Here is a 133,001-nt window from a genome sequence, read left to right on the forward strand (position 1 = left end):
AATCAAGTTGTTTTTGGTTGTTTTTAAAGACAAAACTTAATGATCTTTATTAAATAAATTTTTGTTTAAAAATTAATTGTTAACATTGTTGTTTTTTTGTTTTGTTTTCATTTAATGGTTAAGTTTGGTTGTGGAATTATGCTTAACTACAGGGTGACTCATAATTCATGTCAAGTTTTTGTTTTCTTTTTTTTTGCTTTGTTTATCATTTTTAAAGTTTAACAATTTTGAAAAGGTTCGGCTGTTTACCACTATGCTCTGTAGGCCATAACATTATTGCATTGCATTGTTGCTGGAACTAATGATTTTGAGAGATAGATAGAGAGAGATTTACATTAGATCAAGACAAGGCTTAAATACAAACGAACAAACAAACGTTGTGGTCTGTTTCGGTCTTTTGCTATTCTTTGCTTTCAAATCCACATTTTGTGTGTTTGTTGTTGTTCTTGTTGCTGTTCTTTTAAATATGTTTTCATTTGAAAGTTGTTGTGTGTTTCTTTGTTGTTCTTGTTCTTCTTCTTGTTGTTGTTGTTTAGTTTTTATTATTATTTTTTTTGTTTATAATTAATAATTATATTTTTGCATAACACTCAAAAAATAAAAATTGTTTTTACATACATTTTTATTTGTGTGTAAAAAATGGCAGTTATTTGAATATATATTTTCCCCATTTTAACATCATCTCTATTAAGAATAACACATTCAATTACAACTCGTTTCGTTTTTTTGTTTGGAATTTATTTGCGCTTTATTTGCCTTTGTTTTTGGTTTATAGATTCCTACAACAACACAATGTGTGGGTATTTATTTGTAGCTCTTTAATTGTTTAAAAAAAAGAATTTCGATCGCAAAACGTCTGCAGGAAGTGGTGAATGTCTAAAACAGAGCCGCACGGAGATTGGCACATTTTTTGTTCTCCCATTTTCTTTTTGCTCTCTGATTACACATTTTTAAAGAGGTCTGATTGGGAGTATGCCGCTCAGAGTAGGCAAACGTGCCTCAGCAAACCTTTTCGTATGAAAAAACATTGGTGCTCGAGGTTGCATACACCCCTAAGAAATATGGTATTTTCTCCCTACGATTTGAGATATAGCCCCTTAAAAAGAGACAGAGAACTCATTTAATTGGAGCCTAACATCTTCTAAGAGAAGTTAACTCTTTTGCCATTCTTGGATTTTCTACGGAAAGTATATGTTTTACCACAACAAGATCTCTTAGTTCTTTTTATGGGATCTCATAGAAGTCTCTCTCTTCTTAAAGAGAAAATCTTATATAAATACATTGCTAAATATGTTTTTTTCTCCCCACAATTTGAGATAGAGTCCCTTAAAAGAGACTGAGTGTCTGTGATGTGCATAACTAAATTGAGATTAAGTGTTTGAGCGTAGCTGAGAATTTAACATCAACAATCTCTGACGAAAGGTGAGAGGAACGTACGTTTTTGGGCAGTTTTGCACATCTTTGAATTGGAGCCTAAGATCTTCTAAGAGAAGTTAACTCTTTTGTCAGAATATTCTTGGATCTTCAAGGGAAAGGATTTTTTTACCACAACAAGGTCTCTTGGTTATTTTATGGGATCTCACAGAAATGTCTTCCTCTCTCTCTTCTTAAAGAGAATATCTTATATAAATATATAAATAAAAATTGTAGGCTAAGATTTTTGCCCTGGCAGAAGGAACCTCTTTGAATATATATGTGTTTTGAAATTTGTATTTTGCCACTACTCACAAAATCTATGCATGTACTCTATTAAGACCATAGATGGGACAAAATTACGTTCAGAGTAGGCAAGCGTGCCTCAGCATACCTATCGGTAAAAGAATGTATTTGTGGCCGAGGTCACATGAGGTATTCCGCTACTTATAAGCACCTAAGAAATGTGTTATTTTCTCCCAACGATTTGAGATATAGCCCCTTAAAAGAGGGAGAGAGAAAGTGTATGTGAGAGGATTCATTTAAATGGAGCCTAACATCTTTTAAGAGAAGTTAACTCTTTGCAAGAATATTCTTGGATCTTCTACGGAAAGTAAACCTTTTTACCACACCAAGATCTCTTGGTTCTTTTATGGGATCTTATAGATATCTCTCGCTCTCTCTTTTGTAAGAGAAAATAATTTATAAATATACTGGTAAAAATTGTAGGGTAAGAATTTCGCCCTGGCAGAATAAATAGGGGCTTAAAAATCATATTTTTTCCATGACACACAAAATCTATGTATTTACATTTTGTGATACTCTCTTAAGGCCCACACTTACGGACTGCAGTAACAAAGAGGCATTCCCCCATTTTCCTCTATTTTTGCCCCTCTGTTGTAGAATCTTAATACCTTGAATTGCTATGAGGAGAATTCCCGGTGGCCTTCTTTAAGACAACCTCAACTGCTCCTAAAAGACGAAGCATGACGAATATGAAACGGCGTACTGGTGTTTTACGAGAAGTCAGTGATGTCGAATTGTTCAGTTGGTAGCCAAGAACACCTAAATGTAAGGATAAGAAGGCATTCCAATCTTCTTAAAGAAATTTTTTCCTCCATAGGGTTGGGTTGCGAAGCTTACTGTGTATTTTGTAAAAGACCCAGTAAAAGGCCATCTTATAACACCTATATCTTCAACTTGAAGAAATGATCTCGGCAATTATGAGTAAATCACAAAGAGTAACGTTTACTTTTCTATAACAAAAAAAAAAATTCTTAAAGGTGAGAGTACATAAAAAGCTTCTCGGACTGGCTTAAGTCATCGGCTGGCTTCTTCGTAGAAGAACAAAGGAGTTTTAGGTTGATCTAGTTCGATTTTGTACCTACGCCCCTTGTTCTTTTTCCAAGAAGCCAGCCGGTGTCAAAAAACGTATTATGTATGCTCCCCTTAAATTTTAAAGAGAAGAGTTCATTGAGCAACCAATTTAGTTTTCCAAGAGAAGAACTTCTGCTCTTATCTGAATTACTCTTTAATTTTTAGGAGACTGGTAACTCTTTGTTGTTCTTTACAAAGTGATTATTTTAAGAATACAGTTAGACTAGAAAAAGTCATTAGATTTTCCATATCAGGGTTGCCATATAATGTTAAGAGAGCTAAGAAACTCTTATCCCTTAGAAAGCTATTGTCATGAGAGACTCTCATTTTTGTACAATTTTATAAGTAGAAAAATCACAAAATGATTTCACTTAGCCTGCTCACTCTTGAAATAAGAGAGAGCGATAAAGAGAGAGCAATATCCAATTTTCTAGGGATTTCTTCCTTGGACTCAGTAAACGTTAATAGGGTTTCAAAAGAGACAAGCCTGACACAACGTTATTACTTGGCCTTCTCACACAGTGAATTAAAGAGAGCCGAATCCAGTTTTCCATTACTTTTTATTTCTCTTTGGACATTTTCCATCCTTAGGACACTTGGACTGTCCACTCTTAAAATAAGAGAGAGCGACAAAGAGAGCAATCTCCAATTTTCGATGGATTTCCTCCTTGGTCTCAGTAAACGTTAATAGGTTTTCAAAAGAGATAAGCATAACAAAATGGCCTTGGCCTTCTCACATTTTGAGTTAAAGAGATAAAGAGAGCAAAATCCAATTTTCTATGAATTTTATATTTCTCTTTGGAGGTTTTCCATACGTAGGTCACTTGGCCTGCTCATCCTTGAAATAAGAGAGAGCGATAAAGAGAGCAATATCCGATTTTCCATGGATTTCCTTCTAGGACTTCATAAACATTACTAGAGTTTCAAAAGAGACAAGCCTGACAAAATGATATTACATGGGCTTCTCACACCGTGAGTTAAAGAGATAAGGAGAGCAAAATCCAGTTTTCTATGAATTTTACATTTCTCTTTGGATATTTTCCATCCTTAGAGCACCACGATTTGCTATGATGAAAAATTCTCTGCCCTCAGACAGTGGGGTTATGGATAACCTATTTAAGATGTAAAGTGGGAGAGTGCGGTGCAAAATAGCAACAATTCTCTTGAAAGTTCATATTTCCCCCAAAAACTTGATGTTGGAAATTCTTCAAACCCTCAGAAAATTTAACATCCTTATCCTAGACATTAACCACCTCCAGTTGTATTTTAGGGTACATAATTGTTTAAAAGCATTTAGGAATTTTGTACCTATTTCCCATGAACTGTCTCTCAATCGAAATCCCTTCAGCATTTAGCTATAGCAGTGTACATTTTTTTAAAAAAATCAATAATTTATTAAGGATTTTTTTGTATTTAGTTTTTTTTTTTGCTTTTTATTTATGACCTTGTGGTTTAATACTCTTAGCTGTTCTCCTTTGTTGTTATTATTATTATTGTTAAATAAGAAAGGATGAAGAAGAGCGCGAGAGAGAAGGAATTGTTTTTTATTTATTTCTTTCAATGAGACTTAACATAAATGGAGGGGCGGGGCAGATGGACCGCAGAAAGAAAGAAACTAAGTTCAACTAACAACTAAATTTTTAATGGAAAACAATTGAAATTAGTTTTAATAAAACACAAACACAACAAAAACAAATGGTGGTTTTTGGTTTTTCTTTTATTTGTTGTTGTTTTTCATTTTTAATAGTTTTTATTATGTTTTTATTCTTTTTTGTTTTTTGGGAACACATATAGTTTTTGAATTGCAAAAAACAGAATGAAGATTTTGTTTTGTTCTCTTTACTCTTGTTTTTGTTTTTTTGATAAAGTTTTACAGCAGTTTTTATGTGAGAAGAGATAGAGAAAGAGAAGAGTGTGTGAGTGAGTGAGTGTTGTGTGGTGTAAGTTGAGAGAGAGTGGTGGGTGTTTTTTTTTAATTTCTTTGCTTTTTTTGTTGTTGTTGTTCAGTGTAACCAAAGCTTAATAAGCACAGTTGCAGTTTTGGTTGTTGTCTTGGATTTGGTTGTTTGGTTTGTTTACAAGAAGAAAAACAAAGTTGAGTTTTGTTATTAACAACGAAATAATTTCATGTCGCCTTTGTTGTTTTGTTAAATAAATATACATTTATATTGTAAATTATGCTCAATTTTGGTTTTCTCTTTAACGGTACTCTTCACTTTTTTATTGTTGTTTCTCAAGATGTGTGTGTATATTTGTCTCTGTTTTTTAATTACTCTTTAGTTTTCTTTACTTAACTTATTTTTTTTTGTTCTTTATTTGTTTGTTTTATAATAAATTACTTATTTTTTATTTATTTGTTTTTTTTTTGTTTGCTTTAAGTAAAGAGGATTAGTTTTTTGTTTTATTTTAATGCATCATTATTTTCTAGACTCCTTAGCTTGGTTTTCTTTTTTATTATTATTTTTATTTATTTATTTACTTGAAAATTTCCTAAATAATGCTTTAAATATTTAAAAATCTACAATATTTTATAAATCTTCTTCTTTATGGTTTTCTTTTTTTTTGTTTGTTTGTTATTAAGTAATTAGGTTTTTTGTTTTGTTCATCTCCTTCTCAAGGGTTGTTGTTCTGGGAAGGGGGGGCATTCGGGGTTTGTTCTTTCGCTTAAATTTATAACAAATTTAAACAAACAAAAAAATGTGGTTGTGTTTTCTTTTTGTTTTTTTTGTTTCCTATATTACTAAACAGCATTGATTTTCCATTTTGCCAAATAAACAAAATATGGGAAAAATTACAAATCAAATGAGGCCTTGGGAAGTCTGGGCATCCAGTTGTGTTTTGCTTGCTTGTTTTTTGGGGAAGGGGTAATAATACCAATTTTACATACATTTTCGGTGTTTGTTTTTTTAAGTACACAGTTAATAAATTTATTTTCCAACAAAATTTCGCTGTGCTGATTTTCGATATAATTTTTTATATTTTTTTTTACAAAAAACAACTTTTTTTTTAAAAAAATGCCACATTTTGTCCAGCTCGAAGTGGGATTTTTTGTCAAGAGTTCTTTCTTATTAATTACGAATATTTCCTCATGTGGCTGTCATAAGCCTGCTTTACATCGACACTAAATTACGGGTTTTACCAAGATTTCCCATTTGTTTGATGTACGATCAAAAGTAATAACAATTTAAATAACGCTTCTCGTAAAGATATGATCGGTGTAAATGAGGCTTTAGTCGTTAAACCAAAGACAACGGCGTTTTAAGTTGCTAACAGTTACAAAACACAGATGGCGCTGATTTTAAATACAATAGCCACTTGAAGTGAACTGTCAATAAACAAGTAAAGGGCGTTTTTTTATTGGGGTATAGAACTTTAAGTTGGCATCACTTTTTTAACTGGCGGTAATTTTGTCAGCTGTCAAGTGATTAATATTTAGTTTGGATTGCCATTTCATCATGAACAGGTTGACAAACATAACAACGCTTGCAAATCGTGCAAATTTATTTCGAAAGTAATGGTTCAGTTCGCGAAATTCCGCTCCGTCCATTTTATGGTCGACATAATCGTCCATCAGAGCAATTAATTCGGTTAACCATGGATCGTTTTTGCACTACGTTTACTATATGTGATAATACGCATACGCAGAGACGTCGAACAGTGTGCACCGAAAAAACAATTGCCGCTGTAGAGGACCCGAATTCGCCACCGTACACAGCAATTACAGCTTTGTCCATCAACTTTATGAAGGTTCTGTGCAAAGATCTTGGCTTGCAACCCTAAAAGATCCAGCTTGTGTAAGAATTAAAGCCGCGAGACCATGCAATGCGTCGTGATTATGGTGTATGGGCCGAAATTGAGATTCATCTCAATGCTGATTTTCATCACAAAATTTTGTTCAGTGGTGAGGCTCATTTTTGCTTGAATGGCTACGGCAACAAGCAAAATTTTCCGCATTTGTAGTGAAGAGTATCCACATGAGACCCTTGAGGAATCATTACATCCGCAAAAACTGACTGTTTGGTGTGCTCTATGGGCTGGTGGAGTCATTGGGCCATACTTCTTCCGAAATAATGCTAGAGAGTCAGTTACCGCTAATGGAGACCGGTGTAGAGCCATGATAACCGATGGCATGAATGTTGTGGTTCCAGCAAGACGGCGCAAAATGCCACACAGCGCACGTCACAATCGAATTATTGAAGGAAACATTCGATGAGCGCATAATTTCGCGGAATGGACCTGTCAATTGGCTACCAAGATTGTGTGATTTGAGACCATTGGATTATTTTCTTTGGGCATATGTGAAGTCGCTCGTCTACGCCAACATACCAGAAACGTTAGGGGACTTGGAAGCCAACATTCGTGGCATTATTGCTGACATACGGCCCCATATGCTCGAAAAAGTAGAATTGGCTTTATTCGAGCCAGCCGCGGCGGCAACATGCCCGAAATCATGTTTAAACATTAATGGCATACAATTTTCCTTCCAATAAAGCAAAATTAATGGACATTAAAACGATTTTCTTGTGTTTTATTTCAATTCGAAGTTCTATACCTCAATAAAAAAACACCCTTAACTTATTACATGGTAGAAGAATACAGGTAGCCGTATCGACACAGCTGCTATGACAATGAATTGTCAAATGAATTTTGGAATTGGATTTTTTGAATAATAAATTATTCAAATTTGTAAAAAATTCTAAAACTGCATATCTTTACTGCCACCAATTGGCGTCGTATAAGAAAACATTTACAAATCAACTTATTTTTGAAAAAAAAAAAAAATTGACATCTCAACGTTCCCAAGCGTTGATGCATCTACCTGTATTCTTCTACCATGACTTATTAGTTATGGAGAAATATAAACAATAATTAACCAAGAAGAAAGCGTGACAAAAAATCTCACCTCGAGCTTGACGAAGGTAAGCAATTTTTTTTCTAATACTGGAATTTAAACCAAAAACCATTTCGAAAATAATTAGCAAAAAAATGAATTCTGAAATTCAGCCAATTTTCTTGAGTGGGATTGATTGGATTTAGTTTTTTTGTTGTTCTTATTGTTTTTATGTTTTTTTTTCTTTCATTTCTTTAAATTCAAACAAAAACTCAACAAGGAAAAACCAAAGAAAAAAATCATAAAACCTAACATAATCTTTGTCTTCTGCTTCTTCTTCTTTCTGTATTGTTTTGTGGTTTCTTCTTCTTCTGCTTTTCTTTTTTAAATCTGTCTCAAAAATTAAGCATTTTTTATTTCAACTTTGTTTTTTTTTTGTTTGGTTTGTTATTAGTTTCTAAAGATTTTACTTAGTTTTTTTGCTATTTTTATAATTTCTTTTTTTTTTCATTTTAGGTCTGGTTTTTATTTATTTTTGTTATAATTTTTCTTCTTTTTGTTGTTGTAGTTTTTCTTTTTATTTATTTTGCATCTTTGGTTTTTGCTGTAATCTTTTCTGTATCCTTTTTTGCTTTTGTTTTATTTTCCATTTATTTTCGTTGCATTATTTTTTTGGATTTGAAATAATGCTTTGCGTTTAGGGTTTAGAATTTTTTGTCATTTTGTTTTTTTTTTTAATTTCTTACAGTTGGTTTTTGTTCTAATTTGTTTTTCTTATTTGTGTTTTGTTGTTTTCATTATTTTTTTCTCTTTTTTTTGTATTACTTAAAAACCTTCCATATTTGCTGTTGTTGTTGCTGCTGCTGCTGCTGCTGCTGTTGTTGATGTTGTAGTATTAATTATTTCATTGTTGCTATTCTGCTGCTGCTGCTGATGCTCTTTATGCTGTTGTTGTTGCTGTTCTGTATGCAGTTGTTGTTGCTTTAGCAATTGCAGATGTTCTTGATTAGTTGTTGTTGTTGGTGTTAGTTCTTAATCAACCATCAACTCGAAGTGGACGGATCCTCTCCTTTCTGAACGATCGTGATGAATATTACGAGCCCAGGCTTTGCATTCAATATTGATTAAGACACCAGCTGAAAAGGGAAAAAAGAAGAGAGAGAGATGTTAGATATTTGTCAACCAACAATTTATAAAACTGAATATCAAGGATTGAACATATATGCATATTTAAGTAGAATAGAGTTCTAATCCACTTAGTTTTGACATCTTTGCTGATTTTTCAATCCAGTACATTTTTGGCCCAATAGTCCCCTAAGAGGAAAATTAACAGTCCTCCCTTTTACTCGATTTAAAAAAAATACGGGAACATAACAATTATTGAATACGCTTGATAGGAACGCCCAACGCACATATTTAGCAATTGCGTGAAGATCGCATAGTGTGATACACCCTTGCAAATACACAGTCATTCATGGCGTTAATGACACGTTTACACTGAAGTTCTTTACAGTGGTTTCAATGTGGAGCCCACAGTAGAGAATACAGGTAAATGCATCAACGGTTGGGAATTTTTTTCTTTTAGGTCTCTTCATTATAAAATTTATATTTTGTAATTCTTCCTTAAATATGGGCGTACGCTGGCAAGATTTTTTAATTATTTTCAGACCAAATATTTTGTTGTTTTTACCCCTTTTAAACGGTATAAAAAGCAAGTAAGAATATAACCTATAACAAAAAACTAAAATATTAGTCTGATAAGACTTAATTGCGGAATGGTAGAATGAAACCAAATCAATCAAAAAAAAAAGTAGGAAGATTATGTTGTAATCTTTCATTTTTAGTAAAATTGGCATTAAATGTTTATGTTTAAGTCCAAGAACATATTAATAAATTTTGATCTTCTTGAGATATGGAATGTATAACTGTTTTTACGTGCCAAGAAACTCCGAAAATAAAATAACATTTATTATATTTGTAAAATACAAAAATAATTTAGATATGAAAATTGATTTTATTGGAAAAATGACAAGGTCGAGTTCGTCAGAAAAGGGTTGCCATATTCAATTTAGCAAATGAGTATACCTTTATCGTTTTGTGTTTGTTTCGAAATTATTCATTTGACAACATCTCATTGTCAAAATGTGAAATTTGACAAGGTAAGTTACAGAAAATACAGAGATGGATATTATTATTTCAAATTACTTTATCTTTTTTATTGTCTTTGTGACTTAGGCATCCAGGCAGTTGTAAGATTAAATGTGGGAATACATAAAGCGCTTATTTGGCTGGCTTCTTCGGAAATGAACAAAAAAGCAGAGGACCGAAAACGAACTAAGTCAACCTAAAACTCCTTTGCTCCTCTACGAAGAAGCCAGCCGATGTCTTAAGCCAGTCAAAAAAACTTTTTATGTACTTTCACCTTTACAGCCTCTTCCACAATATCGAAAGAACACGTTCGCACACCTTTTACACGACAAACAGCTGATTTTCGTCCTACAAAAATCCAACAGAATGAAAAATTGAATTTCAACGTAAGCATTTCATTTTGCGATTCAGAATTTTTTTCTTTCGCACGCATGCGAACACGAATGTCACTTGTGTGATTGCTGTCGTCTAATTATAATTCAGGGGAACTGTTTTAACATAAATATAGCTATGATTGAAAGTGGAAGAAAAAAGTTGAGTTAAAATAATAAATACAATCATAATAGGTCAATAACAAATATAAATTTTAATTCCAAATATAATTTATCTAACTTCAGCACGAAAAATCATTTACTACACATCTGCGGTCACTAGTTGATTGTATGGAAGAGAATCCTGAGTTCGCCAGAAGAGTGCCAATATTTGGAAGCAGCAGGCAAACACTTGAAGATCATTGGAAACAATTATGTTTTAAATTAAATACCGTAGAGGACCCAATTGTAGAGTGGTAAAAAGTTAGTCAAAAAACTCGATGGTATCTATTTGTCTGACCGACATTATTATTTACAGACTTGGGCTGACCTATGGTGCCGCACAAATAAGAATATAGCGGAAAATAAAAGCAGGTTGCAAGGAACAAGCGGTATATACCGAGTTGAATGTCTAACGGAGCTAGAAACAACAAACAAATTCGAAGCATCTCTTAAATGCCTCCGTGGTACATTTTGAAGGTCCTCAATATCATCCATAAAATATAGGGCAAGAAAAATATTATTTTTTTAAAAACAAAAATAAATTGAACACCATCTTTGGGAAACTCGGAATGTTATTTTGTTTGTTTATTTACAATTTGTTTGTTTACAACTGAGCTGTCAGTTCAGAAAGAGCCAGCCGACGTATCTGTCATTTTGGAGCCTTCTTTGTTGTTTAATTTCGCGATTTATTTTTCAAAGTCATAAATAACAACACTGAGTCACGTAAGGCTAAGCGAAAGAACGAACGAATGTTAGTGGAACGCATTCTGATACGAAAGTGAGTGACTAGCTTGCGTTCGCACAAAATATTCTTTCGATATCGCAGAACAAGCTGTAAAGGTGAAAGTAGATAAAGAGCCTTTTTATTGGCTTAAGTCATCGGCTGGCTTCTTCGTAGAGGAACAAAGAAGTGTTAGGTTGACTTAGTTCGACTAAGTTTTTTTTCAGAAGAAGCCAGCCGATGGCTTAAGCCCGTCAGAAAGCGTTGAATGTATTCCAATCATGTTCGAAGAATACAGGTAGATGATGCATCAACGCTTGGGAGCATTGTTATGTCAAAAAAATTTAAATGTTTTTTCAAAGATAAGTAGATTTTTATATTTTTTCTTAAACGACGTCATTCAGAGGTTATTATAATCCGCGCTTTTTCAACCATTTTTAAAAATGTAAATAATTTTTCATTCAACATTTTCAATCCCAAAATTGGTTTGAAAGTTAATTGTTCCAGCAACAGTGTCGATGCGTCTACCTATATTCTTCTACCATGATTCCAACCTTAAAGGTAAAATTATAAATAAAAATTTAGAAGTTCCTTGGAGTTTCCCTCAATTATTTTTCAATTTGTGATATTATTTTGTTTTAAAAAAATCTATTCCTATTCTTCATAATTTCTTTCTAATATCATAAAAATTCTTGACATTGGCTGTCTTTGAATAAAAAAATAGAGAGTGATAAAAACAATTTGCACAATATGTATATAGTAAAATACAACTCTGATTCAAGGCAATTTGTCTTGTGTAAACGCCAGTTAAAGCCCTTTTCATCTAACACAGAGAAATACGTTTTTTTTTCAAGCCTATCAACTTATTTCGCTGAGTCACATAAATGAGTCATTTGCAGTTAATGAAGGGAAATTCAATATTCCACAATTTTTTTTTCCACAAAAATTTCACCTGCTGCCCTTAATTCATGGAAGGGGTATAGATACTATATATACTAGTCATCTATAGAGAAAATGCGTCCTTACTTTTCGAAAGTAAAGCTAGAAGTGCTTCTTTTGTGAGGGGAGGCAAAACTATTTCGAGGTAAATAAGTTAACATAGTTTTCTGTTTCTGATACACACACATACAACCGAATTTCATTACACTTCGTCTGACATATGATATGAAAAGTTTTCCATTCCTTAACCATAGTTAAGAGTAACACAAAACGAATGACAGCTAGCAAAAGAAAATTTACTATTCAACCCCAATTCGCTGAATGGTGGTACGAGCTTTGTTAACTTATTTTGCAGTCAAATATGTGAAACATACATACATACATATGTATGAATATTGATTGATATGTAGCTACATATACATATGTAAGTGTGAATAATATGGAATGGAAATATACGATGTTTACACAGATGTATGTATGTAATTTATATGGATGTATGATTTAAAGAACTGACAAAAAATCTTTTTCGAGGACGATTTTCGCTATAAATTTGGATTTTATAGGAATTGTTTCGAAGCAAGTCTGTCTGCAAAAGGCGTATGAACTGAGCGAGAATATTAAAGTACGTTAAAATTTATGAAATCCAATTGATATCTTGAAAATGTTGATATGTCAAACATTTTAAAATGTTTATTCAAATATAACTACATTTTTATATGTTTTCTTATACGACGTCAAACGGTTATAAATATATGCGTTTTTCAAACATATTTACAAATTTGGATAATACTTTATAAACAATTTTCAAATCTAAAATTGGTTTGACAGTTCATTGTCCCATCACCTGTGTCGATGCGTCTACCTGTATTCTTCTACCATGTAAAATCTACTGTATTTATGAATACGACTTTCGTGACGTTATTACACTATGGAATTGACATTTGCAATAGAGTGGACTTAGTAGTCTAAACGTAACCTTACAAAACCTATACCAATGAAGAGTACAAAAGCTTTAAGTACGTTTAGATTTATGAAACCCACTCGATGTAAAATGTAAAATCCCTAGCGTTTACGTTAAATAACATCCACTGGATTTATGCATACGATACGTGACGTATACGCTATGGCATTGACCATGGTAAAAGAATAACGGTAGATGCATCAACGCTTGGGAACATTGACATGTCAAAAAATTTTTAAATGTTTCTTCGAAAATTAGTAGATTTGTATATGTTTTCCTATACGACGCCAATCGGAGGTTGTTATGATATGCATATTTTAACGATTTTTAAAAATGTGAATAATTTTTCAATAAACTATTTCAATTCCAAAATTGGTTTGACAGCTATGTCGATGCGATCGAATGGGTTTAGTGGTCTAAATGTGGCATTACAAAACGTATGCTAAAGGAGAGCACAACAGCTTTAAGTATGTTTAGATTTACGAAATTCACTCGATTTCAAATGTCAAATCAATAGTGTATACGTCAAATAAGATCCACGAGATTTATGAATACGATTTACGTGACGTACGTACGCTATGGCATTGACATTTGAAATCGAGTGGACTTCGTAGTGTAAACGTGGATGATCAAAAACCCTTAACCCTATTCAACCTCTTTAGAAGCGACAAACATTTTTGATCTCCTAAAGATAAAATACTCCAAGGGTACTAAGTGAAGTAGCAGCAATTGAAACTACCCCTGGATGGTAGCCAAGGCAATCGGTCAGTGCGAACTCATTTACATCGAACGTTTTCTTTTCGTAAAATGCTTTATTTACACCCTGTTCCACTATATCGAAAGAAAATTAATGCGAACGAAAGCTAGTCACTCACTTTCATATCAAAATGCGTTCCACTAACATTCGTTCGTTCTTTCGCACGTGACTCAGTGATGCTAAATATACCTTCTAAAAATAAATAGCGAAATTAAAAAAAAAAACGCCAAACTGACAGATTTAAACGCGAAAAAGCAGTAAAAATACAACCATACGTCAGCTGGCCCTGTCTGAAATGACAGTTCAGTTGTAAACAAACAAATTGTAAATAAACAAACAAAATAACATTCCGATTCTCCCAGTGATTGTGTTCAATTTATTTGTATTTAAAAAAAAAATTGAAAAATTAATATTTCTGTTGCCCTATATTTTATGGATGATGTGGAGGAGGTTCAAAATTTACCACGGAGGCATTTAAGAAATTCTTCGAATTTGTTTGAAGTACCTAACAAAGAGTAAGTATGATTGTATTTTTACATTTTTGAACTAAAAAATCATGGTAAAATTAAGAAGATAAAGTCATTTCAAATAAGCATTCCCATCTCTGCTTTTTCTGTAATTTACCTTGTCACATTTCACAACATAAAAACAGGTTCCCATCTCTGATTTGTGCATGTACAATGGCTTTATAAATACAAATTTTGACAATGAGATGTTGTCAAATGAATAATTTTTGAAAAAAATTTAAACATATGATTGCATAAAAAATGTAAAGGAATTTTTCTATGTTTGTGCAAAATTGGAATGTTGAAAAAATTCTCCTGAATTATAATCAGACGACAGCAAATACAAAAGTGACTGATTTTGACATTTGTGTTCGCATTTGTGGAACGCAAAAATACACTGAAATGTTTACGTTTTCGTTCGCTTTGATGTTCGCAAAATTTGTCGTTCTGATGGATTTTAGTGGGCCGGAAATCAGATGTTTGTCGTGTAAAAGGTGGAACAGGCTTTATATTTCATTATATGTCGTATACATGAAATGCAATCGACTGTCAAACCCACTGGTTTTTATTTGACTCAATGTTATTGACCGCCTAAATTCCCTAAGTTTGTTAAGTGTATACTGTGTTTAAGTCAACATCAATTTATAGACCGAATTTGAACTAGGTAACCTTTAATTCTTTTTCATTATTGACTTATTCCAGAACTTCGAGAATGTCAACATTTTTACTACAATAACCGATTTTCCCTTTATGATATCGAATACAAATTGCAAAACTAGTAGATTCCTGCAGGTTCTGGAACAAAGCATTCATTTTAAAAACTAAAGGTGAGAAAACATAAAACGTTTTTTGGCTGGCTTTTTCGAAAAATAACAAAGAAGCTTAGGGCCAAAATCGAACTAAGTCAACCTAAAACTTCTTTGTTCAAAGACATAGAAGTGTAAAGATGGGACAACACAGAGTCAAAATATGGCAACCCTGTGAAAATACCTCTGTTGTTATGATATCATAACAACATAACTACCAATGTTCACTGATTAAACCGCTAAGGCAATATGCAATTTATTGGAAAGGTCTTTGGAATAGAATTTTAAACCACATTTTTGGATTTTTAAGCTTTTATCCATTCCAAAAATACCTCCATATGTTTATACTTTAACCTGGCGTTTACACAAGAAAAATTATCTTAAATCATAGATGTTTGAAGTGACTTAAACATTTCCATTATTATCAAATTAAATCTATTCCATAAATTATTTTCATAACACTAAACACAAATTGCTTATCTAACTCAGCTACACAAAACCTATGGTTCTTCACTACAACATCCAAATAAAAGCATTATTGATGTGTAAACAATTTTGTGCAAAGGATTTTTTTAAAGGATATCCTGTTAGCTTCTATCTGTCGCTTCTGTTCATCATTTTAGTTTGGCTTAAAGCAATAAGGAGAGAGAAGGACAAAAAAACTGGTCAAACAAATTGACAAACACTACGACCCCATTCACTATGTGTATTCGAAACGTTGGAAATATGTTGACACCATTCAACACAAAAATCAATGACAGAGAACACTTTTGAACAGAAATCGCCAACGAACCACTCCTGCAAAAAACACCAACCAACAAATAGAGGGAAAGAGAGAGGGAGTGATAGAAAGAGTTCAATTTTTCATTCATTCATCCTGTCACTACTTCCTCGAGTCCTAATGAAATTTGTGTTCAATTTTGTGTTCAAACTAGAATTGCCATTGAAGGAGATCCGATAAAACAAGTGGAGAAGCAGTACACGTTTAAACACGCAAATATTTGGGAATGGAAAACATAGTTTAAGGTGTGGACTATAGGATTTTTACATCATAACATGGACCGATGTATCTCATTTTTAATACCATTTTCTGCCAAATGTTGTTAAAAAATGTAGGCTGTATCGTGATTTCAACTTATCTTTCTGGCTTAAGTCAACGGCTTATCTGGCTGGCTTAAGTCAACGGCTGGCTTCTTCGGAAATGAACAAAGGAGCCTAGGGCTAAAATTGAACTAAATCAACCTAAAACCCCTTTGTTCATCAACGAAGAAGCCAGCCGATGACTTAAGGCAGCCAAATATGCGCTTTATGTATTTTCACCCTTAGAATTATATGCTGAGCAAGTATATACAGGGTGAGATGAAAAACTACAACCAACTTCAGACTGCTGTCATTTCTAAGCCACTCGTCCGGCAGCTGTTAAAATTATTAAAGTGACAGCTCATTATATTGTTTACAAGCGTACAAAATCATTTTGGTGAGAATTTTCCAGAAAAAAATTTATTCGTGATGGAATTCATGGTTAGAGCACTCCAGCATTTATATGTGAATAAATCTTTTGTGTCTCGTTTCATCGCTCGTTACCGTTATACTGGTAGCGTGGATGGAAGAAAACAGCAACATCAGCAGAAATTGTTCGAAAAGTAAAGAAGCGACTTGGTCGAAACCCGCGTCGCAATGGCCGAAAAATGTCTCGTAAGCTGAACATATCGCAATATTCCATTCTGAAAATATTAAAAAATGAGCTCGGGGTAAAGCCATTGAAATTCCAAAAAGTGCAAGAACTTACACAGCTACAGAAAGAAAGTAGACTCAAAAGAGCTAAAGAATTAATTCGCTTGGCCGAAAGTGCTGAACTGTTAAAATTGATTTTCTACGACCAGAAAACATGGAAAAATGAGCTCGGGTTTCAGTCATTAAAATTCCAAAAAGTGCAAAAACTTACACCGCAACAGAAAGAAAATAGTCTCAAAAGAGCTAAAGAGCTTCGCTTGGCCGAAAGTGGTGAACAGCCGAATTTGGTTTTCTCCAAATATTGAAAAATTGAGCTCGGGGTAAAGCCATTGAAATTTCAAAATGTGTAAGAACTTACACCGCAACAGAAAGAAAATAGTCTCAAAAGAGCTAAAGAGTTGCTTCGCTTGGCCGAAAGTGGTGAACGGCCGAATTTGGTTTTCTCCGATGAGAAAACATTCGTTGTCCAGCAGTTTGTAAAAAAACACCAGAACTCAAGCACCGACTATGGTAATGGTGTGGGCCGCCATAAAGGGCGATGGTCGCTCTCCGCTCGTATTTATCGACCGTGGCATCAGAATAAATGCCGAATATTATCGCGAAAATATTCTGGAGGGTGTTTTAAAGCCTTGGGCACGTAAACATTTTGGTCGCAGGACCCTTGTGTCTAGAGTATTTTGGAAAGCAAGATTGGTACTAAAAAATACCAAAGTGTCGAGCAACATTCAGGCAGTGTGTGACGGTTTCATTGGCCGTTTGAAGGCCATAATTCGTGCCAAAGGTGACCAATTCGAACAAATCTAAACTTATTCTAAAATTTGATGCTATTTCCGACAATTGTTGCTTTCATTCAATAAAATTTAAAAAAAATGTAGGTGTAAATGACTTTGTTGCAGTTTTTTATCTCACCCTGGTGTGGAAGTGTATGCTAGCTGCAGGAGTGGATAACCTTGTGTTTATTGATACTACAATGGATCGACATGTGTATTTGAATCTGTTGAAAGCCAATCTGAAGAGTTCTGCCACTAATTTGCTGTACAATGTCCCCAAACAATTGCATTCTCCGTCTCAATCACCGGATATTAATCCAATAGAAAATCTGTGGGATTGTTTATACTAACGTGTTCGAAAAAACAAGATATCAAGCAAAGAGGACCCGAAAGGAGGAGGAGTGGAACAAAATACCGCAAAATATCACATAAAATATAGTTTCCTTTATGCCCAGACGAATATAAGCTGTATTAAATGCTGAAGGCGGTCCAACAAAGTATCCCTTACGAATTTCAAATACTAATTTTGAAACAATTCCGGTGAATAATATCGCGAAGGTCATCAAAATATAGAAAATAGGGAGGTACAATTATATGGGGGTTATACGAAGACGTGGACCTGAAGAGATAATTTTCTGTCTTAGGCAGTAGTAGTCATTACCAACTTAAAATACCACATTTGAAACAATTCCGGTGAATAATGTCGCTTAAATCACCAAAATACCGAAAATAGAGAGGTACAATTATATGGGGACTATACGAAGGCGTGGACCTACATATAAAATTTTCTGTCATAGGCTGTAGTATCCATTATAAATTTCAAATACCAAATTTGAAACAATTCCGGTGAATGATGCCGCTAAAATCATCAAAATACCGCATATCGGGAGGTACCGTTATATTGGGGCTATACTATACCTACATGGTCCATTTTCACACCAAAAGTCCTGCAGACATAATACACATTTGAGTAAATTTTTATCAACTTACTTCATTTCGGTCGGAAGCTAGAGTGATTTCCACAGACGGACAGACGGACGGACATCGCTAAATCGACATAGAATTTTATGCTGATGAAGAATATACCTTGTGGGGTACTAAAATGTATATTTCGAGGTGTTACAAAACGGAATGACAAACTTATTACACCCTCCATACTATTGTGAAGGGTATAAATATGATGATGAATAAGTTATCTCTCACTGTGATGAGTATCTGATGTGTGTATGAGTAAATACAATTTAATTGTTGTATTTTTGTTCGAAGGCTGATTGGAATCCCAGTACCACTTCATATTTTATTTTTTAATTTGTCATAGCCATAGCTTTAAATGTATATATATCCATATCCATTTGGGGGAAAATGTGTTAAAAAACATTTTTTTTAATTTTTAGTATTTATGTTATTTGATTGCATTTTCCCCAAAAAATAACATGATTTTCTCCATTGAGAAAATATAAAACATTTAAATCAATTTTCATTTAATTATTTAAATTGCACACTTTTGTGCAAAACGTAAAACAATTAAGTTCTTGTTTTTTTGTGTATGCCTATGTACTCTTTCACCTGATGGTGTTGCGTTTTGTGTGCATGATGACATATTAACCTGATTCCTAGCACACACACACACACACATCGCCACAAGACGCCACATCAACGACGTTAATGGCAACAAAAACAAAAAGAAAAAACGAGAAACCTAAAAAAAGAATAAAGCCTGGCTAACTGTCAAACTTCAGTCGACCACAACCACCCCATAGAAAATTCTGATACAGTTTTTTTCTTTCTTGATGTTTCTCTTTTTTTGTTATATAATGTATATACATGTGTGTGCACATAGTATAACAATTGTTTTCCGTTGAGTTAAACTTTCTTTTTTTGTTGTTATTTAACAAGCACTTTATAAACGGCGAGGGATAATACCTCTTCTTAAAGAGCAAGAGAGAGGGAGAGAGAGAGTATGACTCTGACTTGTGGGTTTTCATATATGAGTTTACTTTGGCTCAGGAAATTGCCATTGTTGCTTTTAATGTTTTCGGGGTTTCCTCATCAACTTAAGTAGGGTAGAAGCGAATGTTTTGCTTGTAAACAAATAGTTATTATTTCTATATTTTATTCCGTTGAATTTACCCCCGGATTTCTAATTATTAGAGTAATTTTCTATTGGCGGATAACATTTTTCACAAACCCATAAACCCCAAATCAACGAAACAATATGGTAAAACGATTTTTCTTTGCATTGTCATTCCATTCTCCCATTGTCCTCCACTTTGTAAACAGTTTATATTAATGACATATAATTAACATTTTATACATGTTTTGTTAACGTTTTTGTTTCTATTTTTAGCTGGATTTATTGGACCATTAATTGGCCGGAAAGTGGGTGGAAACCATTAAGAGTTTTAACAAATTTGCTCATTTTGAAATGCTTACACAAAAAGTTGCAGTTTTTCTATGCCTTTCTAATGATAGCGGAAAATTATAATAAAATGCTCTAATAAATACTATCGGCCATTAAGTGACCGCCCTTTGAGGGAAATATTAACGGAGTACCACATTATTGCTGAATGGGTATGAGTCAAAATTAAAAAAAGAACCCTGGCATGAAACACATATATGTCTGCATTATAGCGTCACCTAAATTACGTGTTATATGAAGAATCACCATTTATTTGACATATAATCAAGAAAATTGACAATCTAAATAACGTGTTTTATGACAACATATTTGGTGTAAATAAGGGTGTAAAAGTGCGTTTAGATTTACAAAATCCATTTGACATTTAAAATTGAGTGTATTTTTTTTTATAAAAGTCTCATCGACACAGCTGCTGGGACAATGAAATAACTGACCAATTTTGAAATCGAACATTTTGAATGAAAAATTATTCAAATTTGTAAAAATTGTTGAAAATCGCATATTATAACAACCATAACTGACCAATTTTGAAATCGAACATTTTGAATGAAAAATTATTCAAATTTGTAAAAATTGTTGAAAATCGCATATTATAACAACCTCCGATTGGTGTCGTATAAGAAAACATATAAAAATCTCATTTTTTTAAAAAAATAATATTGAAAAACGCATATTATAACAACCTCCGATTGGTGTCGTATGAGAAAACATATAAAAATCTCGTTTTTTTTTATAAAAATAACATTTTACATTTTTTGACATCAATATTCCTAAGCGTTGATACATCCACCTGTATTCTTCTACAATGTACATATACGTAAAATATAATCGACTCCAGTGGAATTGATATTTAAAATGCACAGAATTTATAATATTTGTACGGTTTCTAAAGTTGAGAATATATATATAAAGTCTGGCTTCTTAGGAAAAGAAGCGTAGGGCTAAAATCGAACTAAGTCAATCTAAAACTCCTTTGTTCCTCTACGAAGAAGCCAGCCAGTCAAAAAAGCTTTTTATGTTCTCTCACCTTATGCCGAAAAAAATTGAATTAATTTATGTTCGGAGCTTGGTAGAATAATACACAGCTGCTGGGTCAATTTTGGAATTCGAAAAAATGTGAGGTTACATAAGATTCTGAAAGTTTTTGTTGGAACCAATTCGAAAGAACATTGGAGTTTTGTGACGAATTCACAAAAGAGATAAATAAGAAAGAGATAAATAAATAAGTTCGGCAGGGCCGAGCTTTTTATACACTCCACCATTCGGAAGAAACTTTAAAAATTTCCAAAAAAAAAAAAAAAAAATCCGTCAAAAATTCCGCTCAAATGTAAAAAGGTTATATGGGGGTCCTGCATAAGTAAGTTTTGTCATAGGGTGAAGTACCGGTTTCGAACTTTAAATACGAAATTTAAAACAATTCCGGTGAATAATGTCGCAAGTATGAAAATTCCGAATATCTGGGAGTACCGTTATGTGGGCGCAGGCAACTCTCTTCTAGGGGCTAAAGCACCGAATATAGGGGGTTACCATTATATGGAGGTTATAAGATACGATGAGGGTTATACGATATCGTATCTATATATACAATTCTCCTCTACGGAAATGAAGTGCTCACAAGGAACTCCTTGTGTGGATTTTTAAACAATTCCGTTAAAAAATGTGGCTAAAATCATCAAAGTACCGAATAACGGGAGGAACCGCTATATAGGGCATATATGATATCGTGAACTTATATAGACAATTCTTTTCCAGCGGGTAAGTACTCATATAGAACTCCTTTTGTGGATTTTAAGACAATTCCATTTAAAAAGTTGGCTGAAATCATCACCTGACCTGCCTGCAGACAGAAGATCTGTGGAAAATTTTAGCTTCCTATTCGTTTTGACTGCAGAGTGATTACAACAGGCGGACAGAGTTGGTCTCGTGTTAGTACTAATCTAGTTCAGAGCTTCAGGTTTTCTATTAAACGGCTATGTCCAAACTTTGAGTAATCCGTGAATTAGCGACTTCCGGATGAGATACCCGCAAGGTTTCCGTTGTTTCACAAGACCCTGTCTGAGATTAGTGTTTTGCACCGTACGACTAATTTCTTTCCTGGTACTCTCTTAGAAGTGGTCTCCTCTATTAACTCTCCTAGAGTAACCTGTATAACTGTTTGATTGTATGTTGTGTGAATTTTTTGGTCCAATCTTCCATTGCTTTTAGCCTTGTGGCTGCGATGACTGCTTCATATCTAATCTGTATTTATATTGGGTGTGCATAAAGAACAACCTCTGAAGCCCTCGTTGGTATAGTTCTCTTATGCAAATTGTGATATTGCATTTTGTATCCATAGCTGTCCACCAGACTACTGACGCCTATATTAGAATAGGTCTAACCGAGCTTCTGTACAACCATTTTTGGATTTAGTCCCATCTTGAACCTATTGTCCTTCTACAGAGCACCTGTGAGCTTTGTATGCTCGTCCCTTAAAGCGGGTTTTCAGTTGCGTTTTTATCCTGTATTACTCCCAGGTATTTGATTTTACAGAAGATATTAATTGTCTTATTCTGTAAGACTGGTTTGTCCAGGGGTCCGAATTTGTCTTAATTGTCTTATGAAGGAGGAATGGTTCGTTTAGGTGCCCGAATTGATTTTTCTTGTTGAAATGATGTAGTTTAGTATTTTTTCGGGTTTACATTTAGTCTTCTAGGTCTGGCTCAATGGAAAAAAATATCTTCAGGAGCGATTCGACCCATCTGCACAGTAAATTTGATTTATTTTCATTCAGAAGCTTTATAACATCGTAGGTGGTTCAGAGCCCTCCTTGGTTAGGCTCCTTACAAGATTCGTGACAAGATGTTGTTTAGTTTTTTTTTTTCGGATTTACATTTAGTCTTCTTGGCCTGGGCCAGTCTTAAAATATTTTTAGGAGCGATTCGACCCATCTGGACAGTAAATTTGATTTATTTCTCCTCAGAAGCTTTATAGCATCGTAGGTGGTTCAGAGACCTCCTTGGTAAGGCTCATGACAAGATTAATCCTTGTGAAGTTTCCTGGAAACTTTGTCCTCAATTATTACGTCATTTAGCCTGCAGCTTATCCATATATTCCTTAGCTTATGGCTTATCCATTTTATGAAAGAATCGCATCTAAAGATTGGATAGGTGATTCTACGTTCCAATAGTGTACATTTTCTTCTCGAAAGCACTCTCAATGGTGGTGTACAACCTCGTGTAGAGCCTTTTCCACTGATCTCCCATTAACTTATGCTTGTTTGAATTTGAAGGATTTGTATGAGGTTTAATTCTTAATCATGGTATCAACTATACGCCCCATGGTTTTGAGCAAGAAAGAGATGAGTTTTTTTTCGGCTGATAAGCCTTCACTATCGTCTACTTGGCATTGCTGTGTTCGGGTATAAAAAATACCCTTACTTCCTGCCTGGTGTTATGGACCACAGCTCATGACCTCAAATGAATTTTCATCCTCGCCTTCTGGTTTTCAAGAATTTATAGAACATCTAAATATTTCTCGAGGCATTTGCACGTTTTGAATTATTTTAAACTATAAAATAATCAATTGTTATGTCGTTGGTCTTTGTGGCGTATACGTAGTGACAGCACTTATACGCACTGTCGTGCAATATATGAATTTTAATAAAAACACGTTTTAAAACCCTTTCAAAAACTCTTATACTGCATATTTGATAATGCTTTCAATCCTTGGTATAATTATTAAAAACCGAAAATAAATTTGTATCTCTACTTACTTTCGACAGTAAATTGCACAGCAACAATGGGTGGTACATAACCTTCAATATTTTTGAATGGGAAATAGAACCATGGGAAACCCATGCGTGGATAATAGTCACGGGCTTTAATATTTTCAACATCAGCAGGATTTTCACCTTCGCAGGATACCCAGACAACGTTGGTCTGCAAAAAATAAAGAATAAAAGAAATAGTGGAGGATTAGAATGAAAAGTTAAGGTGGGAATACATAAAGCGCTTATTTGGCTGGCTTAAGTCATCGGCAGGCTTCTTCGTAGAGGAATAAAGGAACTTTAGGTTAACTTAGTTCGATTTTTCCCTAGGCTCCTTTGTTCCTTTCCGAAGAAGCCAGACGATGACTTAAGCCAGCCAAATAAGCGCTTTATGTATTCCCACCCTTAGTCTTGAAGAATTTTCTGCTGAGTTGCAAAACTTACCTCATGTGGTCTCAAACTGTTCTTTTCTGTGATGTGTCGTTTCAACTCAGTTGGCATGTGTTCGGGTACTGTCTTTGTGTCGTTGTAAATTTCAGGAACCCAATTGTAGATCTAGGGAGAGAATATAAATATATTATAACATGTGTTCCTTAAGTTTGCAGGATAGCGCTAGTTTACCTTGTTCAACTTGAGGAATACGCAGGGTCTGGCAAGATTGTAGCCAAAGTTGTTCTCCTCAGTGCAGGGTGCAAATTGAGCACGATCAATGCCACAGACCTTGCCGGGTGGTGGTGGATTTTCAAATGAGCAGTTTACTTGGTTGCCTTTGGGTAAATCATCATAGGCTAGATTTTCGAAAAAAGATCGAAAGAAATTAGTAACTCCTTAAAGAAATAATTTCTAAATTAAAATCAAAAATTTTAAATATCCCAACTTTTCTAAAACTAGCATTGTTATAAGCTTCCGGGAAAAGGAATTCATTTTCTCATCAAAATCTCGAGCATTAGTTTACTCTATTGGATGGGGAATGCTCTCCTTTACATGGTTTCAAAAATATATCCATTTCCTTATACTTACGAAATGAAACCGCTTTCATCGGTACAAAAAGAAATTAAATTCAAATAAAAACAAAATTTTCAAAATTATTTTTCCCACAAAATCAAAACAAATTCGCCAAAATTTTCGGCAAGCAGCCAGTTTGGATCCAGGTTCACTTTGGAGACCGGCAATAATGCTTACCTTTTAAAAATCTGGCAGTTTCCTCAACCCAGTATTTGTAGTTGTCAGGCCTGGAGGATTCATACCACACTAAAGTACTTTCAACATTGGCCTCTGGGGGCATTGGTCGAAAACCAAGACCTGGAAAGACACACAAAAGAAAGAAAAATTGGTTAGGAACAAATAATGAAGGACAATGATTTGAGTTAATGGTATGCCTGTTAAGAACTATTAATATGTTAATAATGCAGCACCAAATATTGCAGATTCCGAAAAACTGTTCTTTTTTAACGATCGCCAACTTTAAAATGGAGGATCTGGAATTTTTTATTGAAGTGTGACGATGGACTGGGAAAGACGTCACAACAACACCTAAGGGTAAGTAACGTATAATAGCTGCCAAGAAATAAAATATGAGTCTGACTGTGGATCGTCTCTAGGTTCACCTTGTTGGATGAATGACTAGCTACAATCCGGAAAAAGGCTTAACTCTTCAATATCGGACTTATTTATAAACATTCAAAGGCCGACGACATTGACATCGTAAATCGAACACTAAATGATGTAACAGATATTGTTGAAAGAGTAAAGAAGGGGTCAGCTAAAAAGGGTCGAAGAGTAAATGGTGAAAACCAAGCTAATACGCGTTAAGTACCACCTGAAGTTGGATCAACTGGCGGCTACAAGTTGTGTTAGCGGGAGAATCCATACAACTTGTTGATTCGTTCGTCAGTTTAATTCTATAACCGGCTCGGCTGGAGCAATGTAGAAAGTGAAAACCAAGCTAATACGCGATAAGTACCACCTGAAGTCGGATCAATTGGTGACTACAAGTTGTGTTAGCGGGAGAATCCATACAACTTGTTGATTCGTTCGTCAGTTTAATTCTATAACCGGATCGACTGGAGCAATGTAGAAAGTGAGAAAAGAATGCAAACATTTCGTTTGAGTGTAGATTCAATTCTCTATCCGGCTCGAAGGACCAAATTTAAGTGAAAAGAGAAAACACAACCGAATTGTTTGCCTGTAGAATTAATTCTGATTTTATTGCAAAAAATATTTTTCTTAGGTGCTACAAAAACTAATCTAAGGGTGGAAATAAGTTAAGTCATCGGCTGGCTTCTTCGTAGATAAACAAAGGAGCTTTAGGTTGACTTAGTTCGATTTTGGCCCTAGGTTACTTTGTTAATTTCCAAAGAAGCAAGCCGATGACTTAAGCCATCCAGATAAGCGTTTTATGCATTCCCACCTTAACTTAACCTAATCGCAGCAACACAATTATTCTTATACAGGGTGAGGTGCAACTTCAGACTGCTGTCATTTCTAAGCCACGCGTCGGAAGAGCTGTTAAAATTATTTCAGTGAGAGCTCATTATATTGTTTACAAGAGTACGGGGAAATTTTGGTGAGAATTTTCCAGAAAAAAGAAGTTATTCGTGATGGAATTCCAGCGGGATAGTGTGGTTTCTTTATATTTGGCTGGAAAACCACAAGTGGCTAACGTTAGAGCACTCCAGCATTTAAATGTGAATTAATGTTTTGTGGTTCGTACCATCGCTCGTTACCGTGACACGGGTAGCGTAGCTCGACGTCAAGGAAGTGGACGGAAGAAAACAGCAACATCAGCAGAAATGGTTTGAAAAGTACAAAAGGGACTTGATCGAAATCCGCGTCGCAGTGGCCAAAAAAATGGCTCGTGAGCTGAACATATCGCAATATTCGCCAGTTGGCAAATATTGAAAACTGAGCTCGGGGTAAAGTCTTCGAAATTCCAAAAAGTGCAAGAACTTACATCGCAACAGAAAGAAAATAGACTCAAAAGAGAAAAAGAGTTGCTTCGCTTGGCCGAAAGTGGTGGACTGCCGAATATGATTTTCTCCGATTAGAAAACATTCGTCGTTCAGCAGTTTGTAAACAAACAAAATGGTCAGCTGAAAATGTGCAGCAGAACTCATGCGCCGGCCATGGTAATGGTGTGGCGCCGACATAACAGCCGATGGTCGCTCTCCGCTCGTATTAATCGACGATGGCATCAGAATAAATGCCGATTATTATCGCGCGAAATATTCAGGAGGGCACGCAAACATTTTGGCCGCAGACCTAGGACATTCCAGCAACAGGACTCAGCACCATTGAACTCAGCACGCGCCACCCAAAATGGTTACAAAATGAGGTTCTTCGCTTCATTTCCAGCGCACAAAGGCCACCAAAATCTCCGGATACCAATCCGTTGGACTATTGTGTCTGGAGTATTTTGGAAAGCAAGGTTGGCACTAAAAAATACCAAAGTTTCGATCACCTAAAGCAAACACTTCACCGGGAATGGGTCAAAATTCCGGACATCGCTAGATCAACTTCAAATGTCCTGAAACGGATTTGAGTGAGACCTACGGTATAAAGCCGTTATTTCGATGAGGCACGTTTTGGCCGTATCAAATGATCAAAATTTAGCCATATGGCTGAGGGTATAGAAGACCGTTGTGGCTCCCAATGAGCAATATTTTGAAAGAAAATTACGAAGTTTAAAAAAGAAATTATTGCCAGCATTTTCCAAGACCTAGTTCCAGTTCCAGTGGTATCAGTGAACAAGTCTCTGCGAGCAAAACTAAAGTTTATAACGAATTTTTAAAACGTCCAAACTTTCAATTTAGGTTTCAAAAGTGACACCATATGTATGTGAGTAGTTCCGGTGACATGTTTACATATCTGTTGAATTCTTTTTTTCTTTCTGGCGCCCAACGTGTATAGTTTTAAGAGAATATTTAAAAGTCTGAAAAAGTTATTACTGTCGAAGCAAATTCATTGTTGACTACGGTAATTTTCATGCGGAATACTTTGCACATAATTTTTGTGCGGTTAAGGCTCTGCAAAATTCGAAAAATAAAAATCAATATTCTAAAATTTTCCCAGCCGCCACAAAGCCCGCATGTGTCTTTTGCGCTGGCGCATAGGATAGACGACCATTACACACAGACATCTATCGTTATGCACAGTCACATACCCTCCTGAATGAAGGGACGAGCATCAATGCAATGTTGTGTCAATAGATTCTATTCTATTCCATGTGTAAATAGATAAGAAGTATTGTATGGTTGTGATTAGGTTAGGTAAGGATAAGTTTAAGTAGTTCTTAAGTAAAAATATTTATGATTAAAATTAGATTTGTAATGACACCCGAACGGAGCGGTAGGGTTTCTCTTCTCAGATTAACAAACGGAAACAATGGTAAGAAGCATTTTTAAAATTTCTGTCGAGCAGAACCACATCTTTTCCAACCATGTAGCACAATCAGAAGACCATATCTCCTTAATATATCAAGTTGTCACAGCTTGCTAAAACTACTTAACACTGCTACTTTTTGGCGCCCAACATGTAAATTATTGAAAGAATATAAAAATGTCCAAAGAAGGAATTATTGCCGGCACATATTCTTTGATGAAGACTGTTGGGGGGCATTGTTTCTGTCATGTTGGAAATTATTGACATTTCTGTGGAGCAGAATATCAATTCTAATCATCTTGCTACAATTACCATGGATTTCTTATATTTGGCGCCCAACGTGCAAAATATTGGAAGAATGTTAAAAAAGCTGCAAAATATATTGTAGCCGGAGTTTTGTCGGAGCAAATTCTGACTTCTGGTCTGTTCCAGTTAAAAAAAAAAAAAAATGCAGAAGTACTAGATTCTTGGAATTTCTGTAAAAAAATATTGAAATTTCTGTCGAGCCGAACAAAATTTTTCCAAACTTGTAGAACTATCAGGAAATCTTAATTTTTGTTTTTGAAAGGACACCATATCTTTTTATACCCTCCACCTTGGAAAGGAGGGTATATTAACTTTGTCATTCCGTTTGTAACATCCTTCAATATTCGTCTTAGACCCAATAAAGTATATATATTCATAATCAGCATAAAATTCTAAGTCGATTTAATGATGTCCGTCCGTCCGTCTTTCTGTCTGTCCGTCTGTCTGTCTGTTAAAATCACGATACAACTCACATTATCTGACGTAGAGCGCCAAAATTTAGCAGAGCTATTTGCATTGTGTCTAGCATGGTTGCTATTGAAAATGAGATATATCGGTCCACGTTCTGGTATAGTCCCCATATAACGGTACCTCCGGATATTCGGTATTTTGATGATTTATGCCACATTTTTTCACGGATTTGTCTGAAAATTGGTATTGGTAGGTCATAACGGGTCCCTGAGCGTGTGGCAAAACATTGTATGTATAGGTCCACGTTGTGGTATAGCCCCCATATAAAGGTACCTCCCGATATTCGGTATTTTAGTTTTTTTGCCACATTTATTCACGGATTTGTGTAAAAATTGGTATTTGTGTGTCATAATGGTTTCCAGCTCCGGTGGCGAAACATTGCATGTATGGGTCCATGATTTGGTATAGCCCCCATATAACGGTACCTCCCGATATTCGGTATTTTAATGGTTTTTGTCACATTTCTTCTAATGTTTCTTTTACCCTAAGGTGGAGAGTGTTAAAAGTTTGGCCCGGCCGAATGTTTTTAATGTTTTTTACTTGTTAAAATATAAATTTGCCACAGCTTTCTTAAATGACTTAACACTGCTTCTTTGTGGCGCCCAATATGCAAATTGTAGGAATCACTTTCAAAGTTCAACAATGGCAAATCTAGTCTGTATGCCAATGATTATGGGATTTCTTGGTAGGGAATCGAAGGTGTGTCTGAATTTAATTAATATTTATTAATTACAAAGGACCAAGGAAAATGGCGCCCAATGTATAGAACATACACAATATTACTACAACTACCTTTCCACACTTACCAGGATTTGATCCGATTAAACCATTATCCAGTGTCCATTTGGGTTTGTCTACTTCCAAAGTTTGATAAAATACAGCTAACATGGCAGCAAAGAATCCAGTTAATGCCACATAGAATATAACATAGAATATCAGAATTTTCGCTGCAAAAAAAAAGAAAGAGAAAGAAAATGAGATAATTAATACAACATTCACATATTTTACTATTTAAATACAAATTATCATAATTTATTTTTTTTTGCTGATGCTAATATCTTAAAAAAAAAAACTAAATAAAATGCTGAATGTTGCTGAATTAATTAAATATCATAACATTAACATGATAGTAGATTTAAACTGGAAGGGGTGGTGTACACACGTTATTTAAACACATTTCCACTCTTCTCCTCCTCCTCCTCTTATTAAGTTTATTTAGCAATTTAATTAACATTTTACTTTATGTCTTTTGAACAACCTTCCGTCCGCTATGGCGGAGGATGGTAGTTGGAAAGGTGCTTGGAATTTGAATGGGGAAAATGTTGCTTATTTCCTTTTCGCTGTATCCTCTGCCATTAGCCTTCTCTGTTTTCTGTTCCGTTTTGCTTAGAACATCGTAGATTATTTTTTAATGCGATTTTAAGCATTTGAATGCGGCTTCATGTGGTTAGGGTATTGCGGAAAATCGTGGCGTACCAATTTAAATTGGTTTTATTGCCAATACCAATATTGAGGTAAATCGAATTATAATTACAATGGGAAAGAGTTTGAGAACGGGATTTAACCGAAATGAAATACCAAGAAAAATGGCGCCCAACGGTGAGACACAACCGTGGGTTTTTAAATAGATTTTTTGAAGGTCAATTAAAATCATAAGCGAGAATCTTTAAAAAGATTTCTTTAAGGACTCATAATACCATAACATTTTTTTGGCGGACCATTAAAGCCTTAAATTTGGATTTTTAAATAGATTTTTGAGAGTTTGATGACAAACTTTAACAGAATGAAATATCAACAAAAAATGGCGCCCAACGATTACATGAATTGTCGAAAAAAAATTTTTGAAAGGAGCATCGAAGTCAGGACCATTAAAGCCATAAACAAGAACCTTTAAAAAGATTTTTTCTAAAAAAAATTTGGAAGGAGCATCAAAACCATCAACGCCTGGACCATTGAAGACATAAGGGAGGATATTTAAAAGGGCTTTTCTAAGGACTCAAAAAGCTATAAGGGAGGAGCTTTAAATCTTTTTTGAAGGACCATCAAAGCCTTAAACTTGGATGTTCAAATAGAATTTTGAGAGTTTGATGACAAATTTTAACAGAAAGAAATACCAAGAAGAATGGCGCCCAAACGATTACATGGTTTTTCGCAAAGATTTTTTGGAAGGAGTATCAAAGCCAGGACCATTAAAGCTATGAGAGAGGATCTTTAAAAAGATTTTCCGAAAAGATTTTTTGGAAGGAGTATCAAAGCCATCATATCCTGGACCATTAACGCCAAAAGCCAGGATCTCTAAAACGATTTTTCCAAAGACTCAAAATTCCATAAACGAGGAGCTTTAACCTATTTTTCGGAGAAATAAGCTTGGATTTTTAAATAGAATTTCGAGAATTTAATGACAGAATTTAACAGAATGAAATACCAAGAAAAATGTCGTCCAACACTTGTATGGATATTGGTAAAGTTTTTTCGGAAGAAGCATCAAACCCAGAACCATTAAAGCCATGAGCGGGAATCGTTAAAAACATTTTTTTTGAAAATATTTTTTGGAAGGAACATCAATGCCAGGACCATTAAAGCCATAAGCGAGGATCTTTAAAAAGGATTTTTCTAAGGACTTAAAAAGCCATAAGCGAGGGCTTTACATTTTTTTGGAGGACCATCAAAGCCATTAGCTTGGACTTTTGAACAAAGTTTTGAGAGTTTGATGACAGAATTTAACAGAAAGAAAAACGAAGAAAAATGGCGCCCAACGATTGCATGGTTGTTCGAAAAGTTGTTTTGCCATAACTGAGAATTTTTAACGATTAATCTTAGAGATTTAGCAGGACTAACCGTTTCATTTAAAAAAGGTTCCCGGTAAGATTACCATTTGAAGGACTAGTCCTGGATATTCAAATTTTGAAGGACTAGTAGGGCTAGAAACGTGGAGGTCTCGACTATATTATTCACATAGTGCAACAGATTTCTTTTCTGGTACTGAAGTGGGTTAGGATAGGTCTGCTTACACTTCTTTACAATCAATGAGTATTTTTTGCATTTAGTCCCCATTTTAAACCTTCTGTCCAATTACAGATTGACCAGTAGCTGTGAGCCTAGTTTGCTCTTTCGTTAATGTAGTTTTTCAAGTTAAGTTTTTTATTCAGAATAACTTTCAGATATTGGAATTTACCGGAGATACTATTCAGAAAACTGGTTCGTCTCGGTTCCCGATTTTAGTGTTCCTGATAAAAATATATTGTTCTGTTTTTTCGGCTCTACATTATCTCCTCTTGGTCTGACCCAGTTGTAAGCTACCTTCAGGATCGATGGGGCCCTTCTGCACATTAAATTTGGATTCCTTCCCCTCAGAAGTTTTACAACACAGTCTGCATAGGTTCAAATTTCTCCATAGTTAGGCTCCTAAAAATTACTTGTCGAAAGTACCCTCATTACTGCCAAAAAAAAGGATGGCGTCATACATTTTTGGTGATTAATGCCTTTGCAAACAAAAATGAAAGCAAATAAATTTTGGAATTTGATTTGACATACTCCCCTTTCGCCCCCTCTTCTCTTCAAGAAACATGTTTGTTCCCTACATATATGGCATTTTTTCTTATATCATTTTATTGCCTTGTGCCTAGAAAGAACCCTTGTCACTTTGGACATATATTGACGTTTTTCGACTGTCATGTTTTTTTTTTTCCTTTTTTTTTGGCTACGAATACTTTTTTACATTTCAATTTACAGATATAGATGTGTATATGGGTCTCCTCGCACATTCATATCTATGTCAATATTAATCCATGTAAATGTATGTTGCCCGTATATATATATCCATGTATGTATATATTTTACATATCTTTGTATGTCAATGTAATTAAGAGTGATTGAAAGGTCATTTCGTGCAGGAAATTGTCTTTTCGTCTATGTGTGTGTGTGTGTTTGTGCCCTTATTGTTTGATGTGTGAGTGTGTGTATGTGTGCGTGCATGTGTTTGCCTAGCCATTTAGTCATTAAATCTAAAAATGTCCTTATTTTGTTGTTCATGTTTGAGGAGGTGGAGGAGGAGAAGGAGGTCGACGGAATGGAAAAAGGTCTGATTAACAATCACTTTGCTAGGCAAATATTGTTTTGCCCGCTGCCGAGTAGGGTTAGGATATTAGGGCACAATTATTAATTAATTAAAAACTAATTAGGATTATTTTACAGGACAGTAGAAAAGAGTAGTAAATATGGGGGGAATAGTATCATCATCATTAAGGGCAGAAGCTTGAATTCAATAGGATACCTTCTTGAAAGGCCATATGGCCAATATAACAGCGTTTTTCGACTGCTTCTTGAAGGACTATAATTGGAACATTGTAGTATTGTGGTGTTTACATGGCATAATTAATTTAAGCTAACCTCATTTCAAATATTTATATCTAGCTCTACATGTTCCTGTAAATGACCTTGTCAAAGCAAGCAAAATAGGAAACAGGTTCCCATTTCTGATCTGATATAAAATATATTTATGAATTTATATTTTGACATTGAGAGATGTTGTCAAAGGCAGAGAAAAATTTTAAACATATGCTCTGTTCCAGAATCTGCAAGAATTTACTAGTTGTTTTTTTTTTGATATGATAAAAAAAATCGCCCTGTACTTTGCGAGATGAAAAAACTCCAACCAACTTCAGACTGCTGTCATTTCTAAGCCACTCGTCCGACAGCTTTTAAAATTATTCCAGTGACAGCTCATTATATTGTTTACAAGCGTACAAAAGCATTTTGGTGAGAATTTTCCTGAAAAATAATTATTCGTGATGGAATTCAAGCGTGATAGTGTGATTTCTTTATATTTGGCTGGAAAACCACAAGTGGCCATCGTTAGAGCACTCCAGCATTTAAATGTGAATAAATCTTTTGTGTCTCGTACCATCGCTCGTTGCCGTGATACTGGTAGCGTAGCCCGACGTCAAGGAAGTGGACGGAAGAAGAACAGTAATATCAACAGAAGTGGTTCGGAAAGTAAAGAAGCGACTTGATCGAAACCCTGCGTGGCAGTGACCGAAAAATGGCTCGTGAGCTGAACATATCGTAATATGCCAGTCGGCAAATATTGAAAAATGAGCTCGGGGTAAAGCCATTGAAATTCTAAAAAGTGCAAGAACTAACACCGCAACAGAAAGAAAACAGACTCAAAAGGGCTAAAGAGTTACTTCGCTTGGAGAACTGCCGAATTTTGTTTTCCCATTCCAAAAAGTCCAAGAACTTACACAGCATCAGAAAGAAAATAGACTCAAAATAGCTTAAGAGTTGCTTCGCTTGGAGAACTGCCGAAAGGGGTGAACTGCCGAATTTGGTTTTCTCCAAATATTGAAAAATGAGCTCGGGATAAAGTCATTGAAATTCCAAAAAGTGAAGGAACTTATACCGCAACTGAAAGAAAATAGACTCAAAAGAGCTAAAGAGTTGCCTAGCTTGGCCGAAAGTGATGAACTGCCAAATTTGGTTTTCTCCGATGATAAAACATTCGTTGTCCAGCTGTTTGTAAACAAAAAAAAAAAATGATCGTGTTTACTTGCCAAAGAGGTCAACTGAAAATGTGCACCTTCGGTTGGCCACCAGAACTCAAGCGTCGGCCATGGTGATGGTGTGGGCCGCCATAACAGCCGATGGTCGCTCTCCGCTCATATTAATCGCCACGGTCGATCGGAATAAATGCCGAATATTATCGCAAAAATTATTCTGGAGGGTGTATTGAAGCCTTGGGCATGCAAGCATTTTGGCCGCAGACCTTGAACATTCCAGCAACAGGACTCAGCACCATCGCACTCAGCACGCGCCACCCAAGAATAGTTACAAAATGAGGTTCCTCGCTTCATTTCCAGCGCACAATGTTCACCAAAATCTCCGGATACCAATCAGTTGGGCTATTGTGTCTGGAGTATTTTTGAAAGCAAGGTTGGCACTAAAAAATACCAAAGTGTCGATCACCTCAAGCAAGCGCTTCGCCGAAAATGGGCCAAAATACCACAGAGCAACATTCGGGCAGCGTGTGACGGTTTCATTGGCCATTTGAAGGCCATAATTCGTGCCAAAGGTAACCAATTCGAACAAATCTAAACTTATTCTAAAATTTGATGCTATTTCCGACATTTTTTGCTTTCATTCGATTAAATTTAAAAAAATGTAAAAATTATGGCGTTTGACTTAGTTGCAGTTTTCTTTATCTCACCCTGCGGTAACAAGTAAGAAAGCAGATATGTTCGGTCGGGCCAAATTTTTAATACCTTTGGAAGGAACTTGAAAAATTGCAAAACTTTCCGAAAATAGCGTTTAAATGATGACCTTTAAACGGGGGCTACACGAAGAAGTGAACTTGAATTATGAAAAACCAGGTGATCATTTTTGGGTTGTTCACATGCAACGATTTATTCAATCAAATTAAATCTAGAATCAGTGAGTTTAAAGAATATTATGTAAAGTAAGTCAAAATCGAACTAAGTCAACCTACAACTCCTTTCTTCATCTACGAAGAAGCCAGCCGAAGACTTAAGCCAGTCAGCAAAGCCTTTTATGTACTCTCGCCTATAGTCATAAATCCAGTACTCGGGATAAAAATCATTTGAAAAATAATACTTAATATAAAGTATAGATGGCGTCTGTTGAATCACATCATGCCGCATTTGTTTTTTTTTTGAATTACTTTCAAGCCTGCGATTGAGATTTTTAAGTCTCAATGTATTCGATGCGCTAATAATTTCAATGAATAGAAAAAAAATGGAGTTTGGAATTTGTTTGAAGAAATTCCGTCTATATCAACAGATGGATTTAATGCTCTGTTCCAGAAATATTATTTTTGCAATTTTTTTCCGATATCATAAAGGCGAAATCGATTATCGCAGTAAAAACTTTTACATTTTTGAAATTCGGGAAGAGACTAAATATTCCATCTTAAAACTGTAAAAATATAATAACATAATTTGACATTCGTTTAAATAACTGGAATTATATATAGATGGCGTTCATTTTAGCACATACCGCAATTGCAATAATATTTACCACAGCTCCGATAGATTGAATTTTTAAAAACTATTATTTTCCCTATACTTTCGCATCAATAGCGCGGTATACACATTCCGAAAGAAACGAACATTCGTTAAAATTACTAGAATAGTATATACCCGTTTTTTTTTAACTATTCTAAATTTAAAGTATAGATGGCATTGTGTCTTAGCCTATACCTGAATTACCAATGAATTTATCTCAGTTCCGATTGATTTATTTTTTGAAAAAAAGTATTTTTTTTCTGGTACTTTTGCATCAAAAGGACGAAATTGCTCGTGGATAGATCGAGGCGGGTGAAATATGTGCATCATAAGCTTTTTCAATAAGTAAATGTCAAATTGAAGTCCAGATGGCGTTTGTTATAGCATAGTTTGGAATTACAAAGTTCTGTATCCCAATTCCATACCATGGTAGAATTAAGAAGGTAAAGTCATGCAATCATATGTTTACAACATTTTCAAAATTATTTATTTGACAACATCTCTTTGTAAAAATTTATATTTATAAATCCATTGTATACACAGAAATCAGAGATGGGAACCTATTTTTTATTCGGCGAAATTCGACAAGGTAAATTACAGAAAATGCAGAGATGGATATGCTTATTTGAAATAACTTTACATCTTAACTCTACCATGTTCCATACTCTTTTAGTATGAATTTCCAAAACTATATATCTGACATATTAGCAACAATGGTGACGGATAGGTGTCGCAGCATTTTAAATTTACTTTAATAAATTGAAATTGAAATGAGTATTTCAAAGAAACAATTTATACTTAATTCTATCTGAGTTTCAATAAATTCTAGAATGTTTTTCAACAATAGTGTATTATTTTGAACTTTTGCATGATCTATTCTTTTAAAGAAATAAACCTTAATTTGAAGTATAGATGTCGTTAGTAACATATCGTTAGTAATACCAAAGACACATAATATAATAAGATGGGACAATACATTGTTACTTTTCTGCAATAGATGGCGTTGGTAGTGGAAAAATATGTTATGTCACGATATCGTGACATAGCATTATGTTATAATTTAACAGAGCTGACGCCTTTTAAGGTTTGTTGTTGATTTTATCGATTCAATGTACAAGGAAATGCTTTGGAATAGATTTTTGAGACCATGCCTATCATACCTGATATTTTTTCCACGTATTTCCGCCATTTTTCGGCGATATTGGAATAACGTATTTTTTTTAAATTTCCAATGCATTTCTGTTATGTGGCCTGCCATCTATTACCTGATAGAAAAAGTAAAGCCCATATCCATTTTGTCCAATCTTTATAGTTTTATGTCTTTGGTAATACATTATGATTATGTCACTTAACATTATCGTTAATATTTAACCTAGATAAGATATAGTTTTTAACACAAATTAGCCCTGCAATACAATTGCAAGAATTCCTGAATAATGTATTACAGACGACATCTATACTTTAAGTTATGGCTTTTTGAAGAATACTTCTAAATTTGAAGTATAGATGGCAGTTATTGTAGCATGCACTACAATTGTAGTACATTTGGAATTTGAATAATTTTTTTTAGACAATATGACTAAATTTTGTAGCCAAATACTTGGCAAGGATGTTCAATGACAAGTTAAAATTGATTTACAAGAAAAAAAGTAAAAACTCACACTAGGGGGCACTATTTGTAGAGAAGCCAAAAATCCCTACAACCAACAGAACAATATCCACAAAAATCCTTAAATATGTGACGTAATTTCAAGAAGGGGAACTAGCAAACAAAAACAACAACAATATGAGAAAAACCACATACATACACAATCATCACACCATAAAAGCGAAAAGGCAGGCTAGCTGACTGGCTGGCAATCAAAAAAAAACAGGACCTACAACCACACTGGCAGTTGCCAGTGGTTTCGTGTAGCGTTTTTTTTTTCGGGTATGTATGTATAAGTATCACGCGTTTGTAAGTTTATATAAGAGATTCACATTTCCAATATATATCCACAAAATGCCACTGCGCAGGTCCTCAATTTTTTTCCTTTCGTTCAAATTTACAACAGGGAGTAAAAATATATATGAGGAATCTTTTTTTTTCTATTTTCAGACCACAAAATATTTTCTTTCTTGATTTTCTTTTTATTTTCATTTGGTGAAATAAATTCCTATTTTTTATGAGGTTTATGTGCTAAAAATTCGTTAAAGGATTTTTTTGAACCACCGAAATTCTTTGCGAATTTCTAAATCTTTGCCATTCTTCTTTGCCGCACCTTTCTTGAGTGTGTGTGTGTGAGTGTACATCAGCAGATCTAGTAAATGTCAAAGTTCATAGCAAATATACAGCTGATATATATTTTCTCCTTTTTCTTCCTCTTAAATCCTCTTTCTTCGTTTCGCATAAAGCTAAGAATCCTGTCACTGGCTGCTGCTATGCCACATTTAAAGTTATCCCATTTTCATTCCCTTGTCTTCATACATCTTGTGCCTGAAAGTCCTGACATTCTTTTTCTTCACTCTTTGTTTTGCATTTTGTGGCATAACTTGAAGAGTTTTTTTCTCTCGTTTCTTCTCCATTGTTGTTTTGAGGTCGTTGTGGATTTCTAAGTACTTGCAGATTTTGTGTTTTTTTTGCCTTTGCCACCATTAGTTAAATTACATTGCTCCTGTGTATCCTGCGAACGTGTCCAAGTGTTTTTGTGCCATTTAATGGCTTGGCATGCTGGGAACTACAACTTTAGCGTAAATCAATCGCCTTAATGTTCATTATAATGGCCATGAGGCGCTATGGGGGTCGAGGATGTGACACTTTGCAAAGTCACAGGAAAAATCTAGCAAATTAATGTCCGTAACAGAAAACCAGTGGAGTGCCTGTTCGCCATTCTTCTTTAGTCAACTTAATTTGTTCGAGGAAATTCTGTTCATATTGAAAGATGGATTTAAAGTTCAATCTTAAGCCCCTGGGAATACAAAAAATATAATTTGACATTTTTTTTAATAGTTGGAATTATTTATACCCGCCTTTGAATAACATTTCTAAAATTAAAGTATAGATGGCGCTCAATCTTCGAATACACCGCAGTTGCTACTTTGGATCGATACAATCTTTTAAAATTATACCTTTTCTTGTACTTTCGCATAATGGCAACGAAATGCTTGTGGGTAGATCAAGGTAAGTGGAATATGTGCACTATGCGCTTTTTTTAAAAAGAAAATGTTAAATTGATATCCAGATGGCGTTCGCTATAGCATTTGGTGGAATTACAAAGCCATTTATCCCAATTTAACCAATTATATCCCAATGGATTTAGAAAAATAAATTTTGACAGTGTATTGCATGAGGTTACCTTCATAATTCACCATGGCTTTTACAGAATTATCAAACAATTTGAGTTTATTTAGAGCTCTTATTAAATATGAAAAAAAAATTCGAAAATTTACGTATAGATGGAGTTCCTTGCAAAAGCAAAAATCTTTTAAACCCAGATTTATAAACTTTCGAGAGAAATTTAAAGAAACTACGCTGATCACCAGTATAGTTTTAAAATTTAAGTAACTTTAAGGTCTGTAATGTATCGTTTTTTTATAGAGAATTCTAAAATTGAAGCATAGATGGCACATAGATGGCGTTCTTTTCAAAAATCTTTTTATACCTGTTCAAGTATTATATATAGATTTAAAATTAGAGTATATCTTGATATATCGTAGCGGTATTGACTTTAATGTCGGTACTGTATCTATTTTTAATACATAATTCTAAAACTGAAGTGTAGCTGGCGTTCGTTACAACTTATGCTGAAATAGTGTATACGGGTGAGATAAAATAACTGCAACAAAGTCAAACGCCATAATTTTTAATTTTATGGAATGAAAGCAAAAATGTCGGAAATAGCATAAAATTTTATAATACGTTTAGATTTGTTCGAATTGGCACGAATTTTGCCCTTCAAACGTCCAATGGAAGCGTCACACGCTGCCCGAATGTTGCTCTGCGGTATTTTAGCCCATTTCCGGCGAAGCGTTTGCTTGAGGTGATCGACACTTTGGTATTTTTTAGTGCCAGCCTTGTTTTCCAAAATACTCCAGACACAATAGTCCAACGGATTGGTATCCGGAGATTTTGGTGGCCATTGTGCGCTGGAAATGTAGCGACGAACCTCATTTTGTAACCATTCTGGGGTGGCACGTGCTGAGTGCGATGGTGCTGAGTCCTGTTGGAATTTCCAAGGTCTGCGGGCAAAATGTTTGCGTGCTCAAGGCTTTAATACATCCTCCAGAATATTTTCGCGATAATATTCGGCATTTATTCTGATGCCACGCGGAGAGCGACCATCGGCTGTTATGCCGACCCACGCCATTACCATGGCCGGTGCTTGAGTTCCGATGGCCAACCGAAGGTGCAAATTTTCAGCTTACCTCCTTACCACGACCATTTTTTTTGTTTACAAACTGCTGGACAACGAATGTTTTCTCATCGGAGAAAACCAAATTTGGCAGTTCACCACTTTCGGCCAAGCGAAGCAACTCTTTAGCTCTTTTGAGTCTATATTCTTTCTGTTGCGGTGTAAGTTCTTACACTTTTTGGAATTTCAATGGCTTTAACCTGGCTTTGGTTTTCCAGCCAAATATGAAGAAATCACACTATCACCCTTGAATTCCATCGCTAATAACTTTTTTTCTGCAAAATTCTCACCAAAATGCTTTTGTATGCTTGTAAACAATATAATGAGCTGTCACTGGAATAATTTTAACAGCTGTCGGACGAGTGGCTTTGAAATGACAGCAGTCTGAATTTGGTTGCAGTTTTTTTTTCTTTGCCATACAGGGTAACTTCTTTGATTTTTGTTCCGTACTTCGTCCATTAAAGGGTATTGAGTATTTATACTCAATCTATCTTTCAATTTCCATTAATATGCTGGTAAAGTATAATTCTTACATTAAAGCATAGATGGCGCTCGTTATAGCATTTCACATCTAACACTTCCACATCAGTCAGATGTCAAGAAAGTCAAGATCCGGATTTTAACAAGCCTTAGTTGATTTCGAAACCATAAAAATGGATCTTATAGTTTACCGGATTTATTTGACTTAGTGGATTTAAATTCTTAATTTCACTGCATGTACGTCAAATAAATACTCCGAAAAAAGTTAAGCTGGAAAAAGCTCTAATATCAACATTGAAGTATAGATGGTGTTCGTTATAGCATATGGCAACTAATTTCAATTTTGTTTCGCAATTTTTGATACACGATTTTGAAATACTCAGCTTTATATTTCAATTCTGCATTATGTGAAGTACCCTAATATCAATCACATGATTAGCTGGATAAGTTTATCTCATGGTAGAAGGATACAGGTAGTCGCATTGACACAACTGCTGCGACAATGAACTGTCAAATCAATTTTTGGAATTGACATTTTCAAATCAAAAATTATTCAAATTTGTAAAAATTATTAAAAAATTACCCCAACTATTCTAAAACACACTCTTTAAAATGTTTGGGAAGATTTGCGCGAGAACACAAAACACACAAAACTAATGTTTCTTTTTTAATAGAGTTGTCCTTTTCGAACTTGAACTTCCAAGAATTAATTGAATACATAGACTTTTAAAAATTTGACACAAATAAATGTTGAAACATAGGCGTTATTTTCAAATTTTTGGGTCAAATTAAAACAAAAAAAAAAAAAAAAAAAAACTCCCCCCGTCACATATGGATGAAGAATTGTGTCTTTTATTTGGTATCCAACAGAAAATATCCGATCTGTTTTCTTTTTTATTTTTTCTCCCATGCCTTTTTAATTGAAACTATTCTGCACTGCTTGGCTTCATGTCTTCGTTTCTTTCATTCGCAAAACAAATTCAAATGTGAAGAAATGGTAAATGCCAGTCTTTTGATCTCAATTGTATTGCATGCTCATTGTAATCATCAACAATATGAAGTACATACATCCATACATACATAAGTTGTGTTCCAGTACTTTTTTAGTAGTAAAACTAGCAGAAGAGAGAACAGTTCGAAATGTCATTCTCATTTAGGTTTGCTCAATAAATAAGGGAACGGAAAATTAGCAGAAATGCGAAAAAATGTCAAAATTCAAAATTCCAAAAGTAAACAGCCTAAATCGGACTGGTGAAACCTTACTGAAAAGAGCGCCAACATTTAAAAAATGAGTATTGAAGACGATAAGTTAAAATTAATAATTTATAATAATAATTAATAATCTGATTCCTCATTCAGCCAGTCCTCTTCACTGCTGGAATCATCCAAAAGTGAATACATCAGTTGCTCCATATTTTCTCTTTTTGTTTTTTGCACAACAAATATTAGTTTTTCCTTTAGTTTTCAAGTTGATCATTTTCTTTATTGAAATGTATCAATACATTTTTCAACCTTGTTAGCCCTGCCAATTAAATGTCAAATTTACAATATGCACATTTCTGCTCGGCCAAATTCATGTAGCTAAAACAAGCAGAAATGTGCACCACTCAGCGCCATTTTTTTTCTCGAGAGAGCTGCAAGTTTTGCTAGTTTTTGGAGTACGGGAACGCGTTGTAGCAGAATTAGTGCTAATTAGTACTAATTTGCAGGTTCTGGAACACAACTATAATGTTTGAATTATGGTGGCGACACTAGCAACAGCAACAACGCTAACAATTCAATTGTCTATTCCAAAGACGAGGTTTTGAAAACGTATGTACAATTGTTTTTGTTGTGCCGTCAAGAGAAATTATTTGTATGGATGCTTTTTAATAAATTTGTAAGTTTTTTTTTTTTTTTGGTGTCCGACAACATAAAACAGAACATTTTTAAATGAGAAGAAAATGAGCTTATTCATTTTTTTTTTTCGAATTCCGTGAATCTAATGGGACTCCAAACAAAATTAATGATCGTTGGAAATATAAACAGTTTGTAAATGTCGAAAAAATGGGGATATTCCGAAATTTGAGGACTACCAAGAAAAAAAAAAAAAAAAAAAAAATTAGCACCTACTCATGGTATAATGAAATAAAGGTAACCTCATTTCAAATTAGCATTACCAGGGGCTGGATTCTTGTGCTATGAAAATATGAAATGAAAAATATTTCCTTTAATATTTTTCATTTGACACTTCTTTCCTCTATAAAATTTTTCATTTCACATTTTCATATAACAAGAATTGAGGCCCAGTTCTGCATTTTCTGTAATTTAACTTGTCAAATTTTAAGGCTTAAAAAACAGTTCCCATCTCTGATTTTGTGCACGAAAACTCTCGAAGGGAGTATCCGATTTGGCCCAAACTAGGTACATCGTAATAATATTATCAAACTTAAATCGAGTTCGGAGATGGGTAATATCGGTCCACTCCTTTTGATACCTCCCCCACAAAAGGTCGAAATTTTCAAAGAAAATAATTTACTGCACAGAAAGAGAAAGGTTGATCCTATTTGTTCACTGCATCAAGTACCTCTCTCACAAAGGGTCAAAATTTTGAATAATTATAACTCTTATAAAATGTGATGTAAGTGTCCGATTGTTCTCAAATTATACACATCACAGTATTTTTGTTAACCCGAGGTCTGGTGTGAAATTGGAATATATCGGTCCACTCCTTCTGGTACCTCCCCCACAAAGCGTCAACATTTTAAATATTCATGAACTTCATATGACACGAAATTAACATCCGATTCCATTGGGACTTGGCACATCTCAATATTTCCATCAACACAAGATCTGTTTAGAAGATGGTGGAGATCGGACAATTCCTTCTGCTACCGTCCCCACAAAGGGTTAAAGTTTTAAATAACAAAACCGATCATAAATTCCAAAATAAGCATCCAGTTCTCTTCATATTTTACATATGCCATTATTTCTGCTTACACAAGATATGCTGTGAAGATGGAATATATCGGTCCACTCCTTCTGGTACCTCCCCCACAAAGGGTCAAAATTTTGAATATTTATGAACCTCATAAAACGCGATTCCATTCAGACTTTGTACATTTCAATATTTCTATCAACACAAGATCTGTTAGAAAGATGGTAGAGACCGGACCATTTCTTCTGGTACCTCCCCCACAAAGGATCGAAGTTTTGAATAACTAAAACGTTCAAAGAAAGCGAAATAAGCATCGAATTCTCTTTATATTTCACATTCCATTATTTCTTCCAACACAAGATCTGCTGTGAAAATGGGATATATTGGCGCACTCTTTCTGGTACCTCCCCCACAAAGGGTCAACATTTGGAATATCCATGAAGCTCATATAACGCAAAAATTAACATTCGATAATTTTCAGACTTGGTGCATCTCAATATTTCCATCAACACAAGATTTGTTTAGAGGATGGTGGAGATCGGACAATTCCTTCTGGTACCGTCCCCACAAAGGGTTAAAGTTTTAAATAACAAAACCGATCATAAATTCCAATATAAGCATCCAGTTCTCTTCATATTTTACATATGCCATTATTTCTGCTTACACAACATATGCTGTGAAGATGGAATATATCGGTCCACTCCTTCTGGTACCTCCCCCACAAAGGGTCAAAATTTGGAATAATCATGGAGCTCATACAACGCAAAATTAACACCCGATTCCATTCAGACTTGGTACATCTCAATATTTCCATCAACACAAGGTATGTTATAAAGATGGCAGAGATCGGTCCATTTCTTCTGGTACCTCCCCCACAAAGGGTTAAAGTTTTGAATGACTAAAACGATCATAAAATCCGAAATAAGCATCCGATTCTCTTCATATTTCACACAACCCATTCCATTCTACTAACACAAGATCTGCTGAGAAGATGGAATATATCGGTTTACTTCTTCTGGTAACTCCCCCACAAGGGGTCAAAATTGTGAATATCCATGAAGGTCGTAAAACGCGAAATTAACGTCCGATTCCATTCAGACTTGGCACATCTCAATGTTTCTATTAGCACAAAATCTGTTATAACAAGTAAAAAAGCTGTAAGTTCGGCCTATACGAACCTTAAATGCCCTCCACAATTTGAAACGAATTTGGCAATTTTTAAAAAATAAAATCCGTTAAAATCTTAAAAATACCGAATGTAGCCGTTATATTAGGGTCTATACGACAACGTGGACCTGCATAGGCAACATTTGTCATAAGCCATTAAAATATTCAAATGCGAAACTTGAAAAAAAATCGGTGAATAACGTTTCACAAATCATAAAAATACAGAGTGTCGAGAGGTACCGCCATATGCGGGCAATTTGAAGACGAGGACCTGCATACAAAGATTTTTCGTCATAGGCTGTAGCATCCATTACGAACTTCAAATACGAAATTTGTAATAATTCCGGTAAATAACGTCGATTAAATCATCAAAGTACCGAATATCGGGAGGTACCGTTATATGGGGGCTATACGAAGACGTGGACCTACAAAGACAATTTTCTGTCTTAGGATTTAGTATCCATTACGAATTTCAAATAACAAATTTGAAACATTTCCGGTGAATAAAGTCGCTTAAATCACCAAAATACCGAAAAAGGGAGGTAGGTATTCAAGGGAGGTCCAATACGATATGGACAATATTGGCCCATAATTTTAAGGTATTCAAGGGAGGTCCAATACGATATGGACAATATTGGCCCATAATTTTAATTTAATAGAGTTGTGCCTATTTCAAGGCGTCCTTTCGCAATACAAGCGGTTTTTAATTTCTGTTAGAAATTTATTTCTGATATTTTATATCCCACTTTAAAAAATCTCTCAAATAGATGTTTTCGAAGAAAGAAATTCCTGGCTGGGATTCAAGTTCCATTGCTGATGTCACTGTGACCTCCTTTAAGTCAAACACACACTCACACACATTGGCATTATATCAGTAGTGATGCCAATGACAGGGCTTTCGAAGGCTGCAATTTATTACCTAATCATAAAGACTAGGAAATGCAAGCAAACTATGTATTTGGCCTTGGCATGTAATGGGAGGGGGCGGGCTGGCAAAGACGGAAGTAGAATAAAACGAAAAACCAATTTTCGGTCATTGATTTGTGTACTTGGCCAAAAAGCTTAGCCAAGAGAAATTGAAAGCAGCAGCAGCAAATCGTTTTTAATATACCGACAGCAGAAGATATCAAAAAAGAACAATTTTCAATGTTAGGTTTAAGTATTCTTGAGAATTTTTAAGGTATGTGTTTTTTCTGCTCCTTGAAAAGAGAGGGACAAAAAGATAAATAGGAGGCCGCAAGGTATGTACTGTTTGAATCTTTTTTGAACCGTATTTGGTATTTTCTAAGAATTCTTGAGTATTTTTTGGAATTCTCAGGGTTGTTTGTTTTGGAGAAAAGGTTGGCAAATGGGAGAGGAACAAAGAGGCTAGACACTGGAAAGTGTGAGTTCTTTGAATTAATTTCAAGAGTATTTTGGTATTTACAATGAAAAGCAAATTATTATCTCTGAGAAGTTCTCAATGGGTTTCTATGGAAGGGAGGTCAATTGTTTTCCTCAAATTGGTTTCATATAAGAAAAAATCCCAATCCCAAAAAAGAGGAGATATGATGATTTGTAACAATCAACCTTTAGAGTAAAATAAGTTCTCATAAAAGGGCCAAACGTTGGGCGCCAGAAACAATGATATAATCTTCACAGCAGATCTTGTGTTAGTAGAAATAACGGGACGTGTGAAATATGAAGAAACCCGGATGCTTATTTCGGATTTTATAATCGTTTTGGTTATTCACAACTTTGATTCTCTTCCGGGGGAGGTACCAAAAGGAGTGGTCCGATCTCTACCATATTTATAACAGATCTTGTGCTGATGGAAATATTGAGATGTACCAAGTCCGTACCAAGTCCGAATGGAATAGGATATAAATTTCGCGTTTTATGAGCTTCATGGATATTCAAATTGTTGACCCTTTTTGGGGGAGATACTAGAAGGAGTTGACCGATATACCCATCTTCAAAGCATATCTTGTGTTAGTAAAAATAATGGCATGTGTGAAATATGATGAGTATCGGAAGCTTATTTCGGATTTTATGATCGTTTTAGTTATTCAAAATGTTGACCTTTTGTGTGGGAGGAACAAGAAGGAATTGTCCGATATCTACCGTATTTACAACAGATTTTGTGCTTATGGAAATATTGAGATGTGCCAAGTCTGAATAGAATCGGATGTTAATTTTGTGTTTTATGAGCTTCATGAATATTCAAAATTTTGACCTTTTGTGGGGGAGATGCCAGAAAGAGTGGACAGATATATCCAATCTTCACAGCATATCTTGTGTTAGTAAAAATAATGGCATGTGTGAAATATGAAGAGAACTGGATGTTTATTTTGGATTTTATGATAGTTTTTGTTATTCAAAACTTTGGCCCTTTGTGGGTGAGGTACCAGAAGAGATGGTCCGATCTCTACCTTCTTTATAACATATTTTGTGTTGATGGAAATATTGAGATTTGTCAAGTCTGAATGGAATCGGATATTAATTTTGTGCTTTGTGAGCTTCATGAGTATTTAAAATTTTAACCCTTTGTGAAGGAGGTACCAGAAGGAGTGGACCCTTGTATCCCATCTTCACAGCAGGTCTTGTGATAGTAGAAATAATGGAATGTGTGTAAAAAATTAGGAGAGCCTGATGCTTATTTCGGATTTTATATTCGTTTTGGTTATTCAAAACTTTGACCCTTTGTGGGGGAGGTACCAGAAATAATGGTCCGATCTCTTCAATCTTTATAACAGATCTTGGGTTGATGGAACTATTGAGATGTGCAAGGTCTGAATTGAACAGGATGTTAATTTCGTGTTTTATGAGCTTCAAGAATATTCAAAATTTTGACCCTTTGTTGGGGGAGGTACCGGAAGGAATGGACGGATGTATTCCATTTCCACACCAGACCTTGGGTTGACAAAAATTTTGGGATGTGTGAAATTTGAAGACAATCGGACTCTTACGTCACGCTATATAAGAGTTGTAATTATTAAAAATTTTGACGCTTTGTGGGGTAGATACTTGATGGAGTGGGCCGATATTGTCCATTTTCGCACCTAACCTAGCACTAATGCAAATACTAGGATTTCCAAAGTTGGAGCATAATCAGATTACCTTTCTCTCTCTCTGAGCAGTAATATATATATATATTATTTTTGAAAATTTCGACCTTTTGTGGGGGAAGTACCAGAAGGAGTGGATCGATATATTCCATCTTCACAGCAGACCTTGGGTTGACAAAAATATTGGGATGTGTGAAATTTGAAGACAATATGACTCTTACATCACATTTTGAGGGAGGTACTTGATGAAGTGGGCCGATATTATCCATTTTTGCACCTGACATAGCACTAATGCAAATATTAGGATTTGCAAAGTTTGAGCGAAATCGGATTATTGCTTCTCTTTCTGTGCAATATATATTTTTTTTTGGAGTAGTAGACCGATATTGCCCATATCCGAACTCGATCTAAGTTTGTCAATTAATTACGATCTACCAAGTATGACCCAAATCGGATACTCCCTTAGAGATTTATTATGCACACCAGAAAGCCAGACAGATGGACGGGTTAACGGATATCTCTAAATCGACTCCAAATGTCCTGGTCCAAAAAGACCTAGGGTCTAAACCCATTATTTCTATGAGGCACGTTTTGGCCTTATCAAATGACATATACCCTCTCTAGCCACATGGATTGTGATTTTTTGATCGGTAAGAAGAAGCAAGCTTAAAGACGATGCGGCTTATTTGGCGGCGGGTTCCAATACCAAATGTAGCCGTCATATTAGGGCCTAAACGACTTCGTGGACCTGCATAGGAAATTTTTGTCATAAGCCATTACAATATTCAAATGCGAAACTTGAAAAAAATAGGTGAATAATATCGCTAAAATCATCAAAATACCGTAGTATGGGGGCTATAAGAAAACATGGACCTGTACAGACAATCTCCTGTCATATGCTGTAGTATCCAATATGAACTTCAAATACCAAATTTGAAACAATTCCGGTGAATAATGTCGCTAAAATCATCAAATACCGAATATCGGGAGGTACCGTTATATGGGACCTACATGGCCAACTTTCAATACCAAAAATCCTGCGGACATGACATACATTTGAGTAAAATTTTATGAATCTACTTCATTTCGTTCGGAAGCTAGAGTGACTTCCACAGACGGATAGATAGAATACCTTAAACCTCTCTCACCTTAAAATGCCCCTTCATAACAATTGCCATCGAACCCATATTTCGTAACATATTTTTTAACCTTCACAATGTAATATGAAAATCTCGAACCTCTTATTTACATAATTGATTTCAGTACATATGAACTATATAACCTTCATGTAAACTCAAGTACTTGAGCTCTGTTACTAATTGCCCTTTGCAGCATTTACCGCTGTAATGTTAATTAAGTCATGACGTCGACTGGGCCGGTGTTATGAAGACGGAAAATAGGTGTTACAAAATTGTTCACACGTGAGCTTTAACTAAAAATATATATTTTTCGATTTTTGTAGCTTATTTTAGATATTAATTAGCTGGAAGCTATTGTTATATATCGCCAATGGCATGTTGGGGGTGAGTGATCAGATTTCTGACGTCAAATTGGCATGTGTGAGCTGTGTACGAAATTGATTAGCATATTTTTGTTTATTTGTAATGCTTGGTTTGGTATTTGTCAAGATTCGGTTGTTTTTTTTTTCGTTAGCAATTAGTACAGGGGTTAGCCACCCGTCAATGATCGATAAATTAAGTTGTTAGATGATTAGTTAGTAGAGCAAATAGAGGTTAGAAGGTGTTAATATTAGCGCGAATTAACCCTTTGAAAAGTTTTCCATAGATAGGAAACTTACCAGAATTGCTTCTTAAAAAAGGATACGCTTCTTAAAAAAGGATACGTTCTCATTAGTGGCAATTAACCTGATAATCGTGCTAATATGAAGCAATTGACGTAGACATATACCTTCAGCCATATGGCTAGAGAGGGTATATGTAATTTGATAAGGCCAAAACGTGCCTCATCGAAATAACGGTTTTAGGCTCTAGGTCTCTTTGGGCCAAATCCGTTTCAGGTCATTTGGAGTCGATTTAGCGATGTTCGTCCTTCCGTCCGTCTTTCTGGCTGGGTGTTGCACACGACAGCACTCGAAGGGAGTATTCGATTTGATTCAAACTTGGTACATCATAATATTATTATAAAACTTAGATCGAGTTCGGAGATGGGCAATAACGGTCCTCCCCCACAAAAGGTAGAAATTAAAAAAAAAAAAATAATTTACTGCACAGAAAAGGGAAGGATAATCCGATTTTCCTCTAACTTTGCAAATCCTAATATTTGCATCAGTGCTAGGACAGGTGCGAAAATAGACCATATCGATCCATATCATCAAGTACCTTCACCACAAAGGGTCATAATTTTGAATTAGTATAAATTTTATAAAATGTGATGTAAGTGTCCGATTGTCAAAATACTTTTATGAAATCATGGTCTGATATAAAGATGGAATATATCGGTCCACTCCTTCTTGTAAATTTTGATTATTCATGAAACCCATAGAACACAAAATTAATATCCGATCACTTTCAAACTTAGCACATCTCAATATTTCTATCAGCATAAGATCTGATATGAAGATGGTTGAGATCGGATCATTCCCTCTGTTTCTCCTCCCACAAAGGCTCAAAGTTTTGAATAACTGAAACGGTGAAAGAAAGCGAAATAAGCATCGGAATCTCTTCATATTTCACACATCACAATATTTTTATTAACCCAAGGTCTGGTGGTCACTTCTTCTGGTACCTACCCCACAAAGGGTCAAAATTTGGAATAACCATGAAACTCATAAAACGCAAAATTAACATCCGATTTCATTTAGACTTGGTATGTCTCAATATTTCCATAAAAACAAGATCTGTTATAAAGATGATAGAGATCGGACCATTCCTTCTGGTACCTTCACCACAAAGGGTCAGAGTTTTGAATAATCAAAACGAGCATCCGGTACTCTTCACACATCACAACACATTATTTTTATTAAATCAAGGTCGGTGTGTAGATGTGATATATCGGTCCACTCCTTCTGGTACCTCCCCCACAAAGGGTCAAAATTGTGAATATCCATGAAGCTCATAAAACGCAAAATTAACATCCGATTCCATTCAGACTTGGAATATCTCAATATTTCCATAAACACAAGATTTGCTATAAAGGTGGTACAGATCGGACCAATTCTTCTGGTACCTCCCCCACATAGGGTTCAAGATTTTTAAGAAACTTTCTTCGAATTTCATATATCCAAATATTTTTGCTAATGCCAGGTCTGTTGTGAAGATGATATACATCTGCCAACCCCTTCTGGTACCTCACCCACAAAGGGTCACAATGCCCAACTCTTATACCTGTCATAACTTACGAATCAAGACGGCAATTCTATACAACTTGCTATATCTAAATATTTTTCTTAACCAGAAATCTGATCTGTCGAAAAAACCGACTGATACTATTTTACTTGTTTTTTCGTCAAATTATCCAACAGAATTTTAAAACGGATGCATGTAAAAAAGGCCTTAGTAATGACGTCTGTGAAGGTGTTCAAAGGTGTTTTTAGAACTTCTTTTTTTCTAGCTAATTTCGGAAATTTATTAGCTTTACCCATACCACGAATGAGTGATTAAATTTGACGTCAGATCAGCAAGTGTGAAATGTTGACGAAATTGATTAATTTGATTAGCATATTTTGTCGATTTCTTTCTTTGTAATGCTTGGTTTATTTCTTAGAATAGGTTGTTGCTATAAATAATTATTACTTGGACTTAGACACCCACCAATGATCGATAAATTAACATGTTAATTTAATATGTTAAATTATTAGCTACTGTGGGCATATTGTGTTCACAAGGTGGCCTCAAAGAGACGTCATAGAAATCGTAATATAATTTTGATAATATTTTGGTTTGTGGGGCTAAGATTTAGATTTTGTGGAGCTTCCCAGATATAACATTTCTAAACTAAAATACATGAACGATCACATAAATATCTATACTTCTGTTTTTTTTGTTAAATTACTTCACATGAATGACGCTGGTGACATATTAATTGGCCACTTTACAGTGATTGATTATCGCACATTTAAGGTTATTGTTATCGTATGGAAACACTTGATTGAAATTGTTGAAAATATATAATGAGAACTTGTGTTGGATAAATACGAAGCAAATCATTGAAAATAAAGGTAAGAGTACATAAAAAAAACTCCTTTGCTCGTTTACGAAGAAGCCAGCAGATAACTTATCCTTATCCTTAACTTATGACGATGATAATTTGAGAAATATGTCGACACTGGTCAATTTTCACAAAAAAAAAAAAAAAAACTTAAGGAAAGTCTTAAAGTCGGGCGGGCCGACGTAATGATACCCTACACCACTTTGCTAATTTAGTAGAGCTCCGCATAAAAATTAAATGTTTTTATGGGAGAATTCAATCATACTCCTCGATATGATATGCCGAAGCATTTGTATCTATTAAATTCGGACTTGTATTGCTCATTTGGCGTACAATTAATTGGAAATCGGATAAATATATGCATGGAGCTTTATCCAAATCGGAACCGATCTCGATAAAATTTGGCAAAGATATTTCTGAGCTGTATTTGATATATTTTCCTGAATATTGTTGTTGCAGAGTGCATATTACGGCCGTGGGTAACAAATATAACAAATCGGATGAATACTATATATGGGTGCTATAGCTATATCTGAACCGATTTTCACCAAATTTGACATACTAGCTTCTAGACTCAATTTGGTCGTAAATGCCAAATTCCATATCATTTGGACAAATACTAGACGTTTGGTGCACAATCAAAGGTAAATCGGACGAAGTTATTATGGGAGCTATATCCAAATCTGAACCGATCTCGATAAAATTTAGCAAATTTATTTCTGAGCTGTATTTGATATATTTCCCCAAATATTGTTGTTACAGAGTGCATATTTCGGCTGCGGAGGACAAAAATAACAAATCGGAAGAAGTATATATATATGGGAGCTATAGCTATATCTGAACCGATTTCGATCAAATATGACATACTTATTTTCAGGTTTAATTTGGTTGTATGTGCAAAATTCCATACTATTCGGGCTGATATTACACGTTTGGTGCACAATAAAAGGCAAATCGGACGAAGATATATATGGGAGCTATATCTAAATTTTGGCCGATTATCTCCAATTTCAATAGGGTTCGTCCATGGGCCAAACAAATGATTTGTGCAAAATTTCATGTGGGTAGGACAATAAATGCGAACTGTACTTTGTTTACAAAAATACATGGACAGACAGATGGACGGACGGACATGCATAAATCGACTCAGAATGAGATTCTATGCAGATCTTCAAAAGGAACTATGGGTCTATATCGTTTCCTTTTGCCTGTTCCAAACAAATGCACAGAAACGTAATACCCTATAAATAATAATAAAGGGTGAAACAGATCAACGCTTAAATATTGAATTCGTCGTAAAAATACAACAATGCAATTTCACCATTGTTGTTATTTCTTGGTCAGCGTTTATTTATGTGTTTTAGCTTTTTGACCTATCGTATCATGTACAAATTAAAACAAAATTATTGAATTTGCATTTTATTCCCCAGCTCTTCTATATCTACCTCTGTTGGAGTACGTTAATAAACAGAAGACATTTTGAAAGTCTACAAGTGATCTACATATATATATGTGAGACGTTTGACAAGTATATATAGATACTCCAGTGCTAACCTACTTATTCAAGAGCTATCAAGGTAATTCTACTCTGAGCTGCATACTTGAAAAAATAAACCTGAAGTATATTTTGAAGTGATCAGAATCTTAAAAAGAGCAGAAAGCTCGTGGATGTCTAAAATTTCTAGAGTATTAATAGAATGTCACAATTATGTAAAGAAGCGTGAGATCATTCGAAACATGTATCAAAAGCGACTGATAAGAGACCTTGAGTCTACCAAAAATAGAACACACGAAAATACGTACTTATGCGCATTTTCGATTGTATGCCAGTGAATCAAGATCGAAGTATAAGGTTCTAGATCAAGGGCAGCAGATTATCAGACGATCTGTTAAATTAATTTGAATTCGCCGCAAACAAACGTCAAAACATAATTTTTACTGTTATGCGAAAATAAACAAACGTTGTTTTTATAAAAACAACAATAGAGGGATAAAGCCTGACCATTTAGCAACAACAAAAAAGTTATGCGAAAATATTTATTTGGTCATTTTGAATTTGTTCGAAATACAAAAATTGCAATAAAAATTAGTAAAGGTTCTGACCTCAACTCATTCTTTTTTGACTTGCTTAAGTCATAGGCTGGCTACTTCGTAGAGGAACAAAGGAGTTTTAGATAGACTTAGTTCGATTTTGGCCCTACTCTCCTTTGTACTTTTCCGAAGGAGCCATTCGGTGACTTAAGCCACTCAAAAAAAAAAAAAAAAAAAACTTTAACTTGGCAAATATGGGTTTTAGTTTCCCGTATTTACTTTTGACAAAAGTCTTATTCGCCACAAAATTATTCCGAGCAAGACAGTTTACAGGAAAACCCTGTAAATTAGCCATGTCCGCCATTGTTGTTGTAGCAGTTATTCATGCAGATGTTTGGATTCTACGAATCTGGTTCGAGCTTCAGGTTTAACAATTCTGCTACCTTAATGAACAGCAACCAGAGATCGTCGTATCCACCATGTGATGGTCGCGATGACTCTCACGATAACACCCAAGCAGGTACTGCAACGGAAGTATATGAATTTGCTGACGTAAGGGAAGGACTTTTGCCTCCACATGTAGAAAGCCATGCCAGTGAATAGTCGTCAAGTCGTGCCCAATACGAATTGAGACGACTGAACCATAGTGAATGTCATTGCGCCAAAACTACCCTGGTTTGTCTAGGCTGCTGACGTTCTTCAATTGCAGTTGATTTGGGGTGGACTCCGAGGTGGACTGATATCTGCGACTGAATCAGTATCAATGCCGTTCAGATCTGCCTGATAGGATTCTTGATCTAGAGGTTCTTTCGTATAGCGTTGGAACTCCCTCTCTCCCTTCGTATAGCGTTGGAACTCCCTCCCTCCTGACACGCCTGTATGGGGGCGTTATATCCACCATTTGATGGTTGGAATGACTCCCACGTTAACACCCAATCAGGTACTGCAACGGAAGTATATGATTATGCTGACGTAAGGGAAGGATTTTTGCCTCCTCATGTAGTTGGACATGCCAGTGAATAGTCGTCAAGTCGTGGCCAATACGATTTGAGACGACAGCATCATAGTGAATGTCATTGGACCAAAACTACCATGGTTTGTCTAGACAGCTGACGTTTTTCAGCTGCTGTGGATAGGGGGTGGACTCCGAGTAAGGCATTCATTCTGTAAAGGCATTCATTCTGCCTGATAGGATTCTTGATCTAGAGGCTCTTTCTTATAGTGTTGGACCTCCCTCTCTAGATCATGTATGCACTTCCTGACACGCCTGTGTGGGGAAGTCATATCAACCATATAATAGTCGGGATGACTCCGACGATAACACCCAAGCAGGTACGGCAACAGAAGTATATGACTATGCTGACGTAAGGGAAGAACTTTTGCCTCCTCATGTGGAAGGCCATGTCCGTGAATAGTAAAGGTGAGAATACATAAAATATATTTTTTCTGACTGGATTAAGTCATCGGCTGGCTTCTTCGGAAAAGAACAAGGGAGCCCAAGGTCGAAAACGAACTAAAACAACCTAAAACTTCTTTATAACTGTACGAAGAAGCCAGCCGATGACCTAAGCCAATTATTATTATTCATTATAGGGTAAGTTAAAAAACAGCAACCAACTTCAGACTGCTGTCATTTCCAAGCTCGTCCGACAGCTGTTAAAATTATTCCAGTGACAGCTCATTAGATTGTTTACAATCGTATGGTGAGAATTTTCTAGAAAAAAAGTTATTCGTCATCGAATTCTGGCGCGATTGTGTGATTTCTTTATATTTGGCTGGAAAACCACAAGTAGCTATCGTTAGAGCACTTCAGCATTTAAATGTGAATAAATCTTTCGCGTCTCCTACCATCGCTCGTAAAGAAAATAGACTCAAAAGAGCTAAAGAGTTGCTTCGCTTGGTCGAAAGTGGTGAACTACCGAATTTGGGTTTCTCCGACGAGAACAAATGCATTGTCCAGCAGTTTCTAAACAAACAAAATAATCGTGTGGCCATGGTGATGAGGTGGGCCGCCATAACAGACGATGGTCGCTCTCCGCTTGTATTAATCGACAATGGCATCAGAATAAATGAAGAATATTATAGCGAAAATATTGTGGAGGGTCTATTAAATCCTTGGGCACTCAAACATTTGGCCAACATTTTTTGCTTTCATTCGCTAATATTTAAAAAATGTAAAAATTATGGCGTTTGACTTAGTTTCAGTTTTTTTTTATCTCACCCTGTACAAATAAAAAACATCTTTCTCCCAAATCTCTACGTAAAACTGTTGGCAAAACCATAAAAGACCTTTCAACTGCACACAGAAAGTGTGAATAGTTGGTTGGCTGGCTGGCTGGCTACATAAGACAATAATGGGCTTTGATGTTGCTTTCGTTGCTGCTGGCAGTTTTGTTTTTTTATTTCTGCTAACGTCATCAATTATATAATTGTGCTATTTGTACCATTTGCCATATATCTTTCGATTCGGCAAATGGGCTTTTGAGGGTGGGTGAGGGTGTGTGAAGGCAATTGCATTCAATGTACTTGACATTTTGAATTGCCAACACAAGACCGGCCACAAGTAAAGTGTCCAGCATGCATATCATATTTTTTTATAAGAAAAAAATAAAGGCAACAACGACAACAATTATCTTTGTTATTGGCTTTCTTTTTTCTCAATGGAGAAAATTACATTGAAAAAAAGAATGCCCTGGCTTGTGTGGCCAGAGAAAGCTGTTGTTTTGGCATCCATGTATGTCGCTATGTAATATTTTATTTATAGCTGGAAAATAATTTGTAACTTAGCCGCCTTGGTAGGATTTCTGTTTTTTTTCTTTCTCTCTCTCTCCCTCTCTTTACGGTGTCACAGTAAAATGCCACATCAATGCTGGAAAATGCCATAGAGAAATCATAAATTACATAACGACATACCACATAGACTATAAATAAACTATAGTTTTTTAGAATCGACAAAATGTCAGGAAAATATGGATTTCCTCATTTCAACTTTTCCTTTCTCTGGGATTAAATTGATATGTGAATTGGAAAGTTAAAAAACAGTGGTAAAAGGTCATTCACAACACTGAATTTCCATATCTAAATTAGGATCATTACTGCCGGAACACTTTTCGATATAGTAGGCGGGAACGTTTTTCAATATGGTAGTCCGGATATATTGGGAAATAGAAATTCGATTTACAGTAGTTCTAAGCGAAACTCGTACTCTTAGCAAAAAATTTTCTTTCATGCAATATATGATTGTTATCAAAAGCTAAACTCGTACAGCTTACATTTGTACGGCACCCCTGTTTCGAACTGCGTCCAACTTCACGCGATTGTTGGAAAATGTATTTGGGAAGTTTCTAAAAGCTAATTTATCAGAAATTTCCACGTGTTGTGTAATTTAATGTCGTAAATATTAAAAAACCAGTAAAGAAAGTCTTAAAGTCGGACGGGGTCGACTTTATGATACCCTACACCACTTTGCTAATTTAGTAGAGCTGCGCATAACAATTAAAAGTTTTTATGGGAGAATTCAATCATACACGCTATGATTATAATTAAAATTTAAAGTTCAAAGGACTAAATATGCCGAAGCATTTGTATCTTTTAAATTCCGACTTGTATTGTCCATTTGGTGCACAATTAATTTGAAATCGGATAAAAATATATATGGGAGCTATATTCAAATCGGAACCGATCTCGATAAAATTTGGCAAATATATTTCTGAGCTGTATATGATGTATTTCCCTGAATATCGTTGTTACGGAGTGATATTACGACTTTGGGTAACAAATATAACAAATCGGATGAACAGTATATATGGGAGCTATAGCTATATCTGAACCGATCTTCTCCAAATTTGACATACTAGCTTCTAGACTCAATTCGGTCGAAAGTGCCACATTTGATCCAATTTGGGCAAATATTAGACGTTTGGTAAGGTAAATCGGACGAAGTTATATATAGGAGCTATATCCAAATCTGAACCGATCTCGATAAAATTTAGCAAATGTATTTCTGAGCTGTATTTGATATATTTCCCCAAATATTGTTGTTACAGAGTGCATATTACGGCTGCGGAGAACAAAAATAACAAATCGGATGAACAATATATATGGGAACTATAGCTATATCTGAACCGATTTCGATTTCAAATTTGGCATACTTATTTTCAGGTCCAATCTGACCGTACGTGCAAAATTCCATACTATTCTGGCTGATATTACACGTTTGGTGCCCAATAAAAGGCAAATCGGACGAAGAAATATATGGGACCTATATCTAAATTTTGACCGATTATCTCCAATTTCAATAGGGTTCGTCCTTGGGCCAATCAAATTATTTGTGCAAAATTTAATCTGGATAGGGCAATAAATGTGAACTGTACTTTGTTCACAAAAATACATGGACGGACGGACATGCATAAATCGACTCAGATTCTATGCAGATCATCAAAAGGAACTATGGGTCTATCTCGTTTTCTTTTGCCTGTTACAAACAAATGCAAAAAAGACATAATATCCTGATCACCTTGTGGTGAAGGGTATAAAAATGGGAAGACCACGAGAACAAACCACTGTTGAAGTAAGGAATTTAGTAATTAAACATTACAAAAACCATAAATCGCTAAGTGACATATCTGAGTTTGTTAATAGAAGCCGATCTACAGTTTAGTACATCATAAAACGGTTTAAAACAGACGGATGTGTAGAAAATAGGTCAAAAATGGCAAATAATAAAATATTTACCTTGAGTGATGAGAAGTATATTTTACGGCAGATCAAAAAGGATCCTTTTTTGAGTGCACCGAAGCTCAAAAAAATTGCTGAAATGGATTTGGGAAAAGTATGTTGTCCTCAAACAATAAGAAGTATACTGCATAAGTCGAGCTACAATGGAAGAAGAGATAGAGATAAACCTCTAATCAGCATGCGAAATGAAGAAGTAAGATTGCGATTTGCCAAGGAGCATATATCAAACGTTTTTTTCCATTTTGGAAGAATTTGCTGTTCATGGACAAGAGCAAATTCAACCTTTTTGGTTCAGATGGCGGACCTTATGTATGGAGAAAGGCAAATGAAGCGCTTATTGCCAAAAATATGAAGCCTACTGTGAAGCACGGTTCATTTTCAGCCTCTGGACCTGGTGCATTGCATTTTATTGAGGGTATTGTGGATCAGACTATGTACTTTAACATTTTGAAAGAAAGTTTGCCATTCTGTAAGGAAAAGCTCGGCCTTGGCGAAGATTTTTATTTTTATCAAGACAATGATCGTGAAACACAAGGCTTATAAAGTACGGCCATGGCTGCCATATAATTGTCCCCATGTCATGGATACACCAGCCCAGAGTCCAGATATAAACCCCATAGAGAATTTATGGAGCTATCTCGATGGAAAAATCCGCCAGCAAACCATAACTTGCAAAGAAGAAGGTAGATGTATTGCATGCAAGATTTTTATGAAACAGGATTTTTTTTAATACAGTCCACATTAAATATTATACGAAAATATGGTGAGCAGACCTTCGAGTCATTATAAAACCAGTAAGGAAAAGTCAAAATCTGGCGGGGCGGACTATGTAGTACCCTACACCACTATGCAAATTTAGATCATATCCTCCCGTAACAAAAATAATTCTTTGAAGTAGATCATACCACCTATCAACAATTGGTTTTAGAGCAGCTATTTCTTGGTTTCAGAGGCAACTAATATATGGGAGGCATATCCAATTCTGAATCGATTTTCACTAAAGTTGACGGAAACATTTTTACCTTTTATGCCAAATAACATTGGATTATATTAAACAAGTTAAAAAGCTGAATACCCTCCACCATTTAGAACGAATTTGGTAATTCTCAAAAACAATAAAATCCGTTAAAAATTTCGTTAAAATCTTTAAAACCCCGTAAGCCATACAATATTCAAATGCGAAACATAAAAAAATCGGTGAATAATACAGCTAAAATCATCAAAATACCGAATATCGCGAGGTACAGTTATATGGGTGCTATACGAAGACGTGGACCTGTACAGACAATTTTCTAACATAGGCTGTAGTATCCACTGCGAACATCAAGTACCAAATTTGAAGGAATTCCGCTGAATAATGCAGCTAAAATCATCAAAATACCGAATATCGGGAGATACAGTTATATGGGTGCTATACGAAGACGTGGACTTACGTGGCCCATTTTCAATACCAAAAGTCCTGCAGACATAATATACATTTGAGTAAAATTTTATCAATCTACTTCAATTCGTTTAGAAGCTAGAGTGATTTCCACAGACGGATAGACGGACGTACATCGCTAAATCGACAGAGAATTTTATGCTGATCAAGAATATATATACTTTGCGGGGTCTAAAATGTACATTTCGATGTGTTACAAACGGAATGACAAACTTAATATACCCCCCATACTATGGTGGAGGGTATAAAAAACTCGTTCTACACATGTATTGGCACCTATGTAAAACAATCATGCACATTTTAGCAAATATCAATGTAACATTGGGGAAAATTCCTCAATACTGGCAACACTGCTAGTGACTACAATTAACACAACAAGAGAAAGAGAGTAACAAAGAGGGAAAAATAATAAGGAGAAGACTAACAAGTAACAGTGGTTTATGTGGGGTATGTTCAGTTAAAGCTACAGTGATGCTGCTGTAGCGATTCCCACATAAACAAACTCTGTTTTTTACTCGATATTTTGTAAAAATTATTTCCAAAATTATATCGAAAAATGTACATGTACCTCCGATTTCTTTTGCGTTTCCTTATTGTTATTACGCTCTTGTTGCTACTTTTCCAGATACAAATCGATGAAAAAAAAAAACAAACCTATTGACAGTATCTATGTACATATATCTATACCCTCCACCTAAAAATGCGGGGCGTATTGATTCTGTTATTCTGTTTGCTACAACCCGAAGTAATTATATGTGATCAAATTCGACATGGAAGGCTCAGTTAATTATTTGTGATTGGTATCACAGAACGAAAGTTAAACAAATAAGGAAAAAACGTAAACAAGTTTTGACATTTTGTCTTATTTTGAAAATTTGGTGTAACATCTCACCATTGCGCCGTGAGAGTTGAAAAAAAAAAAAAACGTTAAATTCTCATATGAAGGGTATAAAAAATTCGCCACACTCCGCCACCTCATTCGCCATGTCGACATGCTTGTTATTATTATTATTGTTTTTATGTCATTCGATAACAACAACTTTAACATATCAATTATTAACAATTATTGACAATAACGACCTTTATCACGTTCTTCTACACTTGAAATGTTCATTTCATCTGTTTCGGTATCTCAAGAATAAATAATTGTCTCTCTGTGTGGCAGATACATTGTGACATGCAATTGTATTGATTTATTGACAATCGAATTGAAATGCTTCACAAATGCTTAAGCAGTGTTTATTAACATTTTCAATAGTTTATTGTCTGTGTTGTTGTTTTGTCATGAGAGATATCTAAATATCTTCAATGTGTCAGAACAAAATTTCCGTTTTTTATCACATGAAATATAAATCTCTTAGAAAATCTCAGCTGTTTAAAAAAATAGCATAAAGATAGGAATCTTTAAAGATTTATGTGATTTTAATTATTTATTTTACATATTAACAAACAATGATAAATTATTTGTTTTTCTAAATAAAAAACAGAAACAATAGAACCATAAATTATGGAGACAGTAATTATTATTGGGTGGTTTACATTGTTGTTGGTGTTTTGTTCGGCAATAAAGTGAAATTATTGTTAACAAAAAAGTATGTAATTTTCGATGAACAGTTAATTGTAAAAAAAATTTCAATTTAATAATATACGGAATTTGTTCGAATTATCTGTGTGATGCAGTTTTCAAAGCCCATAATGGTCAAATCGTGTGTGGAGGATTGAATTTGGGAATGGACTGATGTGAACACCCACTCGATCGAAAAAAAAAAACAAAAACAATTATGGAAGAAGGAAAAATAATGTAATGAAGTTACGGTGCAGAGCCTAAATAACCCAGTACTTGCGGATGCCACGACATAAGCCCCCACGCCATCCAGCGATCACAAAAAACCTCCTATAGATATGGGTGCCATGGCATCTGAAGCAGGAGGAAATGCTACAAGCAAAGAATGTAATGTAAAGAATGTAATTTACCGTGCAGAGCCTAAATAACCCAGTACTGGCGGGTGCCGCTGATCTACCCACGATTTAAGCCCCACGTTATTCAGCGATCACGAGCAACCTCCTATAGATATGGGGGTCTTGGCAGGAGGAAAGCTACAAGCACCTAAGTCCCCCGGGAAAATATAGAAAGGGAGAGAAACTAAAGGTGCGAGAGACTTGTGACATATCATAAAGGGAAGCCCGAGTCGCACTAGAATCCTGCCATCGTTTTCATTATTATTATTTGACATTAATGAATCTAGAAGTATTGGCAGGCTGCTTATGTACCCACATCTTTAAGTTCGACCCAGGCTTCAGAGACAGGTAGGAGTTCAGGCTCAGTGAAATCATTGAAAGAGGTCAAGAAAATGGTAGACGAGGTGAGCCAAAGCATTGCGAAACTCGCCACCAACAAAAAGAGGTTATCCGGGCGCAAAGAAATAAGAAACCTCCTACAGATATAGATGTCTTGGTATCTGTAGCAGGAGGAAAATTTACCATCAACCTTGTCCTCCGGCAAATATAGGGAGGATGAGAAGAACAAGGTCCGGGAAACGCGCCTCGAACAAAAAGAGGTTATCGGAGCGCAAAGGCGTAAGCCCTTAGTAGAAGTGAGACTTAGACTTCAAGGCAGGAAGATCGCCAAAACATCCAGAGCTCTTCTTCGGAAGCAGGAAAGATGATCAGAGGTTATCTGAGGCGCAAAGGCGTAAGCTCTGGGTAATTAAAAGTGAGGCTGAGACTTCAAGCCAGGAAGATCCCCAAAAGAACCAGAGCTCCCTTAAGGAGCAAAACGCCGCGAAGCCTACTTTGAAAAAGAGATTCCTTCCAGTGAATGCTGCGGGCAAACCTGGTCAAGTACTTGAATATGGTAACGATAAGGAGATAACAGAAGAAAACAGAACAAGAAGAGGACGAGCATGGTTGCAGACTCGGACGCATAATCTGTAGTCCTTTCAAAGAAGATTCAACGAAGAAGAGGTTACCGGTACGTAAGAGACCTCCTTCAGATATTGGTATGGTGGCATCTGTAGCAGGAGGAAAAGCTTAAAGCACCCAGCCCTCAGACAAGTATAGGTAGGACGAGAAGGAAAAACTTACCACGAACAAAAAGAGGTTATCCGAGACATTATCAGGAAGTGGTGACGATAAGGCAGGAAATGACAAAGAAAAGAAGGAAGGACAAAGGAAGCCACAGCAAAAACATAACTAGCTTGGCCTCTGAGGCGAAATCTGTAGTCCCTGGAAAGGAGACACTGCCAAAGCAGAAGAGGAAGAAGGACTCGGAACGTGGAATATAGCCACCATCTATTTTCTAAACTTGTCAGAAAGCACTATAGGGACGAGCTCTGCTATACAGTTATCGATAAAAATTGTGGTTTCGCAAATTAATTAAATATCAGCTGAAACCAGGTCAACAAGAAGATATTGCAACATCTCAGACAAGGCGGGGCTCTAATATACATAATGAACTGCGAGATAAAAGGCGACATGACGAAGGGCCGGAGGACGAAGGTCTTCTTTAAAGTGGGAAACAGGGGGGTCGGCAAACATGAACTCGAGAAGCTTAAAAAAAACAACATCGAGAAGAAGCCCGCTTACTGAATGACCAATAATCTGGGTCAAACTAGTTAAATTTCCACCACGTCGAACTGCAGGGCCAATGATCAGGGTCATCTAAATCAATCTTCATCGAAGTGTGATGGCAACAAGCTTCTGATAGACAACACACAAAAAAAAAAAAAATAGAATCGGTTAAAATTTCGATATACCTCCCATATATATCTTCAACCGGTTTCTGGTTAATTGTGCACCAAATAGCCAATATCAGTCCAAAATGACCTGAATTCAAGCACATCCGACCGAACTTAGCCTAGAAGCTAGTATGTCAAATTTGGTGAGAATCGGTTCAGTTATAGCTATAGTTCCCATATATAGGTTTTATCCAATTCGGGGGTTTAAGTCCCTCACATGCGTAATATGTACCCTACAACAATGATATTTGAGCTCGAAAATACTTTTGCCAAATTTTTTCGAGATCGATTCAGATTTGGTTATATCATATATACATTATTGCAATGTCAGGTTTATTGTTCAAATAATGGCAGACCAAATGAAGTGAACTCGGGACGTACGTTTTCATTTTGTGGAACTCGGCTCCGATAAATATTTTTTTAATATAATCCTTTCCGAAGTAATACCATGCACTCTATAGCAAATTTATTTGGTATAAAAGATAAAAATTTTTCCGTCAAATTTAGTGGAAATCACTTCAGAATTGGATATGCCTCCCATTTATTAGTTCGCTCTAAAACCAAATTATAGCTGCTCTAAAGCCAAAGGTTGATAGGTGTTATGATCTACTTCAAAATATGCTTTATGGTGTAGGGTTGTCATATAGTCGACCCCGTACGACTTTTGACTTTTTCTTACTGGCTTATTTTGTTTGTTGTTATTTGGCAAAAAAATGATTTGCCATAAGAAGAAATACGATTCCAAAATCAATAAAATATGCGAATTTGAGAATTCCATATTCACATTTTTTTTTTGTAAATTAAAATATTGTTTATGTGGTTCGAATGAGTATGTGCGTTCTGTTCGTTTCTTCATCACAAGTAAATTGATTGGCGTCTGATTTCAAATTACTGTGTATATTCTGCTTTCAATTGCTGCCATACGTCATGAATTCTAAACAAGAACAAGAACAGCAAAAAAAACTCTTCATTAGGCTCAATATACATAAATAAAGAGAAATGAAGATATCGCTGGCGAGTCAAGAAATTCAGTATTGATATGGGCATGCAATTTGTGTGTATACAGTATTTTAGACATTCAATATGGACGTATTTGCTTGATTTGCTCTGAAATATACAAATGTACGTACAGCTTGTTGTATTAAATGTTATGTGAAGAAAGAAGAAAGAAATAAAAACCATTCTGCTGACTAATCAAAGTACATATTCGGGTTTTGTGACCTTCTTCATAGTTCACTTAATATGACGTTCACATAAGTATTTTTGATAATATTTTCCTCATGTTCTTTTGGCGATTTTGAAACCCAAGTTGCCAAAAAATAAATTTCGATTTTAAGATGTGTATTTTTGTCCAACAGATGACAAATTCGTTTGGCTGCTTTTTTAAGTGGGCATTTCAGAAAAAAATGTTTTTTTTTATTTATTACAAAATAGTGGCGCCCAACATGTCATAATACTTTGTTACATTTCCAAATCAGTATTGATGTGAAGTACTAACAAGTAAAATAGTATCAATCGGTTTTGCCGACAGATGTATGCCCCCAGCCTTGAGTTAAGACTATTCTAACTGCTGACCCTTCATGGGGGAGGTTGCGGAGCAGTTGGACAATATTGCCCAATTCGTATCTGACCTTAGACTGATAAAAAATATTACAACGGGACAGATTTGGACTTTGTATGAGATATGTGCAATTTTTTTGAAAATGAGGTTATATGCATGAGGTAACAGATATAGTGGACCGACATATTCCATTTCATCTAAATCAGATACAAATATTAATATGTGCAAAATTTGAAGGAAATCGAACATTTATATCCAATTTTATGCGAAATTATAAATTCCGATAAATTTCATATTCATATCAGATTTTTGGTTAGGAGAAATGTGTAGAAATAGCCAGTTGTAAAGAATCGCTGACTTCTTTCAAAAGTTATGACAGATATAAGTATTGGAAATTGTGATCCTTTGTGGGTGAGGTACCAGAAGGGGTTGGCAGATATATATCATCTTCACGACAGATCCTGGATTAGCAAAAATATTTGGATGTGTGAAATTTGAAGAGAGTTTGGTGCTTATATCGCTTTCTTCGAGATGTTTGTTTTTCAAAATCGTGAACATTATATGGGGAAGGTACCAGAAGGAATGGTCCGATCTTTACCATCTTTATAACAGATCTTGTGTTGATGGAAATTTTGAGATGTGCCAAGTCTGAATGGAATCGGATGTTAATTTCGCGTTTTCCTAGCTTTGTGGGTACTCAAAATTTTGACCCTTTGTGGGGGAGGTACCAGAAGGAGTGGACCGATATATTCCAAATTCATACTAGACTTTGAGTTAAAAAAAATATTGTGATGTGTGTAATTTGAAGAGAACCGGAAACTTATTTTGGGTATTTTTATAGTTTTGGTTTTTCAAATGTTTGACCGTTTTTGGGGGAGGTACCAGAAGGGATGGTTCGATCTCTACCATCTTTATAACAGATCTTGTGTTTATGAAAATATTGAGATGTTACAAGTTTGGATGGAATCGGATGTTATTTTCGTGTTTTATGAGCTTCATGAATATTCCAAGTTTTGACCCCATGTGGGGGAGGTACCAGAAGGAGTGGACCGATATATTCCATCTTCAAACTAAATTTCGGGTTAAAAAATATTGTGATGTGTGTAATTTGAAGAGAAACGGATGCTTATTTCGGATTTTTTAATTGTTTTGGTTTTTCAAAACGTTGATCCTCTGTGGGGAAGGCACCAGAAGGAATAGTCCAATCTCTACCATGTTTATAACATATCCTGTGTTGATGAAAATATTGAAATGTGCGTTGATGAAAATATTGAGTCTGAATGGAATCGGATCTTAATTTCGTGTTTTATGAGCTTCATACATACTCAAAATGTTGACCCTTTGTAGGAGAGGTACCAGAAGGAATATACCAATATATCCCATCTTCAAACCAGATCTTGGGTTAATACAAGCATTGTGATGTGTGTAATTTATATTCGGACTCTTATATCACATTTTTTAAGAGTTAAACTTTTTCGAAATTTTGACCCTTTGTGGGGGAAGCACTTGATGGAGTAGACCGATATTGACCGTTTTCGCCCCTGATCTAGCACTGATGCAAATATAAGTTGGAGCAAAATCAGATTATCTTTTCTCTTTTTGTGAAGTATTTTTTCATTCTTTGAAAGTCTTGACGATGGGGGTGGGGTAGGTACCATAATTAGTGGACCGATGTAGTCCATTTTTGCACCTGGCCTAGCACTGATGATAATATAAGGATTCGTAAATTATCCTTTCTCGTTTTTTGTGCAGTAATTTTTATGTTTTGAAAATTTCGACATTTTGAGTAAGAGGTGCCAGAAGTAGTGGACCGATATTTCCCATCTTCGAACTTGATCTAAGTTTGATAGTAATATTACGATGTACCAAGTTTGGATCAAATCGGATATTGCCTTCGAGAGTTATCGTGAGGACCAACCAGCCAGACGGACGGACATAGCTAGATCGACTACAAATGACCTGAAACGAATTTGGTCCAAAGACCTAGAGTCTAAAACTGTTATTGGGGTGAGGCACGTCTTGGACGCATCAAATAATATATACCCTCTCAGAGGGTATAAAAATGTTTTTTTTTTTTATTTATTAAAAAATAATGGCGCCCAACTGAACGCTTGTTAACCTTCATGTCGAAATACTTTGTTATATTTCTAAATCATTATTTGAATTGAAGTACTAAAAAAATAATAAATTATTTTTGTATTTTATGGCAAGCAAACAAATTATCTGGTTGCGATTTTAGTTATTTAAATAATTTTCTGAAAAAAAGTAATGCAATTTACCAGAAAATTTACAATTTTCAGCTAAAATCACGTTTTCTATTTATGGCCATATGGCGGCAACAAAGTCACAAACAAAAAAATCGTAAATCATTTGTAAATAATAATAATAGAAAAAAGCCAAATAAACATTAATAATATAGTAGGTTTTGTTATGATAAAAAAAATATGGATAGAGTGGTTAGATGGGGTGGATGGCTGGCCGGCTGGTCGCTTGAGTGGCTGGCATTTGGTGGTGTTGCGTGCGCGTTTTTCCTTTTTTTTTTTTTTAAATTGGAAATTGTTTATTTTTGTTTTAAAAACTAATTAAATGCCTTGAAATAGTAATGGGAGAAATAGGGTATTGCAAGTGTCACATTTCCATAGATATGTACATAATTTAATAAATTATCAAAAATATTTTTTTTTGTTCTTTTTCCCCCTGAAAATAATTTCTTCCATTTTTCAACTTTGCGTCATCGTATTTTATTTTTCGTTTCGTGTTAATGACAACATTAAGTTGATTTTTTATCCACCCATCGGAAAAAAGAGTAGTTATCATTTTTTATTGTCTTTTGCCGCAAGACATCGGGGAAGGGGATAGCAATTTAATCAAGCAAGCGACCAACCACCCAATAACCTTTGAGAAAAAAAACCACCCTCAAAGTGGTGATGTAAAACCCTACTCTTTTCGAAACCTATTGATATATTGAACAATAAAAGTTTCCATCAAAATAAAATGAAAATGTATATAGAGATATGTTAAGCATTTGCCACTGATTGTCCCTGGGCACGACATGACACAACAGACTACTACACGCCATGACAACAGCTTTTGATGATTAGTCATACAAAGTGTTTTTTGTTTTTTTGGCTCTTCAATAGTTTGAGGTGATATATTGGGCGCCAGTGCGAGGACAATCAAAGACAAAAAATCTGAAATGTTAATACCTTTTAAGGGTGAAAGAAGCAAAGAAAACAAAGGACGGGGAAATAATAAAGAACAACAGCTTACACATGTAAGGCGGCAGTGGTGGTGGTGGTGGGGAAGAACATCGCTGTTCACTTGTTAGGTAATTACAGTAATTTCCAATACTTCCTGTGCGGTGGCATACAAATTCATAGGTGAGGTCACAATAGAAAACATGTGTAAATGTCAAAATATGTAACGACAAGGAAAGAGCGAATGTGAGGTCTTTGAAAGAAACTATTTCAAAAACAAGTAAAAAAGCAGCTAAGTTCGGCCGGGCCATCATTTGCAAGGAAATTGAAATTTTTCAAAAAAAAAAAAAAAAAATCCGAAAGCCGTTATATGTGGACTAAGACGAAGACGTGGACCTGTATACGACGTTTTTTGTCATGGGCTGTAGTACCCATAGCCTGTGCATACCATTCATAGAATGATGGAGGGTATAAAAACATTAATATCAACCACCTTTGGGTAAAGAAAACATTTTTATATAAAAGTATCTGAATTGAAACGTGTTCAAAAAACCATAAAGTGGCTGAGGGCGTTGTATCGCGTGGGCATACCAAAACCCGAACCCCCATAGACAATTTTATACTTCAAGGATTGTTATCTACCAAATCTCCTTAAATACCAAATTTGAAACAATTTCGTGGGTAGATGAAAAAAGGATTATCAAAACACCGAATATCGGGAGGTATCGTTATATGTGCGTTATAGGAAAATGGGGAGTTAAAAATTCAATGTTCTGCCGCCGAAGCTTAATCCCATTTCGAATAGACAAATTCCTAGAAAAATGTGGCAAAAATCATCAAAATACGGAATATCGGGAGGTATGGGGGCCTATATTCCGCCACTGGAGTCAGAACCAATTTCGAACTACAAATTCCAATTTTTAGACAAATCACTGGAAAAATGTGGCAAACATAATTAAATTACAGAAAATCGGGAGGTACAGATATATGGGGCTATACCAAAACGTGGACCTATACATACAGAAGCTAGGACCCAGTATGACCTACAAATATCAATTTTCAGAAAAATCCGTGGGAAAATGTGGCGAAAATCATCAAAATACCCAATATTGGGAGTTACCGTTATATGGGCCTATACCAAAACGTAGAGCTATGTATATCATGATCCGCCACCGGAGCTAGAACCCATTTCGAACTAGAAATACCAATTTTTAGACAAATCCCTGGAAAATGTGGCGAAAATCATTAAATTACTGAATTCCGGGAGTTAAGGTTATATGGGGGCTATACCAAAACGTGGACCTATGTATATCATGATCCGCAACCGGAGCTAGAACCAAATTTTTAAGCTCTACGGCAAATGATGTGGGCTTTATCGTGATTTCAACAGAGAGACAAACTGACGGGCATCGTTAAATCGACTTAGAATTTTATGCTGACTATGATGATTATGATTATGATGATATATATACTTGATGGGGCCTACGACGAATAATTAGGGATATTGCAAACGAAATAAGTGATCTACCGTCTGGTTTTCACCAGGTCGACCCCCCACCAAATTGGAAGTCATAGCCCTTATCTTGCAGTGACCTGTGATCACCACAAGATTTAGGTCAAATTTCGTCAAGGAAATGAGCGACCTTGATCTCCACTCGGAGATCACCGGCCATATTTTCTTGGAGACATTACATCCCCCTTCCAGTCAGGCAGTTCTGTTTAAATCTCCCAGTGTAATGTTTGTGTAGTACTTGGAATAAGTGACATAAGGGTGACTTCACTAAGCTTTCAATCTCTAGATCTACTGACTCAGATCCGCGTCTGGCCAATTCATCTGCTGACTCATTGCCACTTATGTTACAATGACCAGGGAGTTTGAGAGAACTTTTCCAGAGCATTTCTGCATTTCAGGATTTTAAAGCTTTCAGGGCCGCTTGACATATGTATATAGTCACCGGTTCATTCAGTTCATTGATTATATTTACCAGCAGATTTCTGTCTGAAAAAACGCTGCAGTCGTTGTTTAATTTGATGGATCTCCGGATACTCAATCATTCACAGCTTGACGCCATCTCCCGTTCCGCTTTCCATCTTTGAACCATCAGTATAGTACTTGGAGGAAGTGATAATGGGTTGGCTTCACTAAGCTCTCAATCTCTAGATCTACTGACTCAGATCTGCGTCTGGCCAATACATCTGCTGACTCATTGTTAGTTATGTTACAATGACTAGTGGCCCAACAGAGTTTGACAGACGACTTAAACTTTTCCAGAGCATTTCTTCATTCCAGAGCTGCCATAGATTTCATTGTAAAAGTATTTAAAGCTTTCAGGGCCGCCTGACTATCGACGACCCTATGGCTTTTCTGATAACAAATATTTTTTTGTTAATTCGAAGGATCACCGGATACTTAAGAATTCACAGAAGACCCCCAGCTCATGTTCCAATTTCCATCTTTGAACCATCGGTATAGATGGCTGCACCGTTAAATGGTGGGGTGTCACGAGTCCAGATGTCGCTGTTGAATATATGGATATCCAGTGATTCGAAACTTTGTTTAGGTGATATATAATCACTGGATAAAGCCCTATGGTGTTTTTGCACTAAACAAAGTGCGATGTAATCCCTCTTCGCTTGCTCCTCAATATTTCTTTTCCAATTTAATTTTTGGTCAAGGACGGAGATCCTTTTCTTCCGAAAGTCCTAACCTAACTCCATCCAACAGAAGTAACAAAAAATTTGAGATTTTCCGTTTCCTTGAAAAAAAGATCAGTTAGTCAAGTTAACGTCAATTTCAAAATTTCATTCATTATAATGAACTGTATCAAAACTATTTGAAATTAATATTTATTTTTCCCCTCTGCAACATTTATTCTTCTCCATCGTAATCTTCCCAAGCCAAAAGCTCGAATCTTTTCAAACATTTTTTTAATGAGTAATCGTGTGCATTATTAATTCATTCATTCATTAAAATAATGTTTTTTTTTGTTGCCTTATTTAACGCAATGCTCTTATCAGTTCTCCAGATTTTTTTTTTCTGGGAACTTTTCACATTGTGGTTATTATTAGTATTCGCTGGCTTATCTGTTCGTCATTGATGTGTTTATTTTTATTTTTTTTTTTCATTATTTTCCAGACAATGCTCAGCCAGTTGGGAACTTTCAGATTTTAGTGATTATTCAAACTTGTATTGGGTATTTACAAATTTCTGTGAATTATTTATTGTCCATGCAGTAGTGGAGGTTAATAAACTAAACAGAGTTCTACAAGAGATTGTTCTCAAGAACTTCTTTAAATTGAGTTTTTTTTTGTTTGAAAGAGTTGATCTCAATATTGAGTAGATATTAGATTTTATTCAAATATTTTAGTAAAAATGTACAAATTTCCTCGACTCCACGAATCGGTTGGATTCAAGACCATTTACAACCAATATATGAGTATATTGTGTAAGAAAACGTAGTTAATAAAGCGTATTGAAAAAAAGAGATCTTAAGAGGTACTAATTTTTATAATTCGTCAAAAAATATTCCTTCTTAATGCCATCATTAATTCTTAAAATAAAAGAATAATGATTCCAAAAATATCTAAATATTTATTCAAAAAATTCAGGCTGTATTTGGTTCTCTAAAGGAATATTTTTAGAAAAATGTTTTTTTTATAAAAAAACAATTTGTATATATTAACCGGAATATATTTGGATTTTGAAAACTATTTTTAAAAATGGGTGTGTGTAAATAACCCTCTACAATTTTTTTTTTGGAAAAATCTACAATTCTAAATAGCGACTTCAAAAAAGATTAAAAAGTTCACGGCTAAAATTATATCCTTTAAAGAAGTCTTTAAAAAAACATAGCTGTAAAAGAATGCGTTTTAAAATTCGGTATTGTTAATAGCATCTTTTAAAATATTTTTGAAATCGGAATACTCCTCAAAAAAATATAAAATACTCCTGAAAAAATATTTTTCAGAATTAATGATTGCAATCTGCATCCTCTACGGATACTTTTTAAAAATCTAGCTCAATCGAAAGCTATTATTAAACGCTTTTAAAAACCTGCGGCTATAAATATTTTATCAAAATATGACGGCTATGAATAGAAAATATTACGACAAATGTCTTTAACATTTTTCAATATATTCTATATATTTCCACATTTCATTTAGCTCTTCAAAAATATTTTTACAAAATTCACGGTTTAAAATATTCCCTCTAGAATTTTTTTAAAGTCCAATACCATATATTTGTCTTGAAAAATAAACAAATCTCTTTTGAACATCGGTGCGTATGATTGTTATTAATAAGGATCGCTTCTACAAAGCGGGTTACAGCTTCGCCATTTTTTAAGATAATTTTATTATTTTTTCATATTAAGAAAGCTGAGAATATAGCCTATATTCTGCAAAAATTTTGTTTTTTGAAAAGTATTCTAATTTCCTTCGAAATGTATCTTTTGTATAAGTAAGATTGATTCGCTAAATTATTTTTAATTACAACATCTTCATTTCTTGCTTAATAAGTTCGCTTATATTCAATATTTTTAATTAAAGGCTTAAATAGCCTTCGGAAATTAAAGAAGTTAATAGATATCCTGAGATCAATGAGCTTTGGACAGTTGATTATTGTAATTTTGCATTTATTTTATAGTGCAAACACTTGCAGTGCCTCTATAAATAGTTCTTCAAAATAAGCATTTTTGATCATTAGAACACCTTTAAAAAAATATATATTTAAAACCTGAGGCTAAAGAAAGCCGATCCAAAAATTATTTTAAGTCCTTGGCCATAGATAAGTCCTGATAATGAAGTAAGTATTTTTGGGCCGCCGGTGCGTATGATTGTTATTAATACAAAGTACATCCACAAATATGGCTGTAACTTCTTTATTTGTAAAGGTTATTTATTTTTTTTTTCATATTTAAATATCTGAGAATATTGTCGATAATCTGCGGAAATAATATTTGAAAAATTGTGTTGATAAGCTCTATAATTTTGCTTTTTTGTGACATTGGAGCAAAAACGTTATTTTCAGATATTTTTAATTTTTTTGAATTAATCTGGTAAATTTTTTTAATTTAAAACATCTTCATTTCTTGTGTAATAAGTTTACTTAAATCCAATATTTTAACCGGATATTTTTAACTGAATCCTGATATTGGTGTACAAATGTGAAGACCGCCTATAAATTGTTTTTCCAAATGGAAAAAAAATATTTTTGGCACCTACTCTCCACGAAGTACCCTTAAAAATCTAAGGCAACATAAGGTCGAAGTTCAAAAACATTTTTAAGGCTCTCAAAAGTAAATAAATATCTTTGAACACCACTACGTATGATTTTTATTAATACAATGCGTTTCTACGAATCTGAATATAACTTTGGCATTTGTAAGGATAATTTGATTGTTTTTTTTTCACATTAAAATAGCTGAGAATATTATCTACAAACTGTGAAAATAATACTTAAAAAATTGCTTCAACAAGCGTTATAATTTTTATTTAAAGTAAATGGTTTGGCCACCACTGCGTATGATTGTTATTAATACAAAGTTCTTCTATGAATTTGCCTATAACTTCGCCATTTTTAAAGATAATTGAAATATTTTTTCACGTTTAAATAGCTGAGAATATTGTTTACAATCCGTGAAGGTAATACTTGAAAAAATGCTTTGACAAGCATTCTAATTTTTATTTAAAATAAAAAAATATGATTTGACCACCAGTGCGTATGAGTGTTATTAATACAAAATACTTCTATAAATTTGGCTATAACTTCGCCATTTTTTAAGATAATTTAATCGTGTTTTCACATTTGAATAGCTGAGAATATTGTCTACAATCTGTGGAAACAATATGTAACTTTGCTTTTTCGTGATACCGTAACAGAACCGGTAAATTTAGAAATGTCTTTTTTTTACTTGATGACATGTTCCGCTAGTGGCTTTTTATTTGAGAAATCTTGATTATAAAGTTTGCTTATTTTAAATATTTTTATTGAAGCTTTGAATTGAATTCAGAGATGTTCCAGGCCTTTCAGCTTGGAGCTTTAAATCGCCTTCAGAGAATTACCGAAAATTATGGATGTCATAGGTCTTTCATCTTTTAAAAGTCCATTTTTTAGCCTTCTTACTATTTTTTTTTCTAATTTTTTGTTCATAGCAAGTAGTGAATATATATGGTCTTTGTATGTTCCTTATTTTTCTTTTTTTAAATTTATATCCATTAAAATATACAGAATAATTTAATAAAAATTAAAAATCCCTTCTTCAAATTATTTTTCAAATATTCAGCAACCTTTGACTAATTTTATAGTTTTAATAAGCTGCTGTTAATTTTGAAATTACATAATATATTTTTTTTACTTCCATAATAAAATTCTACTTACCCCAGCTGCCGCCTGTTCGGCCCAGACACTGGCTAGTATCACTGTTCCACAGAAATTTCTTGAAGCCCTCCCATTTGCCCATTTTGGGTGGTGGCGCATAATATTGTTCAGCAATCTTTTTATCGGCCATTTTTGCGATGTGTTGTTGTTGTGTGTGTGGTTGGTTGGTGTTGTTGTTTCTTTAGAACGGGGTAGGAGTTTTAAATAAACTTGCTTTTTTGTTGGTTTTCAAAGATGCGTAGAGTTGAAAGTTTTTTTTTGATTTACAAAAAATCGTTAATTAATTACTTTTTTTTGTGGAAGGTATTTAATTGTAGTTTTTTTGTTGTTTTTTCTCTTAAATATTCGTATAACAATTAATTATTGAATAATAATATTGTTGCGGTTGTTGTTGCTGCTGCAATGTCCTTTTAAATATCATAATCAACTGTGGTGTTGCAAAAACATGTTGACTGATCTATTTTTTGTTGTTTGATTTGGTTGTTGTTGTTTTGCTTTTGTTGTTGTTTTTGTTGTTGCGGGCTCGTCGACAAGTTTAGGACTTTGTTTTTCTTCGAGTGTACGTTGGGCGATATTGTGTGTGGAAATGCTTAGATTTTTTACACTTTTTGTTCAATGGTGCGTTCCGTCGTTTGTTTTAATACTTTTGTTGATAAATTTTTATTACTTTTTTATTTTTGGTTGAGTCTAATGGTGACACCTAGAGAGAGGGGGGAAGAAGGGAAATGAAGGAAGAAAGTTAGCAAAAAATGTTTTAAGAGGTTTGTAAAAGGCAGGAGATGAAAAGGGAAAAGTTACGGAAATGAACATAAACCAGAAAAAAGGGCGTTTTAAAAACTCAATTTTAGAATTTTTCCCAAAAGTAAAATTTTCCCAAAAATACATTTTTTCCAGCCGACACTTTTCAGGTCTGGCCGAATTCCTGCATAAATCCATTTTAAAAAACAAAATTCGCAAATTTAAAATATTTGCTTCTTATGTTTGTAAAATTAAATTAAATGAATTTAAATTAAATTAAATTTAAAAGTTGTGTCGAAAGGGACAAAATGTTTACAAAAAATATATATTTTCTTAAGCCCGACACTTTTCAGCCCTGGCTAAAATTCGGAATAAATTATTTTTTAAAACGGACACTGCTAACCCATCTAGGAAGTATTTGAAAGGAAAAATTTTTTGTTAGGCAAAAATTGGAAGAATGAGACATCTTAAAAGGAATCGCATAGACATTTTAAAAACAAATGTAAGTGATGTCGATGTGGAGACATGATGATTTTTATATATTTTTTTTATAAAAATATATGTATATTATACAGATTTTTATAAAAATGTTTCAAATTTCAGAAAAAATCAATTTTTTTAATTAAGCCCGACACTTTTCAGCCCTGTTCAAAATTGCAGATAATTAAATTTTTGAAACTAAATTTCGCAAATCACGTAACTTCCTAAGCCATCCATGAAGGTTGCGAAAAGAAAAATTGTTGACTTGACAAAAATTGGGAGAGTGTCAATTTATAAAGAAAGCTAAATTGTCTTCAGAAAAATGTTTTTTAGGTCAGACTAATTGTTTATATTCAATTTTGATCAAAGTGGACCTCATTATTAAATTTTTTTTATCAAAAAATTCTAAACTTTAGAAAAATAAAATTTTTGGACTAAGCCCGACACTTTTCAGCCCACCTAAAATTGCAGATAATTAAATTTTTGAAATTAAATTTCGCAATTCATGGAACTTCCCAAGCCATCCATGAAGGTTGGGAAAAGAAAAAATGTTGACTCGACAAAAATTGGAACAGTATCAAATTTCAAAGGAAACTTAATAGACTTAAGAGAAAATGTATATTTGGTATCTATTTTGATAAAAATCAATGTTCATTATCAAAATTTTCATCAAAAATTTCTAATTTTTAGAAAAATAAAAATTTTAATTAAGCCCGGCACTTTTCAGCCCTCGGAAAAATTGAAGATAAGTAAATTTTTGAAACTAAATTTCGAAATTCATGCATCTTCTTAGGACATTCATGAAGTTCAAGTAAATAAAAATTGACGTTAGAGAAAATGTATATTTGGTATCTATTTTGATAAAAATCAATGTTCATTATTAACATTTTAAACAAAAAGACCTAAATGTTTGAAAAATACAATTTTTTCTTTAAGCCCGACACTTTTCAGCCCTGGTCAAAATTCAAGATAAGTAAATTTTTGAAACTAAATTTCGCAATTCACGCAGCTTCTAAAGCCATCTATGAAGGTTGGGAGGAGAAAAATTGTTGTTTTGACAAAAATTGGGGCAGTGTCAAATTTCAAAGGAAGCTAAGTTGACTTTTGAGAAAATGCGTGTTTGACACTTTTTTCATAAAAATCAAGACCTATCATCAAGATTTCAAACAAAAAAGTTTTACTTTTCAGAAAAAATAAAATTTTTTGATTAAGCCCGACACTTTTCAGCCCTCGTCAAAATTAATGATAAATGAATTTTTGAAACTAAATTTCGCAATTCACGCAGCTTCTAATGCCATTTATGATGGTTGGGAAAAGAAAAAATGTAGTTTTGACAAAAAATCGGGCAGTGTCGAATTTCAAAGGAAGCTAAGTTGACTTTGGAGAAAATGTATTATGTCAAAACGCTTCAATTGTTGTTTTATAAGCAATAGAAATTACAATATTTTCGTTATATATAATGGTGATATAACCTCTTTTTCCAACAAGTCAGAGACTTTTTAGCGTTTACTATACAGTAGCGGCTCAGAAGAGTAGTAAATAAAATGAAATATATATATTTTTTGAACCTTTTTCCCCTTGTCCGATCAAATGAATCAAATAAATATGAAAGGGGAATTTGTGAATTCCACTTCTTTTTGAAGATATATAATACGGCTGTGTGAGAAATGAAGTAAGAATTGAGACTTCGTTTAAGGAAAAGACGCTATATGAGTTTCTCTGAGATTTTTTTTTAATTTTTGTTCTATTCGGACCAAGTATTTTTAATCCATGATTTTTTTTTTTTTTTGATAAACCAAAAAAATAGGAAAATATTTTCCGTAACTTTTCAATCCATCTGTTAGGGTTAGGTTAGGATAAAATATAGAGGTAACAATGGGGGAGGGGTTTTTGAGTATTAAAATATAGTTAAGGGCATAGATAAAATGAGAACATCTGTTATGAGATTCTTATTTAAGAACAGTTTTCAAATGTCTTTCATTTTTTTCCACTTTTTATGTAATTTTTACAGTTTTTTCTTTAGTTCACTAAATATTTTTCACAGTTTTTTTTTCTTCAAAAAGTTTTTTTTGTGTATTATTTAATAAAAATCACAAATTCCAGTTTATGTTTCACTGTTAAACAAGTTCCTGTTATTGTAGATTTTTTTGTTAATTTTATTTAAACAATTGAGTTTTGCAACTTTTTTTCATTATTACTTTTATAAATTTTGTCCCAACATTTGGCCTACAGAACTGTGTTATGTAACCGAGCGCACAAACCAAAAAGAAAAAAGTTCTTTTTTTCTAGACAAGTATACGACAACGACGACGTTCTCTTTTTCGATTCCGTTTTAAAAGACCGACCGCCGACCGACCGAACGAACGTTTGAACTAAGTTTTGGTTGGCAGCAAATTTTGGGGCTCGCTCCTTAGTACGGGTTGTGTACTAATAAAGCACAGTCTCTTGTTCTCTCTCTCTCGCTCTCTCTCTCTCTTCCACCCTCTCTCCCTTTTCGTGCCTTCTTCTCATTTTCAAACCTTAATGTACTAAAGCTTCTAAGTCGTCCAAATAGAGAGAGAGAGAGAGAGAAAGAGGGTGAGTGAGTAAAAAATAGAGAGAGAGAAAAAAACACAAACTCTGTGATAATATGAGCAAATAATTTATATAAAAGAGAGCAATTTGAAATGAGAGATATCACAAATTTTGTAGAGACATTTTAGAACGAAAGCAATCTGAAATGAGAAAAATTCTCCTTTCTCTCTCTCCATCTCTTTTGTCAATCTTTTCTATTTTCTATATGTTTTTCCAAATTCTCCTTTGACATTTTCCTTTATTTTATGGTTTCCTTTTGTGGCAACATTTCTCTATTGGTATTGTAAATCCGTCCTTTAGCATTTCATGTGGATGTTGTTATTATTTGTTGTATTGTTTTCAAATGAGGGAGGGGGCTACCATTGGATATATGTGTCACTAACTTAGCTCTCTCCCACTCGCTATCTACATAAATTAATTTCTTTAACTTAAGTAAAGTAAGATTCCAACGATTTTATTTTATAAGGCAATTAAAAAAAATAATTCCAATTTTTTTTTTTGATATTTATAGGGATTTTTTTCACAAAAAAGTATTTAGTTTTCCATTTTCCTTTTTCTCAGGTTTCTTTCTTTCTCAAAGTTCCCTTTACATACTTATTTCCTTGATTACTATTTCCTCTCTGAGTATTTCTTTTCTTTACATTTCGTTTCGATTTTTTTTCTTTACTAGCGTCTGAGGATTGTTTGAAGCCGTTTTTTTTGCGTTTGTGGGAATTTTATTTGTCGCCAAATGACCTCAGGGAGTATGGATTTTCTTGTTTTTCGTTTCTTCATCATGTTTAGATTGAATAACAATTTGTAGAAATTGTTTTCCGAATTCTATTTGGAATAGAGGAGTCTTCGGTAATCTTTATGACTTCAAAATTCCTCTAGTAATAATATGATAAAGAGATATGTTATAGGTTATTATTGTAGGCTGTCATGATGTTTCTTATACACCTTTGACAAATGTTAGGAATCAATAATAAGTTTTTCAGGACATTTTCATTGGTATGTACTCAGTGGTGTACAAAGGAATAATCATATTTTTGAAAATTCTTCCAACTACCAAAAATCCATATATCCTATTGTAGGCATTGATTTTTTGGTTATAATTGATATTAATAAGTTGGTTTGTCAAGAAATCGTATAAAATTATTTTTCCATTACTTACCAAAATTAAATATTGAAAAATCAATTTTATATTAATTACTGAGCAACGAAGTTTATCACAATTTATCAAAATAGCGAGAATCAGAACATGGTTTTTTACTATGATTATAATTTAAAGTCTAAAGGAACTGAGCGGAATATCCTTCTCTGAATAGATTTCAATTAAATTTGTTGAGACAATTGTGCCGTTTCAATTCGGGCTTATATTACCCATTTACAGTTACATCCGAATCTGAACCGATTTCGATACATTTTGTCGAAGGTGTTTCTGAGCTGTATTTGATATATTTCCCCAAATATCGTTGTTACAGAGTGCATATTACGGCTGAGGAGGATGAGCAATATATATGGGAGCCGATTTTCATCAAATTTAATATACTTATTTCTGGGCTTAATTTGGTCGTATTTGGTACTATTTAGGCTAATATTACACGTTTGGTGCACAATAAAAGGAAAATCGGGTAAAGATATATATGGAGCCGTATCTAAATTTTGACTGATTATTTAAAATTTCAATAGGCTTCGCCCATGCGTCAAACAAATGATTTGTGCAAAATTGTATCTGGATCGGGAGATAAATTCGATCTGTAATTTTTTTATTTGTTTATAAATCGACTCAGAATGTGATTCTATGCAGAGTATCAAAAGGAACTATGGGTCTATCTCGTTTCCTTTTGCCTCTTACAAACAAATGCGCTACAGGAAAACGTGAATTTTGGCAGATTTCTATTGAAATGTTTAAAAAGAACTAAAAACTAATCTGTTATATGCCGATATACAATTTATTCATATTCACATTGACCTATTTTCTAATACTGATGGAAGGCGATCTTGGATGAATAAAAAGCGATGAGTTTGGACGTTGGCTTCAAAGTTTCGCCTAATAAATTATATAATGCTAATATTAGTTGTGTTCAAGAACCTACAACATAGTACTATATTGCACTAATTTTACAATTTTTAATATGAAGACTGTTCCCTTGCAAGAAAACCTCGTGAAACTTACACTCAAAATGAAGAGAGATGTGAGAAATTATAATTTTGAACGATGGTTTATTTTTTACATTTGTATTAGTTTTAAGTTTCTGCAATTTCTGGGTAAAGCCGTTATCTCAGAGCAAATGAAACATTTGCTCTCTTTTACTAGTTTTACAATATAAAAAGTACGAAAACTACGGGAATTAAATTCTTGCAAATATCTTTATAAAATAAGACAGTTGCTGAAATGGGCAACATTTGTAACAAATATATTCAAAAATTTTAGCCAATAATTTTTGAATACAATTTCTCCCCAGTCGAACTCATTAGCTTTGCCAAATTGAAACATATAATCTAACAGAAGCAGCTTTTGGAGCAAAAAAATATATTGCAATACAAACTTAGACATTTTGATTCATATTTTGATTCTTTGTGGTGGAGGTACTTGAAGAACTTGTCGTGATAAAAATATTGGGAAACGCAAAAAGTTGAAGACAATCGAGCTATTATTTCACATTTTATAAGCGTTGTAATTATTCAATTGACCCTTTGTGGAGGATATACTACAAGGAATAGATCGATATTTTCCATTTTCACACCTGACCTAGCACTAATACAAATACTGGGATTTGCAAGATTAAAAAAAATCATTTAATTCTTTCTCTTTCTATGAGTTTATTGACAATTTTGACCTCAAATGCGGGAGTTGCCTCGATCTAAGTTTTGTAATAATATTACAATTTACAAAGTTTGGACGAAATCGGATAATCCCTTCAAAGGTTGTTCTACTCACACCGGACACAGCTAAAACGACTCTTAATTTCCTGAAACGGTTTTTTTCAAAGAGAGCTAGGGTCTACAACCGCATTTCGCTGAGGTATGTTTTAACCGCAGCTAATATTTTTAGTACCTAGCTCGTCGTTGTTTACATTCACGTGAGATTTTTTAGATGACATTAAGACTCTGTTAAACTTTTCACTACGAAACCCGATTTTTCTCTTATTGTTTTTTAAAAAATGCAAACCTTTTAGATTCTACAACAGTGTTTTGTATTACTTGCAACCCAACAAATTTTTATATTGTTGTTATTTCAACTTGTTGTACAATACACTTTCTTCTAATGTTTGGAACGAAAATTTTAAAACTCAGAACCTAACACAAATTTGCAAGGAAGTAGAACCTACCGAATGTATTAAAACCTAAGAAGATATGAAACAACAAATTCCGTGTTATTATAATGTTACAAATTATGAAACTTTAAATTTGATTTTGTGAAAATGCACAAGGTGGCGCCTAGTTTTGTCATTATAAAGGGAAAATCGTTTACCTTAGTAATATTTGTACCTTCCGGCAGGTTCCGGAACATAGCAATTAAAAATTAATATTTGTAAAACATATTAGGTGTGTTCGTTTAACCAATAATTCGTAGCCATTTGTACAATTTTCACCTAGCAAATATAAAATTCCCTGTGGGGAATTTCCACATGGTGGCGCCCAACCATAAATCTTCAAGAATCTTCTAGTTTCATTATTTTTTCCACATTATAAAGGAAAATCGGTTATCTTAGTAATATTTTTACATTTTTGAAAATTTTAGCATTGCAGTCAATGCTATCGACCTTTTACTCAAAGCGTGTAGGATTCCGAGAGATAGAGAGAGAGAGCGAAATAGACAAAATTTACCCTTTATTAATCTAAACAAAGTTTTTGACGATTTTTCATTGCTTTTCACTATTTGAAATTGGTACCAAATATTAAAAAAAAACCTCCCTATTTTGATATAGCAACAATGGATACGCTAACGCTAGGCCTGTTCATGAATGGTATTAACTTAATAAAAAAATGCATTTTTCTCAATTCCCTTAAATATTTTTAACAACGTTTTTGACGAATTTCGAAATTTTATTTAAAAATAGTGCCGTCTGTCCTTCTGTAGAAATCACTCTAGATTCCGAACGAAATGAAGTAGATTGATAAAATTTTATTTAAATGTGTATTACGTCTGCAGGACTTTTGGTATTGAAAATGGGTGATGTAGGTCCGAGTTTTGGTACAGTCCCCATATAACGGTACCTCCCGATATTTTGATGATTTTAGCGACATTATCAATTGGAATTGTTTCAAAGTTGGTACTAGAAGTTCGAAATGGATACTACAGCCCAAGACCGAAAATTGTATGTGCAGGTCCACGTCTTCGTATAGCCCCCATATAACGTTGCCTCCCGATATTCGGTACTTTGTTGATTTTAGCAGAATTATTCACAGAAATTGTTTCAAATTTGTAAGTTGAAGTTCGTAATGGATACTACAGCTTTTGACAGAAAATTGTCCACGTCTTCGTATAGCCTCCATATAACGCTAACTGCCGATATTCGTTATTTTAATAATGTTACCTACATTATTTGCCAGAATTGTTTCAAATTTCGTATTTGAATGGGTATTACAGCCTATGACAAAAAAAAAAAAAAAAAAAAAAATACTTATACCTATAGCCTCCGTATTTTTCGGCATTTTTCGATTTTTTTTAAATGGTAGAGGATATTAAAATTTCGACCCGGTCAAAAGTAGCTGCTTTTTTACTTGTTTGAGTTACCATTATACCAGCACTTTATGGTACTGTTCCAGAACATGCAAGAATAAAAAGTTTCAACTACGATAACGATGATATCGAAAACAGTTACAATATATGTAGATTCTGGCAGGTTCTGAACCAGAAAATATGGTGATATCCTCCTGAAAACTCCGTTTGCGCAGTAACTTATTTGAAGACAGAAAAATCAACAAAATAGAATTTTAAAAATTTTCTAATTGAACAAGTGAAAATGACACTAGGATATAAAACTCTGTGAATGTTTTTATCCCTTTTTAGAGCGAATTAACCCAATCGTCTATATATTTTTTGAAACGTTGTAAAATAACAGTTCGTTAATGTTTAATAACATTTAAGTTCATATGAGTTTAATGCAAAATTGGGTGATAATTCATGGATCTAGGTGTTCTATTCCTTTCCTATAGTGTACGCTTGCTGAATCTAATATTTTCGTTTGAAAATAAATCTTTCGCTTTTGATGGCAATTCAAAATTTTGATATAAGGTGAGAGTATATAAAACGCTTTTTTGACTGGCTTAAGTCATATAATTGTACCTTTGTATTAGGCCAATACCAAAATATATACCCACATAACCCCTAGTTGTATGATAAATAATAGTACCTGTTTATCTCCATCTGCAATATTTTCATTTAGATTTCATACCAATTGTCTCCGAAAATATTTTAGGCAATTAAAAATGCATGTATAAAACGACCGGTCCCGCTAGATATAACCTAAATTTTCAAATATGTTACAAAAATTAGCTTTCCTTTGGTTATTTTTTGTCTTCTTGTAATTACATAAATTTACACGATAATCGATAACACACGAGACGATAACTATGACATTTGTAAATTATAGGGACGGACGGCAAAGAAAGAAGGGAAAAAAAGTCAAAAAAAAATATTGGAAAAATCGATTTTCTTACATGTCCAACTCTAATAGCAATGGAACATGGAGTTCCCATGGTGAGCGAGAGTGTGTGTGTGTGTTTGTAGAATATTACATGCATACCAATTTATTAGACCCACATTTGGCATGGCAGCGTAATCAAATTTATCCTACTGACACATATTAGAAGGTAACAGTAAATTTTTTCTGCTGCTGCTGCTTCTGTTGTTTCAGTCTGTTTTTTTTTTTTGTTCCAACTTTTTACTCTCTTTTTGGGGTTTTATGGATGGTCGATTTGGGAGAGTGTTTATGAGTGTGTGAGTATTTGTGTAACTTCATACCACCCATTTGTTGTTACTCCACTTAACTCCATTATCCTTTAAGCTTTTTTGGCTGAGAGGGAAATTTGATATCGGGAATGGGGAAACAATAAAACAAAAATTATGGAAACCCTGTCATGCGCTGTGAGCCAGGGAACGAAACAAATCGCATTGTTTTGTGGGAGAGAGGGAGTGAGATTTTCAAATTTTACTCCACAATTTGCAAAAGTGTGGGAGACCATGGAAACCGTTATGGCTTCTCTTTCTGTGTTGTTGGGAATGTGAGAATATATTCCCTTTTGACGAAGTGACAAAGAAACGTACGTTTGACTTGAGGAAAGTTTTGTAACAATTGGAGGAAAAAGTCCTTGTACGCATACATACACAAACACACACACATATATACCTACATGTACACAACAAAAACACATTAGTGGCAGAGAGACATAGAATGGAAACGGAGGGAGAGATAATATTGGAAAAAAATATATCACAGAGTGGTGAGCGCGAGAGAGAGAGAGACCGAGAGGCAGAGAAATAACATCATTGTTACACACAAAAACCATTTAAGGGAAAAATGAACAATGGATGGAAAAAAATCCGATGATAAAACAGAGAAGCAAAAGTGTTACAAAATCACTTGTGTATCACTAGAAAAAAAGATATGATTTTATTTTTCGCAAAAAAAAATATTTTTCTTTAATTGATTCTATTGGCGTCAGGGGTTTCATTTTTTGTTCTCAAAGCTCAAAATAAAACTGGCACACGAAGTTGTTGGCATTATTAATTGTTTAAAACCAATAATTAATTTTTGTATTGATTTGTTGTAGTTGTTGGAAAAAGTAACTAAGGAGACTGTGTTACACAATAGTTGGCAGTTCGTTTTTGGCAATTTTTTTTTCTGGTTCTTGTCTTGAAGTCCTTTTCTTTTTTCTTTTTTTAATTTTTAAGAAAATAAGTCCTTTTTTCCACCGATTTATTTCCACTTTGCAAAGAAAGAAAATTCTCACAGAAGTCAAGAAATCCAATCGAATTTTAGTATGTATATAAGTGTTACAAGGATATCATTTTTTCCTTCTTTTCCTTTTTTCTCTTTTTTACTTTTCATTCACACTTGAGTTTTTTTTTTGCATTTCAAATTTTTCTGGTCATGAAAAAAAATTTGCAGATTTTTTTTCTTTCTTAAAAGTCTTTTGAAATAAGTCAATTTTCTTTTTAGTTAAACAAAAAAAATTTCGTTCACTTTGTTTCACTTCAGAACATCAGAAGAAATACCAGATTTCTTCTTTTCAGTTCATGTTTTTTTTTCTTGTAGTATTCTTTTTTTTCTGTTTTTTTTTGGATGATTTTTAATCCGTGTATTGAAAATATTCTACCGTATGTCGTCCAGAGTTGAAACGCCAATGATAGTGTCTTTACTGCAACTGAAAGAGAAGTTTTTCGGATTTCGCCTTTCCACCACAGAGCTGAGGCAACACAGCAGCGAACGCGAGTCAGCCAGCCAAAAACTTTTGAAATTTCAAATTACTCTGGGTGGTGTGTATGAGAGTGTGTGTGTGTGAGTGAACGAGTGTGTATGTGAATGAAACCCCGAAAAGGGGGAGTAGAGATATTTTATTCACTGTCGCCATATGTCTGGCGTTTTCACACACACTCACACTAGTAAGGCAAAGCTAAATAATGTTGCATAAGTATGTGTGTTGCTGTATACATGTGAGCTTTTTAGAACTTCTCACACAATAATTGGTATTCAATTAGTACCCATGCCAAACCATACGGATAGCTCTCGATACGCGAGAGCTCCACCATAAATACTCTCTGATTGCCACAAAAGGGTAGTTTATAAAAGCTCAACACAAGATGAGCTTTAAATCATTGATGTCTGATTAGAATTCGAATAAGTCGTTATTGAAATTTCTTTTGAATGTAAATTTGAATTTCAGCATTTTAATTTTCATACAGAAGATCTACTTGAATTTATAAATTACTAGCTGGCCCGGTCCGCGTTGCCGACCCGTACTTTTAGTCTTTAATGCATATTTTTAAAGCACAATTTTTATTATAAGTAATGACTCCATAGCAATTTCTAGATATAAATTAATATTCATTGCAAAAATTGTAATAGACCTGCCGTCAGTTTTAGATATTTTGATCTTATTTCTCAGCCATAGGCCTTAATTTGAGAGTTAAAAAACTATATAATATAGAACGTCTATAATAGCCCCATGTGAAAACTCAGCTCAATTTTTATACCCTACACCACAAGGTGGTCAGGGTATTATGTCTTTGTGCATTTGTTTGTAACAGTCAAAAGGAAACGAGATAGACCCATAGTTCCTTTTGATGATATACATAGAATCACATTCTGAGTCGATTTATGCATGTCCGTCCGTCTGTCTGTCCGTCTGTCCATGTATTTTTGTAAACAAAGTACAGCTCGCATTTATTGTCCTATCCAGATGAAATGTTGCAAAAATCATTTGTTTGGCCCAAGGACGAACCCTATTGAAATTGGAGATAATCGGTCAAAATTTATATATACCTCCCATATATATCTTCGTCCTATTTGCCATTTATTGTGCATCAAACGTGTAATATCAGACCGAATGGTATGGAATTTTGCACGTATGATCAGATTGGACCTGAAAATGAGTATGCCAAATTTTATCGAAATCGGTTCAGATATAGCTATAGCTCCCATATATATTTTTCATCCGATTTGTTATTTTTGTCCTCCACAGCCGTAATATGCAATCCGTAACAACAATATTTTGGGAAATATATCAAATACAGCTCATAAATACATTTGCTAAATTTTATCGAGATCGGTTATGATTTGGATATAGCTCCCATACATAACTTCGTCCGATTTACTTTTTATTGTGCACCAAACCTCTAATATTTGTCCAAATGGGATGGAATTTGGCACATACGACCGAATTGAGTCTAGAAGCTAGTACGCCAAATTTGGTGAAGATCGGTTCAGATATAGCTATAGCTCCCATATATATTATTTATTCGATTTGTTGTATTTGTTACCCACAGCCGTATTATGCACTACGTAACAACGATATTCAGGGAAATATATCAAATACAGCTCGAATTTAAAAGATACAAATGCTTCGGCATATTCAGTCCTTTCAACTTTAAATTATAATTGTTGAATTCTCCCATAAAAACTTTTAATTCTTATGCGGAGCTCTACTAAATTAGCAAAGTGGTGTAGGGTATCATAAAGTCGGCCCCGCCAGACTTTAAGACTTTCTTTACTGGTTGGTATTGTAAAGAGCTTAGCAACATTTTCCAATCAAAGGAATTCAATGACGATTAAAAAAATCATGTACCATGAAACAAATGTTCGGTCCATGCTACTTTCTAATATTCCCATTTTATTTTGTTTTTCTGTCACAATTTCCGACTCAATAAGTCCCAGTTTGACATTTCGAAGTTTATTTCAGTTAGACGACCTACATCCGAAATTTACGTTCCCAACCAATATTCTCTTGGGGGGGTTACAAATTGAATAGAATACAAAATGTTTTTTTCTGACCACACATTGGTCGGGAAAGTGGACTTGGGGGTACACTAATGTGGGGACTATACATGAATAAATGCCTAGTTGGACAATTATCTGTAAGATCAGGACCAAGATGGACCCTACTTAAAGAATTAAAATTTTATGAGAAGAGGTTTTTTACCCCCCTAGAAACAAAGATGCTAAATAAGGGCCAAAATAATGAAAAAAGTTGCCAAGACCCCAAAAATACCTTAAATCATATGATGAATATACCAAAAGTGATCACTTTTTGCAAGGATGGCTTCTTGTTAAATTTTCAAAATTAGTATAAAACCAGTAAAGAAAGTCTTAAAGTCGGGCGGGCTGACTTTATGATACCCTACACCACTTTGATAATTTAGTAGAGCTCCACATAACAATTACTAGTTTTTATTGGAGAATTCAATCATACAGGCTATGATTATAATTATAATTTAAAGTTCAAAGGAATAAATATGCCGAAGCATTTGTACCTTTAAAATTCGGACTTGTGTTGGCCATTTGGTTCACAAATAATTTAAAATCGGATAAAAATATATATGGGAGCTATATCCAAATCGGAACCGATCTCGATAAAATTTTTCAAAGATATTTCTGAGCTGTATTTGATATATTTCTCTGAATACCGTTGTTACGGAGTGAATATTACAGCAGTGGGTAACAAATATAACAAATCGGATGAACCGTATATATGGGAGCTATATCTATATCTGAACCGATCTTCACCAAATTTGACATACTAGCTTCTAGATTAAATTCGGTCGTAAATGCCAAATTTCATCCCATTTGGGCAAATATTAGACGTTTGGTGCGCAATAAAAGGTAAATCGAACGAAGTTATAAATGTGAGCTATATCCAAATCTGTACCGATCTCGATAAAATGTATTTCTGAGCTGTATTTGATATATTTCCCCCAAATATTGTGGTTACAGAGTGCATATTACGGCTGCGGAGGACAACAATAACAAATCGGATGAACAATATATATAAGAGCTATAGCTATATCTGAACCGATTTCGATCAAATTTGGCATACTTATTTTCAGGTCCAATCTGATCGTACGTGAAAAATTCCATACTATTCGGACTGATATTACACGTTTGGTGTACAATAATAGGCAAATCGGACGAATATATATATATATATATATATATATTCGTCCGATTTGCCTATTATTGTACACCAAACGTGTAATATCAGTCCGAATAGTATGGAATTTTTATATATGGAAACTATATCTAAATTTTGACCGATTATCTCCAATTTCAATAGGGTTCGTCCTTGGGCCAAACAAATGATTTGTGCAAAATTTCATCTGGATAGGGCATTAAATGCGAACTGTACTTTGTTTACAAAAATACATGGACAGACGGACGGACGGACATGCATAAATCGACTCAGAATGTGATTCTATGCAGATCATCAAAAGGAACTATGGGTCTATCTCGTTTCCTTTTGCCAGTTAAAAGCAAATGTACAAAGACATAAAACCCTGACCACCTTGTGGTGTATGGTATAATTAAAATGTTCAAATTTAACATTTTTAAGCGATTTCCAGAATTTTATTATTTTCTGCCAAGAAACAATTCCGAATTTGTCTGAATCGTTAAAATCAGACCAGCTGTTCTTAATTTATAAGCGTAGTAACTTACACAACTTTCTTTTATATACGGGGTGAGATAATAAAACTGCAACAAAGTCAAACTCCATAATTTTAACATTGTTATAGCGGTCCACACCATCACCATGGCCGGCTTGAGGCTTGAGTTCTGGTGGTCAAACGAACCAACCGGTGCTGACCTCTTTGGCATGTAAACATGATCATTTTGTTTGTTTACAAACTGCTGGACAACGAATGTTTTCTTATTGGAGAAAACCAAATTCGGCAGTTCATCACTTTCGTCCTTGCGAAGCAACTCTTAAGCTCTTCTGAGTAGATTTTATTTATGTTGCGGTGTAAGATTTTGCACTTTTTGGAATTTCAATGGCTTTACCCCGAACTCATTTTTCAATATTTGCCGAATGAAATATTGCGATATGTTTAGCTCACGAGCCATTTTTCGACCATTGCGACGCGGGTTTCGATCTTTCGATTTCGGACTACGCTACGCTACCAGTATCACGGTAACTAACGATGGTACGAGACGCACAAGATTTATTCACATTTGAATGCTGAAGGGATCTGACGATAGCCACTGTTGGTTTTCCAGCCTAATATAAAAAAAAACACTATCACGCTCGAATTCCATCACGAATAACTCTTGTTCTGGAAAATTCTCACCAAAATGCTTTTGTACGCTTTCAAACAATATAATGAGCTGTCACTAGAATAATTTTGACAACTGTCGGGCAAGTGGCTTAGAAATGACAGTTGTTTGCAGTTTTTTCATCTCACCCTGTATGAAGAGAACCGAATGCTTATTTCGGATTTTATGATCGTTTTAGTTATTCAAAGCTTTGAAGTTTTGTGGTGGAGGTACCAGAAGAAATGGTCTGATCTTCGCCATCTTTAAAAAAATCTTATTTTATTAGAAAAATTGAAATGTACTAAGTCGAAATGGAATCGGATCTTAATTTCGAATTTTATGATATTCAGGGATATTCAAAATTTTAACGCTTTATGGGGTGGTACCAAAAGGAGTAGACCGATATATCCCATCTTCACAGCAGATCTTGTGTTAGTAAAAATAATGAGATGTGTGAAATATGAAGAGAACTGGATACTTATTGCGGATTTTATAATCGTTTTGGTTGTTCAAAGCTTTGAACTTTTGTGGCGGGGGTACCAGAAGAAATGGTCCAATCTCCGCCATCTATAAAAAAAAATCTTATTTTGTTAAAAATATTGAAATGTACCAAATCTAAATTGAATCGGATCTTAATTTCGTGTTTTATGATATTCAGGGATATTCAAAATTTTAACCCTTAATGGGGTGGTACCAAAAGGAGCTTATTTCGGATTTTTTCATCGTTTTGGTTATTCAAAACTTTGACCCTTTGTGGAGGTGGTACCAGAAGCAATGGTCCGACCATCTGTGCAGATGGAAATATTGAGATGTGCCAAGTCTGAATGGAATCGGATGTACCAGACGGAGCGAACCGATATATTCCATTTGTGTAATTCGAAGACAATGTTATAATTATTCAAATTTTTGACCCTTTGTGTGAAAGTTACTTGGGTGGACCGATATTGTCCATTTTCGCACCTGACCTAGCACTAATGCAAATATTAGGATTTGTAAAGTTGGAGCAATATCGGATGATCCTTGCCCATCTTCGAACTCGATCTAAGGTTGATAATAATATTACTCCCTTCGAAAGATATCGTGCGCACCAGCAACCTGACAGACAGACAGACAGACGGACGAGGGGGCGGACATAGATTGACTCTAAATGTCCTGAAATGGATTTGGTCCAAAGAGACCTAGGGTCTAAAATCGTTATTTCGATGAGGCACGTTTTGGCCGAATCAAATGATTCTATTCATATGGATAAGGGTATAAAAATAAGACGTAACTACCTTAGTCACAAGAAATTTGAATAAAACAGCTGATCGCATACACCTCTACAATGGAGAGTGACATTTTAATGGTGATGCTTGTACGATATAAATATATCCGAGAAGTTGACACATCCAACGAATTGGTACGAATGTTGTGCCACCCTATGAAAGCTCTTCTCAAGGATAACGGACAAATGGAAACGGATATGAGAAGGCAAAGTTCTCAAATGTTTTTCATATATTCTAATTGAAGCTTTCATTGTCTCTTGCTCTCCCTCTCTCTCTCTCTCCCAATATATTGTATTTTTGCCTTTTCCCCTTGCTCTCATTGCTTGGTACTAAATTCTACTCTTCAGTTATTAGAACAGTAAGCATTACTAAATTCCTTTGTTCGAAATAAAAGTTCCACCCTTAAGGTATCTAAAAATTGTTGTTCGTTCGTTTGTTCTTTGTGGATTAAGTAAGATACTCATACATAAATACATACATACATACACACACACACACACACACACGAATTTTTACGCACATACTTAAGTGTAATGTTGTTGTTATTTTCCATTCCATTTTAACATTGGTTTCCTTTATACTTTTGTGTATTTCATTTTGCATGGCTAGAAGGAAATATATTTTTTGAAGGCGCAAGTCCATACAAACCGAAAATGAGGGAAAGATGGAAATGTAATAATAAAATGGATGGAATAAAAATATGTGCGAAATGACAAAATGAAGGAGGAACAAAATCCATCAGAGAGTCGTAAGAGCCAGATTTGCAAATAAAAAAATCAAATGCGAGAAGGAAATTTTCGATGTGTATGTGTGGTTCACACACACACACACACTCGCGAACATACAATATTGATTAAAAACTTATTTAACAATGGGCGAGTGGGCACGGGGTATGGTGGGGGCGGGCATGTTACAATATGCCTGAATAGTGGGCACAGCTACATTTTTCCGTTAATGTTTTTGCCGTCTTCTCCCCCCCATAGGCCAAGCCACGTTGTGGCATTAGAACATAAATCTGGTTAGACATTGGTATTATAACCTTTTTTTCATTTGCCCCTTACGGGGTTTGGTAATAATGGTAATTATGCGGAAATCCCATACACAAGAGACCCAATGGAATACTCGGCCGACGAGCACGAGAGCAAGAGCGTGATTTTTGTCCCAACGCATTGGGCCACACCACGTGATGTGGTGTTGTTCGTCGTTCGTTAAATAATCTCAGTTTTGGGGCCTGAAGAGGAAAACAAAACTCGACTCTTATACAATTTTCAACGATTTCATACCGAGGGACAAACGAAGCGAGAGAGTGATAGAGAGCGAGCCCGCGACATAGAGTACTTGAGAAATGTTTTACATTTCTGTGCTACATTTCGCATGCTTATTCCTCTACTAGCACATTTTTATTACCCCTTCGAATCTTACGTCATTTCTCAGCTGTTGTTACCTAAGAGTCGGTCGTCGGTCTTGTGTGTGTATGTGTGTGTGTTATACAACACCCCCCAAAAATCGCAGTATTGCAAAAATAATCAGAACGCCAGACGAGAGTACTTACTATACAAATAACAGAGCCAAAACAACAACAACAGCAATAACAACAATAACAACGCAGATGAAATGAAATGAAACTATCATACACTTACTCGTTTCTTTATGGTTCAACTCCAAGGAGAGCACAGGGCACAGTGGGGTAAAATGGCCAAAAAAGCTTCAGTGAAAATTGGGAATTTGTATAAGGTTCTTATTGGGCGCCATTTTCATCGATTCAAATGAATCATCAAAAAGTAAAAAGTAAGTAAGTACATTCAACAATGGCGCTGAGATACGACAAGGGAGAGATAACTTAAAATATAACTTGACTACGATAAGAATCTTATCATCAGGTGTAAACCAGACTTAACTGGAAAAGTAAAAAGATATACCTGCCATTGTAACCACGACTAATTTTAATGAAGCTGCTGATCGCATATATCTTTACAAGGGGAAGGGGGGAACTTTATAATTGGGCTCCAATTTTATTTAGGCAAAATAATTACAATTGAATTCTCTTTCCCATATGTCATGTTAATACGTTTTATTTTAAACGAACAGACTAAGCATTGCATTGGGCGCCAGTTTTAAACGCTTTAATGAACAGAGAAAATTTTTGACGGTACGAATTAAAACAAGTAAAAAAGCTGTCCGTCGGCTGGGCCGAACTTTGAATACCCAGCACAATTTGGAACGAATTTGGCAAATTTTCAAAAAAATGAAATCCGTTTAAAATTCTTTAAAAATTTTAAAAATACCGAATGTAGCCGTTATATGGGGATCTATACGACGACGTGGACCTGCAAAGGCAACTTTTGTCATAAGCCATTAAAATTTTCAAATGTAAAACTTAAAAAAATCGACGAATAAAGTCGCTAAAATCATCAAAATACCGAAAATAGGGAGGTGCGGTTATATCGGGAGGTACCGTTATATGGGGGCTATACGAAGACGTGGACCTACACAGACAATTTTCTGTTTTAGGCTGTAGCATTCATTACGAACTTTAAATACCAAATTTGAAAGAATTACGAATCGATAAAATCATCAAATTACCGAACATCGGAAGTTGCTATTATATGGGGGCTATATGAAGACGTGGACCTACATGGCCCATCCATCGCACTCAGCACGCGCCACCCAAGAATGGTTACAAAATGAGGTTCCTCGCTTCATCAAAATCTCCGGATTGGACTATTGTGTCTGAAGTATTTTGGAAAGCAAGGTTGACAATAAAAAATACCAAAGTGTCGATCACCTCACGCAAGCGCTTCTCCGGGAATGGGCCAAAAAACCGCAGAGCAACATTCGGGCAGCGTGTGACGGTTTCATTGGCCGTTTGAAGGCCACAGTTCGTGCCAAAGGTGACCAATTTGAACAAATCTAAACTTATTCTAAAATTAAAAAAAAGTAAAAATTATGACTTTTGACTTTATTGCAGTTGTTTAATCTCACCCTGTGTAGAATACTTTTTTCACATTTTTTGAAATATGTGATAATTTTTGGAAAATGTTGAAAAACGCTTGGTCGGAAATATCCCACTTTATCTAAATCTGATAAAAATATTGGCTTATGAAAAATTTGAAGAAAATCAAACATTTATTTTCAACTTTATACAAATCTATATATATAAATGTAAGTTGTGTTAGTTACTACGCTTATAACTCAAGATCCGCTGATCCGATTTTAACGATTCATACAAATTCGGAATTGTCTCTTTTCCGAAAAGGATAATATTAAAAAAAATCGCGTAAAAATGTGATATATTAACATTTTCATTTTGACTTTTGAAATGTACAATAGTAATGTTTTATTTTGCATGATTTTTTTCCATTTTGACTTACTTTTTTCTAATGTACATTTGTAGTGTTTTTTATATTTTTATTTTAATTCGAATATTAATACCAATTTATTTAATTGACTTGATTTCTTGAGAACTGAAATTGATGGCGGGTTGCATGGAAGTCAGTCAAATGATATCGAAATAACTTAACGCGGTTAGACCAATGTTAAAAGATAATTACTTTTTCAAAATCGCTAAAAAACACGATAAAAGAGATCTCATGGCAAAAATTCTCAAATCGGGAAAAATCGAAAAAAAAATCAATGGAAATTGACTAGATATGGAAATAATCCATCCAATGAGAACTTAAAATGCAAAACTCATTGGGACTGCAACCAGCGAAATACCGAATATGAAGAGCACTGTTATATGCGAACTATATAAAATAGTGGAGCAAATTGAAAATTTGGAAAGAAAAGGATACATTTCCTCGGAAAATTCTTCCGAAACCTTAAAAGTAACCTTAACTCCCATGAAACGTTATACGGTGACTATGCGCTATCATCAGTAGTCAGTTTGGTTGGTAAGTAAAAATCCCAAAAAAAAAGGGGGGGGGGGGGTCGATCAAACGTTTTTAGGGTCCATTTTATATAGTTTAACCAAACACAAAGGGCCTCAAATATTTTGCTCTATACTTCCCAAAAGTTACCATAGAGTTTTAAATTTTTCCTAGGGGTTTCATGAATAATCAGTTGTTCAAAATATATATCAGATGTATATCAAATGTTGGTCATTTGAGATTTTAAGAAGAACAACACATTTTTTCAAATAATTATAAGAATAGGACCATGCTTTGGTATAACCCTTATATGTGGACCTATTTCTTTCATATTACAATAATCCGCCCAATGAGAACTCAAAATGCAATTCATTGGAATTGCAATCAGTGAAATACTGAATATAAAGGGTGCAAAATGGTAAAGCGAATTGGACATTTAGGAAAAAAAACTTTCAAGATATCTTAAATCGCTTTTGCAGGTCACGATATATGACCCCCAGATAAGGGTACACTCCTTTTTCAAGTATAGTTTACATTTTAACCATATTTTACTCATACGCATTTTAGCAAAAGTTGGTAATTTGAGAAGAAACAATCCTCGCAAAAATGATCACGTTTTGGTATAACCATTATATAATTTAAGCTATATTCGGGGTTTTCGACATTTTTCTTTCATTTTTCAGGCCTTTATTTGGCATCTTTGTTTCTACGGGTGTAAAAAACCTCTTCTCATAATATTTTGACTTTTGGAGTAGAGTCCATCTTGGTCTTGATCACATTCATCAATTGATTTGGCTAAAAAATTGTATTTAGGCTACTCTGGGATAGAGAATCGTCTTACAGATAATTGTCCACATAGGCATTTTTTTGAGTATAGTTCCCACATTAGTGTACCCGCAAATCCACATTCCTAACCAATGTTTGGTCAGAAAAAAAAATTTGATATACTATTGAATTTTTAACTCTCAAGTGAATATTGGCTGGGAACGTAGATGTGGGATGTACGTCTACATGCTTTGAACTCCGAAATATCAAATTGTGGCAGAAACATGAAAAAATCACGAATATTATTTTTTGGATCGTTATTGAATTATACTATGAAGAAAAATATGGACTTTATGGGTTTTCCAACACACAATTTAAATGACAAAAATAAATTAATTCCTATCTTACGGTAATGGGTGTAAAAGACCAATTATCTTTGACTATTTTGAAATCATTCAGATCAGTGTTTTATAATGCTTTAAAAAATATGCATTAAAAACTAAAAGTAGGGGCCGGCAACGCGGACCGGGCCAGCTAGTAAGTTATAATCAAAACCTTGAACAATTGTGGGAATGATACCACCAAGAGTGGACCCATAGATTCATTATTCACATCAGATCCGTTGCCGAGAGAGATATTTTGTTTGAAGAATCGCTAACTACTTTCCAAAGTTATGAGAGATATAAATACTGACAATTGTGATTCTTTGCGGGGAAGGCGCCAGAACGGTAAGGTCGATATATATCATCTTCACAACAGATTTTGCCTTACCAAAATGTTTGGATGTGTGAAATTTGGAGAGATTTGGATGCTTATTTCCCTTTTATGAGTGTTTGTTTTTCAAAATTTTGAACCCTTTGTTGGGGAAGTGCCAGAAAGAGTGCGCCGATAAATCCCATTTTCACACCATAAATTGTGTTAGTAAAATTAATGGCACGTGTGAAATTTGAAGGGAACCGGGTGCTTATTTCGGATTTTATGATCGTTTTAGTTATTCAAAATGTTGACCCTTTGTGAGGGAGGAACAAAAACATATGGTCCGATTTCTTCCATCTTTATAACAGATCTCGTGTTGATAAAAATATTGAGATATGTCATGTTTGAATGGAATCGAATGTTAATTTCGCGTTCTAGGATATTCAAAATTTTGACCCTTTGACCGATATATCCCATGTTTATAGCAGATCTTGTGTTAGTAGAAATAATGGGATGTGCAAAATATGAAGATAGTTTGATGCTTATTTCGGGGGAGGTACCAGAAGAATTTTTTCGATCCTACCATCTTTATAACAGATCTTGTATTAATAGAAGTATTGAGCTGTGCCAAGTCTGAATGTAATCGGATGTTGTTATCGCGTCTTATGAGCTTCAAAGGGATTTAAAATGTTGACACTTTGTGGGTGAGGTACCAGAAGGAGTGGTCCGTCATATTCCATCTTCTCGCCAGACCTTGGGTTAATAAAAATATTGTGATGTGTGTAATTTGAATACAATCGGACTTTTACATCAAATTTTATAAGAGTTGTAATTATTCAAAATGTTTACCCTTTGTGGGGGAGGGACTTGATGAAGTGGAGCGATATTGTCCATTTTCGTACCTGACCTAGCACTGATGCAAATATTAAGATTCGCAAAGTTGGAGTAAAATCGGATTATCCTTTCTCCTTCTGTGGAGTAAAATATTTTATTTGAAAATGTTAACATTTTGTGGGGGAGGTACCAGAAGGAGTGGACTGATATTGCCCGAACTCGATTTAAGTTTGATAATGATATTACGTTGTACCAAGTCTGGAGCAAATCGGATACTTCCTTTGAGAGTTATCGTGCGCATCAGCCAAACAGATAGGCAAACAGATAGACGGACATACATCGCTAGATCGACTCCAAATGTCCTGTAACGGATTTTGTCCAAAGAGACCTAGGGTCCAAATACGTTATTTTGATGAGCCACGTTTTGGCCGTATCAAATGATATATATCTTCTCTAGCCATATGTCGGAGGGTATAATAAGGCCAGAATGAACTTTAGAGTCTCTCTTTAATAATTCAGATAAAAAGCATCGTGTTGGGCGCCATTTCAAAAATGCTGCCCTTATTCAAGTGTTTTAATTAATCCTGAGAATAAGTAACAAGTGCAGGTAGGGAGTCATTGGTAATTGACATAGAAAATAACTAAATTTCATATAGAAAACCTAAATTTGACCTCTGCCAAATTTTAGCCGAATGACACGTAAATACCTTAATCACATCGCTGTGGATTCCTTTCATATTTTCCTTGCCCACTGTACCAATTTAATATTCATCAGCAACATTTTGGCACATTTATTTGATTACTAGAAATCACGTTCCATCTATCAATTTTTGTCGTTGGTCTCCAAACAGAAAAAAAAAAAACAAAATTTTTAAAAAGTTTCCAAAGAAAATATTCTGCAATTAATTTAAGTTGTTGTTCTCCAACATATTAACAATGACCGTTTGTTGTTGTGGCAGATGTCTTCACAAGGAGAAGGATACGAACATAAATATATACACACACGCATGTATGCATTAACATAAAATCTGTATGTATAATCGCAAGGAGGTGTGTGTGGCTCGGCACACGGACATTTATTCATCTCCAAGTTAAGTAATCCCTTTAGGCTGAAGGACGTTTCACATGACACAAAATATTGTTATAATGAAAAAACGAATTGTCTTCTACACGCTTTGGTTTTATTGTTCTTCCTTCTGCTTGCTTCTGTTGTTGCTGCTGCTGCTGCTGCTGAAGACAAGCAAGCAGCAACACAACACAACAAACAATAGCAACAGCAAAAATGGCAACAACAACGACAATGTGTATGGAGAACAAACAACTCACGATACGACTGTGAGTGGCGAGTGAATTGTTGTATAACAACATTGAAAGGCGACGACGAGCCTTTTTTGGCTATGTTTGGGTTAGTGGTGTGTGTGTCTGCGTGGTTGTTCATGAGGACAATGTGGTGTTGCCAGATTTTAAGTTGTGAATTATTGGGGAAGATCTCAATGCGGAATAGGCAGTGAAAATTTATACTTGGTTTAAGGATTCGTTGCTACACAGAAATCGCCAGCTGCTTCACCTGGAAACCTTGGGTCCATTGTCTTCAGCTTCTCACTTTGTGCCGCAGCTTTTCCAGTAAAGGTGATGGGCGTTTTTCTCACATCCCAGAATAATGTTGCGCATACTGCCTATTTCGTTAATAAGGACCAGGTCTTCTTATGGCATGTAAGTGTAAGATTTTATAATCCACCCAGTCATATGGTGGTCATGTTTCTGTTGTTCTCATTTTTTGGGACGTAAAATGTATACCTCTTGTCGTTCAGTCCTTAGAACCTATTATTGACTAGATAGACCTTGGAAGGTTTTGGACTTGGCGTCGGAAGAGTTCTCAGGAGTTGAAAGCCGCGGCCTTGTAATGGTGGAGATTAATTTTCAAAAAACTGAGACTCTTTTATGCCTGATTTGGGGTAAGCAAAATTGTATTTTTACTTCGAATTCGTAGAAGGGCCTTTCCGACCTTAACCGTGGCCGCCTTAGTGGACAGCTTTCTGCTTTTCGACAGACTTCAAGTTTTCCTTCAACTACCTAATATTAGGTAGAATCTAGTCTAGGCTGAAGACAACATTCGTCATGGAATCTTCGAAAAAGCCACGGCAGCGACCCTGCATCCTTCCGAAAGAAATTCTAGGCTATTTATTGAGTGTTTCTATTTCAAAAATCTCCATGAATTCCCTGTTATCGCAATTAATGACCCTGGTTCTCCTGCTGATTGAAGCTTGACCAATTCTCACATTTGCTGATTTACCGAACCTTTCCACCGATCAACAGCAAAGGATCCTCGTAGATGAACCCTTTGGGGCCAGCTTGATCAATGACTGGTTCTCCTGTGACCTCCGTTGCCCAGCTGAACGATCTTTTAATTTGGGTGCCATATTATTAAGTGTACCTTTAGTGACAAAAATGATGGAAGAAATTCTGATCCTACTTTAGGATTTGTCTCATTGAGCGCCAGGGTACAAAGAGTTTAGGAACCACAAATGAGTGAGTCGAGAAATCGGATTGCATTCGTTGTTGATTCGCCCCCTAAGAGACATTTTCTACATATTTAGCCTTAAGGTCATAAAAAGGATAGTTAAAATGTTATGTTGGGCGCCAAAAGTTTACGCATACTTAAATGACAATTGTTACTTTCCAAAATACTCCAGACACAATAGTCCAATGGATTGATATCCGGAGCTTTTTGGCGGCCATTGTGCGCTGGAAATGAAGCGAGGAACCTAATTATGTAGCCATTCTTGGGTGGCGCGTGCTAAGTGCGATGGTGCTGAGTCCTGTTGGATTGTCTAAGGTCTGCGGTCAAAATATTTGCGTGCCCAAGCCTTTAATACACCCTCCAGAATATTTTCGCGATAATATTCGGCATTTATTCTGATGCCACGGTCGACTAATACGAGCGGAGAGCGACCATCGGCTGTTATGGCGGCCCACACCATCTCCGTGGCCAGCCCTTGAGTTCTGGTGGTCAACCGGAGGTGCACATTTTCAGCTGACCTCTTTGGCAAGTAAACACGATCATTTTGTTTGTTTATAAACTGCTGGACAACGAATGTTTTCTCATCGGAGAAAACCAAATTCGGCGGCAGTTCACCACCTTCGGCCAAGCGAAGCAACTCTTTAGCTCTTTGGAGTCTATTTTCTTTCTGTTGCGGTGTAAGTTGTTGCACTTTTTGGAATTTCAATGGCTTTACCCCGAGTTCATTCTTCAATATTTGCCGAATGGAATATTGTGATTTGTTCAGCTCACGTGCCATTTTTCGGCCACTGCTAAGCGGATTTTGATCAAGTTGCTTCTTGACTTTTCGAACCATTTCTGCTGACGTTGCTGTTTTCTTCCGTCCACTTCTTTGACGTCGGATTACGCTACCAGTATCACGAGTAGCTTAGAAATGACAGCAGTCTGAAGTTGGTTGCAGTTTTTTCATCTTACCCTGTAGTCCTAAGAATTCGAGTTTTGGGATTTTGCATTCATAAAGATCAACATTAACCAGTAAAGAAAGGGGGCCGATTTTATGATATCCTACACCACTTTGCGAATTTAGTTGAGCTCCACATAACAAATAAAAGTTTTTATGGGAGAATTCAATCATACAGGCTATGATTATTATTATAATTTAAAGTTCAAAGGACCAAATATGCCGAAGCATTTGTATCTTTTAAATTCGGACTTGTATTGCCCATTTGGTGCAAAATTAATTTGAAATCAGATAAAGATATATATGGGAGCTATATCCAAATTGGAACCGATCTCGATGAAATTTAGCAAATGTATTTCTGAGCTGCATTTGATATATTTCCCCAAATATTGTTGTTACAGAGTGCATATTACGGCTGCGGAGGGCAAAAAAATAACAAATCGGATGAAAAATATATATGGGAGCCATAGCTATATCTGAACCGATTTCGATCAAATTTGGCATACTTATTTTAAGGCCTAATACTTTATTTAAGGCCATACAATTCGGGCTGATATTACACGTTTGGTGCACAATAAATGGCAAATCGGACGAAGATATATATGGGAGCTATATCTAAGTTTTTACCGATTATCTCCAATTTCAATAGGGTTCGTCCTTGGGGCAAACAAATGTGGTTTGCAAAATTTTATCTCAATCGGATAATAAATGCGACCTGGATTTTGTTCAAAAGAATAAATGGACGGACGGACTGACATGCATAAATCAACTTAGAAAGTGATGCTATGCAGATCATCGAAAGGAACTATGGGTCTATGTCGTTTCCTTTTGCCTGTTACAAACGAATGCACAAAGACATAATACCCTGACCACCATGTGGTTTAGGGTATAAAAATCTATTAAATTCAAATTAGGAATATAATAAAGGCAGAAATCATCCGCAAATCGAATTTGTGCAATGTTGCAGTTATAAATTTTTTTACTTTTTTTTAAAATGCCACCACAAATTCAAAATATCGTCTATAGGTTGTCGAAATTATAAATCAAATAGTGTAAAATCGACTTTAGCCAATTTTGGTTCAATTTTTGTTGAAGGAAAAGCCAGAAATGTTTAAAGTCCACATTTTTTTCTCGACTACGTACCTCTAATCCCAAATCGATGTTCCAAGATTGATTAGGCACGTGAATGTATCTATATCCGGATGCTGCGATCAACTCAATTTGTGATAAATCCAATTTAATGGTCTATTCGGAATGTCTGCCCAACATACCGTACACACCTCTTTTGAATATGAAATTCTTAGTAAGGGAAATTATAATACCCAAATTATATTACTTTCATTGTACCAAAAACTAATGTGGCATCCCTATGCAAAGACACAGAGTTTTGTAGTAAAAGTCCCCAAAATATGATAGCATTGAGAGAGAGGAGAGCGAAAGAAAAGAGTACATCCAAAGCGGAGAGCTTTTACAGTTTGTGATTGTACCCATCATACGTTAGTCCCATCTGTTTGTGTGTAGACAACAGAAATATATGGCTGTAGGATTGTTGACTATTGTTATTATGTAGTTTTGTAGGTGTGCGAGTGTGTGTGTGTGCGACTGTTTGCATTGTAATTTTTACTTGGGGTTATGTTCTCGACAACTACTTCTATGTCCTGTGTACTTATTTCGTTAAAGTGAACGACAAGAAATAACAAAAAATAAAACTTTAAGAAATGTTTCTATTCTATTTCCTAGGTGCGCCATGCACTTTTCTAGTTCTTTTGTTGTTCATAATCTGTCACCGCTTATTTGGTCGACAATTCTTCACACAGCTAAATTAAGAAATTTTGTTTTGAAAGGGTTCCAAGCCATTTCTATTCACCCCTTTTTAATTTAATGGCAAGTATACAAGTTCCCCCCTTTCTCCTATGTCTCGTACATTGTTGTTGTTGTCGTTATCATTGTGACATTAAGGTAACAACACGCTTCAGCAATCTTGCCAAGAAATCTCTTTAATTCCTAATTAGTCCATTTGTGAGGTCGTCGAGTATTCCCAATAGTCCTTGAAATGATTTCAGTAGTAATTTTGTTAAAATATTTTTCTGTGGGTGGGAGTTTTACTGTGATTCGGAAACGTACATTCAAACGTACACTTGTACCCAGGTTTATGTTTGTATTATTGTGTGATTTCACACTCGGGGGAAATGTGTGAAAATTTCCATTTGAATTCGAATTAAAGGTGATTATGTATATTAACTAATGTCTGTTTGAGGTCAAGTTAGCATGAAAGGACATTGAGGTTGGAGAGAGTCAAATTGGCTGGCTTTGCAAAATTTGTACTGGAGGGGGAATAGGGATCCAGCTTTATAAATCCCAATGAAACTATGAGTGGAAGGAGTCAGGTTGTAGACAGAGTTCGGAAAAGAGAGATCGTTTATTGTATTTTTCCCATTAAATTCAGAATATTCAACGCATATAGTAACGAAACGTCAGAAGTCGGGCGGGACCGACTATATGATACCCTACACCACTATGCGTATTTAATAGAGCTCCCACAATAAAATAATGTATTTGAAGTAGATCATATCTGCTATCAATTGATCTGTTTCAGAACCTGCAAGAATCCACTAGTTTCGCGATTTTTCTCGATATTATAAAGGGAAAATCGGTTATCGTAGTAAAAACTTTTACACTCTTGCAGTTCTGGAACAGGCCAAACATTTGGCTTTAGAGCAGTTATATTTGGGTTTCTGAGGATACTAATATATGGGAGGCATATCCAATACTGAATCGATTTTTCACTAAATTTGCCGGAGATATTTTAAACTTTTATACCAAATCAAATCGCTACATAGTGCATGATATCACTTTGAGAAGGATTATATTAAAACAAGTAAAAAAGCTGTAAGTTCGGCCGGGACTTTGAATATTCTCCACCATTTGGAACGAATTTGGCAATTTTCAAAAAAAAAAAAACAAAATCCGTTAAAAATTCTGTTAAAATCTTAAAAATACCAAATGTAGCCGTCATATTAGGGACTACACGACGACATGGACCTGCATAGGTAACTTTTGTCATAAGTCTTTACAATGTTCAAATGCGAAACTTAAAAAAAATCGGTAAATAATGTCGCTAAAATAATCAAAATACTGAATATCGGGAGGTACAGTTATATCGGGGCTATACAAAGACTTGGACCTGCACAGAGAATTTTCTGCCTTTTCTCCATTACGAACTTCAAAGGCGAAATTTGAAACAATTTCGGTGAATAATGTCGCTAAAATCATCAAAATACCGAATATCGGGATGTATCGTTATATGGGGGCTATACCAAGACTTGAACCTACACAGACAATTTTCTGTCATATGTTGTAGCATCCATTTCGAACTTCAAATACCAAATTTGAAAAAATTCCGGTGAATTATGTCGCTAAAATCATCAAAATACCCAATATCGGGAGGTATCGTAATACGGGGGCTATTCCAAAACGTGGACCTACATGGCCCATTTTATACATTTAAGTAAATTTTATCTACTTCATCTACTTATCTACTTCATTTCGTTCGGAAGCTAGAGTGTTTTCCACAGATGGGGGACATAGGTATCAGAATCGATATAGAATTTAATGTTGATCAAGAATATATATACTTTGTGGGGTCTAAAATGTATATTTCGAGGTGTTACAAACGGAATGACAAACGTAATATGCCCTCCATACTATGGTAGTGGGTATAAAAATATATAGCGGACCCGAGTTCCACAAAATGAATTATTTGTACAATAAATCTGAAATTGGTTTAAGGATATATGGGAGCTATATCCAAATCTGAGTCGATCTACCAAAATTCAGGTCATTTGGACTGATAATGACCATTTAGGGCACAATTAACCTGAAATCGGTTGAACATACAGGGTGAAATAAAAGAACTGCAACAAAGTCAAACGCCATAGTTTTCATATTTTTTTAATTTTTTTGAATGAAAGCAAAAATGTAGGAAATAGCATCAAATTTTAGAATAATTTCAGATTTGTTCGAATTGGTCACCTTTGGCACAAATTACGGCCTTAAAACGGCCAATGAAACCGTCACACGCTGCCCGAATGTTGTTCTGCAATATTCTGGCCCATTCCTGGCGAAGAGCTTGCTTGAGGTGATCGCCACTTTGGTGTTTTTTACTGCCAACCTTGCTTTCCAAAATACTTCAGACACAATAGTCCAACGGATTGGTATCCGGAGATTTTGGTGGCCACTGTGCGCTGGAAATGAAGCGAGGAACCTTATTTTGTAACCATTCTTGGGTGGCGCGTGCTCAATTCGATGGTGCTGAGTCCTGTTGGAATGTCCAAGGTCTGCGGCCAAAATGTTTGCTTGCCCAAGGCTTAAATACACGCGACCATCGGCTGTTATGGCGGCCCACACCAAAATCTTTTGTTTTGAAGTTTGCCGAGGAGGTAAAATCACATCCAATTTTCTGTCTAAAACTATTTCAACGTCACCATAAGTAAACTCTAGATGCCGGGATTCGAGTTCTATCCCTTACAATATAGTATCCCAATACCACATTTCCAAAACCACCTCCATATCTTAAACTCTATAACAAACTTCAGGACATCAGCTCTTTTCCTTCACCAAATTTAGTTATATTTAGTAGTTTTCGAACAATTGGGTACACATTTCCAAAACTACCTTCAAATTTCAATTCCAGATACCAACAGAGACCTCAATATCGAATTTTAGGACCCCAGCCTTATCTCTTCACCCAATACCAAATTTAGTACAACTTAGTACTTATCGTACAATTATAGTACACATTTTTAAATCCATCTCAATATTTTACTATTTCAGCCCCATCTCTTTACCCAATACCAAATTTAGTACTTTCGGTACAATTATATTACTCATTTCCAAAATCACATTCATATGTATTAAATTTCAGATTTCAAGCACTACTTGTTGTTCACTCAATACTAAATTATACTTAATATAGTACTATTTAGTAGGTTTCGTGCACTTGCACACATATACACATTCCCAAATCTACCTCTTCAATAAACAATTTTAAAATTCCAGCTTCACCCTAAACCAAACTATTCCAAATTTAGTACCATTTTGTACAGTTCGCACATTTAGTACGAGTTTCGAAAACCACCCTAATGTATCAAACTTACTTTCCAACCCTGAATCTCACACGAAATTTCAAGTTTTTTGCTTTATTTTTTCTCGTAATACCAAATGGTACCATTTTAAAAGTTTAGTACCATTTTAGAAATTTTCGTAAAATTAAAGTTCGAAACAAGTATCCGTTGGAACATCTATTCTGCACTCCATCAGTGACTCCAATTCTAAATTTCAGAATTCTAGCTTCTAGTATTCAATTTTTAGTAATTTTGTTCGCTCTTAGAGCGAAGTTCCAAGAACCCAGTCTTATCACACGCCAAATTTCAAGATTAACTACTCTTTTATTTATAAAGTACCAATTGGTACTTTTCATACGCAAAACGCATTAATTTCCACCAATATCGACCATAATTCGAAGTACCATTTTGTACCTTTCGTACATTACGGTCGGGTTATACGACAGATGTATACCCTCAGTCAATTTTCGATTATTTAAATATCTGTTGGCTTCTATTAGGATTATAAAAATTTTTGACCCTCTGTGGAGTAGGTTCCGAAAGAATGGAAAGAATGTCAGTAGAAATCATCGCTAGATCAACTCCAAATGTCCGGAAACGGATTTGGTCCAAAGAAACCTAGGGACTAAATTCGTTATTTCGATTCGTATTTTCGACGATTTTTGTATGGGAAATAATTATGTAGAATATATTGACTTCCTACGATCCCGGCTAAAGAAAGTTTTTAACTATAATTTCAAAAAGGATAATTTCAAGAAAGGATTTGGATTCTTAATCCAAAAATTTAAAAACTATGGGAGAGGGGGGAACTTGCCCCTTTATTTTGGAACTTGAACTCAAAACGCCGATACATTTGTCTTCCCTTTTTAGCTCCTCTTTCATAATCTCCTGGATTTTATTTTATACCCTCCACCGTACTATGGAGGGTATATTAACTTTGTCATTCCGTTTGTAACTCCTCGAAATACTTATGTCAGACCCAATAAAGTATATATATTCTTGATCAGCTTAAAATTCTAAGCCGATTTAGCCAGGTCCGTCTGTCTGTCTGTCCGTCTATCTGTTGTAACCACGCTATCTTTCCAATGAATTGAGATAGAAGGCTAAAATTTTGCACACGTGTTTATTTTTCCAGTAAGCAGGTTAAGTTCGTAAATGGGCCATGTAGGTCCACGTTTTCATATGGCCCCCATATAACGGTACCTTCCGATATTCGGAATTTTGATGATTTTAGCGTCATTATTCACCGAAATTGTTTCAACTTTGGTATTTGGGATTCGTAATGAATACTACAGCCTATGACAGAAAATTATCTGTGCAGGTCCAAGTCTTCGTATAGCCCCCATATAATGGTACCTCCCGATATTCGGTATTTTGATGATTTTAGCGACATTATTCGCCGGAATTGTTTCAAATTTGGTATTTGAAGTTCGAAATGGATACTACAGCCTATGACAGAAAATTATCTGTGCAGGTCCACGTCTTCGTATAGCCCCCATATAACGGTACCTCCCGATATTCGGTATTTTAATGATTTAGCGACATTATTCACCGGAATTGTTTCAAAATTGGTATTTGAGATTCGTAGTGGATACTACAGCCTATGACAAAAAATTGTCTGTGCAGGTTCACGTCTTCGTATAGCCCCCATATAACGGTACCTCCTAAAATTCGGTATTTTGATGATTTTAGCGACATTATTCGCCGGAATTGTTTCAAATTTGGTATTTGAAGTTCGAAATGGATACTGCAGCCTATGACAGAAAATTGTCTGTGCAGGTCCAAGTCTTCGTATAGCCCCCATATAACGGTACCTCCCGATATTCGGTATTTTGATGATTTTAGCGTCATTATTCACCGGAATTGTTTCAACTTTGGTATTTGAGATTCGTAATGAATACTACAGCCTATGACAGAAAATTATCTGTGCAGGTCCACGTCTTCGTATAGCCCCCATACAACGGTACCTCCCGATATTCGGTATTTTGATGGTTTTAGCGACATTATTCATCGGAATTGTTTCAAAATTGGTATTTGAGATTCGTAGTGGATACTACAGCCTATGACAGAAAATTGTCTGTGCAGGTCCAAGTCTTCGTATAGCCCCCATATAACGGTACCTTCCAAAATTCGGTATTTTGATGATTTTAGCGACATTATTCGCCGGAATTGTTTCAAATTTGGTATTTGAAGTTCGAAATGGATACTACAGCCTATGACAGAAAATTATCTGTGCAGGTCCACGTCTTCGTATAGCCCCCATATAACGGTACCTCCCGATATTCGGTATTTTAATGATTTAGCGACATTATTCACCGGAATTGTTTCAAAATTGGTATTTGAGATTCGTAGTGGATACTACAGCCTATGACAAAAAATTGTCTGTGCAGGTTCACGTCTTCGTATAGCCCCCATATAACGGTACCTCCTAAAATTCGGTATTTTGATGATTTTAGCGACATTATTCGCCGGAATTGTTTCAAATTTGGTATTTGAAGTTCGAAATGGATACTGCAGCCTATGACAGAAAATTGTCTGTGCAGGTCCAAGTCTTCGTATAGCCCCCATATAACGGTACCTCCCGATATTCGGTATTTTGATGATTTTAGCGTCATTATTCACCGGAATTGTTTCAACTTTGGTATTTGAGATTCGTAATGAATACTACAGCCTATGACAGAAAATTATCTGTGCAGGTCCACGTCTTCGTATAGCCCCCATACAACGGTACCTCCCGATATTCGGTATTTTGATGGTTTTAGCGACATTATTCATCGGAATTGTTTCAAAATTGGTATTTGAGATTCGTAGTGGATACTACAGCCTATGACAGAAAATTGTCTGTGCAGGTCCAAGTCTTCGTATAGCCCCCATATAACGGTACCTTCCAAAATTCGGTATTTTGATGATTTTAGCGTCATTATTTAACCGAATTGTTTCAAATTACGTATTTAGCGTTTGTAATGGAAACTACAGCCTATGACAGAAAATTGTCTGTGCAGGTCCAAGTCTTCGTATAGCCCCCATATAACGGTACCTCCCGATATTCGGTATTTTGATGATTTTAGCGATATTATTCATCGGAATTGTTTCAAAATTGGTATTTGAGATTCGTAGTGAATACTACAGCCTATGACAGAAAATTGTCTGTGCAGGTCCAAGTCTTCGTATAGTCCCCATATAACGGTACCTCCCAAAATTCGGTATTTTGATGATATTAGCGTCATTATTTAACGGAATTGTTTCAAATTACGTATTTAGAGTTTGTAATGGAAACTACAGTCTGTGACAGAAAATTGTCTATGCAGGTGCAGGTCTTCGTATAGGCCCCATATATCAGTACCTCCCTATATTCGGTAGGTACAATACCCACCGAAATTTTTTGAGATGTCGTATTTGATGTTCGTAATGGATGCTATAGCCTGTGACAGAAAATTGTAAATGCTGGTCCGGGTCTTCGCACAGCTCCGATATAACGGTACCTCCCTATATAAGATATTTTAATGATTTTAGCTACATTATTCACCGTTTATTTCAAGTTTCGAATTTGAATGTGGTAATGGCTTAAGACAAACAAGACCTATGTAGGTCCACGTCGTATAGACCCCAATATAACGGCTATATTCGGTATTTTTAAAATTTTAACAGAATCTTTTAAGGACTTCTTTTGAAAATTTTCAAATTCGTTCCAATGGTGGAGGGTATTCAAAGTTCGGCCCGGCCGAACTTACTGCTTTTTAACTTGTTTTGTTTCTTAATTAAGTGTCGAGCAACGATATAATAAAATTATGTGTTGGTATTAGATATGTTACCATAAAATAGACTGTTTACAAAAAAAAAATGTTCTGAAAGAAGGAATGATTCGCGAGAGAAATTTTGACAATTCTTTTACTGATAAATTGCACATTCTTGCTGGAAAAGTAGCCATACAGCCCTATTTCATAATTAAGGGTCGAATAGATAATGAATCAAGTACCATGTGAACTTGGCATAAGAGAGATATTTACAAGTGGCCCAAGTAATGACTACTTCGACAACAGCTGTTGCTAGAATCCCGATCCAGTTTAGAGTACTTCAACTAATTACGGAAGTGTGTCCAATATATACATTTCAAGAATTTGATAAAATATGGATCCAGACAAAATTCTCAATTGCTTAGTCTTCGGTTATCTTTGAATGTCATAGAAATGCTATCTATTCGAATAGCTCTTCAATTTGCCAAGTATTTTTTACAACAACTATTGTTACAACAACGTTCTCTGAGCCATCATCCATCAATATGTAGCTTAGTTAAGTGGGAATTTTTAGTCATGAACCAATCCAATTGATTATCGTTTACACTGTCATTTCATTGTCAAACAAACGAAACCAAACGAAACGAAACGAAAAAAAAAAACGATACATTATGACACAATTCATTGTTGTTATTGTTGATGATAGTTCTCTCAGTAGTGGTTGTTGGCTTGCCTCTGCTCTCCATTATTTGGCTAACAAATCCTTGAATTTTTATTGGTTTTACTTCAATAGCTTTTTTACTTCGTTCCGTTTTTTTTTCTACTCTTGGTACACACCCTAACTACTCGACAGTAGTAGCGGGAACAACACCACCAACAACAAATACCCGACAAATACGAATACCCTCGTTAAGTTAGACAAATATGATTGTGTGGTAGGTGGTTGAGTGGGTGCTAAGGTATTTGTTAGCTGGCATTCCACGCCACCCTCCTATTTATACTCCTCACTTACTTGCCTCGAAAAAGCATTGTTTCGTTGTTGGAGCTGTAAAATCGATTTTTGTTATTCCTCGTCGCTGTTGTCGTCCTCCACTTCTTCATCATTGTGAATTTTCTATTCACATTACTTTCAAATGTTTGACTGTCTGCCCCTCTCTCTCTCTGTCTCTATTTCTATTTGCGACTGTCTATTCGAGGTTGCATATTGAGTTAGCATGAAATGTCTCGGTTGCCAAGTATCGTCGTTGTCGTCGTCATAGCTGTTCTTGGTACTCTAACCTCAGAGTTGTCACGACCATTGCCCAACAACACCCTCTCCCCGCACGCTCCTCCACTTACTATTGCTTCATCAAATATTTTTGAGGTGCTCTATCCCCATCTTGTCTACAAATCGAAATGTAATTTCATTCATAGCCACACACACACATACATACCCACAAACATTCATGCAACCAACAAATATTCATGGATATTATTGTATGTGTATGTGTGTTTGTTCGAGACTCAAAACCCTCCAAGACGACATTACATTAAACTGTAATATCTTCATCCGCATAATACGATTGTGCTTTTAACTGAATGTAATTTATCATTTTTTTTTTTTTTTTTGTATTTGTTTCGCTATTTATTTGCTGTTTTGTTATTTCATTTATTCATCGGAGATATAGGTACGGTACGCGATCAGGGCCCATCATATATGTCCAAGGTATAGTATATGTTGAAGATATCAGCCAAGGACCTTTAGTCCAAGAAACGTGAATTTTTTAAAGAATATTTTTTCAAGGACCATTAGTCCAAGAAACGTGGATTTTTTAAATAATATTTTTTCAAGGACCAAAAGATCAAGAAACGTGGATTTTTTAAAGAATATTTTTTCAAGGACCAAAAGATCAAGAAACGTGGATTTTTTAAATAATATTTTTTCAAGGACCAAAAGATCAAGAAACGTGGATTTTTTAAAAAATATTTTTTCAAGGACCTTTAGTCCAAGAAACGTGGATTTTTTAAAAAATATTTTTTCAAGGACCTTTAGTCCAAGAAACGTGGATTTTTTAAAGAATATTTTTTCAAGGACCAAAAGACCAAAAAACGTGGATTTTTTAAAGAATATTTTTTCAAGGACCAAAAGACCAAGAAGCGTGGATTTTTTAAAGAATATTTTTTCAAGGACCAAAAGACCAAAAAAACGTGGATTTTTTAAAGAATATTTTTTCAAGGACCAAAAGACCAAAAAAACGTGGATTTTTTAAAGAATATTTTTTCAAGGACCAAAAGACCAAGAAACGTGGATTTTTTAAATAATATTTTTTCAAGGACCAAAAGATCAAGAAACGTGGATTTTTTAAAGAATATTTTTTCAAGGACCAAAAGATCAAGAAACGTGGATTTTTTAAATAATATTTTTTCAAGGACCAAAAGATCAAGAAACGTGGATTTTTTAAAAAATATTTTTTCAAGGACCTTTAGTCCAAGAAACGTGGATTTTTAAAAAATATTTTTTCAAGGACCTTTAGTCCAAGAAACGTGGATTTTTTAAAGAATATTTTTTCAAGGACCAAAAAACCAAAAAACGTGGATTTTTTAAAGAATATTTTTTCAAGGACCAAAAGACCAAGAAGCGTGGATTTTTTAAAGAATATTTTTTCAAGGACCAAAAGACCAAAAAACGTGGATTTTTTAAAGAATATTTTTTCAAGGACCAAAAGACCAAGAAGCGTGGATTTTTTAAAGAATATTTTTTCAAGGACCAAAAGATCAAAAAACGTGGATTTTTTAAAGAATATTTTTTCAAGGACCAAAAGACCAAGAAGCGTGGATTTTTTAAAGAATATTTTTTCAAGGACCAAAAGACCAAAAAACGTGGATTTTTTAAAGAATATTTTTTCAAGGACCAAAAGACCAAGAAGCGTGGATTTTTTAAAGAATATTTTTTCAAGGACTTTTATTCCAAGAAACGTGGATTTTTTAAAGAATATTTTTTCAAGGACCTTTAGTCCAAGAAACGTGGATTTTTTAAAGAATATTTTTTCAAGGACCTTTAGTCCAAGAAACGTGGATTTTTTAAAGAATATTTTTTCAAGGACCTTTAGTCCAAGAAACGTGGATTTTTAAAGAATATTTTTTCAAGGACCTTTAGTCCAAGAAACGTGGATTTTTAAAGAATATTTTTTCAAGGACCTTTAGTCCAAGAATCGTGGATTTTTTAAAGAATATTTTTTCAAGGACCTTTAGTCCAAGAAACGTGGATTTTTTAAAGAATATTTTTTCAAGGACCATTAGTCCAAGAAACGTGGATTTTTTAAAGAATTTTTTTCAAGGATCATTAGTCCAAGAAACGTGGATTTTTTAAAGAATTTTTTCAAGGACCTTTAGTCCAAGAAAAGTGGATTTTTTAAAGAATATTTTTTCAAGGACCTTTAGTCCAAGAAAAGTGGATTTTTTAAATAATATTTTTTCAAGGACCTTTAGTCTAAGAAAAGTGGATTTTTTAAAGAATATTTTTTCAAGGACCTTTAGTCCAAGAAAAGTGGATTTTTTAAAGAATATTTTTTCAAGGACCTTTAGTCCAAGAAAAGTGGATTTTTTAAAGAATATTTTTTCAAGGACCTTTAGTCTAAGAAATGTGGATTTTTTAAAGAATATTTTTTCAAGGACCTTTAGTCCAAGAAAAGTGGATTTTTTAAAGAATATTTTTACAAGGACCTTTAGTCCAAGAAAAGTGGATTTTTTAAAGAATATTTTTTCAAGCACCTTTAGTCCAAGAAAAGTGGATTTTTTAAAGAATATTTCTTCAAGGACCTTTAGTCTAAAAAAAAAATTGGATTTTTTAAAGAATATTTTTTCAAGCCCCTTTAGTCCAAGAAAAGTGGATTTTTTAAAGAATATTTTTATCTAAGGTGCCATGGGCGCAAGTAAAGAAAGATCTGTTGATCAATGGCTTAAGTCATCGGATGGCTTCTCTTCTTAAATGAGAAAAGAGCGTAAATTTTGGACCAAAATTGAATTAAGTCAACATAAAACTTCTTTGCTCTTTTACAAAGAAGCCAGCCGATGATTTAAGCTATTTGTTTGTAACGTGGAGAAGGAAGCGATAACCACTTTCTAAGTCGATTTATGCATGTCAGTCCGTCTGTACATGTATTTTTGGGAACAAAATCCAGGTCGGATTAAGATAAAATTTTCCAAACATAATTTGTTTGACCCAAGGATACAGCTCCCATATTTTCAACCGATTTCGGGTTAATTGTGCGCCAAATGACCAATATCAGTCCAAATGACCTGCATTTTGGCACATCCGACCGAATTTATTCTAGAAGCAAGTACATCAAATTTGGTGAAAATCGGATCAGATGTAGCTATGGCTCCCATATATACATGGTGAGATAAAACAATTTAAAAAGCTGTAATTTCAGCCGGGCCGAACTTTGAATACCCTCCACCATTTGGTACAAATTTGGAAAATTTCAAAAAATAAAATCCGTTAAAAATGTTGTTAAAATCTTAAAAATACCGAATGTAGTCATCTGTACGACAACGATATCCAAATGCGAAACTTGAGAAAAAAATCTGTTTATAATGTAGCTATCATCATCAAAATACCGAATATAGGGAGGTATCATGGGGGTTATAAAACGTGGAACTGCACAGATAATTTTCTGGCAAAGGTTGCAGTATCCATTACGAACTTCAAATACAAAATGTGAAATAATTCCGGTAAATAATGTCCCTAAAATCATCAAAATACCGAATATCTGGAGGTACCGTTATATGGGGGCTATTCGAAGACGTGGACTTGCACAGACAATTTTCTGTCATACGAATTTCAAATGCGAAATTTGATACAATTCCGGTAAATAATGTCTATAAAATCATCAAACCCAATATCGGGAGGTACTGTTATATGGGCCCTATTCGAAGACGTGGACCTGCACAGACAAACTCCTGTCATAGACTGTAGTATTTATTACTAAATTCAAATACCAAATTTGAAATAGTTGCGGTAAATAATGTCCCTAAATCATCAAAATACCCAATATCGGGAGGTACCGTTATATGGGGGCTATACAAAGACGTGGACCTGCACAGACAACTTTCTGTCATAGGCTGTAGTATTCATAACGAACTTCAAATATTAAATTTGAAATAGTTGCGGTAAATAATGTCCCTAAATCATCAAAATACCCAATATCGGGAGGGACCGTTACATGGGGGCTATTCGAAGACGTGGACCTGCACAGACAACTTTCTGTCATAGACTGTAGTATTCATTACGAACTTCAAATACTAAATTTGAAATAGTTGCGGTAAATAATGTCCCTAAATTATCAAAATACCCAATATCGGGAGGTGCCGTTGTATGGGGGCTATACGAAGACGTGGACCCACATGGCTAATTTTCTGTCTTAAGCCGTATCTATTACGAACTTTAAATGCTAATTTTTAAACAATTCTGGTAAAAAATAAAATAATAATCCGGTAAATAATCGGGAGGTACCGTTATATATGGGCTATACCCAAACGTGGACCTACATGGCCCATATACCAAAAGTCCTGCAGACATAATGTGCATTTGAGTAAAATTTTATCAACCTACTTCATTTCGTTCTGAAGCTAGAGTGATTTCCACAGACGGATAGACGGACAGACGGACGGACATTGCTAAATCGACATAGAATTTTATGTTGATCAAAAATATATATACTTTGTGGGGTCTAAAATGTATATTTCGAGGTGTTACAAACGGAATGACAAACCTTATATACTCTCCATACTATGGTGGAGGGTATAAAAACTACAACAAAGTCAAACGCCATAATTATAATCTACACCACAAGGTGGTCAGGGTATTATGTCTTTGTGCATTTGTTTGTAACAGGCAAAAGGAAACGACATAGACCCATAGTTCCTTTTGATGATCTGCATAGAATCACATTCTGAGTCGATTTATGCATGTCCGTCCGTCCGTCCATCTGTTCGTCCGTCTGTCCATGTATTTTTGTAAATTTGTACAGTTCGCATTTATTGCCCTATCCAGATGAAATTTTGCACAAATCATTTGTTTGGCCCAAGGACGAACCCTATTGAAATTGGAGATAATCGGTAAAAAATTAGATATAGCTCCCATATATATCTTCGTCCGATTTGCCTTTTTTTGTGCACCAAACGTGTAATATCAGCCCGAATAGTATGGAAATTTTGCACATACAATCAAATTAGGCCTGAAAATAAGTGTGCCAAATTTAATCGAAATCGGTTCAGATATAGCTATAGCTCCCATATATATATTTGTCATCCGATTTGTTATTTTTGTCCTCCGCAGCCGTAATATGCACTCTGTAACAATAATATTTGAGGAAATATAGCCAATACAGCTCAGAAATACATTTGTTAAATATTTTTCGAGATCGGTTTAGATTTGGATATAACTCCCAGAAAACAGCTTTATCCGATTTTAAATTAATTATGCACCAAATGGGCAATACATGTCCGAATTTAAAAGATACAAATGCTTCGGCATATTTAGTCCTTTGAACTTAAAATTATAACTATGATTATAGCGTGTATGATTGAATTCTCCCATAAAAACTTTTAATTGTTGTTCGGAGCTCTATTAAATTAGCAAAGTGGTGTAGGGTATCATAAAGTCGGTCCCGCCCAAAGTTAAGACTTTCTTTACTGGTTTTTATTTATTAATTTTTTTTAATTTTATTGAATGAAAGCAAAAAGTGTCGGAAATAGCATCAAATTTTAGAATAAATTTAAATTTGTTCGAATTGGTCACCTTTGGCACAAATTATGGGCAACACGCTGCCCGAATATTGCTCTGCGGTATTTTGGCCCATTTCCAGCGAAGTGCTTACTTGAGGTGATCGACACTTTAGTATTTTTTAGTGCCAACCTTGCTTTCCAAAATACTCCAGATATAATAGTTCAACGGATTGGTATCCGGAGATTTTGATGGCCATTGTGCCCTGGAAATGAAGCGAGGAACCTCATTTTGTAACCATATTTGGGTGGCGCGTGCTGAGTGCCATGGTAATGAGTCCTGTTGGAATGTCCAAGATCTGCGGCCAACATGTTTGCGTGCCATAGACTTTGATTTGATTGACATTTATTCTGATGCCACGGTCGATTAATACCAGTGGAGAGCGACCATGGGCTGTTATGGCGTCCCGTGAGTTCTGGTGGCCAACAAAAGGTGCACATTTTCAGCTGACCTCTTTGGTAAGTAAACACGATCATTTTGTCTTTTACAAACTACTGGACAACGAATGATTTCTCATCGGAGAAAACAAAATTCGGCAGTTCACCACTTTCGGCAAAGCGAAGCAACTCTTTAGCTGTTTTGAGTCTATTTTCTTTCTGTTGCGGTGTAAGTTCTTGCACTTTTTGGAATTTCAATGGCTTTACCCCGAGCTTATTTTTCAATATTTGTCGAATGGATTATTGTGATATTTTCAGCTCACCGTTCATTTTTCGGCCACTGCGATGCGGGTTTCGATCAAGTCGCTTCTTTACTTTTCGAACCTTTTGTGCTGATGTTGCTGTTTTCTTCCGTCCTCTTCCTTGAAGTCGGGCTACGCTACCAACATCACGGTAACGAGCGATGGTACGAGACACAAAAGATTTATTCACATTTAAATGCTGGAGTGTTCTAACGACAGCCACTTGTGGTTTTCCAGCCAAATATAAAGACATCACGCTTGAATTCCATCACGAATAACTTTTTTTCTGGAAAATTCTCACTAAAATGCGTTTGTACGCTTGTAAACCATATAGTGAGCTTTCAATGGAATAATTTTAACAGCTGTAGGACGAGTGGCTAAGAAACGACAGCAGTCTGAAGTTGGTTGCAGTTTTTTCTTCTCTCCCTGTACACAATCTACAGAGGGAGGTCTAATGTTATAAGAGAAAGCCTCCAGATCAATAAGCCTAGCGGGCGAGTCAGGACATTCACACTGTGTAACGACAGGATTTCCCCTTTGAGCTGGAGTAGCTAGTTGAAGTCCAGTGGTTCGTACAGAAATTTATTTGTTGAGACCGAAGGAGAAAAGAAGTTGTTTCGGTTCATGTACGTTAATTGTTAGATGTAACAGGAATTGGATTTATAATTTTCTTATTCTACTTATGCTAACTCTAGCCTAGCAAAGAATTTGCAAGGTTTCTTCAGACTCAAGAGCTGGATAAATAATTGGGTGTCGGGACAAAGAATCAAGGAATCCGGGATGATGCAACAATTCTACCGGGTAGATTTGTACGTCAGAGACCTTAATAAGTACTCAGGCATGATTTATGGGGGGATTTGCAAGGCTATGATATGAATACGAGAACTTTGCAATGCTATCAGGATATTCAAAGCTACGCTTTCAAGAGATCTTATAAGGTAGTCAAGCAGACTACAGGATATTCAAAGACATGGTCGCAAGAGATCTTAATAAGTACTCAAGCAGACTTCAAGGATATTCATGGGTACGGTTGCATGAGGTCTTAATAAGTACTCAAGCAGACTACAAGGATATTCTAGGATACGGTTGCAAGATAAACTTATAAGTAATCAAGCAGGATCTACAAGGATACGCTAAGGTTACCACCGGGATTCAAGGATTAGAGACCTGGATAAGTACTCTAAGTAAGGATGTCAAGAATACATTTTAAGTTATGCACCTACCGAAGCTGATATTGTCACGACCAAGGTCTTGCAGTGACTATCCCGATTCTGCGGTCATCCACCAAGTACTCTGTAACCTATTAGTCAGTTTATACTGTTTTGTCAAAACATTACAAGCTCTTCATGAGATCTTCTCTCTTTCACCTATTATAACAACTATTGGCGATATGTAGGACGACCTTCCTTAAAAATTCTGTAATGTTAATCTGAAAATGGCATTGAAATGTTATCCATGTATCCCTATAAGAAAGACCACAATTTTTTATTTATGAGTATATCTATAGGGACTTCAGCAATAATTCATATTTGATCCCCTATAAGAAGCACTTTCTGTGGAGATCTAAAGAAAGTCCGGATATCGGAAATATTGCTATAATTTTCGAAAAACCATACTTCTTTCTCAGAATAAGTGTTTGAATTAGATTTATTATTTATTAGCTATAAAGTAGGGACATCAAATGGCTGATGCCAACAAAACCTATTACGTTTTCAATTCGTTTAGAAAAAAACACATGTATGTCACACATACACATGTAATAAAAAAGAGCATTTTAATTCCCTGGGCTGTGTCTCGTTTTCATTCGCTTCCTTTTTGTATTGGTCTACGACATTTACAAGCATTTAAGCCAAATATTTTACAACATTTTCTACTTAATGCTAAACACAGAAAAAAACGACCAACCAAACTTAAACTCATCAACACACACACGCACACAGACACACCTCACCGCATGAAGAAAAGCGGAAAATCTTTAATACTCATACGCACATACACTCACAAACACCAACAAATGGACATATGTACGTTAAGTGGGTCATTTTATGGTCAGTCTTTATTTTCCGACTACTTGGCTGGACTTGTTGTCGTTGTTGTTGTTGCTTTGTGGCAACTCTTTCGAAAATCCACTAGTCTTTTGTTAAGCCGTAACTTCTTTATGTCCTCCATGCCCCCTGTTCGGCTAGCCTTCATTTCTATTTTTACTCCTCCCATTGACGACGAAGCGTCTTCTCTGTGTGTGTGTGTTTTTTTTCAAGAGTTAACAGACTTTTGTTAACTTGAAAAAAAGAAGAGGCAAGAGAGGAAGAAGTGGAAAATTTTCAACAATGTTCTGTTGTCACAAGTTTTTTTCTGTTTTTTTTTTTTTTTGGTTTTTTCTCCCACCTTTTTTTGTTAGTTGCATTCGTTAGATTGTATTTGGATTTTAGTTTCGTCCGCATGTGTACATATGTAGGTTAACATGTCGTTGGACATGCATATTGACACATATCTAGCGTATGTTTGAATGTTTGAAGGTGCATTGCATCAACAGCCAACAGCTGGAAAGGAGATTTATGGTTAGATCTGCCAAAAAACATTTTGCAACGTTGCACAGTGTGCTTTTATCACGAACATCGTAATATTACTATCTTATGATAGGTTCAAAAATGGAGAATTTTAGACCACTCCTTCTCGTAAGTCCCCCATTAAATTCAAGAAATAAGTGAAAAACTTTGCATAGCTCAATATTCCCGCTCTATATTATATCTAGTCTGAAGATGGGATATATCAGTCCATTCCTCCAACAAACGGCCAACATTTTTGAAATTAATAAATTTTAAATTCATAAAATTTGAAAATCGCAATTAAGCCACTAAGGTCAAACAAATAGATGAGGTTCGGCAAACCAAGTAATACTTTGTTACTGGTTTCCTTAAAAAATTTAAAACTTATCATTAACAATTTTCAAACGCTAGGAAGGGTAATTTTATTGTTGCTTTGATTCAATAGATGTCGTTGGTAGTAGAAAATACAGAGTGAAATCAAACAAGTTACAAAGCAGTAAGTTCGGCCGGGCCTAACTTTGAATACCCACCACCATTTGGAACGAATTTGGAAATTTTCAAAAAAAATAAAATTCTTAAAAAAATTCTGTTAAAATCTTTAAAATACCTAATATCGGAAGGTGCTGATATATGGGGTGATGGGGTGGACCCATATAGACAAATCTATGTCTAGGGGTAAAGTACTCACAAAGAATTCCTTTTAGCCAATTCCGTTGAAAAATGTGGCTAAATTCATCAAAATACAGAATATCGGGGGGTACAGTTATATGGGGGCTATACGATATCGTGGACCTATATAGAGAATTCTCTGTCGGGGGTAAAGTGCTCACAAGGAACTCCTTGTGTAGAATTTCAGACAATTCCCTTGAAAAGTGTGGCTAAAATCATCAAAATACCGTATATCGGGGGTACCGTTATATGGGGGCTATACGATATGGTGGACCGTTATAGCCCATCTTGGAACTTGACCTGCCGCCAGACAAAAGAGAGATCTGTGCAAAATTTTAGCTTCGTATCTTAATCCGTTTTGACTGTAGCGTGATTAAAACAGACGGACGGACAGGGCTAAATCGACATAGAATTTTATGATGATCAAGAATATATATTCCCTGTGGGGTCCATAATGATTATTTCGATGAGTTACAAACGGAATGACGGACTTAATATACCCTCCATACTATGTATGGTGGAGGGCACACAAATTTCAACCAACTTCAGACTGCTGTCATTTCTAAGCCACTCGCCCGACAGCTGTTAAAATTATTCCATTGACAGTTCATTATATTGTTTACAAGAGTACAAAAGCATTTTGGTGAGAATTTTCCAGAAAAAAAGAATTCAAGCGTGATAGTGTGATTTCTTTCTATTTGGCTGGAAAACCACAAGTGGCTATCGTCAGAGCACTCCAGCATTTAAATGTGAATAAATCTTTTGTGTCTCATACCATCGCTCATTACCGTGATACTGGTGGAAGCGTAGCCCGACGTCAAGGAAGTGGACGGATGAAAACCAAAGCATTAGCAGAAATGATTCGAAAAGTAAAGAAGCGACTTGATCGAAACCCGCGTCGCGGTGTCCGAAAAATGGCTCGTGAGCTCAACATATCACAATATTCCATTCGGCAAATATTGAAAAATGAGCTCAAGGTAAAACCATTGAAATTTCAACAAGTAAAAAAGCTGTAAGTTCGGCCGGGCCGAACTTTGAATACTCTCCGCCATTTGGAACGAATTCGGCAATTCTCAAAAACAACAAACTCCGTTAAAAATTCTGTTAAAATCTTAAAAATACCGAATTTAGCTGCTATATTAGGGTCTATACGACGACATGGACCTGCATAGGTAACTTTTTTCATAAGCCATTACAATATTCAAATGCGAAACTTGAAAAAAATCTGTTTATAATGTAGCAAAAATCATCACAATAACGAATATTGGGAGGTACAGTTTTATGGGTACTATACGAAAACGTGGACCTGCACAGACAATTTTCTGGCATAGGCCGTAGTATCCATTAAGAACATCAAATACAAAATTTGAAAAAATTCCGGTAAATAATGTCGCAAAAAACATCAAAATAACGAATATCGGGGGTACCGTTACATGGGGGCTATACCAAAACGTGGACCCACATGGCCCATTTTCAATACCTAAAGTCCTACAGACATAACATACATTTGAGTAAAATTTTATCAATCGACTTCAATTCGTTCGGAAGCTAGAGTGTTTTCCACAGACGGACATCGCTAAATCGACATAGAATTTTATGCTGATCAAGAATATATATACTTTGGGTCTAAAATGTATATTTCGAGGTGTTACAAACGGAGTGACAAACTTAATATACCCTCCATACTATGGTGGAGGGTAAAAAAAGTGCAAGAACTTACACCGCAACAGAAAGAAAAAAGACTCAAAAGAGCTAAAGAGTTGCTTCGCTTGGCCGACAGTGGTGAACTGCCGAATTTGGTGTTTCCGATGAGAAAACATTCGTTGTCCAGCAGTTTCAGTAAACGAACAAAATGGTCGTGTTTACTTGCCAAAGAGGTCAGCTGAAAATGTGCACCTTCGGTTGGCCACCAGAACTCAAGCGCCGGCAATGGTGATGGTGTATGCCGCCATAACAACCGATGGTCGCCCTCCTCTCGTATTAATCGTGGCAACCGTGGCATTAGAATATATGCCGAATATTATCGCGAAAATATTCTGGAGAGTGTATTAAAGCCATGGGCACGCAAACATTTTGACCGCAGACCTTGGACATTCCAGCGATCACCTCAAGCAAGCTCTTCGCCAGGAATGGGCCAAATTACCGCAGAGCAACATTCGGGCAGCGTGTGACGGTTTCATTGGCCGTTTAAAGGTCATAATTCGTGTCAAAGGTGACCAATTCGAACAAATCTAAAATTACTCTAAAATTTGATGTTATTTCATACAGTTTTTGCCTTTTATTTAATAAAATTAAAAAAACAAGTAAGCAAAGGCTATAGTCGTGCGGGGCCGACCATGTGATACCCTACAACACTACAATGTTAGAAGCCCCCTTATGTCCAAATCCATTTTGGAATATTTCGCTTTTGAAATTATGTCACGGAGCACTGCCCAGATATTACCCTCAGCACAGACATTCGCCAAATATTTACGCACTCCGTCGTGCTCTTATTTGTTGTGGTCCACTTTAAAGCTAAATGTAATCCAATGGCCAACCAAAATGCTAGAATTATTCCCTGTCCATAACTCTCTCAGGCGTGTCGATTGGCTTCAATTGTGTAATCAGGAAATTTTTTTCTATTTTTGGTCCATTTTAGCCCCTAAACATATTGCGGACATCTTTGGAAATAATAGGCTTAGCCCTTCTGAACCTAACCCTACCCTTGTGAAAATATTCGTGAGAATCAGACGATAATTGCAGACTGTATATAATAAGGTGAAAAAATATTACAAAATATACACTTCAATATTATTAGTCAAAATGAAAAAATCGCATGCGATAAAATTTATGAAAAAATAAAAAATTGTCTATACTATACTACAAAATCTATAAAAACACCATTATTGGCATCTTTTTATGCGATTTTTTTAGATTTTATTCTCTTATGCCAATAGGGAATTCTGAATTGACAAAATTTGTCAAAATCGGTCCAGCCATTCTTGAGATATAAGCGTTCTAGCTAACATCCCCTTCCTTTGTATATATAAAATACATATATACAAAGGAATATCGCTATATAAATTAATTCAATGTTAATTTATTTATTTTTTTAAAAATTTGTGATTGCTGCTTACTGCAAGCAATCACGTCTTTATTGGTTAAGGTTCCGGACTACAAAGTAAATAATGAAATAAAACTACCCTAACTTATACTTTGGATTCATGCACCCAGATGATACTGGACACCTGCTCGTGTTGGCGATGGAATGTTGCTGTCTGCCTGTTGGATGTTGTTGTCAGTGTTTCGGTGGGAACTGCAGTGTCAGCAAAATGACACGCTTATACTTTGGTTGATGAATTCTTTGGGTTGCTAATGTTGAATTTGAATATGTCTGGTGTTAACTCCTCCCCTCTTAAATACAATCGTCCCGATTGTTCAAAATGAATGAATATTGTAAATGCTGGATGTTTTAGTTTCTTTCGAAGTTGTAGGTAAATTTACTTCCGCAATCTCTATTTCATCTCCTGGGGCATCTTCGATTTTCAGATTATTATTTTCGGAGTTTTTTGCATATTTTCTTCTCAGTGATATTATTGTTATAGTTGTAAGGATTATTGCAGAAACACAACCGATGCCGACTGCTAAGGTACCTTTGGTTTCCATAGATCGTATTCGTTCGATGTTCTTTACGTTCAACTGTTTAAGCAGCTCCAATGATATTACTTCTTCTAATTTGTCTTTTGGACCTTTTGGTTGCAAAAAGGCGGGAAGAGGTTTATTGGCACTTATTCCTCTTGAACTGTAACTGTGGCCATCGATTCTTATAGTGACGTTGAAATGTTTGATGAGATAAGTCCCGTTTAAAAAAATCTGCTCGTTGTCTACACTGATAGCGCCTTGATATTGGTTCAGCAAGAGCAAGTCCGATCCGATCTCTTCAATTGTTGGTATGTGTTCGTTGTTTATTTGGGTGCATTTCCCTACTCTACTTTTGAACAAATTAGTTATACACTTATCATCTCTTAATGAAATAAGCTTATCTCTATTACAAATTGTTATGTCGTAATTACTTTTACATTCTGTTTTTATTCCAAATAATTCTTTATTACATTCCAAAATTTTTTCGTATTCAATTTTATCAATTACATCTCCAGTTTTTATAGGTTTTATGAAATATACTTTACAAACTTCTTCTTGAGTTACAAGGATACTAAGGATGTACAAAATTTCTCGTTTATTTGTAACAATTTTTACGGATCCAAAAGTTAATAGTTCATCTATCGAATAAGTAGGAATATTATATTTTTCAAAAACAGTGTTTATTTGATCGATTTCGATTTTAGAAAGCAGAAATGAATTGACGATATTAGCTTTAGCCCACTGTATTGCAAACTCTACGTTTTGTAACTCTTTTTCAATAAAATTAAGTTTTCTTTCGATTTTGAATACTACTTCATCGTTCCACCCTTCCCTTTTTATTATTTCATTCGTTTTATTAGTTATTTCTGTTATTCTTTCCGAAATTAATTGGTTTATTATCAGCTGTCTATTGTTATTTTCCAAAATATTGCCAATTTTCTGTTCTAGGATCTGAAAATCATGACTATCTGGACTGCCTGCAATCCACTTCCAAGCACTTCCTATGAAGTCTATCGATCTTTTCTCTCTGTGCGGCATCAGACGGTCTAATAGTCCATTGATGTCAATTAATTGTTGCTTCATAAATGGACGGAGAGGATGGTCTAGGTTCACGAATTTGTCTAGAATGTGTTCGGTTTCACGAGTGAGGTTTTCATACTGTTCAAGATCTATTGAATGAATTACTTTAAATGTCCCGTTCTGTTTCCTTGCTATTCCATTATGAATTGAAATGAGTCTTGCGTTCGAGTAGTCGAGGATGCTGAAGTCAGCCAGGGTGTTTCCAGGAAACAATCTGTAAAATTTAGGATTTTATTAATTTCTAATATGGCTTTTGTGAATCACCCTTCCGCTTTCGGTCAAAACGGTGGTATTTTGGTTTTCCTTAACTATTTCCTCTTTGTAACGGTCGCTTAGTTTCGTTCCTAACCTTTTGTTGTTGCTTACATAAATTAATTGTCCGGGAATATAATCCTTAACTGGTCGTTTCTTTTTGTTATGATACGTCAAGTCGTTGGCCTGTTTCTGTCTGAGTTTGTCAACAATATTCCGTCTGGTAGTCTCTATGTCTTGTGGAGAAAAGTCAATTGTGCGTCCAAAATACAAATCAACAGGTCTTCTATTCACCGTGGAGTGAATCGAGTGATTGTATTCATTAACAGCCCTCTCCAGTAATTCCTCAAAATTCCTGGATGTTCCATCACTTTTCAAACATCTCATTATCTCAGCGAGGGTAGAATGAAAGCGTTCTATCTGTCCGTTAGCCTCGCTCCTGTAGGATGGGGTCGTAAAAATATTTATTCCTAATTCGTCCTTCCTCATGAATAATATCGAACTGGAATTTAAAGACGGTTCGTTGTCCATTACCACATTCTTCGGAACTCCGTAAGAGAATAATAATTCCCTCAGTGGTCTTCTAATAGCCTCAGTAGATCTTCCGTCTAGTATTTTCACTTTAACGTACTTTGAGAATTTGTCAATGGAGGTCAGAACTAATTTCCTATCTGTAGAGAATATATCAATATGAATAGTATGACCTGGGTAATTTGGAATAGGCGTCTCACAAAGGTAAGGTTCATTGGGATGTCTCTCGTATTTGTTTTTCTTACACGTCGTGCACAGTTTTATAATTCGCTTTATTTTTCCCGACATCCCCGGAAAATAATAATTTTCCAAAATCTGTGTTTTGTTCTCTCTGTCGTTCCTATGGGCTCTATTGTGGGTATCAATAATTATTCTTTCCTGGTCATTTTCTGATAATATATCTTCTACTACCTTCTGAGTAAACCTGCATTTGTACTGGCTTAAATGGAGTGGATAAATGTTCTGAATTTTTCCCATTATTTGTTCGGGTGCCTTGATTCCGTTAATTACAGACGGGTTCAAATACCTCTTCAAGATTGTTTGAAGTTTTCGTTCGTCATAATGTGGTTCAGTAATTGTGTGTCGGTGGATGCTTGGGAAAACAACATTGAACTGGTACGTTGATGTGTCATCCACACTTATGAGAAGCTGATTCTTGAAAACATTAATGGGTGACTCAACACTGGGTATAAGGGTCTCTGGTGAGCTCTCCGCACTATGCTGTGTGGGAGTCAGTGAATTAATCGGAGTAATAGCATTATTGTCCTTCTGTACCGTTCTAGACAGAGCATCTGCTACGACATTCTGTCTTCCGGGTTTGTACCGCAATTCGTAATTATATTCCTCCAGAGTACATTTCCAGCGTTTCATCTTCACATTGCTATTTTTGTTACTAATGGCGTAAGTGAGGGGTTGGTGGTCGGTATAAATTATAACTTTCTTCGATCCGTATAGATAATTCCTCAAGGTAGTGAGGGCCCATATGATGGCCAACATTTCCCTCTCATTTGTGGCGTAATGCTCCTCTGTTTCATCCAGAGTTCTTGAAATGAATGCAATTGGTCTTCCCTTTTGACTCAACACTGCTCCAAGAGCGACACTGGAGGCATCCGTCGTTAGGTCAAAATCTTCTCTGAAATCTGGATACGCAAGTATCACATCGTTTGAAACCAATGCATTTCTTAGCTCGTTGAAAGCTTCTACGGCGGAAACATCTAATGTCACCGGAATTTGACTGGAAGCTGTCTTTGGAATTCTGCCTTCCTCCCCTCTGAGGAGCGATGTTAGCGGCTTTGCTACATCGGCATATCCCCTTACGAACCTTCGATAGTAGCCCGAGAGGCCAAGGAAAGAACGAAGTTCCTTAAGTGTCTTAGGAATCGGGAAATTAAGAATGGCTTCCACTTTCTTTGGGTTGGTTTTTATACCATCCCTCGACACAATAAATCCCAAAAATTCCACTTCTTGTTTAAAGAATGAACACTTGTCCAACTGGATCTTCATATTAGCGGACTCTAGTGTTTGGAAAACTTTCTTTATGTTCTCGGCGTGTGACTTCTCGTCCTTGCCAAAGATGATAATATCATCGATGTAAACAAAACAGATTTTTCCAATCAATTCTCTGAGTATATCGTCCAGCGTTCGCTGAAATATTGCTGGCGCGTTCCTCAGGCCAAATGGCAGTCTCGTGAACTCGTACTTGCCATTGTTGATTGAGAATGCGGTTTTCTGTCTATCCTCCTCCCGTAGGGGTATTTGATGGAAACCGCTTTTAAGATCAATGACCGTAAAATATTGATTCCCCCCTAGGTTAGATAGGACTTCCGTCACCTCGGGAATCGGATATTTATCCGGTATGGTGACGGCGTTGAGCTTTCTAAAGTCAACGACCAAACGATATTTTTTTCGACCAGAACTGTCCTCCTTTTTGGGCACTACCCAAATAGGGGAGTTGTACGGGGATCTGGATGGTCTTATGATGCCATCCCGAAGGAGACGACGAATCTCTTCCTCCACGACATCTTTTAATGCCAATGGGTAAGGATAACTTCGCGTATAGATTGGAGATTCGTTTTCAGTTCGGATTTCTCCAACCACAACAGAGGTGTATGTTAATCTCTCATCCGGATCTGAGAACAGGTTCCGGTGCTGCCTTGCAATATTATTGAGAGAACTCCTCTGACTTAATGATAGATGATCAGCCTCCAGCTCCAGACTATTAACATTCTGGGATATTCTCTGTCTAATGGCAATTTTCTTGCCACCTCTTACTTGGAAATAATCTTCGGAAGTATGAATTACTGCCGATAATTCCTTCAAGCTGTCATTCCCCAAAATCCCGTCGAAAAATACCAAACCAGGTAGAAGGAAGAATTTTAGTGGGACGTCATTGACGCCGAACATGTTAAGAAGAGTGTGGTGTGAAACTTCCACATCGCCGCCTACAGATTTTACGCTAAACCTATTGTCATTCAACTTGGGTCTCAGGACCAAAGTTGGTCTTATATAATTTTTACTGCTTCCTGTATCCAATAAAAAGTCTAATGTCTTCCCGTCCCTCGTTTTGACTTGAAAGTATGGCAACGAGGAACAGTTTAATCTAAAAAATTCATATCTATGAAGTTGGCTGGAATGTCATCGGGGTTACGTTCCTGGTAATCGTCCGGTATTATATCCTGTTGTCCGTAATTCCCTGTGTCATTTTCGTCTACTGGCTGATAGTCACTGTTGTCTCGGTAATCGTCGATATTTGGGGATTGGTTCTCAATATCTGGGTATTGATTATCCACGTTTACATGAAAATTACGCTGAATCTTATTCATAGGAGTCTGTACCGAAAACTGGGCAGGTCTTTTAAAATTCTGGTTCTGTTGGGGTCTTACTTGTATTGACCTGTCAATATCCATGGGTTCTGGCTTACTCTGGTTATTGTAAAATTGTGAGGGAAATTGCCTAAATTGGTTCTGAGGAAAATTCTGGGTTCCCGTATAAGGACGAGTGATTTGGTGTCCTCCCATCTGATTTCGTTGAAAGAATTGCTGAGGACGATGAGCAAATGGTTGTCCCCCAAACTGAGGACGCTGATTCTGCATATTCAAATTGTTCGGAAATGGAAAAGCTGGGGATACTCTAGGCCTATGAGTCGGAATATTTGCCAATTCTGGGTAAAATTTCGAACCAGTTGACATCCTCAATGGTTCCTGTCTATGGCCTCCCTTCTGGGCATAATCTCTCCGAAATGCCATATTGTCTAGCTTCAAACAAAGATGTAAAGCCTCTGGTAGAGATGTAGGACCCTTGACACTGAGCAGCCTAGGAAGGTCGCCGTTCAGGCCTCTTATGAAGGTATCAAGTGCCTTCTCTCGATATGTATTCGTCATGGCTCTGAGACTACCGTCGTCCAATTCCAGGCAGGAAACCTTATCCAAAATTAGAGATAGTGTTTGATAGACGTCCTGATAGAACTCTGTGACACCTCTGTGCCCCTGACACAAAACATTCATTTGGTACTCTAGTGTACCTATATCTCGTTTATCCGCGTAGTGCACCATCAGACATTTGCGTATTTTGGCCCAATCCAATGGAGTCCTATAGGATTCTAAAGCAGTATCGGCCTCACCTATAATTTTCGTACGAATTGTATGCAAAATTGCGTAGTATTTCCCGGTACCACGAAGTGATGAGTATAAATCAATCACCCTTTCGACTGATTTCCTCCAAGAGCTGAATTCTCCGGGTTTTCCCGAAAATTCCCTCAAGGATTTCACTATATCTGGAACTTTGTCCAGTTCCTCCAGTCTCGAGGAGACTGTTCCTACCGGTATGTCACTACCATCGTCAAACGTTTCGTCTCGTCCGGCCAAAAGGTTTGTAATCATTCGTGTGATTTCATTTCTTTGTCTGTCCGTGAGTGCTGAACTACCTGATGTAAGGGTGTTTGCCCTTGTTTGAGTCTCCATGTTATTTGAAGATGGATTTATCGTAATTCTATTTAATTTTGCGGCAATATCATCCACTGATTCTAACATTTTTTCTCTTTATCAAAAGGAAAGGTGGAGCTATCAAAGTTACGTTATTTATCAGTATTGGGAACAAAAAAAAATATTTCATAGGTAACAAATAACTATAACTATAAAATGTTAGGAACTAAATTTGTTCTTAATTTGAATTCTTAAAGTTATTCTTACAATAGCAGCATCATTAGAGTCTGGAGTAGCATCCTTCTAGTACAGATGAGATGAGATGAGATGATCGTTTTTCTTAGTCCTTTCAAAGTTTTCAAAGTTTTGTTGTGTCCGATTTTTTTCACTTTTATTTATAAATTGTTAAAATATTTAATATTGTTCAAACAATTTTTTTATTTTAATTTTTATTTCTGTCTTAACTTTATTTTTATTTATATTCATTCAAACTTATTTAAATTGCTTTATTTTTTATCTCTTTTTTTTTTTTTTTAATTTCTCACAATTGTTTCTCTTTTATTTCTCACTTCATTTAATTTACTTTGCATTTAAGTTTTCACAAGTTTTTTTTTTTTTTTTTTTTTAAGTTTTCATTTTGTAATTATCATTTTAATTTCCTTTATTTTGATACTTTTTTTTTTTATTATTTTTTTTTTTTTAAATTCTCACTTTTTATTTAATTTAATTTACTTTGTTTTTTAATTTTTCAGGAGTTTTTTTTTATTTTCTTTAATAGTTTTTCATTTTTCACAATTCTTGTATCAATGTTTTTATTTTACTTTCACTTTTTTTAAAATTTTTATTTCTGTCTTAACTTTATTTTTATTTATATTCATTCAAACTTATTTAAATTGCTTTATTTTTTATCTCTTTTTTTTTTATTATAATTTCTCACAATTGTTTCTCTTTTATTTCTCACTTCATTTAATTTACTTTGCATTTAAGTTTTCACAAGTTTTTTTTTAAGTTTTCATTTTGTAATTATCATTTTAATTTCCTTTATTTTGATACTTTTTTTTATTTTTTTTTTTTTAAATTCTCACTTTTTATTTAATTTAATTTACTTTGTTTTTTAATTTTTCAGGAGTTTTTTTATTTTCTTTAATAGTTTTTCATTTTTCACAATTCTTGTATCAATGTTTTTATTTTACTTTCACTTTTTTTTAAAATTTTTATTTGTAAACTACCGTAATCTAGTGATCCGCGTCGCGGGCTTTAGGGGCTGTAACATAACGTTACGTCCTTTTCACAATTAAGTTACTGGGGCGCCACCTGAAGACTTGACTTTTGTCGGAAATCCTTTCTTCGGGTTTCGAGTACCTGTTTAAAAACAGGTCCCTGCTCTCGGGCGCCAATTAATTCAATGTTAATTTATTTATTTTTTTAAAAATTTGTGATTGCTGCTTACTGCAAGCAATCACGTCTTTATTGGTTAAGGTTCCGGACTACAAAGTAAATAATGAAATAAAACTACCCTAACTTATACTTTGGATTCATGCACCCAGATGATACTGGACACCTGCTCGTGTTGGCGATGGAATGTTGCTGTCTGCCTGTTGGATGTTGTTGTCAGTGTTTCGGTGGGAACTGCAGTGTCAGCAAAATGACACGCTTATACTTTGGTTGATGAATTCTTTGGGTTGCTAATGTTGAATTTGAATATGTCTGGTGTTAACTTATATATCCGATATATTTACCATCGGCATCTAAGTAACGGTCAGGATTAACCTGTTTGTCTATTTGTGATTTCGCCGGGATTAAAAATATTCGCGGTTTAATGGAAATTTGAACAGAAATGTTTTGGTCTATTTCACCCACTAAATATTGCCCGATGACCACCAAAATTGGAAGGCTTGTGCCCAGCCCGAAGCTCTAGCCCCATGCTAAATTTGATTGGTCCAAAAGTGCGTCCTGTAGAGCAACTGCAAAATCAGGAAATTTTTCAGTTTTTGGTCCATTTCATCTCCAAAAGTAATAAGGTTCTATTCTGTCTCTAGCCCGACCTCCATTCTAAATTTCGTGAAGATCGGGCCATAATTGCGACCTGTAGAGTGATTACAAATTAACATGGACAGACGGACGGACGGACATACATAGCTAGATCGACTCAGCTCGACGAGATAGGAAGATCCATATATACTTTCCTATGTGGGAAACCAATATTTCGAGGTGTTACATAATTTTTGGCCCAATCAAACTTATAATACCCCCAACACATAGTGTTGTAGGGTATAAAAAATGTAAAAATTGTGACTTTGACTTTGTTGTAGTTTTTTATCTCACCCGTATGTTATATCACCGCTTTATGTCTTCGTTTAGACACACCATATAAAACAGAGTTTTCTAAATTAAAAAAAAATCTTCGCCTAGTTTTGATGCATCAATACATTTATGTTCAACTCACTTGTTGTCAAGAGTTCTCGAAATGGGACTAAGTGCTAGCCGTTACAACCTTGTGAAATGTGAGTGGTTCTTGACACCTTATCTCCAGATTTCGCTGACTGGCGTCAAATTACATAATACTTCTCAATAA

The 133,001-nt window shown here is 35.1% G+C and overlaps 1 protein-coding gene across 5 annotated transcripts; it reads right to left on the reverse strand.

The window, feature by feature from the left end:
- Positions 1-510: 510 nt before the first annotated feature.
- Positions 511-86,325, reverse strand: LOC101890249 (sodium/potassium-transporting ATPase subunit beta-2). Of its 5 annotated transcripts, none has more exons than XM_059130075.1 (9): positions 86,189-86,325; positions 75,089-75,788; positions 29,624-29,764; positions 24,843-24,962; positions 24,681-24,692; positions 24,282-24,448; positions 24,105-24,215; positions 23,667-23,832; positions 511-8,757 (listed from the first exon to the last, which is right to left on the reverse strand). In XM_059130075.1, exons 2-9 carry the CDS (start codon positions 75,216-75,218, stop codon positions 8,654-8,656), a joined length of 951 nt encoding a protein of 316 aa, XP_058986058.1. In that variant the 5' UTR covers positions 75,219-75,788; positions 86,189-86,325; the 3' UTR covers positions 511-8,653. The 5 variants fall into 5 exon arrangements, with proteins under 5 accessions (XP_058986058.1, XP_058986061.1, XP_058986060.1 ...); XM_059130078.1 differs by lacking the exon at positions 86,189-86,325 and adding an exon at positions 85,914-85,931; XM_059130077.1 differs by lacking the exon at positions 86,189-86,325 and adding an exon at positions 78,568-78,651.
- Between the last annotated feature and the right edge of the window lie 46,676 nt (positions 86,326-133,001).

Source organism: Musca domestica, unplaced genomic scaffold (assembly GCF_030504385.1).
Source record: "Musca domestica strain aabys unplaced genomic scaffold, Musca_domestica.polishedcontigs.V.1.1 7, whole genome shotgun sequence".
Lineage (NCBI taxonomy): Eukaryota > Metazoa > Arthropoda > Insecta > Diptera > Muscidae > Musca > Musca domestica.

Coding starts and splice junctions, on each gene's coding strand:
- LOC101890249 (XM_059130075.1), bottom strand. CDS start 75,218: ATGGCCGATAAAAAGATTGCTGAACAATATTATGCGCCACCACCCAAA. Junction 29,765..75,088: donor CCGAACAGGCGGCAGCTGGG/GTAAGTAGAATT, acceptor TTTTTTTTGCAG/CGAAAATTCTGATATTCTAT. Junction 24,216..24,281: donor TATTCCTCAAGTTGAACAAG/GTAAACTAGCGC, acceptor TTCTCTCCCTAG/ATCTACAATTGGGTTCCTGA.